Raw genomic sequence first — 104,314 nt, forward strand, 5'->3', positions numbered from 1 at the left:
TAGTGATTATATATATGACTTTCTTCTGTCTTAACTACTAAAACTTATCTTAAGTTTTGAACTTTATGCTCTCCTTTCATATTTATTTTGATAAATACTATACATTTTCAATATAAATTCGTTAATATCGACTATGTAATTAGCAGCACTAGTAATTAATAAATTATTATTAATAATATCGAATAAATTTTTTACTCTTAATACTCTTATCTTAAGATCTAAGGCAGTGACAATAATATAAAGTAAAACGAATTTCATTTCAATATTTTTAAATTTTTTGTTTTATTTGTCTTAAATATATTTTGAAAAGTATTATAATACATATAATATTTAAAAATATTACTAATTTATAATATACTATACAAAATCAAACAAGTAGTTGGATAGTGCACACCCGAGCATTGATATATGGTTATCTTCAATAGGTCTAACACGTTCATTAGACTTATAGCAATCTCTTAATCATGATCTTAAAAAAAAAAAGATTTTTCAAATTTTTTGATTAGATATTAGAAAACTGTGTTATAGGTACATATACTTCTCATATTTTTAACATAAAGTACGTTAAATTCTACCTAGTTTTAACATATATTTTTAATTTTTTTCGTCTTAATTCCGTTAACTTACATAAATAATGATATATTTGCATCCGTAATAGGGATAGTGAAATATATGGGATGACATGTCTAATTATTGATATTTCATATTTAGTCATGCTCAAACGATTTTAAACTATTAAATTAATAATATAACATATACATCTAATATAAAAATAACATTCCATTAAATAGAATATATATATATATATATATATATATATATATATATATATAAAATTCAATATTAATTCAATAACTATGTTATTATTTTTTGTATTATCAAATGTCATTGTAAAAATATAATTATTAATTTTATATTCATAAAAAATATTTACTAATACTCAATAAATTATAAAATCACTATATAAATATTCTAAATTTTTAAATGTAATTACTCTTTTGCAAAACTGTCAATCATAATCAATATAATGGACAGTTGTCATAAATACCCTATATTTTGATTTGTGGTTGTCAGTAAGTCTAAAGTTATTGAAATAACACTATTAAAATTACAAAGTTCTCTAATAACTTTTAATTTCATTAATTTATAATTTTTAAGAATGTCTAACTTAATAGTAGATCTAAAAATTCTTTTAAATGTGGGTTAAACACTATTATACATCCTCTATTCAAATATTTCATCTTCAACATAAGAAAAAAGTTGGTCAGAAGCGGCAATATACTTGGTTATGTAGTTTCGCATTTTTATTTGATTATATATGAAAGTGGACATTTATCCATTGTGCTCAGAATCATTCGAAGCTCTTATTGCACTGAGGTTGGGACTAACGAATCGCAATTTAATAAAAACAATTTGTTATTACCCTCTAAGCTCATATGAATTTTTTTTACAATAATCTATAATATGTTAGTGAAGATTCCTCATGCCACCTAAACTTGTTTATGTTAAATATGAACTATAGTGTTTACACACTGCTCAGTAAATTATTATATCTTCGATCGTTTCTTGTATTTAATTGAAGTATCCTAAACCATAGATTTTTGCTTTCTTTTTCTTCCTATTGAACATGCGATTGTCTCATTTTCACCTGTTGGCGCTCCTTTTATTCCACATAGATTATTAATAATATCATCAATATTAGTATGATAATATTCAAATTTATTGAAATTATTTGACCCTGAATCAATTTGTAAAATATTTTGATAAATAAAATTATGAAAAATAATAATTAATTGATAAAATTTAAATGAAATTTAAATTATAAATGCAGGAAAATATTATTTGTTAATTCCAAAAATTTCAGAATGAGATATTAATGAGAGAATATGAAAATGAAAATAAAAGGTTGAGAGTGTGAGTGTATATGTATTTTAGGAATAGGGGAGCAGGGGGAGGGAAAGGAGGGTTTATATAGAAAAATTTTTGTTTAAGGCCAACTACTATTAGAATGAGCCTTTAAAAGCATAAGCCTGGCTTTTTAAAATTAAAAAAAAAAAAAATCAAATTTTCTAGGTATAATTACAGTGTGGTGTGACTGGTGTCAGATCAAGTCAACCCACAAACCATGTCTTTTTAAATTGGATTTTTAATCAAGTCTTCGCATCTCTGCCCAGATAAGTTTAAAAAAACAAGAGCTTGGCTGCATGGGAGAGAAATAAGAAACAAAGATGATATGGCCATCACCCCTCTATATTGGGGTTGGAGTGGTATTTGACTTATAAGTCAAGAAATTAACGAACCCAATAGAGGAGACTGGAGATGATTGCGGTGGCTACTGTTGCAGAGTTAATGGAAGAGTACACAGTGCTTCCGGCAAGAGTGCCCGCGCATTTATTTCAGTATGCTCCATTTCCAAGGCAGGTTCGTTTTCTCGTGGCCAAAGGACTATTTCCCACCTAAGGTATGCGCATATCTCAAGTTTCTTTCCGTTAATTTTGAAAATCTCATTTATCTATCTGTACACAATTAAAACTAATGGTTTCAAAGGTAAAATCATTATTTTGTCTTTATTATAAAAAAATAAACTTAAATTTGATTTAATTTCCCCTCTTAAACCCTAAAAACTAATAATTTAATCCCAACCTAAGTTTTAAAAAATAATATTTTTCTCCCTAGGGTTTCCAGTTTTCAGAGTGCATTTTTTTGGTGTCGTTTCTTCCTCTCCGGTAACCTTCAGGCAATGACTCTTCCTCTCCGGCATGGTCTTCTTCCAACGGCTCTCCTGAGAGCGGTCATCGACGAAGATGAGGTCTTCATCGATGATGAAGACTCCTCGTAGACGAAGACGATTCATCTTCGTAGGTCTCCCATTTTATTTAGGTTAAAGTGCTATTTTTTATCTCAATTTTAGTTTAATCCTAAAATTATATTTATAATTGATTAAAAAATTTAAATATTTATTTATGAATTAATTATTATCTAAAATTTTAATTAAAAACGAGGATAAAATCGTTATTTTATTCATAAACCCTAAAACTTTAAAATTTATATCATTTTCTTCCTTTAGATTTTAAAAACTAACACTTCAACTCATTCTCAAAATTTGAAAAGTTTAGATTTCATCTCTAAAGTTTGTTTTCTTCTTCAGCCACCATCATTCTGACTGATAACCGATGTTTTTCACCCATCTTCTAGATCTGACCATAAAGGATGATGAAGGACAATTGTCTAGATGCAATGACAAAACGTTGTCTTTCGTTGTCTAGAAGACTCGATGAAGGACAACTCTTTATCATCCTTTGTTGCGTCATCCAAACGTCGTCCTTTGTCTCTTCTTTCTAATCTGGATGACTCTTTGTTGGAGAAAACCTTTGCTTCTTCTTGATCACTGACCGGTTCTCTAAGCCATCGAAGATGAAACCTGGAAATGAGGAAAAATGAATTTTTTAAAGTTTAATCATGAATGATAAATGTGAGTTTTCTAAACTAAAAGGAAAAATGATATAAATTTTTTAGGTTTTAAGATTTATAAATAAAATAACGATTTTACTCTTGTCTCTAACTGAAAAGTTAGATGACAGTCAACCCATAGTAGTTATTCAAGTTTTTTATCTGTCGTAGGTATAATTTTAAAATTAGACTAAAACTTGGATGGAAAATTGTTCATTTCCCTATTATTTATATTATTCTTCCATGATATTGATGCCTATGGCTATGTATGTTTCATCCATACATATATTAAAAATTGCTGTGCCTATCACTAATTATCATGCAGCTCCACAATTAAACTCAATTTGGGCTCAACTAACATAGTTGCTCATTAATAGTAACCGCTTCAGCAGAAATAGTGGAATTAGAATTTATAACTGTTGCTGTTGCCTTTCTCGGGAATTCAACAAGATTTTTGGTAATTATTTTCAGCTGGAATTATAATATAGTTAATATACATATTCAATGGTTGGAAAATCAATTAATATTATGAAAAATAAATGGTAAAGAAGTGTAGATGAAGGCAGAGGTGTGTTGGAATAAAAACTTTAAAAGCAGAGGGGAAGGATGTTGAGGAGTTGACTGGCATTGATATTTTGAAAAGAAGATTTTATAGAATATATTTATGATGTTCATAATGTTGGCCTTTAACTTAATCAAATTCAAGCCCATCCTTGAAGGAAAACCAATATGCCCATGTTAGCTTAGCCCTAATTACCTACGTATGAAGAAGCTTTTTTAACGTGATCAGTATCATCAATTTTCAGAGATACCATTTCCTTTCCTTTCCTTCCCTTCCCTTGTGTAAAGGGTTTCAATTTAATGTTAATTTGATTTAACTACTCAACCGGTGGAATGGAATATATTACCTCAAGGCCAGGCCATGAGATTACAGCTCAAGGGAAGCGATGCAAATCTCACAAAGAGAGAGATTGATCCAGAGAGGAATATCTTCTAAGGGCTGGAATTATTTGCTTCCAGTTTTATATCTTCTTGTCGGAAACAGAGACAATTTTCTTTGAAAAAAAATCTGCTACTTAATTAATTTTTCATTGAATCAAACTATGCTTAAATACAAATTCAAGAATAAGTGAAAAACTATCAGAGTGGAACATGATTACATGATCTTAGCCATAAAAGAATTTTTAACCACTAAAAAAACTAAAAGAAAGTGGTGAACGGGAACCCAACTTTTTAACACTAACAAATAATGCAGAAAATGCCTACAATTTGTCCAACTATTGAGGCACAACGACAACACTCCTTGCTTCAGTAGTTACAGCCTCCAAGTTTCTTTCTCAGATACTCAAATCTGTTTGCAGGCAGAGCTTTCATGAAGATATCTATAATTTGATAACTTGTCTTGCAATACAAGAAACACACTTCACCATTCTTTTATACCTCCCTTAAGAAATACAATTTAATATTAAAATGTTTAGTCTTTCCAACGAAAACAGGATTGTTGGAGATTGAAATTGCTACTTGATTGTCCACAAACACCTTTATGCCCTCTTTTTGCTTTATATACAGATTAGTTAAAACTTTTCTAAGCCATAAATCTTGATTTACCGTTGTTATGGTAGCAATGAATTCAGTTTCAGTAGTTGATTGAACCATAATTTTTTGCTTTTTCGAACTCCACGAGAACACGCCAGAGCCAAAGGTGAAACAGTACCTTGATGTACTTTTCATATTATCAAAAGAACTAGCTCAGTCACTATCAGAATACCCATGAAACTAAAAAATCTGATTATGCTGAAACAAAACTCCATAATCAATAGTTCCTTTGACATATCTAAGCACTCGTTTAACAACTTTTAGATGCAAATCACTGATGCAATCCTAAAATCTTAACAAAACACTCACAACATACAATATATCAAGCCTTGTTGTTGTGAGGTACATCATACATCTAATGAGATTTTTGTGCTTAGCTTCCACCACCATTTCAGTCACATCTTCCTTGCAAAGCTTCTCCTTTTGAGTCATAGGAGTATTCATTGGTTTGTAGTCCTCCATCTAAAACTTCTTTAAAATCTTCTTAGTATACTTCTTTTGACAAATGAAAATACCTCGCTAATTATGTTTGATTTCCATGCCAAGGAAGAATGCCATTTCTCCTAAGTTTGTCATCTCAAAGACTTTTGTCATTTTTTCTTAGAATTGCTCAATATGTACTACATTGCTTCTGTAATACTCTCAGGTACGTTTCAGAGGTATTTATGTCTTTTGGCCTTGTTTTGAGATATTTCCAGTTTTAAATATATATGTTTACATGTGTGTATGTGTGATTTTATATATATATATATATATATATAATTATTATAAAAAGATAAAGAGATATATATGTATATATAAATCTATATTACAAGGTATGAATATATATAAAGAGAGAAAAGACAAAAAAAAGGAAACTTTATGCCTTTTTCCATCATCTTCTTCGTCCATTCCAGAAGCTCAGCTTTTTTCATGCTGTTTTCTTTTGTTTTATGAAGAAAAATGAAGGAATTGAAGGGGTTTTGAAAGACAAAATAAGAAAAGAAAAAAAATAAAGCACTTTGGAAGCCTTGGTAACCAAAAGATCTCCTCATTTTCCTTTTACCCATGTTTATATATATTGGATGTATGTTATATGAATATGTTAGTGTGTTTTGGTGTTGATTTATGGTGGTTTGGTGATCAAAAAAGCAAGACAAAGAGGAGAGAGCCAATTTAACAAAAATTAGCTTGAAACAAAGTAAGTGATATTATTCTATGTATGTTTCATGTTTTATGTTTTTTGTTCTTTGGCTCTATGTTATAAATGATGATTTTGAAGTTGAGAAATATTGTTTTACCATTTGGGGTATCTATGTGTGTGATTTTGTTTATGGCAGAGAGTTGGATAATATTTACAGTTTTACCATTGATTTCATCCCACATTTTGACTGTCTTATCTGATAAATCATAAGTGCTATTATAGCTTGTTGGAAAGCTCTTTGAATCATCTTTTCAATAATATATAACTTGTATGAATTAGAGACCGTTTGGACAGTTAAATTGCATAAACAAAAGGATTGTTTTATCAAATAACTAGTAAATATAGTTTTTTGCCACCGATTTCATCTCACGTTTTGACTGTCTTATCTGATGAATCATGAGTGTTGTTATAGCTTGTTGGAAAATGCTTTGAATCATCTTTTCAATAATATATAGTTTGTATGAATTAGAGACCGTTTGGACTATTAAATTATATGAACAAAAAGACTACCCTACCAAATGAATAGTCTAATGAACAATAATTTACAGTTTTTGGAAAGAAAGAAAGAAAAGGAGGAGAAAAATAAAAGGAAGAAAGGAAAGGAGAGAAAAAGAAAAGGAAAAGAAAAGAAAAAGAAAATAAAGAAAAACAAGAAAATGAATTTGTGGCGCAAGATTCAGGGTTTGTCCCAAAAGTGTGGCCTAGTGGGTTATGGATAGTTTTAGATAGAAGCAAGATTTAGCTTCATATTACTAAGAGATTATCCATATGCAACAAAACAATCACAATATTCTCATTAGTATGTTTAACATAAAGTGTAGAATCACTCAAACTCTTCACAAAACCTAGCTTCAACAAATGTTGATCTATTTTGTTGTATCAACTGTTGGAGCTTACTTTAAAACATACAAGGTCTTATTAAAGAGATAAACTTTGTTCTCTTGACATTTTACTACAAATCCTTCTAGTTGCTCAACATAGATATCCTTTTGGAGATATCTATTGAGAAAGGTTGATTTAACATCGAGTTGGAATACCTTCTATTCATTTTTAGTAGCCAATGCCAACAACAATCTGATGGTATCCAAACGTGCAATAGGAGCAAAAGTTTTTGAGTAATCAACACCAAATACTTAAGCATAAGCCTTTACCACAAGTCTTGCCTTGTGTACACCAAATACTTGAGCATAAACCTTCACCACAAGTATTGCCTCGTGTTTGTTGATGGAGTCATTAGCATTCAACTTGGTTTTGAACACCTATTTAACACCAATGATCTTTTGGTGCTCCGGCCTTTCAACTAGTTCTTATATTTGATTTTTCTCAATCATTTTCAACTCCTCCTATATTGCAGCTATCCATTTTGGATACTTCTCAGCTTCCTCATACTCTGCAGACTCAAAAATAGCAACATTACATCTTTGATTAGCATCAAATAGCAATCTAGTACCTCTGATAGGTAGCTCATCAACTTCCTCTCCATGATTCAATGTGATATCAATATTTCGATTTTATTTTTCTAATTCCCAGCACCATTATTGATCCTCTACAAATTGAACATCTCTTTTTATAAGAATTTTTCCTTTTTGAGGCTAAAAAATTTTGTAAGCCTTAGACACAATGTTGTACCCAATAAAGATGTTTGGTTTTGCCTTTTTATCCAGCTTGTCCCTTTTCACTTAGGGCACATGTGAAGAACAGATGCAACAAAAAATTTTAAGGTTTAGTAAAGATGGTTTGTATCCATACCAAGCCTCAAATGGAGTCTTCCTTTTGACAACCTTAGTGGGAAGCCTATTTAGCCAAAAAAAAAAAAAGCAATATTTGTTGCTTCTGCCCAAAAAATTTTAGGCAAACTTTTTCATGTAACATGCACCTTGCCATCTCCATTATGGTTCTATTCTTCCTTGCACTCACTTCATTTTGCTGAGCAGTGTAAGGGCAGTCAATTAGTGCTCTGTACTAACCTCATCACAAAATAGATTGAATTGTTCTAATGAATACTCTTTGCCATTATCTAATCTCAAAACTTGAATTTTGCAGTCATTATGTTAAGGAATGACATTTGACTACAAACAATTGTTCGTCCTCTTCTTACTGGTCTACTACAAGCTTCATTTTACTGAAGAATGTTATTCAAATAAATTTTCTCATGGTGTCCTGTGCGATTATATTTGTTGTATCTCATATCGAGTCTTCTCTAGCATTTGAAAGGAGGATGATCTTTCTTGCCACAATGCTAGCAAGGAGGATAATTTTTTTTTTTTTGTTATCATTAGCACCAACCTCATTTGCATTTTTTTTCCTTTCTTCTTTTTTGTTTTGGTGTTGTGATTAATTTGAAGCTTAGCTTGCAGGGCTCCTTCTATTGAACCTTCCTGTCTCATAAGCCTTCTTTGTTTTTGAGCCTGTAATGCATTCAACAAGTATGATAAGGTGATACTTGACAAGTCTTTAGAGTTTTCCAATGAGGAAATTGTAGCCTTAAATTTTTCAGGGATTGTGACAAGAATTTTCTGAATAATTCTAGAATCAGAAAAATCAGTACCTAGCAACCTTACCCTATTGACAATGTTTAAAAGTCTATCAGAGTACTCCTTGATTGTCTTTGACTCCTTCATTCTTTACATCTCAAACTCCGTTATCAAGTTCAGCACCTACAGTCCTTTGATTGTCTCATTGCCTCCATACTTTTCCTTGAAAAAATCACAAATTGCTTTGGTTGATTTCAAGATCATAATTCTAGTGAAGATTGATGGTAACACAACAACAAATAGACAAGCCTTTGCCTCTTTTCTGTGTGACTATTGAGTTGTGCAAGAGTTAGGTTGTTAGGCAATGGAGGAACCTTGTAGTCCTCCTCAACAGCCTCCCAAAGATCACTTGCATCAAGAAAAGCTTCCATTTTGATTACCCATACCTGATAATTCTCTCCATCAAACATCGGAGGAATGGTCATTGTGAATGGCACTTATGAATCCATGTTGGTGTGATGATTTGTTTGTGAATAGGTTGAGATATGTTTTGTTTGTGATAAACACTCAAACACTAACGGTCTCTCAAGAAAAAAATAGCTCTGATACCAACTGGTTGGAAACAGGGGCAATTTTCTTTGAAAAAGAATTGCTTCTTATTTAATTTTCCGTTGAATCAAACTATGCTTAAATATAAATTCAAGAATAAGTAGAAAGCTATAAAAGTGAAACATGTTTGTATGATCTTAGCCATAAACAATTTTTTAGCCACTAAAAAAAAAAACTAAAAGAAATTGGTGAATGGAAACCTAATTAAGATATGGGATTGTATGAATTTTGGCAAGTGTTTAATTTGATTAATTTGCAATAAGAAATGGTATCTATTATATTCATTCAAAATCCTCGGAAAGCTGACTGATTTTGTGTTAATTAATGGGAGTGATATGGAAATAGCATCCTGTAATTTATAACTGGCTGAATTTTGGCAGGTATAATCGTTTTTTAAATCTCTGAAAGCAAATAAGGTTGGTTAATATTTATATGCATTCATTTGCAGTCCAAACCCTGTGCCGATTTTAATAAGCTGAGATTGTTTATGACTATTAGTGATTAGTGAACCAGTCTTAATCATTCTGTTAATGGTGAATTTTTGTCTTCTAGTAGTAATTGAATAATGTTCAAGCTATCACTCCAGCCAGGAATTCAAGTTAATAATGTTCAAAAGACAATGGCTGTTCCACATTATTGTAAAAGGCAAAAGACTTGGTCCACTAACAAGAAAGTAGTGAGTGGTCATTCTTTTCCAAAAAAGAAGCCATGAAGGCATTAACGCTATGCCTCATCGATAAAATTTGAAACAACGGCTAGATATATATAAATATTTCACATCGATAAAAATATATTTTTTTAATTTGATATTATTATAAAATAAAAACAAGTTTTCTTACTTAAAATATATTTTTGATAACTTAGGAATAGGCTAGTTAATCAATATATTTTTATCATTTCTAAGTAATATAAAATATCTATATATATTCAATATTTTTTCTATGTTTTGTCATGAATATGCCACATAAATGAAGAGTTATGGGGGCAAAATGAGAAATCAATGTCATATAAGATTACAAAGCATTCCAGGATGAAAATTTTGAAGTTGATTGGGGAAATGTAACGCCGCTTTTGAAATAAATATGATGATAGGTGAGCTAGCGACGGTAACACGATTTGGGAAGTTTGGGTGAGGGCAAAGGCCAATGATAGTCATATGTGGGCTCTTTCAATCGCTGTCAGGCTTAGTTTGGCTCAGAGATTGGTACTCCTGACAACTCCAACCCATAAGGCTGGCCGAGAACCTCCCTTTGTCACATTAATTGAGACAAAAGCCAGAGAAAGTTAAGTCCGAATGACTTTGGTGTAAATCTAACTTTTCACTACTTCCCCACAGAAAATTTAAGAATTTATTCATCTATTAAATTTTTTTATTATTATTAAAAGTGAAATTTTTATTTATAAAAATACTTAAAAATAAAGTTTTATCACATTGCATCCTCCAGGTTTAAAAATTAACAAATTTTTTTCTATTCAAGGTTTAAAAAATCAACTTTTCCCTCTAAGATTTTCTCAGGATATCACTGACAGATAAAGACAATATCAATGGTGACATTCTCTCTCCCTTTTGGCATCTCCATCAACCCCTTCCGTTCCTAGCCAATCTCGACTGACAAAAGCTTTCTTTGACTCCTGATGAAGACACAAAGACTATTTCGTCTTCAAACGAAAACGACTCGCATCTTCATATAGAGACAACCAATTCATCTCCTTTAATTGATTTTGTTAGCCAACGATAGCTGAAAATGAAGCGTCACTGAGAGAGAAGCTTGGAGAGAGGGAGAACGTCATCGTCTCTAGACGCCAGCAACGTCTAGAAAAATACTAGGGGGGAGAGATAAATTTTTTTAAATTTTGAGTAAGAGAATTTGTTATTTTTTAACTTAGGGGTGAAAATATGATAATTTTTTAATTTTTTAAAATATTTTTATTAAATAATAATTTTATCCCTAATAATAATAATAAAATTTAATAGGTATATATATTTGAATTTTTGATAATTAATGGATAAAAAATTTAGATTTGCATCAAACCTTGGGTGGGAAACAGTGATTTGGCCTTACTAGAAAACAAAACTATCAATGTTGCCTCCTGCAGCTGCAACTGCGAAGCTAATACCAACAAATTACAATCAATAAAAAGTCAAAAGGGCTGATTCGCACGTTTTTACCCTTTAATTTTGAACATTTCTTCTACCACTATAAACAGTTAAATTTATTAATTTTAAAAGTAAAATTATAATTTTATATATAATATTAAAAATAAATTAAAATTTTATCTAATTTCTTCCCTAAATTTAAAAAATTAATATTTTCTCTCTTAAACTAAGTTTAAAAAAATCACATTCTCCCCCAAGGGTTTAGTTTCAATATCCGGTTACTCTCTTTGGCACTATCATCGACCTTCTCTCTCTCCCAACGGTTCTCCTTCTTTTGATGATTTGCCTCAACGAGACCTCATCCCCTTTAGTGTTGTGTAAAATCATTTGAGAAGACAAATCATTTTCCCAAACGACGAAGATAAGATCTACAAAACGAGAAGATCATCTTCCCAGATGACATTGCACGACGCTAGAAGGGTTGGGGTCTCTTTGAGGCAAATCGTTAGAGAAAGAGGAACCATAAGGAGAGAGAGACGACTGTCGATAGCACTAGAGAGAGTGGTCAAATATTGAAACTAAACCCTAGAAGGGAAATATGATTTTTTTAATACTTGGCTTAGGAGAGAAAATTGTTAGTTTTTAAAATTTAGGGGAAGGGGAAAATAAAATAAAATTTTAAGGAGTTAGAGTTTTGTTAATTTTAACTGTCTATGGATGAATAAATAAGATTTTTAAAGTTAAATGGTGGAAATTTAAGAAGACAACATACTTTGGGAGGGAATAAATCCTTCGGCCTCAATAAAACTTAAAATTAATACTGTCATTTATTCATTATACATGGACTTGGGTAATTAAATAATGCAATGCTAAAGAGAGATTGGGACAACAGAACAAGCTCATCAATCTCTCACAACTGTGAACAGTAGTACATGAAACATAATTACGTGCTTTGGTTATGAGTAGCTGATCGGAAGTACAGGGACAACCCATGTAACTGTTCATCACAAAAAATCACAAGAATTGAGAAAAGAAAGAGTGACCATTCATAAAAGTGGGGACCTTTAGTGGTTGTAAATTAGTGAAGTGGAAAATTAATTGTAAAACAAAATGGGAGAGGAACTGAAGGAAGAAAGAACGGTTTTGGTGATGGGTGCTCATATGAGTAAAGGGTAAGGTTTAGCGGCGGTCTGGGTGTCCCGCATTGAATGAGCGAGAGCGAATCAGCACAGGCCTATGCTATGGTTACACAAACATAACATATAATAACGACAAATACATATAATATATATATAAATAAGCCCCATCCCGTCCTCATCATCTCATCGGCAAAGGCAGCCCCACTTACTTTGTCTTTAATTTGTTTTGTCTTTTTATGTTTATTGTGCCCAAAAGGATTCTCTGAACGACGAAGATGGGACACCAATGCATGAAGGCACAGTTAGATAGACATTGTTAGGATCATACCATTTGATTTGTAGATTTTGAATTCATGAGCGGGAAAAAATGAACAAAGGTATTTTTTTCACGATCACGGCTGTTTGAGTTAAAGAGGGTGTAGATATTTCGTTAGAGTGCTAATGACTCTTCTCTATTCCAATTTTAATTTAGTTATAAAAATATATTTATAATAAATAAAAAAATTTAAATATTTATTTATTTTAAATTACTGTTAAATTTTTTATTAAATATAAATGTACAATCTTATTTAATAATAATATTAAAAATATATAATTTTATCTCTTTTTTTTTTAGATTTTAAAAATTAATTTTGATCTTTATATTTAAACTTTGAAAAATAATTCTTTTTCTTTTCAAATTCTTAATTTTTTCTTCACTTCATCCTCTGACCATTGAGGATCAATATAACTAGAGATTAAACGACGAGTATTGTCTAGATTTGGACGATGAAACATCGTCCAATGAAGACGACGCTTGTCATTTAGTTTAAACAACACTCATCATATTTGGATGACAATCATCGTCTAGAAGATGACCTTTAGATGATGACTCCTTTGTCGTTGATTGCCAGTTGTCAGAGAAAGTGCCTGAATTTTAGGAAAAAAAGTGAATTTTTTAAAATTTAATTTAAGAGAAAAAGTATTAATTTTTCAAACTAAAAAAAGAAAATGAAATATAATTTTAATTATTTAAATATTATAGATAAAATAACGAATTTATCTCTTAACTCTAATAAAAAATATGTAGGTATGTTCTAATAAATTAAAATTTAGGTAGGTATTTGAGTTTTTTATCTGTGCATAATATATTTTGTCAGTTCAACCAAACTTTGGTGGGAAATTGTCCCTTTCCCTTCATTATAATTGCGGTTGTTCTTTTGGGATCGGCTGCCACTCTTTGCACTGTCATTGTTAATGCTCTGTTGATCAATATTACCAAATGGGTGTGTCAGCTTTTATTTATCTTTCTTTCGTTGTGCTTCTTTTTCTTTATTTTGCAGCTTCTTCTTCTCCTCCTCTTCTTTCTGCTGCATCATGACTGAGAGTAGCCTAAACATAATTAAAAAAGAGAAGAAGAGAGGGTTATATGCAATATGTATCTGTTGTCGTTTAGAAATAAGGGATATTGAGTGTTTGAATGTGGAAATGAAGACAGAGATGAGAGTGACAGGTCTATTTAGTTTTCAGCGTGAAAAAGGCTACCTCTAATACCACAAACATCAAAGCAAAAGTATTGGCAATCACGGAGTCGTGTTTTATTACTAGCTACTTGTCTCTTTCATTCATTACATACATACATACACACACACACACACATATATATATGTATGTATGTATGTATGGCCTCTGTATGTTAACCCTAGTTTACTTGCTACCTAGGTAGCACGGAAACGGAAACGTGAAAACGTGGAAACGTGGAAACGGAAACGTGGAAACGTATTTTTTTAAAAAAGTAGGAAACGGAAACGTGGGGAAACGTGTAAATATAAAAAATATAGAGTTTTTTTATAAATATAAAATTTTTATAAAAAATACAATAACCTATATTTTAATTAAAAAAATACAACAATTGATTTTTTCCAATCAATTTAAAATAACATATAACAAAATAATTTTATACTAAAAATAAATTACAAATTCAAGTTCTTGAAACATGTATATATAAATTAAATTAATACTTATATATTTATCTTTTAGAATGGAAAATAATCATGTATATAAATCAATATATTTTATCAAAATATATGGAATGCTGTCCTATTTTCAAAGAGAATGAATGTTTCCAGCGATAATCTCGAGGACAAGCAGAAAGCAAATTCTGTTTCAAAGATGTTTTTTTATATTCTTTCATTTTTACCAATTCCTATAACATTCATTCTCTTTGAAAAACATATATTGTTCCATAATTAGCTTTTTTATGTTTTCTTGGTGAGTTTCTCTGCTAATATCCAGTATTATATATGCTGCCAGAATTGACATTTTTTTTGCTGGAACAAATTAATTTATCGAGACACCCAGTAGAAGCAGAAGCAGAAGCAGAAGACGCCCAGGTTTCTGTTAAAGAAACGCGTTTCCCTTTTATCTAAAATTACCGAAACGGCCCCGAAACGTTTCGTACCAGTTTCGGGCCGTTTCGGAAACCGAAACGTTTCGGATTCGTGGAAACGCACACTGCTGTGCGTTTCCGTGCTTCTTAGCTTGCTACAATCTTTCAAGACCGGGGACTCCACATTACAATCTCTCATTCCATTGCATTCAAACTATACATGTGGTTAGTAATGGTTGTGTGATTAGGGTTTGGTTATGAAACACGTTGTGGTGTTATTGTAATAGCCAGAAGTTCACAATCACATGGTTGGATAAATATATAAAAGAAAGTAAAGAAGGAAGCATGTGAAAAAAGATAATGTTAAGGCAGTCTGGGCTATTTTCCGACTACTAATTACACTCATAAACACCGCTGAAAGCGATGTGTCTCCCTTTCTTCTCTAGATGCTATTCATAGCCTTACAATTATAAAAGAAGGCGCCAGGGACCAACCTATTTCTATTTCTATTGCATGCATTTCATTATGTTCAACTGAGTGATGGAGATGAATAGAAGATAAGAGAATTGATCAAGTGATGTAGCAATGGTGTCCACCTCTTCTTAATTCCATTTGCTGCTTATATGATTTCAGCTCATGTTTTTTGCCTTACTCCACATCTGGGTTGTTTAGTTGAATGTAGCATCCTGACTGGAATGTTGTTCGAATCCATCCTTGCTCTTAAATGGTATTTTATAAGTGAAGATCCAATAGCGATTGATATGGTAGCTCGGTATCTATGAATAATAATATTGTCAATCATTTCATGCATCCCCTCCACATCTCTATCTCCACTCCATGAAGATTAGCTTTGAAATAGCTTGATTAAACAGTGACAACATCATCAAATATCATTGTAAATTTCTGATACGAACATGTTTTCCAAAACTGATAGTAGTCACACTCACACACACTCAATTGCTATTTGGTAATTAATTATGACATTATAATCTAATATCAAACAATTAAAGCATAATTCATGACACCACCGATTTCAACTTGTCTCAACTTTCTGTACTCATTCCAATTCTCTGATGCTTTTAAACATACATTGGATCTAATTATGCTATTGCATATTTGCATGATGATTATAACTCCAAAACACCTCACAACAAACCTCATATATATATTATTGGCTCTACATCGATTACTTGGAATAAAAGAAAACAAATCATTAAGGAAAGGAAATAATAACTTGTACTAATTATTAATGGAAATTTAGTCTCACCTGCTATTCAATATATACATATGTATATGAAACCGGTTAACTCTATAGAAAAATATAGAACAATCTTTGTGATGATAAACTTTGTAGGGCACTGAACAGTGACCTTTATATATCACCTGTTTATGCTATAATTAAACAATTCTCCTGTTTAAAGAACAAATATCTGGAACAGTGTAGGAATTGGTATGGTGATGAACAAAAGAAAAATGGCCAACTTTTAGAGGACACTGTTGATATATTTGTATCACTGGTAAGAAACTTAAAATTTTGGAATGATTTCTACTCTTTACAACAATTAGGGAATCCTACATAAGAAATTGATCCATCCTGAAAGAAAAGCCAAAAGTTTAGACTGGTGATCTGTTTAAAAAGTGATTAGCCATTCCAGCTAAATAGCAGTAGCATTACATTTACTCTTGTGCATGATTATAGATATCTACTAACTAGGTAGGACTGACAAATTAAGGAGAAGCACAGCCATATATGATTTCAGCGAAACAGCACTTAATGATATTATGTATGCAGTGAATACAGACGAAGAACAGGTTGATTATAATATAGAGCCCGCCAAGGCAACATATATATAAAGAAAAATGGAAAATTTTATATATTAGATAAAAAGGTATTTATGGAATTGAGGAAGGGGAGCAAGAATCAAAGTTAAACAAAAGGAGTTGAGCAAAGTTCAGTGAATTCTACCATTTAAAGCTCTGGCAAGTTGTCTGCAAAAACTGAAGGCGTGCCCAACGAAGCAGCGACAAGAGCAACAACCTAGCAAGGTAAAGACAAAGGAGAGCCTAGAACTTCAATAATATATATCAGGTCGCTAGCGGTGTAAGCAGTTACTGAGGCAGGAAAGTTTGTGAATGTTATTACTAGATAACAACGTCCAGAATTAGTGATTGTGAGCCAAAGAGAATATAAGATCTTCCAATGAAACTAATTCAGTCGGATGGATACACATTGCTGAAACCAGGCCTAGAAAAGGTAAACATCATGTCTCATCTCTCTCGCCCTTGATTAAAAATAGTAACAATAATAAAAAATCTACATCTCATCCCTAGTCATTTCTATCTATTTATATATAATATTAATCATGTATTTATCTAAATTTACACAAGTTAATCGCCACCCTTCCATCATTCTCTTTATTGGATTTCATTATAGATAGATGTTGATACCATTATCGTCTGCTGGAAAGCATGAAGAGATTTTATCACATATAAACTGAATAGTATAAAAAAGAAAGCTATTACGTGTCTTAGCCATTTCCATTTCCTTCTTCTTCTTCTTCAGCCTCAAGAGATATTGTATTAGATTGATGATGTTGAATCAAAAGACATGGAAGCCTTCCTTTTGTTGAGAAAGTCGATGGGAGCTGCTGGAAAGCTAGTTGCTGTTTGAATTGGGTGGGGTGCCATTATAAAGCTTTAATTGGAGAGGAGATTGTGATGATGAAGATATCTGAGAAGGCTGGTGAATTGTCATTGTGGTTGAAGACAATATGTCACACTCATCCGACTCCGTCAAGGGGCACTCCATGTTTACGCCAAACAGTCTCAACCTCTTGGCTGCCGCCTTCCCTTGGACCACCGGCACAGAATTAAACACCATTGGATGCTGTTGTTGATGTTGCTGCAGCTGCTGTTGCAACCCCACCATTCCTATTTGCACTTGTGGGTTTACATGAGCAGGCTGTGATCTCACGTAGAGAATTGACCCCATTGAACAAGGGTTTGCAACATTACCACTGCCATAACCGTCATTATAGTAGCAATTCCGATTAAAGTTATTATTGATTTGTGACAAGTGCGAGTGGTCCCTTGGAATTCCCGGGATTGGAGGCCTCATTAGTAAAGAACTCCAAGGAATGGAGCGGTTGAAAGACAAGTGATGGTGGTGTTGAAGAGGAAACGTAGGGAGCGGTTCAGTGGCATCTGGTCTTTGCCTCCAGTCAATATAAAGACGGTCTTTACCCAACTCACCAACTCCGCGTTGAAACGACACTATATCTCCTGCATCAAGTTTTTTATCCTTGACAAAACGGCTCCAACCTTTTGTCATGACGTAGCTTTGGCTGCTGTTCCAGTAAGAGTATCGAAATCTCCATGGTTTTCCATTTCGATCCTCGAAATTCAAGAGTAGACCCTTCTCATTTGTGGAAGAATCTAAGGGGAAATACTTTTCGGCGTGCTGTTTTGGGATGACTAAACGATTTAGCTTACCCACATCACTTGGAGTGACAACTTTATCGAACATGTGTTCCTTCTCGATGCTAACACTTGCACTATCCATGTTTGTTTGGGATGTTTCCATGAGATCAAGCTTTGTTGATATAGCTTCTTCATTTGACCTTGAGTTGTTATGATCTTCTTGATAGAATGGGCACAACGAAGAACCCATCTGGTGGCGAGCTTCCCATCTGCTGCTGTTGTTTCTACGAGGAAGCAACGGGGTTTTGTAGTGATGCTGAGAAGATGAAGATGATGGAGAGGAAGAAGAAGAGTATGAGAAATGAAGTTTAGCTGCTTTACCCATCTGAATCTGATCTTCTTCAACAAATCCTTGTTTGTTTGACCCAAAATCCATAATTTAATTGGCAAAAAGATATCTTTAGCGTCTGTGGATGGATGGATCTAGGGAATAAAGAAAAATCAAGGCAACAGGAAGAGTAATGGCAAAAGGGTATAGTAGTCTACTCAGACGAAGAAGATGAAAAAAACAACAAAAAAAATTAACCACTGCTTAGAAGGCGATAGCAGAAGTTGTTTGTTCCAAAGAAAAGATGGGGTTGAAGAAATTAGCAAATTTGAGAGAGAATAAGAAAAGGAAGGAAGGTGAGAAGAAAATGAGGGTTGTAGAAGTTTTTTTCATCTGACTGTCATCTATCTCAAACACGAAACTAAGATTCCCCCAGGACGTTTCAACTCAAGAGAGAGATTGTTGACCTTCAAATTCCAATAAGAATACCGGAAATTATAAAAGTTGTGATTTTTCTTGCAGGCTGCGTCCCAGGAAGGTTCTCTATGGAGTTAGGCTGATTTCCTGTTTTCTTTAATAAAAAAATTGTAGTGAGAGAAATTATGAAGCAAGTAAGAATAAAGAAAAAGAAATGGTTAAGGGGAGGGGAGGAGAAGGAAGGAATAGGATTATGCATAGGGAGGGACCCCATGGTTGTGAATGTGATTGAGCTTGCTAGTCATTATCATAATCTCCTAGTTGGTGTTATTATATCTGTGATAACACAGCCGTTTTCCATTTCTATATTCTTTGCTCTCTAATATCAAATATAACACATGATATATATATATATATTAGGGTTTTCGCATTAATTTGGTAATCTCATCACTGTTTTCCCACGGGTCAATTACAATGTTAATTATATATATATATATATATATATATATATATATATATATATATATATATATATATATATATATATATATATATATATATATATATATATATTAGGGTTTTCGCATTTGGGTATTTTTCATTCATCAATTTGAAAGCACCTTCAAAATTTGAATTCAACTTATGCAATCAAATATTAGGTAGCAGAATAGAAGACAGGAGGACTAGGGTGCTTCTGCTTCCAAATTACACTGGAACTGGACCATCTAATTTACCCTCCTCCAGTCCACTTGGCTGGGCTGGCTGTTTGCGGGGGTTGGAGACCCTTAATCCTCCTAATCATGCATAAAAAAATTAGGAGCATATTAAAACTTTTTTAATTCTAATCCAATTTAACATAATTTAAGTTAATAATTTCAAATTGTTTACTGTTTTTATTCTCTTAAATGTTTTTAGTGTTTCAATTTTTATCCCAAAATATTTTATATAACATTTTGTTTTGTTTACAAATAATCTAAAAAAACCATAGACTAATATCCTTTAAAAACATGTCAATAGACTTAGTAATCAAATCACATTCTCGCTATCTAAAATAACATATAATTTTTAAATAATTACACACATATCATTTGTTATTTGACAAATTTTGTTATCGTAACATTTTGTTTGTTAAATATTTGAATCATTTCGAATTAGTTTCATGACAATCCAAATATGAGCGAACATAATTTGAAATTGTATTAGATTGACCTGGACTAAACTTTAGTGTAAAAAACTCAATATTATTCCCATTTTTTAATATTGTGTCATATTAAATTGCCATATAGTATTGAAAATTACTCGCTTGATGTCAGTTTTCTGTCAAGAAATATAAGTTGGGCCTTACTTAATTTTGGACCGAACCCAATCCCTTGTCTCAGTAGTTTAATTTAGGGTTTATACTACCTACAACTATTGTCCTCTCCTCTCTTCTCTGCATGTTTTGAAAGAGAATGGATTCCTTTTCATCACCAACTGGATCCTCTTCTAAGTTCTCAACCGATGAGTTCATGGACAATTTAAAGACTCAGCTTGCTCAGGCTTACGCCCAACAGTTCGTTGAGGTTATCATTCTCTCTTAATTGATTTTGAGTTATTGTTATTCCGTATTTTGATTTTATCATAATGCAAAGGCACTGCGAACTAACCCTAGATGTAAGAAGAACATTATCTGTTATTCATTCAACTCTTGTTTGAAATAAATACATATTTATCTCCTTTTGCTTAGTAATTTGGTGATGGCATTTCATGTGTTACGCAGACTCTAACAGGCAAGTGCTTTGAGAAGTGCATCACTAAACCAGGATCAAGCATGAGTGGTAGCGACAGTAGTTGCGTTTCTAGGTGTGTGGATCGCTACATTGAGGCTACAGGTATCATTAGCAGAGCTTTGTTTAATGCACCACGCTAACATTTTTTGTTTACAATATTTTCTTGAAAAATATTGGAGAAATTGCGAATTAGAGAGTAGAATTTTTATGTGTTTTTACAATCCCATTCAGAATGGGGACTGGTATTTTCTTCTAATTCAGTCTTTGTTATGTATTTCATTTTTAATCGTGCAAAGTGTGTGCATTTGAGCATTTGACATGTTAATGATAGAATGATTGCTATTTGGATGTGTATTGCTTTGTGGCGCAGACAATGATCTCTGGTAATTGACGTACGAAGCCAATCAGTGTTTCCTTGAATCACCTTTTCTTTTTCCTTCTTTGCTGCATACAACTGACAGATAGCCTTCTACTATCTTAAGGTCTGTAAGCATTACAAACCCTGGTTTAGAATAATCAAACTTTGCTTTGAACAAATATGTGCCCTGTTAATGTCCTCAATGTGGGTGCTGATCAATACTTCTTAGCTGTCCTCTCCTTTCCAATAGTTTCCATCTTAGCAATATGGGTTATCTTGTGTAGCAACAGGGTCTACTCTTATTGTTCAATGCACTCAATGTCTGCTCCTTACTAGCAATAATTTGCAGTTATCAGGTTGGCTGCTCCTTACTAGCAATAATTTGCAGTTTACCTTCTTGTGTTTGAATAGCTCCCCAACTGAACCTGTGGTGATGCATTATCTCCTTTCTATAGTCTTTGCTAGATATTTTATAGTCCTAGAGCATTGGGAAGAGAGATAAATTTTCATTATTACTATTATAACAATGCTGATCCATCTTAATCATCACTGTTTATCCTGTTTTAAGTTGAGTAAGTTCAGTTTGAATCCATAATTTGGTAGTCATTTCTTGTAGTAATTAACTTTTGTCTTCCAGTTAACCAGTGTCATTGAATAAAGAAATGTCAGTAGCTTCACTTATGCCATCTTAAATTCTGGTGATAATACATCCAAACATATACTTGTCATCTGAAGTCAGAGTTTCATAGGTTATAAACATTTGAGATTGAGTCATAGGAAAATGTTTTAAAGCGCTGTGGAGGGCCTTGTGGAGCACCAACGTTGTTTTCAATGCCTTTGGTCACAAAGCCCATCTAGGAGAGGATGGTTCAACCCATGATATCTGCCTACTCTATCTATGGTGATACATCATAGTCTGGAGAACATTGGTCTGGTTGAAATTTACAAGTATTGGTAAATTCTTAGAATGACCTGTTTCACGTGGAAATTAAATTATAGTTTTGTTTTAGAAGACTGGGGGCACAAGTAATTTTGTGTAACATTTTTGGTTCAATAGTCAGGTCTACTTTTAAAATATTATCCACTTTGAACACACTATCATAATTTTGTTTTTAGGGTGTACAACTTAAAATATGTCTTAACAGTTTAAGAAGTTCATAGGATATTTAACAAGTTGAATATATTTATTTCTAACCGATGTGAGATATAAAAACAGACCCAATATCTCTTTTGTGTTTTATCGATGTGGGATTTGTTTAAAGATATCATATATCCCTCTCTTACGAGACTCAATGTCCTCACCAAGGTTTATTTTACCATCGCTCAAGCAAATATGTGGAACGACTCTAATACCAATTGAAAGCATTGTTGGTCCAATAGTCTAGTCCACTGTCAAAATATTATTTATTTTGAACATACAATCTATCTTAGTTTTGTTTTTTGGGCTTTACAATAGAAAAGACGTCTTGACAACTTAAAAAGCTCACAGAGTATTTAACCAATCAAATCTTCTTATCTTTAAGCGATGTGAGATGTACAAACATACTATAGACAGATCCAATATCTCTCTCGTGTTTTGCCGACGTGAGATTTGTCTAAAGGTATCACATAAATGTTAGGTCTGTTTGTATATCTCACATTACTTAAGGATGAAAAGATTTGTCTAGTTAAATACTTTGTGAGTTCCTTAAGTTATCAATACATGTTTTGAGTTACAAAGTTCAAAAGTAAAACTATGATAGACTGTGTCCAAAGTGGATAATATTTTGATAGTGGATTAGGCTATTGGACCAAGGATGTTTCAATAATATAACATTATTAGACAAATTTCACATCAACAAAACACAAGAGAAATGTTCTACTTTGTTTGTACATCTCACATTGGTTATAGATGAAAACATTTTACTAATTAAATAGCATATAAGTTCCTTAAGCTGTTAAAACATATTTTGGGTTACAAAGAGTAAAAACAAAATCATGATGGATTGTATATTCGGAGTTGATAATATTTTGACAGTAAATCGGTAATTTGATTAGCGATGTTACATTTTGCATGTAACAAGCCTAATTATTTTCCATTCCACACATGTGCGAGTCTATCATATTCAAGGTAAATTTTCAGTTTTCTAGTTGATGGTGTAATTTCCAATAATTGATTGTGATAGTTTACAATTGGTTTTTGTGGAGAAGTTATATTCCTCAATCATAGTTGTCAGGAATGCATAAGCGATGTTTTACTCAAAGCAACTAGTGGTTCAAAGACGATCATCTTTAGTGCGTTTTCAGTGCCTTGGGAGAAGTTTTAGGTACTAAAAAGACACGTTTTATTATTATCTAGGTTATCTACAACTAGATTATAGGGTTATAAACAAATTTTGGCTAGTTTTTGGCATAGTTTAGGCAAATTCTGGGCAATTTTCGGCTTGATATAAAGGTCATTAACAATTTCTAAGGTTTTAGTAAGGTTTAAAGTTTTCGAAGAGATCACTAACAAGTAAGGTTTTTAGAACCAGACTGAAGTAAAAATCGTTTTGAATATTGGTTTCGGTTGAATCGGTCGAACCATTTGGACCGACCGGTTCAAACGGAATTATAATTTTATGTAATAACTTAAAAAAATTATGTCTAATTACATATGTTTTACATACTAAATTTTATCTTATACATACTTTTCACAATTAACAAAATAATTATAACAATTCCCGATGTGTTGTGAGTAGGGGTATTCAAAATTATCCGATAACCGAATCGAACCGATTTTTAAACTGAAACCCTAACCGAAAAATAGGTTATTCGAAAAATCGGTTCGGATATTGGTTCAAAAATATATAAAAACCGAATTTTCGGTTCGGTTACCGGTTTGCCAAATTTTCAAAACCGGTTAACCGAACCGAATCGGTTTTTAAAAAATCGAATAAAAATTTAATAAAATATTAATAGAATATTGAATAAATTTTCAAAAAATTAGAAAAAAATAATAAAATATGATAATTTTTAAAATTCGGTTCAAAAATTGGTTAACCGAAAATTCGGTTCGGTTAATTGATATTTTCGGTTCGGTTCAAAATCGGTTAATTTTTAAATCGGTTCGGTTTTGGTTCATGATTTTTTTCAAACCGAAAATTCGGTTCGGTTCAAAAAATGGGCAAAGCGGTTCGGTTAACCGGTTTTGAACACCCCTAGTTGTGAGCTTGCAGGGAAAAACTAATCAAGAAAAGATCAGTTTTCTCACGCTAACAGCTGATTCAAAAGTTCCAAGAATTTCCCATAAAAAACCAAAGAAATCCTGCAAATAGTTCTTCCTTTACCCATCTTAGCTGTCTTTACAGAATTTGTGGATGCATCATGCATACCCTTCTCTTTACCACAAAAGTTAGTTAAAATTGTTATAAAGTCTCAGACAATACCTTATACCAGATATACTATGCACTATACCACATACACAATGACATGAGGATGCGTAAATCATCTATGCTGACGTCCTTTTGATCATTTCTCGTTCTTCTAAAAGCTTCCCTTGCCAGTTTATTCTTCCTCTCCTGCAGCTCTTCAATACTGCTTAAATCATCTATGCTGACACGATGATATCCTCTCTTCAATACTGCTTCCAGCAATCAGCCTCACAACTTTCACCTCTTCCTTCTGACCTATACGGTGGATCCTGTTCATAGCTTGTTCTTCAACAGCTGGGTTCCACCATGGCTCCAACAAGAAGACTCGAGAAGTGGCTGTAAGGTTGACGCCTACACCTGAAGCTTTCAGACTTGCAAGTAAAACAGTTGGCCCACCTGTTCCTTGAATTTGAAACTCCTCGATTACTTCAACTCTCTTTCTTGGATTCATTGAACCCCTAAACCGCGGTTCAGGTGTGAATTAACGGTTTAATTACGATTCAAACTGATTTTAAACTCAAAACGGTCATGTCTTTTATAATAATTGTCTACAGTGATGATTCACGGTTCTTTCTATTTAATCGATTGGTTTGATCTGATTTTTTAATTCTTGCTAACAAATTCTAAGATCGTCAAGAGGTTGTCAACAAGTTTTAAGGGATTTAAAGAGATTGTTAGAAAAATTTAAGATCGTCGAATAGGGTCACTAATCCTTTATAGATAGTTGTCAAATAAGTCTAGGTGTGATAATTAATTGTTATTAGGCTTGAGACTATTAATATAATTTTCCATCAACTTTTTACTGTTGATGTACTAAAAAATTATTTTAAATTCAGTAGAAATAAAAAAAATTGATGGAATTTTTTAATCGCGTTTGGAAAAAGTCGACGTCTTCACTTCACCCCCTCATGACCTTTTGGTGCTTTTTGTCTTTGACAACTATGTTCTCAATCAGATTCATTGTCGGCAGAGCTGCTGTTCTTTCGCTAAAGTTATAAAGCAATTAGGCCCACAAGTTAAATGACAAAAACATGCCGAATTTTTTATGCATCTTATTCTTGATGCAGAGTCTCCATACCGACATGTGAGACCCTTAGCATAATCCTTTGTTTATTGTGTTTTGGGTTAGTAATCATAATCAATTTACAGTAAATATTATAGAATTGCCTATATTATGTAAAAAAAAAAAGACATATTGATGGACCTTACAAAAACCAAAAAGCCATCCGCATCCATGTAAATTATTGTAACATCTTGGTTTAATATTAATAATGTTGTACGTTTTGGACACAATTGAGCTTTACGTCAGAGTTGTTTTATCATTTTCAAGTAACACAGGAGGCATTTATATATGCAATATGATAAATGAGTGTGTGGTGTTAATGGGTGAGTTTTTGCAGATGAGAGGATCCTACAAGTTGCAATCGATGATGGTGCAAATTTCATTGCAGAACATGTGATATTTTTAAAATAAGTATGAGGTGTTGGTGATGAAGGAGATGGGTCAATGGCAATTTATTTTATGTATTTAGTATAAAGATTTCGACGATGTGGAACCTACCGTGTGGGAAGTTGTAGGTAATGCCAATTGTTAGTATTAATTTTAGCAATGGAATGCAATTATAATCCTAATGGGCAAAGGCTGGTATTCATCGTCGTTTTGCTAATGTCATGTTACATACGTAATTTAACATTCATTGTTTGTTTGTTTGTTTGTCATTTCAGGCAGGCATTTAACTTATTGGTCCTACATTCCGTCTCAGACTCAGCCTATTTGAACTGACAGAATCAAACATACCATACCAAGGATTTTAATTTATATTACTGCACAATCACAAGTTAGTTTTGCAGAAAGAAAACGTCATAAGTAACCTAGTATTCCTTGATTCTTTATCATCTTCATCTTGTGACGTAACTTGCAGATGCTCCATTGATGACGAATGCTCAAACTATACCAATTATTTAATTTCTACATCTAGAACAAGCATGAATTTTTCAATCATGTACGCTTTATTTAATTGTTAAATTCGTTGAATATGCGTACGTATGCAACCCCTATTCACAGTTTCCCACTCCCAGATTAAGATTTTTGAATGCAACAGTAGCAATTATTTTGTCAATTCCAACGGCACACTCAGTCGGTGCTGACATTGATATCTATCGTCCAGCACCAATTTTCAGTCGGCAATTCCTGCTACCGTCTCCTCTCTCTTTTTTCATTCTGCAATTTGTTTTCCTAATTCCTATAAATTCAACACTATCTAACCCACCATCTTCAATTCATCATCCATATGGCTACACCTACCACTTCCACCAAGCTCCTACTCTCTGACTTTGCATCCACTGTTCAAAATGTTCCCTCTAATTATATCAGACCCTTCAATGACCGTCCCAATCTCACACAAGTCCAGGTATCAGATGCTTCTTCTATTCCTCTTATCGACCTTGATGGTCTTCATGGTCCCCGCCACTCTGAAATCATCCAACAGATTGCGTTAGCATGCCAAAACGATGGCTTCTTTCAGGTTCATACTTCATTAATTTCAATTCTCTTTTAACTTGACTACAACTTGCTATGACTACATCTTACTCTTCATTATATATATATATATATATATATATATATATATATATATATATATATATATATATATATATATATATATATATGTATATGTATACCTGTCCCCGTAGGTGAAGAACCACGGAATTACAGAGGAAATGATCAATAACATGTTAAACATTGCAAGAAAATTTTTCAAATTGCCAGAGAGTGAGAGGTTGAAGAGTTACTCTGATGACCCTTCTAAAACCACTAGACTCTCCACTAGTTTTAATGTTAAGACCGAAAAGGTGGCTAACTGGAGAGATTTCTTGAGACTTCATTGCTATCCTCTTCAAGATTACGTCCATGAGTGGCCTACTAATCCTCCATCCTTCAGGTACTGTATACATACACACTTAACTCTATAGCTGGCAAATCATGTATCTTTCATTAATAAATTCGTGTGTTGACAGGGAAGACGTGGCCGAGTATTGTATAAGTATTAGGGGATTAGTGTTGAGACTACTCGAGGCCATGTCAGAGAGTTTAGGGCTTCAAAGAGATTATATAGACAAAGCATTAAGCAAACATGGCCAGCACATGGCTTTGAACTATTATCCACCCTGTCCACAACCTGAACTAACTTATGGACTTCCTGGACATACTGATCCTAATTTAATCACTATTCTTCTTCACGATGATGTGCCTGGCCTTCAGGTTCTCAGGAATGGCAAATGGGTTGCTGTCAATCCCATTCCTAATACCTTTATCATCAACATCGGTGACCAAATGCAGGTGAATTCATTGTATAGATAATAAAACAACTGTCTCTCGTCCATGTGCGCCATGCAGCACATATTATATTTAAATATTGTAATAATTTTGTGGTGGGTCAATTTGTATAAGGTACTCAGCAATGATCGGTACAAGAGTGTGCTTCATCGAGCTGTGGTGAATTGTGACAAGGAACGCATATCTATTCCAACCTTTTATTGTCCATCGCCAGATGCTTTAATAGGTCCAGCCAAGGATTTAATCGACCATGACCACCCTGCTGTCTATAGAGACTTTACATATGCTGAATACTATGACAAATTCTGGAAGAGGGGACTTGAAACTGAATGCTGCTTGGACATGTTCAAGATCTCTACAACTGCTTCATCTTTATAATTAGTCATAAACGCACTAGGTGTCTGTGGAGAGATAATTTCACCATCATCAAGTTATTGATTGTATTTCATCTGTAATAAAGTTTAATGTTATGTAATTTTAATTCAGGTTAGTGTTAGGAATTATATTTATGTAGTGCTAGTAATACTAGTTATGGTATTCAGGTAAAACTAATTATCCTCTATCTTCAGATGTTGCTTTTCAAAAGACCAAAGCGTGTGAAAGTCAAGCAGCCTAGCAAAAGAGAAATCTTGAATTTGGACACGGCATGAAGCCGTTTTCTAATTAGATATGCCCACCTACAATAGTCTGACCAAGGACTAGTAGCTCATACAGTATACAACAACAAATGCCCATCTAGAATAATTAACCAATATTATTTGCACTAGTCAAACTGTGTTTTCTGATACCAAATTCACAAGATGAACACCCAGGAGAACCAGATGAGAACGTCCACAAATGAAGAGGACGATCATATTCTTGAACAGTATGCCATGCAACTAGTGAGCGGGTCTGTCTTGCCTATGGTGTTAAAAGCAACAATTGAACTTGGTGTGCTTGATCTCATAGACAAAGCTGGTCCTGGAGGTCAACTCTCCTCTTCACATATTGCAGCCCAACTTGTTACTCAGAACAAACCACAAGCCCTTTCAATTCTCGATCGAATTCTCCACCTTCTTGCTAGTCACTCTATTTTAACATGCTCTCTTACTAGCGATCATGATGGTGGTCAAGTTGATTGTGTGTATGGTTTGGCACCAGTAGCCAAATACTTCATCCGGAATCAAGATGGAGGGTGTTTGGCTCCCTTGCTAGAATTGGTTCAGGACAAAGTGATGTTAAATATGTGGTATCATCTAAAAGAAGCAGTAGTTGAAGGGGAACTTCCATTTAACTTGGCGTATGGGATGAGTGCTGTTGAGTGTATTGGGAAGGATGCCAAACTTGGTGAAATATTCAAAGGCTCCATGAAAGATTTCAATCCTATATTTATGCAGAAAATTCTGGAAATATATAAAGGTTTTGATGGTTTAAAAACTCTGGTTGATGTGGGTGGTGGTGATGGTTCTATCCTCGAGATGATCATATCCAAATATCCTTCACTTAAGGGTGTCAACTACGATCTACCTTCAATTATAGAAAAGACAACTTTCTATCCTGGTATGAACTTTTAGATTTTGTTTCTGATCTCATGGTAGACTTATCAACTGCACTTTATCTTCTTAGACCATTATAAGCCGAAAACTTTGATATATTTGCACGGCTAAATACTCATGGGAAATCCCATTTTGTTTTGTTTTTCTTTATTTGACTTCTTTACATGTTTGACTATGATGAGGTTAAAAGTTTGACATATTTGATTTGTTGCAGGTATCGAGCATGTTGCAGGGGATATGTTCGTAGACATTCCGAAAGGAGAAGCCATATTCATGAAGGTTTGCAGATTATTTTAGCACAATTAAAATTATTTCTGTTAAATGTGTCTTATTCAATTCACTTTTGAGCTAATCAATGAAGATTTTGTATGAACAGTGGATGCTACACGGTTGGGATGATGAGCACTGCGTGAAGATACTAAAAAATTGCTATGAAGCATTACCAGCCAATGGGAAAGTCATAGTAGTTGATTTAGTAATACCAGAAGTCCCTGAAGCTACACTTGCTGCAAAAAGCTTATTTCAGTTAGATATGTTCATGATGAACATGAATTTGAGAGGAAAGGAGAGGACAAGAAGAGAATTTCAAAGTTTGGGGGAAGATGCAGGGTTTTCTCATATTCAAGTTCCATGTTCTGCATTTAATTTCTCAGTTGTAGAGTTGTATAAATCTATATGAAGTTTAATTTCCTCTACTGTCGTTATGGGTAGTCTTTATGTACGTGTATCAGAAGCATAATAATACACAGCGCATTGAATTTGAGCCCATTCATCTGTTAAATGAATCTAACTAGCAAAAGACCAGAAATTAAAGCTGTTAATGAACATAGAGATAACAGAAAAAAGGTAGACTGAAGAAAGCAATAATTGATGCAACGCATAAGAAAATTATCCCTCAACAGTCAACCCAACCTTTATGTATACTATAGGAAAATAAACCAGCCAAATACATAGTTGAATTGATCATTAAACTGAGTAAAAGAATTGTAAAAGTTCAAACTGACACCCAGCGCACCAAGCAAAATACCTCCATATACCCAGTCATCTCTCCCAGGAAATACTGCCTACTGACGCTCTATCTGAATAGTCACATGGCTGATGTTGTATTCTCGCCTAATATACTCAATAACCTTGTCTAGAACCAAGTCAGCATCAGCATCAGGCTTTATTTTGACATGGCACGCCAGTAACACTTTCCCAACTGTTATTGCCCAAATGTGCAATTCATGGATGGCAACAACCTCATCCATCTCACACAGCCCCTTCTCAAGTCTAGTGGCATCAATCTCTCTAGGCGTGCTCTCCATCAGAACATCCAAAATGTTTCGTAACATTCTAATTGTTGTGCTCAACACAATAGCTGAGAATATGAGGGTGCATATCAAATCAATAATCTTCCACTCAGGCTTGTACCATATGATTGCCCCACCAATCATTACACCAACACTCTGAATGGAATCCCCAAGTACATGAAGGTAAGCCCCTTGTACATTGATGTTTCGTTGCTTCTTCTGTTTTGGTCCACCCTTCAGTTTCTTCTTACCTTCAGAATTACTAGTGCTAAGCAAAGGCTTGGTGTGATCTGCTTCCACATTATGATCATGTGTACCTATACCTAGTCCAATGCCAAGTGTCTCCTTATGCCCTTTATGTGTAGGATCATGATCTTCATGCCTATGATCATCTCCACCATGTCCATGTCTGTGACCATGGCCATGACTGTGTCCTTGCCCGTGACCGTGTCCATGATCATGACCCAGCAAGATTGCCATGGCTATATTAACAACTAAACCAAATGCGGAAACAACAAACATAAGAAATCCTTTAACTTCACCGGTCTCATAAATAAGTCTAGCAATGGCTTCGTATACAATGATTCCAGTAAGAAGCCATATCAATTGGATTGAAACCAGAGCACCGAGTATCTCAATTCTGAAGAAACCATAAGACTGACGTGGATTTGCCTCCCATCCTGATGCCCATAGCGAGAACAGTGAAATGGCAAATGCTGCAACATCTGACAAGAGATGAGCTGCATCAGTTAATATAGCAAGACTGTTGGCTTTAATACCTCCAACAACTTCTACACTCATAAAGATGATGCAGAGCACAACTGCTATCAAAAGTTTCCATGTGGATGCAGAACGCTCCTTTGCTTCTTTGGAAGAAGTCTTTGCATCAGAAAACCAACATGGTGCTGTTCCACAAAACTTACTCCCAGCAAGGTGTCCTTCTACGGCTGACGCATCTCTAGATACCTCAATTATATGTGGATGTTCTGAATTTTGCACTTCCATCTGAAAAATTACATCATCAAAAACAGCTACAACAGATGATCCAGAATAATTTTGCAAAAGCAAAAATCCTAATAAATAATCAATTGCAAATAATAAATTTGTGAAATTCCTTAAAATAAAGCAAGTTAACATCAAACAGAGAAGTGAAATAATAATATGAATCACCTGAAGCCAACATAAACAGTGATTGAAGAGAGCAAGTTAGAAGTTTTAAGGACAAATGAAAATGGAAAAAAGGTTGTGTAACTTTAAGAATAACATCATGTTTTTGATGACTTCACATACCACTTCAAGCACTTGGCTAGAGTGATAATGCAAATGAACAAACAATCAAAACAAGTAATAACCAAATAAATGCGCATTCAAACATACAGAGGCACAAAATTACATCGAGACATCTCATGATTTTAAGAATCCATAAGGCTCCACATAATACCTCTACCATCCCGTGTTCTTAAACCAATGTTTCTGCACAAAAAGCCTAAGACTGCCCAGAAAACATACAAGTTCTTTCACTGAACGGCCATAACATACTGACTTCCATACCACCAATATAAATTAAAAGAATCTCTGACCAGAACTTTAAGAGTTCTAGCGTTCTCAAAAAAGTTTCACATATGCGATTATATACAGCCCAGTTCTCCACATTCTTTAGTGTTAGACATGGTAAAAATATCCAGTCCCAAAAGATTTCAATAATAAGTTTCTTACGGTTCGAAATTTTCTTCCGGAATTCTCTTTATAAATCAAATTGCTTGACAATCATCAAAACAAACAAACAACAAAAAAAAAAAAAAAATCAGATTTTTCGTTCATGAATGGATGAAGACACAGAATCAAAATCAGTTTGATTTTCTCAATTTAAGAACAAATGCATAAATACATCAACATCTTATAAAAAATCCATACTCAACATAGATGCCTATCTCACATCAGCTGAAAGAGAATATTAACATGAATATTCAACAAATATCAGGCAGCGATTCCAGAGTATTATAAGAAAAGCCTGAACAAAAAATAACGAGCCCCCCATCATGCCAAGATTACAATAACAAAAACAAAAAGACAGACAGAGAGAAAGGTACCAGTGAATGAATGAAGAATAAACGTCGGTGTCGCCAGTTACTTGAGTTGCCACAAAAATTTTAGAAATACACTAATGGAATGGATAATCGAAGGAATATAAGGTATTGATGTTGATGCTGGTGTTGGGACTTTATATAATATTTGAAAGTACACACATAAACAAAAAGGCCAAGACCATCAACTTATAATCTTCCATAAGTTTCCGTCGTTTGTACCTACCCAAAAAAAAAAGAAAGAAAGAAAGTTTCTGTCATTTGTTTCCCTTAACCTAACATTTTATCTGTCTCATTCTCTCTCTGGGTTTTTTTTTTTTTTTAATCCTTCCATTTCCATTGATGAAATTTGTTTCCACTTAATTAATGCTTTAACACTTTTACACTTTAACCCTTATGTTGTTCCTTTAATTTAGGCCAAAGGACTATGTCCCACCCAAGGTATGCTGTTTTCTCAAATTTCTCCTTATTAACTTTGAAAATCTCATTTACCCACCCATAGCCGGTTAAAATTAACAGTTTCAAAACTAACAATTTTCCCTAACCCAAGTTTTAAAAAACAGCAGTTTCCCCCCTAGAGTTTTCAATTTTTCAGAGTTAGTTTTTTGACGTCATTTCTTTCTCTCTGACAACGTCTAGGCGATGTTTCTTCCTCTCCAATGCGACCTCCTTCCGTTTTGTTGTCTTGAGCACGGTCATCGACGAAGATGACTCGTCTTCGTCAATGACTATGCCCAGGATAATCGTCGGAAGGAGGCCACACCGGAGAGGAAGAGGCTTCTCCTGGAGGTCGTCGAAGAGGAAAAAACAACGCCAAAAAAGTAACTCTAAAAAATTGAAAACCTTAAGGGGGAAAATGCTGTTTTTTAAAACTTGCGTTGAAAAAAAATTGTTAGTTTTTAAAATTTTAGGGGGGAAATGAAATAAAGTTTTCAGGGGTTAGGGTTCCGTTAATTTTAACAACTCATGGGTGGGTAAATGGGATTTTCAAAGTTAATGAGGGGAAACTTGAGAAAATCGCATACTTTGGGTGGGAAATAATCCTTTGGCCTTTTATTTATCCTCTTTACCAGACTATATATGCGCATTTTCGGTATACAAAATGGTTACCCTTCATATTTTTTATGTTGGCCAAAAGTCTTGTTCCCACCCAAGATATAGTGAAATCTCAAAATGACCTCATCCACCTTTTAAAAACTCAAACATTCACTGATCAACAAAATTCATTTAAAAACTTAGTTAAAATTAAAAGTAAAATCATCATTTAACAAAAAAATTTTAAAAACATAAAATTGATTATATTTTCCCCTCTAAGTTTTAAAAATTAACAATTTCATCTCTACTAAAAGTTTTCAAACTTTAAAAACTAGTATTCCCCCCCTAAAAAAAATTTGGGGTTTTTTTTTCTCTCAACTCCGACCACCATATTCGACAAAAGACAATCTGTCTTTCTTTCTCCCAGTGAAGCCTCTTTCTCCGACGATCTCAAAAGGTGTCATCCAGACAAGTCTTCCTCCTAAAGAACGACGACAAGACTAAGGAGTTATTATCATCTAGGACGATGACTCGTCTAGACGACAACTTTGTTTAGATCCAAAAATTCAAATGAAAGACATCTAGATTTTTCAATTCAGACATCATTTGAAGTTGTTGGAGGAAGAGGCTTCACCATCACCAGGAGGAAGAAAGATAGATCGTCATTTGTCAAAGATGGTGGCAGGAATTGGGAGGAAGAAAACTCTATGTTTTGGGAGGGGGGAAAATGCTAGTTTTTAAAGTTTGAAAACTTTTGGTAGGGGTGAAGTTGAAGTTTTAAAAACTTAGGGGAAAAATAAATAAATCTTATGTTTTTTAAATTTTTTATTAAATAACAATTTTGCTGAGTTTTTTAACTGAATTTTACTTATAAATGAATGTTTAAATTTTGAAAAATTAGAGAGGGTCCCTTGAGGTTTCACTATACCTTGGGTGGGAAAGAGGTCTTTTGATATTTTTATGTAAGGTAAGTGAGGGCAATAGTCATAGACAGAACAACCACACTGTTAGCTTCTAATAATGGAGGATTTGTGGGAATGAATCAGGAAAGTTGATATTGGCTTTCAAGGTAAGCACATTAATAGAATGATATTGGAGATTCGGAATTCAATCCCTAATTGCATTGCAGTTTACTATGGTTACAGAAAAACTGCATATGTTACTTGTTCAAATTAAAATAAAACAATGAAAGCATAAAAACTGCATTGAAAATTTCTCTAGATATGAATTATAATGACACAAGAACAAAAGGGTTTTGTCCAGTATCATGAAACCCACACCTGAAGTTGACTCCACAGAAAAATGAATTATAGGGCTCATTTCTTCAGTATCCACATTCACATATTGTATAAATTATTCTTTTCTTACTGACATTTATTGCCGCTCACTTTAGATAATAATTATGTTATGAATCTCTTTTTTTCTGTCCGCCTAACAGACCTCACCATCCTGTGCTGTAATATTAAATACCTATCATGACCTGGAACAATTCCTATCACAAATCGCCCCAAGCTTCTGAAATGGTGTCTTTCTGGTACATCATTACTAGGGTCGTCAACTTTGCCATTAATTCCTATTGTAGCTCCACCCTCCATTCATCATTAAAAAACAAACCACAACTCAAAAGTACAAAGACTTGCATGTGTAGGATACATTGTACCATACAGCCACAACATAACTAATGAAACTACAGGTTCACTTTCTTTTTGGGTTCAAGAACAGGGGGATCAACATCAATTCCCATATTAGCAGCAGTTCCTGCTATAATTCTCATGGCTGACTCAACAGTCGTGCAATTCAAATCTGGAAGTTTTTCAGTGGCAATGGCCCGCAATTGTTCAATGGTAATCTTTCCCACTTTCTGTGACTTTGGGTCTTTTGAGCCTTTCTCCACTCCTACACATTTGTTCAGAATATAAGCAAATGACAATCTTATACTTGAGAAAATTATATGGCAGAATGGTATGAAGAGCAATCAATTTAACCATTTACAATCAATATATAACACTATTCTACTATAACAAATCCATTGTTGGTCAAACTCTAACTCATTGAGCAAGGGCAAGATATCCTCTTTCTCAATGACTAGCACAATGACACGAAACAAGCTTTTTAAATCGTATTACCACAAATGTTTCTAGCATGTGGCATGCTCATATATACATTCAAAACATCTTACACTAGTTTTGCAGTCAATTTAGTTCATATTTGGAAGACAATGGACACAAGGAAGCTATTTTCACTCTTTCAAATCATTATCCTTAGAGAATAAAATTCCACTAACTTCAATGAGAAACCACCAATTCTTCAGCTTTAATAAGTCATCATCATATTTCTCTTATGGTTGAATGATTCAAGAGCATGGAATTAAGCGAGTTACAAAAGTAAGACAAACAAAGAACAAGCAATAGACGATCAACACAAAGATACATGTTTTTTGGCACCTGCTCCACTAAGAACACAGTGATTATGCCATACGAGAAATTATATTCAAAATCTTAGGATAATTCAATTTTTCAACAGAATTCAATGTTACAAATAATGGCTCAGCTGCTGCTATCATATAATTACTCATTTCAGTCCACCATAAGTATATTTGAGCACTGCAACGGTCACTTGAGAACATTTTGAGTCTTTTACTCAAATTAAAACAAGTATGACTTCAAGTTTCAAAAAAACAAGGTGGCAAACCCCTAATTGTTCAAAGACCATTAACTTGCCAATTCTGAAAATTATACAACCGCCACATTACAAAGAGAAGTGAAGAAACAGAACATATAAATAGAAACAAAAATGATCAAACACTTGGTGAGAATGAATGCATACCGGCAGCCTTGAGGAGCAAAACAGAAGCAGGAGGGGTCTTGAGAATAAAAGTGAAGCTCTTATCCTGAAAAAAAGACATAAGTAAAGCCAAAAAATGATAAACCTTGCATTGCAATTGAATTGAAAATGAGATAAGAGAGTATCATACATCGTAAACAGTAATTTCAACGGGAATAACATAACCAGCTTTATCAGCAGTTCTAGCATTATAATCCTTACAAAAAGCCATTATATTTACACCCTTTGCACCAAGAGCTGGCCCCACCGGCGGTGCAGGCGTGGCCTTCCCTGCCTCCAGAGCCAGCTTTACCAATCCAACCACTGCAAATTCAAATAGCCAACTCAAGTCAGTTCATATAATCAAAATTAAAGAAATGGGTATAAATGGAATACCTTTCTTGGCTTTTCCTCCAGGCTTAGGAGGAGCCATGGCAATGACAGTGACAAATCTAGGAGTTGAAGAGAGAAGCGAAGACGGTTTCTTGTTGAAGAATTGAAGATAAACATTTGAGTTCGAGGATAAGTTGATGGATGAAGGAAACATAGAAGAGGAAAGTCTAGCATTGTCAACATTCTTCAAAGGAACCAGAGAGGAGGTCGAAATAGAGGAAGCCATTAAAGATGGGAAAGATTGAGAAAGGAGGAGAGACATTTTGGATAAAACCGATATAATAATCTATCTTCCGTACTATTTGAAAGGCCATTTCTTAAAGGCCATACTAAATTTTTGGGCCTGGATTTGATTTGACATTTCAAGCCCAATATTAATAAAACTGCAAGTCTGCAATCGTCGTACGAATCTTCATCAACAACTGAAAAAAACTAACCTGTTTAATCACGTAACAAATGGAATGAAGGTGGTGTTATCATCTGTACTAAAATACAGATTATGGTGTTTTTCCTGATAGTGCACAATTTGTCATATTGAATTTGATTGATTGGTGGGTTTTTACAATTTGCGTAATCTTTTTGGCCATCAAAATAACAACTCCCCTGCTCACTGTCTTCTAGAACTTCAAACAATACATTCATTCTAAGGCAGACAGTTAATTTGACTATAATATATGAATACGAAATCATTAACCAGATTATGAATGTTCTATTATGGCATTCAAAATGTGGAAGCATTTTTTAATAATTAAGGCCGTGGAAATTTATACGTGGGTTTGGAGGACAGGTAGGTGGTGACAAAGCCATAAGACATTTGCAGTGGCAACAATGGTGGCCGGACCAAGAAGATTCCTGGAGATATAACCGAGTTAAACTCAAATTTTGCCTTGCAGGCAGAAAACCACATGGGTTTTGTTTATGTTGTGATGGAGATATCAAGATGCATAAGTATCACATTCCTGGTGAATAAGCAAGCAACGCCAGTTCAAGTTACTGTTTATGATGTTACTCTCTCATCTGGGTCTGTTCAAACCACCACCACCGCCACCACCACCGGCATTTGAAGAAGTTCATCCTCAAGAAGATCCCAGTGCCACGGGCTTTGTCCTTGTTGTTGATGGTCCAAATCCTTCAATTGTCACAGTCCCACTTCACATACTAACATCCTTGATCAAGAAGAGGCTTCCAGTTGTACGATATAGCAGCTTTATTGAAAGATTTGGAACTCATGAAGATGATGAAGATACCAATTCCGTATGTTGTGTTTTCTTAGATTGTATTGAGAGAAGTGAGGAGATCAGAGAGTTGCGCAACTGTTCACACCTTTTCCATAGAAAGTGCTTGGATTATTGGGTTGATGAAGGCCAAGTTACCTGTCCTCTCTGTAGATCCTTGCTATTTCCGGCCAAGGGAGAGATGATTTCTTCTTATTAATTATTATTTCTCTTTAACTACTCTAGTGTGAATACTTCTTTTGGTTATTTATGGTTGCCATCTCCTCTCTTTTCTCTTTCTCTGTTTATGATTGGCATAAATCTAGCTTCGGACGCTGCATTCAACTGGCCAGTGAACACTAACAGGATGTTCAGATGGACAGCAAAGAATTCAACAGAGCGAGGAAACAACTCTAAAATATACCAGAGCAACCTATATCATACCAAGCACCCAATATAAATCACATATAGTCACTCATGGAATTTGCTTTTCATGAAAAACAAATTCATGAACTCAGTCATGTTATATGTAATCTAATATTATATTATTATGTTGTTCTTATCACGCCTTAATACATAGACAGAATCAGTAAAAAAGCTGAACGGTCAGAGAAATGATGGTATGGGCGTTGGGAGATTATACTTAAAATTTCTGACATTATATTAATGCAATAACTTTGAGAAAGTCCAGGATAAGAGTAAGACCAACCCAATTCTCCTTTAAAAGAAAGCTTTTGGTCTCAAATAGTTCCAGATAAGCCTCCGATTTCTTCTTCCTCCCTTCACCACACAAAACTCAGAATGGGTATTGTCTATGTTGTCATAAAGATGCCCAAGTGGACGATGAGTATCATATACCTGTTACACCGGATTAGTTTATTTCAAGTTCACGTTTACACAGGCACTTATTCTTCTGGGTCTGCTCAAGCCGCCTAAACAAGCTATTTCTCAACAACCTCCAACAAATTATGTTCTTCTAGTGGATGGTCAATCTCCATCACCAGTTCCAGTCCCAGTCTATATACTCATGTCAATTATTAAGAAGAGACTATTAGTTATAGAATATGGAAAGTTACTCAAAGATTTGAAGATAATAACACGGTATGTGCAGTGTGCTTAGATTGCATTGAGAAAAGGCATAAGATCAGAGAACTATGCAACTGTTCTCACGTGTTTCATAAAGAGTGTCTGGATAGATGGACGCAGGAGGGTCATGTTACCTGTCCTTTGTGCAGATCGACTCTGTATGCAAGTACAATCTGTGGCACAAGTTCGTTGATTCTTCAAATCATTGACTGTTTCGCGATCATCATGCTATGGAGGGGATATGACTCCAATATCTTTATTTAATTTGTAACCAAAACTGATTATAAGCATTTTGAAGGTGTACAAATGAGAAAATGTCAATTGTCAATTTTTTTTTTTAAAATAGAAATTCTAACTTAGATTTTGATAATGCATTGGGTTTCTGGTCAAATAAGTGAAAACTATTAAAGAATAGATATTTTTGAACTATTTCCAGATTATCATGTTTGTCTTTAGCCTGAAACAATCTTCACTCACAATGCTGCCGCCCAAATAATTACATAAATTACCCATGCAAGGTCATCGGGGTATCGATAATTTGCTATCTAGAAATAATTTATTCCAGGCAAAGACATTGACTGTTTTGATTTGCGATGATGATTTTTGGTGGAAAGTGTTTTTAACAGTTCAAGTCACAACAGAAGTGCGGAAGAAGCTCGTCGTTTGCAGAAGAAGTTGGTCAAATAATTATAGAAATTAGATAGGTGACTTTTTCATGGCTGTTAGCCTATATATTTAGACTCTGATTATTGGAATAAAGACATCCAGAAACTTATTTTCATAATTGGTTTTTAGCATTCTGCAATTCCCCAGTTACTCCACTCTTTTTCACCATAGCTCCTCAACGCTCTGCAAGAGTTAGAAGTTGTATTCATAAAAACGATGCTACTGGTAACAGTGTTTCAATAGAGTCCTCCACGTTCTGCAAGAGTTAGAAGTCGTAGCCATAAAAACGATCTTACTGGTGACAGTGTTTCAATAGAGAAGGAAGTGATAGACTTCATAAAAGGACAGGGGTGAACTTGCCTAGTGGAAAAATCTCAAATTGATAATCCAGTTTAAATCTTTTGTCAAAAGCCGCCTTCAGATATTAGAGCCTAGAGGGTTGAAATTGTTTTATTATATTCATCACAGCCACATAGAGAATTATGAACTAGTAATTAGTGATGATCAGTCATTTAATAAGATCGTAATACATCTGTTCTCACGGACAAAGGACTTCTAACGTGATGAACACCATCGGTCCAAGTTAGGCTTCCAAATTAATAACCTGTGATGAACTGGTGCGTTGTCGAGATGGTTACCCTGAAAGATATCTTCTGGTTTGTAGCATTGAACGCCAATACATTAGGTTGTGCTGATATCTTTGTGCCAAACGGATGTTCAATTACAGCTCTATGAACTGATGTAGAGTTTCCTACATTTGTTACTGTTCTCGTGAGGTTGATAGAACTTCTGAGACCTGGTATTGTTATGGAAGGCAGATTTATATCTAACATGGAAGGTTTTGGATCCGGGCACATGGTGGGTTGCCCTGTAAGCAGAGAGATATCAGTGTTGCTGTATTCCATAGCACAGAGATAATGTAAGTAGTCGGCTGTGTTCATATCATATATGAGACCAGGGTCTGCTGCCTTATTTGGGTCCACGATGCCTCCTCCAAAATCGAATGGATTAGCAAGCTTTTGTGGCCATCCCTCTGCAAATATTGGAAAACCTGATGGACCATTCCTCCGAGGTACATTCAATTTTGAAACTGTTAGTTGATTCCTTCTATATGGATTTGCTAAATTCATTTAATGGAAGTGAAGTTACCAGTGGTGATAAGTGCAGATTTGATTGCTGCTGGAGACCAATCAGGGTGCAAAGCTTTGACAAGTGCCACAATGCCGGAGACATGAGGAGTTGCCATTGAAGTTCCTGAAAGCATGGCATATCCATTATCCGACAATGGATTAAGAGGAGAAGCAGCAGCTAATATATTCACTCCAGGAGCAGCAACATCTGGCTGTATCAAAAATTTACACAAAATTAGGTAACTTTCTCTAAGTAATCAAGTTCTAGCTTTCATGCAGGTAGAATCCCAAAGAATGCTTCCTCGGTTCGATCTGAACTATGCACTCCAGAGGCAGAGCCTGCCTAGAATTGCATTTGAAGAATGTACCTTGAGAATTGCTGGCGCTTCGGAGTTAGGCCCTCTTGATGAGAAATAGGCTACCTTGGCTAACAAAGGCTTTCCTACAAATGTTTTAGAAGGGCCCAATTTTACCAAGGGTGACCTGAATACGCCCATCCAAAAACAAAAATCATAGATTAATGATTACTAAAGAATCTAGTAACTGCAATCATCAAGTGAAAATGTAATTACTCGGTTGATCGGATGTAAAAGAGTATTTGGGTGCCAACTTCATAGTCAACTTCAACGCATGGGAAGTTTTCAGCGCACGGAGAGAATGTATCAGTGGGATTTTTGGCAACGATCAGGCCGATACTACCAGCTTCTTGAACAATTGACGCAGCAATTTTTATGGCGACTCTTCTAGTCACTGAGGCGAAGCAGATCACAACTTTTCCAGCTACCTTAGTGGCATTAAGTGAGAGATCTTGGCAAACACTGCAAGTTAGTAGTTGAATAAGTGAATTATGATTCATCTAATTAGATGCTAACATGTAAACTCAATTGATGCAGTTACCCAGCAGAATTGGGATCAAGCCCTGCGGCCTCTGGATATACCAAACCTGTTAAACCAATGTCTTTTCCACTAAACACTGCTTGACCCTGAAAAAAACCAATACCACTGAAATCAGTTACTGTACCCTTGCCCCTGAATTAAATGGAGAAGGATACGGAAATATGATTTACCACTAAAGTTCTATTATTTCCAAGTGTTATTGGAGAAGGGAATGTTCGATCCATGGTGCTCGCTGCTACAGTTAAAATCCACGGTGCTGTGTTCTGTACTGTCTGAGCTGAAGGTCCATCATTTGCAGCTGCGCAAACAACTGTGATGCCCCTTGCCACAGCATGGAAGGAACCAGTAGCAATTCCATCACGTTCATCAACATCTGAGAAAAGAGGAATTCCAGACCCAAGTGACAGGGATAACACATCAACCCCATCATGTATGGCTTCATCAAGGGCTTTCAGAATATCCGCAGATGCACATTGCCCACCAAGCACATTCCAACAGACCTTGTAAATGGCCAAACGTGCACGGGGTGCACCACCTCTTACGTTTCCAAGACCAAGGCTTTTATAGCTAACATTATGCACAAAAGAACCAGCTGCAGTGCTGGATACATGGGTGCCATGTCCATTTGCATCTCTTGGGGAGAAAAACTCCTGGCCTCCTGATGTGTTTAATGTCTGCCCATACTCTGCAAGAAATCCATCAGCGAACCAACTGGCTCTAATGATTTTTCTGTTACAATGAATCGAGGCATTGAATTGATCTCCAGATTGGCAACCACCCTTCCAGCGAGATGGGATAGGTTCAAGTGCTTCATCACTGAAGGCTTTAGATTCTGGCCATATTCCTGTTCCATCAAGTGACTAATTTTGAGTTTTTTGCATCAGAGAGAAGAAAAGAGGAGGAATGGATGGGGGTAACATTTCTAACAAACCTGTGTCAAGGACACCTATGATAACTCCATTGCCCATGTTACTATTATGAAGAACATTGGAAGAAGAATGAGAAGAGAGGCCAAGGTAATCCCAACTCCTTGTTGTTTGCAGTCTGTGGAGGCTATTTCGTATCACTCTAATTACTCCAGGCAACCCTAATCAAATCAATAGCATAAATCACAAAACATATATAAGAACAGTATACTCTCATGATATATATTTTTATACATGATTTAGACATTATTCACTTTTAAGGTAAAAATAGAAGGTTAAGATGTTGTTTTGTTTGTTTAACAAGTACCAGCAAGTTGCTGTGCCTGAGCTTCTGTAAGCTTGGCTGCAAATCCTGAAAAGCCATGCTTGTAGCTATACACCATCAATTCTGAGGCCACTTCCTTGCTGAAACATGAAATTTTCATCAGACTAACTGTTTCATTAAAATCTGGATTTTCAATAAGCAATTCCCAGATAGGGAAAAAAATCAATTTAATGTCATACCTGCCCACTACCGTAGCAAGCATGTCATGATGAGCATCTGTTATGAGATTGGGATCATCCTGTTGCCTCTCTCCCAGATAAACAATATGAACCTGTCAAGATCAAGGGAAAGAATATTGTTAAAGGAAAACAATATAACAATAAATGTGGTCAACTTCATTTTCTTTAAAACAAACATTGCTTTTGTCATCAACCTTTGCTATCACGAGGCTTAGGCAATTGAGAACGAAGACAAGAAACAGCATAGCAATCACTGGTGTCGAAGCGACCTTACCCTTGCCCATAATGTTTCTGTATCTCTTCAAGAGAGAATGCAATTAAGATTTTCCGAGGTGATGAGTAATCTCAATAATGAATAAAACAACTTCAAGAAATCACTTGGAGTAAACGCAATACCAAATGTATAAACCATTTACGCTTTCTGCAAGACAAGTACATAGTGCAAAATACCAGACAATCTGGTTAATTTTATGCAAGAATATTAATGATTACAAGGTTGGAAACTTAAAACTTGTGGATGTAGGATGAAACTCAAAAGTCAACCTTCATTCTCTCTTTAAAATAAAAAATTTGACAATGACCAATCAATACAAACGCTAGTTCTGATATAAGTTAATAAAACTAAACAATGAAACTTCAAGGGGTAGAACAGGAGTTGTACAGGCAAGCACGTTGACATCTCTTAGGGTACACCGTCAGACCATCAAAAAGTAATTAGCTTTGTAGTAACTGGTCACTTAAACGTTAGTTATCTTATTTCTTATGAGAAATTAGAACAATTTTTCCTGGAAAGCACTAAAACCAAATCTTATGCAACCCCATATGTGCTTCTGTCAAAGGAAAATATATGTAAAGCCACGACTTTGCATAAGCTGTATTAGTTGAGCGGTTAAACCATACAAGGGGTTATTTTCTATTCTAAATATGATAGTCATCAAAGAAACACTGGTTGGTATGACAGCATCTGATTGGTTGACATTTGAAAACTTATAATTAAGGAGACAACCACCCAGATCATGCTTAGGTGGGGAAGGAATGTTATGTTTATTGGCTAAGAGAAGTAAATATCAAAACAGAACACGGACTGTAAGCAACACACAACTAGCTCTCATGGATAATTTTTTAAATGTATTCTTCCAGCATAAGATAACCAACACTAGTGGAGCCAGGGATGAAATGACATACTTATTGGAGCACAATAGCTTGAAAATTATATATATTAAGCAGCCAGCCGGATAATCTAGTTAAACTCCTCAGATTTTCTATGTAATGCCTTGTCTATACTAGTTAAATTACATTCCACCTTCAATTCAAAAAGCGATCCTACAGCAACTGAGAGGCTGAATTTGGAAATTGGCCTATCTTCGGCTGGATAGTTACCGTATTCAACTTGATAGGTGAAATCTGTATACTTATCTATGAAAAAGTATATGGCAAATATTACACAGAATTGGTAATTATACAAATTTGGAATACAAAGAATAAAAGGAAGTAAAATAACTAAATTGCTAAGCTGGATGAATTTTTTGTTATCAAAGCTTCCATAATATCTGCATCTTCCCAATATAACTTAAATTTCCCTTTTATGGATGGATATGATTTGTACGATTTCCAATATGATCTTTAGTATCTGTAATGTTATCTTAAACAATCGTCTCAAACAGGTGCATATATATTGATCATTCCTAGCTTGTGAGTTAATTTTTTGAAGCTTGGTTTCGGAAGACTCTTTCCAAGGATATCAACCAGTTGTTGTTTAGTCGGAAGATGTCATGCATATACTCTCATTGTCAATATTTTCCTTAATAAAGTATCTGCCAATTTTCACGTGCTTGGTCTTATCATGATTATGTACTGGGTTATGAGCAATGTTTACCACAATTTTATTGTCACAATGCAGTCTTATTGGATTGTCAATTGAATTCTTAGCTCCTCCATCAGCCTATCCAGCCAAATTTCTCAAATTCCTTTAATACTCCATGAGCAACTGCTCAAAACTTTGCTTCTGCACTACCATGGGACACAACTGATTGTTTCTTACTTCTCTAGGTTACTAGATTGCGCCAACCCTATGAGTAGTCACCCGAAGTGGAACACCTATAAGTTATAACTTCTGCATTTGAAAAGATCTGTACGAATTTTCTATCATGTTTCTTGAAGAATAGACCCTTTTTAGGTGTTCCTTTTAAGTATCTTAGCGACCTATGGACAACCTCTTTTCTTTCTCCTTTGGTGAGTGCATAAACTGACTAATGAAACTCATTGCAAATGCAATGTTGGGTGTGGTATGGGACAAATAAATCAATTTACCTACAATGAGTCGATATCTTTCTTTGTAAACATTGTTGGAATCATCTTCAGGTCCTTATTTAAGTTTAAAGTTGAGTGATTGAATTGCTGAGGCAGTATTGCAGTTGAGTTTGAGAGCCATTGATGAAGGTGATATTATTGTTAGCAAAAATCAGGGGCCTGTCTGGAAACCCACATGACCTACTCCTGACATTGTTATTAATTGAAGCCAGTAGAAAGTGGTACATAAGCTTTAGGAAGAAAAAAGGACCATTTTATGATTCTCATTCTCATTCTGATGCATACACATACACTGCTCTCGCGACAATATGTCAGAGTACAGTGGTACATAAGCTTTAGGAAGAAAGGAGGACCATTTTATGATTCTCATTCTCATCACGACCTCATGCGCCGGTCAAATGTCATTTTCCTGTCAGTCTCTCTGTGTTAACCCCTAATTACCCTTGATTATGCTCACAAAGTCCACTTCAACTTTTTCTAAAGCTTCTCCTTCTTGTTTTTTAATGCTGTCTAGCATGGTAAATAATATAGCTCAACTTTTAAACAGAAACAAATACAAACAAAGTGTCACATTATAAAATGCAATCTTTTGTTTTCAAAACCAAAAAAAAACATGGGGGCATTATGGGTTGTTAAAGTGTTGTCCATGTGGCTTTTGGCATTTACATTAGGCTAGAGGGTTTATTCCCATCTAAAATATCTTCTAATCTCAAGTTTTTACTTTTTAATTATAAAATTCTCAAACACCCATCTTTGAGGGGTTAAGTCTGTTAGTTTACAGGGTCAAATCATCATTTCATCTGTAATGTTAAAAATAAATTAAAATTTAACCTTTTTTCCCCCTCAAAACTCTAAAAAATAAAAGTTTGCCTTCTAGGTCATGTTTTAAAAATGGCATTCCCTTCCTAGGGTTTAGTTTTCAATTCCCAGCGTCTAATCTAACGTCATAGTCAGTGACAAAGCTTTCCCAACGCATTACCATACTCCGGCGGTTTCTCTCCCCTCCTTTAAAATGTCAGTCAATGCAAATCTGGTTTAGAAAGACAAAGACGAAGAGTTTTATCTTCTGTAGGGCTGGATTCGAACCGAGCCCGTTCGAGCTCAAGCTCAGCTCGAATGAGCCCGAAACGAGTCAGCCCTAGCCGAGCTCGAGCTACTCGTCAAAATTTTCAATTAAAAATTTTGATACAAAACGACATCGTTTTGACCAATATGTATTAAAATGACGTCATTTTAATAACAAAAAACGAGTCGAACCGAATTCGAATCAAGTTTAAGTTTGGCTTTCATGAGCTCGAACTCGAGCTTAGCTATATGTAAACCAAGCCGAGCTCGAGCTCGGCTCGACTCAAATCCAGCCCTAATCTCCTAACAAAGCTCGTCGTCTTTTTAAACTAGTTCTGCATTGGTTGACGTTCTAGAGGAGGGGAGAGAGATCACCGAAGCATCACCATACTCCATCAGTCTCTCTCCCCTCCTCTGAAATGTCAGTCAATGCAAATATGGTCTAGAAAGATGAAAACGAAGAGTTTTATCCCCTGACGAAGCTCTTCGTCTTTCTAAACTAATTCTACATTGGTTGACGTTCTAGAGAAGGGGAGAGAGATCATCGAAGCATGATGATACGCCGGGGAAGCTTCATCAACGACAATGGTGTTGGATTTGACGTCGAGGTTTGAAAATTAAACCCTAAGGAGAGAATGTCATCATTAAAACTTGGTTTATCGAGAAAATAGTTAGTTTTTAAGGTTTAGGGGGAAAAAAATAAATAAAATTTTAAAGGGTTAGGGTTCTGTTAATTTTAACCATCTATAAGTAAATAAATGAAATTAAAAAACGAGAACTTGAGATTAGAACATACTTTAGGTGGAAAATAATCCCTTGGCCTTTACATCATTTTCAGATTATGTCTGTCAGAAAACCTGAAGTAGAAAACATAATAACAGAAGGCCATTTCCTGGGTAGATTTTGATTGAGAAAGCAAATCCATCTCCATATATACATACATACATACATACATACATACATATATATATATATATATATATATATATATATATATATATATATATATATATATATATATATATATATATGAAGTCTGTTTCAGGCATTATTTCGTTGATGTTCTTAATGCGTTCCCTTTCCCTGATCTTAATCTAATGGGTTCCTTTGCTCTCTTTTAGTAATTGTCAAGTTTTTAAGGGGGGTGGGGGAGGAGGAGAAAAAAGGCAGAAGCGGCAGCTTCCTTAACGTTGAAGCTTTTGTTATCTGATGCATTGTAATGGGTATTAACAGACCTCAAAAAATAGCTAATGGAGTTTCAACAAGATGGGTTTCTGTTCTCTGCTTTGCTAGTTTCTTCTTAGGAGTTCTTGTTATCAACAGGCTCTTTTCTTTCTCTCTCCCCTCAATGCTCAATATCTTGTCTTTTGTTGATCACCTCTTAAATTAGCTTTTAAACGTTCAAAACTGTTGCTTCATTTTTCGCTGCATGTTGCTTTTCTTTTTCAATATTGTATTTTTTTTTTTTTAATGTACTGGAGAATCTTTGGTGGTCTGATACAGAACCGCGAGCAAAATGCAATCTTTCTTAATAGTTTGGCCCAGTTTTCCTTTCTGGATTCGAAATCCTGTTCATAATTGGGACTTGGCTGTGCTGTGTTAATATAATTTTATTCTAAGTTACTTTCAATCATGCCAACATGAACTGTTAAACGTGGGAATAGTTGGATCAAAACCTGTGCGGTTGATTCATTTTTTCTTTTGGTGTGATTTCATGGATTTTGTGATGCTGGCTTTGTACGCTGAAAGATTAATCTCATTTGGTATGTGATTATCCAATGCGGGAAATTGTTTGCCGCACTAGCTAAGAAAATTAAGTTTATATTGTAGTTATAACTTTATGATCTAAGCAGGGGATGTTGCCTCGGTTGGAGCTTCACTTATAGTGAAGCATTGGTTGGATTGTGGGAAGTTCAAATCCGTGCTGATGTACTTGAAAATGAGAGTGAATCTTGTTTGATGGTATTAGAATGATAGCCATTAGGATGGTCTATAAGCTAATGGGCAACTAACTGATTATATATAACTTTGCATGAAGATGCATGTGATACGAGATAAGTGTACATCTACTGATCATATTCCCAGGTTCAATCTGGACTTAAACTTTTTTTATGGACTTGAAGATGACATTCTATTATTTCAGTGCAAGTGCTTCCTTGTTCAAGTTGATGGTAGAACTGGTTGCTATTTTTATTTGATAAGTGACTATGTTAGATGGATGAATTCATGTGATACTAAATAAAGCATGTTAAGAGAAAATGTTTACAAAATCAGAATCGCCAGAGAAACATCTTTGCCTGTCATATTGATGATACTTTAATTGATTATTCAGAAAGTAGATTCCGTAGTTGATGAACGGGTGCTCTGCTAATGTCCCTGATGAAGGATTTCTGTATTTTCATAGAAAAATATAATTTATTTTAAAAAAAGAGTGCCAATCCATATTAGAGTCCAAACAACGCCATTTCCTGACAACTAGATAAGTTTTATGCAGTCTATAGGAAGAAAAGAACTATTCTGCTATAGAATCACAATGAATGATATGTCCAGAGTGGTTCTGTTTTCGATGAACGGTTGAAGATAATGCCTACTTGGGGTGACATTTGATACTAATTATAGTTTTTTTTTTTGGGTAAATTACTAATTATAGTTAATCAGTACCCATAGGTTAACTAGTCATTTTACATGATTCCTATGAAGAAATCAAAGAAATGCCTACTTGTGCAAGACTTTTCATATTTGCTTGTTTAAACACCCAGTATTTAACTGTAGATTAAAAAGTAAACAAATTTTTAATATTCTAATTCCACGCATCACTACACACCAGTGGTTACTCCTTTTCTATTTTTGTGATCTTAGTTTACTAGCATTATTTTTTTTCTTTTTAAATGGACTTCCACTAAGTTACTCGTATCTATTTGATTGATTTTGGGCTGTTTCTGATCCAATCAAGAGGGATGAAGAGGCTTCATCTCTAAAGAAGCGCCAATAAGAAGTTCTGCACCCGACAGTTAATTGTGAGAAGAAGGCAAGTACTAGTATTTCCTTGTTATAATATTCTCCACTGACTATTAGTAATGCGTCTTCGTAATATTGTGTATGTTCAACAGGATGCTTCTGTCCAGGCAGGGGACATTCTTTCTCTAGTTTCTCAAACTCGTGATGTTATCATGTAAGCTTATTATCCTGCTGACTAGTTACATTAAAGTATTTTGGATCACTTTTCTACTTCTGCCAATACTTTATTTGTTATCCGTTACTAACTTTGAATTGAAACCCCAAGTGAGGCTGGCTACATAAAATTTATCATTAAATCTATGATGGTTCATTTAATACACTCATGTGATGATTAGAGGACATTGGACAAGATGATTTCTTTGTTGGAGATGCAGCTGGCGGCCGCTAGGGCTGGTAAAGGCAATAATGAGGAAGGATCTCCAGCAGCTAAGAAATCAGGAAATGAAAATTTGAAGAAACGCCAGAAGGTTTTCTTTGTTATGGGAATCATTACTGCATTCAGCAGTAGAAAGAGGAGGGATTCAATTGGAGAAACTTGGATGCCTAAAGGTTTAATGCAGAATTATTCTCTGTTCTCAGTAATATTTACTGTTCTTTTGTCCATCATTAGTTGTTGCTGAAATTAGATACTGATAGGCACCTGAGTGAAGGGTGCAACAACCGAGTAGAGATTCTGTTAAAAATTGATGCAAAGTTAATTTTTATTTGTGGCTTGGGTTAGTTAAATGTGTCATAATATTTAGTCTAATGGGTATTGTTAGTGGATTAATTTTATTCTAGTCTTTAGCTTAATGGGTGTAGTTAGTGGATTGAATTTATTTTAATATTTAATTTAATAGTGTTGTTAGTGGGTGTTATTAGTGGGTGTAGTTAATAGCCACTAAGTCATAATGTGGCATTTTTTTCTCATTTGTTTACCTATATATATGTGTGTCTTGTTGATAGATTGAATAGTGAATGGAAGCCACATTTTGTTTAGTATCTTGTTCTTAGTTCATTTTTCTTGCCTACAAATTATATGATAAAATTTCGGTGATACTATCTTTATTCTGAATTCTCTTCATCAACCCATATTTCATTACTTTATTCCAACAATTGTGATATCAGAGCCAAGTTCCGATTAGAGTGGGCGTATTGTGTGATCGAGATTATTGCTGAAGCAAGTAAAGAGCTTTGTATTCATCATGTCTAACGGTGTGAATACTCTGAATGTTTTTCAAACATTGGTGCCCATCTTCAATGGAGAAAATTATGCTTTTTGGAGCATAAAGATGAAGACGTTTTTCATTGCCCAAGAGTTGTGGGATCTTGTAGAAAATGAGGATACAGAATCTGGTATACCTGAAAGAGAGGTAGAGATGAGAGAATGGCGAAAGAAGAATGCGAAGGCATTGCTTATATTGCAGCAAGCAGTGACAGACTCAATTTTCCCTCGTATTGCTAATGCGACAAAAGCAAATGAAGCTTGGACCATTCTGTATAAAGAATTTCATGGAGATAATAAGGTAACAATTGTGAAACTCTAAACTCTTCGTAGAGAATTTGAGAATCTGTGTATGAAAGGTAATGAGTCAGTTCAAGATTATATCGGTAGAGTTTCTGTGATGTATACGCACCATTCTGTCATTGTGAATCAAATGAAAACTTATGGAGAACAGATTAAAGATCAAACAATAGTAGAAAAAGTCTTAAGAAGTTTACCTTCTAAATTTAATCATGTTGTTGCTGCTATTGAGGAGTCAAAAAATTTGTCTACTTATTCTCTTAATGAGCTGATGGGTTCACTCTTAGTACATGAAGAGAGGTTGAACAGGTCTGAAGAGAAGAGCATGGAGCAAGCCTTTCAGACGAAGATAGAGATTTCTGGCAAGGATAAAAAATACAATGATACTAATTTTGCTGGCAGAGACAGAGCAAAAGGTAGAAGTGGCTATCGAGGTAATGGTAGAGTCGAGGAAGATCATATTTCAGTCGCCAAGAAACTGAAAATGGTGACAAAGGCAATCAGAGGCCAAGTTATAAGGGTAAGCAGTGCTATTTTTGCAAGAAGATGGGGCACATAGAGGCGAACTGTTGGAGAAAGGCAAAACAACAAGCAAATTTTGTTGAAGAAAAAGAAGATGAAGGTAACCTGTTTTTTACTTGTATGAATCCAAAGGAGATTAACTGTGATCTTTGGTTTCTAGATAGTGGATGTAGTAACCACATGACAGGAATTAAAAGCCTTTTTCAAAATATTGATGAATCGGTGAAGTTGCAAGTTCGCCTCGGAAATGACAAGCAAGTGCAAATTGAAGGCAAAGGAACAGTAACAGTGAAAACCAAGTCAGGTATCGAAAGGTTGATTCATGATGTTTATTACATTCCTAGCTTGGCACATAATTTACTTAGTGTGGGGCAGTTGGTTTAGAAGGGATATTCAATTTTGTTTCACAATGGTGTATGTGAAATCAAGAGCAAAAAATCTGATGCTTTTTTTGTTAAAATTCCTATGGCTGAAAATAAAATGTTCCCTCTTGAAATTTCATGTTTGGATGATTGCGCACTTGTTGCTAGTATTAAAAATGACTCATGGTTCTGGCATTTGAGATATGGGCATTTGCATTTTAATGGGTTGAAGCTATTGAGTCAGAAAAATATGGTTCATGGGTTGCCTTCTATTTCTTTTACTAATGAAGTTTGTGAAGGTTGTATTTATGGAAAACAACATAGACAATCATTTCCAATTGGGAAAGCATGGAGAGCGAAAGAACCTTTAGAGTTGGTGCATGCAGATATTTGTGGGCCAATGAACACCCCATCCTTGAACAAGAGTAGATATTTTTTGTTATTTACTGATGATTTTACTCGGATGAGTTGGGTGTTTTTTCTTGTTCAGAAATCAGAAGCGTTGGCGAAGTTTCAGGAATTTAAAGCCTTCGTAGAAAAAGAATCTGGTCATCAATTAAAAATTCTTCGAACCGATAGGGGAGGAGAATTTTTATCTGATGAGTTTACATTATTCTGCAAGCAAAATGGGATCAAGAGGCAGTTAACTGTGAGAAGAACACCAGAGCAAAATGGAGTTGTTGAAAGGAAGAATCGAACGGTAGTGGAGATGGCAAGGAGTATGTTGAGTGAGAAAAAGCTTTCAAATGATTTTTGGGCTGAAGCAGTTGCTACATCAGTTTATCTTCTCAATATCTCACCAACAAAAGCAGTGCATAATACAACTCCTTATGAAGCGTGGTGGAACCGCAAACCCAATGTAAGTGCTTTGAAGATTTTTGGGTGTATTGCTTATGCCATGCTAGCTACTAATGATCGAACGAAGATGGATAAGAAGAGTGAGAAGTGCATTTTTGTTGGGTATAGTGATGAGACAAAAGGATATAGGTTGTATAATCCTATTACTAAAAAACTAATCATTCGAAGAGATGTTATTTTTTATGAGAATAGTTTTTGGGAGTGGAATGCAGAAAAAATCTAGCATCTTTCATGCAAAGAAAATGAGTCAAAAGGGTTATAAGACAATGAGAATGAAGTGACACAAGAAGATTCTCCTACATCTAATTCTCCAAGGGTGTTATCGCAAGCTTCTCTAACTCCTCAGTCATCAAGAATGACTACTAGAAGCATGTCTGAAGTTCTTCCAAGAAAGGTAAAACCTTGGGAAAATGTTTATGACTCTAATACATTTGCTCTTTTAGTGACAGAACCCATGAGTTTTGAAGAAGCATGTGGAAAAGATGATTGGGAGATAGCTATGAAGGAGGAAATGACTTCCATTGAAAAAAATAACACTTGGGAGCTAGTTGATATGCCAAAGGGAAAAGAAGCAATTGGTGTGAAATGGATCTACAAAGTGAAGTATCATGCAGATGAAAGTGTGCAAAAATATAAGGCAAGGTTGGTGGCTAAAGGATATGTGCAAAAGTATGGTAAAGATTTCTTTGAAACCTTCTCTCCTGTTGCTAGATTTGAGACTGTAAGATTGATATTAGCATTGGCAGCTCATATGAAGTGGAATGTATTCCAATTTGATGTGAAATCTGCTTTTTTGAATGGTTACTTGGCTGAAGATGTTTATGTTGAGCAGCCACAAGGTTTTTTTGTTGAAGGAAAAGAAGATAAAGTGTACAAGCTCAAGAAGGCCCTTTATGGACTCAAGCAAGCACCACGAGCATGGTATGGTAGACTTGATTCTTATTTGAATGACAATGGTTTTTATCGTAGTAGCAGCGAACCCACTTTGTATGTGAAGGGAAAAGGAGATGATATTCTCATTGTTTGTGTTTATGTGGATGACATTATTTACTCTAGTTTTTCTGAAATTCTTATTAAGGAATTCAAGAAGAGCATGACTAATGAATTTGAAATGTCAGACTTGGGGTTATTGCATTATTTTCTTGGGTTGCAAATTTGTCAAACTGATTATGGTATTTTTGTTTCACAAGAAAAATATGTTTTAGATTTGTTAAAGTAGTTTAATATGCAGAATTGTAAGATGTTCTCTACTCCCATGAACACAAATGAGAAGTTAACAATGGATGATGAAACCTCAAGGGCCAATGAGAAGTATTTCAGAAGTTTGGTTGGAGGGTTGATGTATTTAACTCATACCCGTCCAGATATCATGTTCCCAGTCAGTTTAGTCTCAAGGTTTATGCATAATTCCTCCTTACATCACCTTGGGGCAGCAAAGCGAATTCTTCGCTACATTCGAGCTACAAGCAATTTTGGAATTTGGTACAAACCAGTTCCTAACTTTAAACTATCTGGTTTCACTGACAGTGATTGGGCAGGTTTTGTAGATGACAGAAAGAGTACAAGTGGCTTTATTTTCAATTTTGGCTCAGGAGCTGTGTCATGGAGCTCAAAGAAGCAAACAAGCACAGCATTATCATCTTCAGAAGCTGAGTATATTGCTGCAACCTCAGCTGCTTGTCAAGCAATTTGGATGCGGAGGATTATGGAAGATTTACACCAAGCTCAAGCAAAGGCTACAGAGATTTTTTGTGATAACAAAGCAACAATCTCAATTACTAAGAACCCAGTGTTTCACGGAAGAACAAAACACATCGAGCTTCGTCATCATTTTATTCGAGATGTCGTGGTAGAAGGGTTGATTGTGATGAAGTACTGCTCAACAAATGATCAAGTCGCTGATGGCTTTACTAAGGGACTTGGTTACTCCAAATTTGTGAAGTTTCAATCATCACTTGGAGTTGCTGACTTTGCATCAAGGGAAGATGTTAAAAATTGATGCAAAGTTAATTTTTATTTGTGGCTTGGGTTAGTTAAATGTGTCCTAATATTTAGTCTAATGGGTATTGTTAGTGGATTAATTTTATCCTAGTCTTTAGCTTAATGGGTGTAGTTAGTGGATTGAATTTATTTTAATATTTAATTTAATAGTGTTGTTAGTGGGTGTAGTTAATAGCCACTAAGTCATAATGTGGCATTTTTTTCTCATTTGTTTACCTATATATATGCGTGTCTTGTTGATAGATTGAATAGTGAATGGAAGCCACATTTTGTTTAGTATCTTGTTCTTAGTTCATTTTTCTTGCCTACAAATTATATGATAAAATTTCTGTGATACTATCTTTATTCTGAATTCTCTTCATCAACCCATATTTCATTACTTTATTCCAACAGATTCCTCCTATTTTATTGATGCGGCGAGGACGGAATTTCAAGTGGGAGCTGATACGCGTTCGAGTGTTTGTATTGGTTTCTACGTTTTCAATGTAACAGTAGTTGTTGTAAATAACAGAGAAAGAGGAAATAATTTCAGTTGTAATAGCAGTATGCTAAGGAATATAACAGAATGACATTACACTTCCATTTTTTCCACAATGCACCAAATCAAAATGACAATCTCAAAGTTTAACAAAGACAATTCCCCAGTACGTTCTACATAATCGAGAACCAAAAATGACTACAAAGTAATTCAAAGTAACTCAAAGAAATACAAATTACTCAACACTTCACCATCTTCCCAGAGGCTGGGTCTCTCCCCCGTTCCTTTCTTCTCTTCTCAAAAAACTGCCCTCCATACTCTCCAAGTCCCTATTTCTTGATTCCTTGCTGCTGCTCCCCCAATCCTTACATGCCAACTCAGCCCTCAGTATTTCCATAGTTCCTTTCTTTCCCAGCATATCCCTATACTTTTGTTGCATGTTTGCTGCCCTTGCCGCTTCTGGAATGCTGCCATCTGGAGCTCCCAAAAACAGCTCACCAGTATTATTAGCACTGTTGCCACCTTCTGCTCCCATTATTTGCTCACCAGTATTATTATTGCTGATGCCGTTTGTCAGCTTCTAAGTTTGTAACTTTGAGTTTGCCTTTCTTCCTCCTCTCTTTTTCTTCACATATACTCGAGCTCTAACAGATACTAAATGCAGTCTTTATTGGCTATTTTTGTTAGGAGAGCAATTAAAGAAGTTGGAGAAAGAGAAGGGAATAATAGTGCAGTTTGTTATTGGACACAGGTTGATTTGCTACGACTGAAATTAGCTTATTTCATATGATAGCATGGATGAACTGTTATAGTTAATTTCTGTGGTCGTCAGTGCAACCCCAGGTGGTGTTTTGGATCATGCTACTGATGCAGAGGATGAGCAGCATAAGGATTTCCTACGACTGGTATGTTTACTCTCTAGATTCTTGGTGCCTGATTGAGCCTTATGTCTATTCACAAGACAGGCTATATAGTATACACAATAAAGGTCATTAAAAATGATTAAATTTGACACCTCACCATCTTAACCTGATCCTCTAAGAACATGAAGAAACTTCTGGATTGCTAATTCTTGTTTCAATAAATGATCACAACAATCTTTTCATCATCCAAAGGGGAAAAAAGCATTTTAAATTTGTTAAAGGAGCAAGTTACTATTAGAATACAAATTTAAATGATATTTATTGATGGAAAATCTAAAACAGGAAACTTTGTCAGATTGATATTTCAATTTTTGTGCATTTTCAATGTGGTAAGACCAAATTATGATTCAGTCGTAAAACTTGTGCTGTATTATTATAATTTTTGCTGCAGAGCATATAGAAGGTAATTATGAACTCTCTTCAAAAACCCAAATATATTTTTCAACAGCTGTTGCTAAGCGGGATGCTGACTTCTTCATAAAAGTTGATGATGATATGCATGTGAATCTTGGTTAGTGTATCTGCTTTTATTGAAATCTTCTTCTCTACATGGAAAACAGCATGAATAGTTTGGTTTCATGGTCAGCGAATTAATTTGAACATTTAACAGGTATGGTTGGTTCTACATTGGCACGCCATACAGCAAAGTCCTCTGTTTATATTGGCTCTATGAAATCTGGACCTGTCCTGGCACAAAAGTAAGGAGTCAAAATTTCAATTTTATGAATTCTTTCTGGTCATTACATATCTAATAGACATTTGGGTATGATTTGGTGAGGGGTCAAGTACCATGAGCCAGAATATTGAGAATTTGGTGAGGAGGGAAATAAGTATTCTAGGCATGCAAGAGGACAAATATATGCAATCTCTAAAGATTTGACCACCTATTTCTGTAAATCGGTTAGCATCATTCTGTTATTATTACTGGACTTACCATTAATTCTTAATGACCTTATTCTCTAGGCACATACTTTATAGATATGTGTTGAAAATGTCTTTGTAAATTCTTGGTGTATTCTCTATGACTTGGTTATATTTTCTCTTTTATTAATAATTATTTATGACTTGACTATTTGGGCGTATACTCCATATATACGTAAATGAAGATGTGTCTTTGGGATCTTGGTTTATTGGTCTTGATGTTGAGCACATTGACGACCGAAGCCTTTGCTGTGGGACTGCTGCTGGTGAGATACCAGCCAATTATCTCTAGTTTATAATGCTGAAGGTCTTTTTCTTGCTTCTAAGTTATCTGATCATGTTAATGTTCTGTCGATAGATTGCAAATAGAAGGCCCAAGCTGGGAATCCTTGTGCCGCTTCATTTGACTGGAGCTGCAGTGGCATACCAATTTCTAAAGCTTCCCCACTGGTGGTTGTAATATATTTGTATATGATTTGATCAAAGCCATGGTTCAGGCAACGCCAGGAGCCCCCTTTTTGCTTATTGATGCCTCGGAAATGTGTACATGATTAATTTAATTTACCGCACATACGGATTCTCAATTCAGGGAAAAAAAAAAAGGGAGGAAATCTGCAAGTTTCAAATCACAGGTGGCATATGTTTTGCAATGTAATCAGTCGCATTTTGCCTTTAGCCAATGCATACAAAAGTCTTTTTCACTAATTATTATTGTTATCAGCAGTCTAATGGTTGGTTTATGAAAACTACATGGACCAGCCTAGGGTCTGAGACTCCATCAGAACCCAACTTAATATCAGCCGTAGTTGACTACACATTGTATCGGGCGCTTTAAATTGGGAAATCATTGTGGATGTAGATATGTATGATACTCAATAAGTAATTAAAATCTGGTAAACTTTTGACAAATTTTATGTGGATGTGGGCGTTTTTCTGTTTGTAAAGAATATATGCAATCTCATTAAAGCTCGAACTCAACAAAGTAGTCCGAGGCCAAGCCAACATTTAAAACATGATCACAAATTTGATGCAAAAATAAGTGAGATAGGACGGTGTGACTTCCGTACAAGTGCCGGAATTTTGAAGGAAAAAGAACTCAGATTTTAACAAGCAGATCTTCAGTGAATTATTAAAGCTTAAAAATGATATTGATAACTTGTAAAAGTGGACCATGTTTCAGGGACAAGTCCAGGAGTAAACAGTAGACCCCGCCTTTCTTCACCATCATCTAGAAAGAGCCCCTCTATCTGATACAAATCCCTTTTTCTTAAAAGTTTTTGAAGCTTCTCATTGACCCCATGTCACATTAGCGAAGAAATGCACTTGTTTATGGACGTAACTCTTTCTTGCTAAAGTCAGAGAAAAAGTTAGATCAATGTTCTTGTTTAGAAAGAGAACACCTAGTGCATACCACAAACAGAAAATGCATGACGAAAACATGTATTTCATGGATTGATAATTTCACGGTGGTCGGTCCAGCTTATGCGCACTACTAGAGCCACTATACTTTCTTTCCAACACGGACTGGCTAATGGATTTCGGCCTAACCATTTCCTCTCTTTTGTCTCTTTGAATTTACAAAGTGAAAGCAAGCTTTTAAACCAAAAGTTGGGGTTAAAAAAAAGGCTGTCGCATAATCACGCAAGCTTGCAGATGATCCGCAGCTTGTCACCAGAAAATCAGACACTACCACATCATTGCTCAATTTAAAACATGAAAACCCATATGGCTGTTTTGCTTATCAAGTCATAGAGTTCTTTCTTATGAGTCCTGATTTTCACCTTGATGGGTGTGTTATGATGAAAATATAAGACTAGAAGAACCACGAGATACTTTAACAATATTGCATCTATTATTAGCTATGTACTACAATGAAGATGATATCTTTCAATAAATCCTCGTGAAGAAGATATTATTTTTACCCAAAAAGAAACCAAAAAAATTAAAAAAACGAAGAAGCTTGTTCATCTGATAACATGAAACCCAGAAAAAGTCGCATATTTATGTAGTCGGGTGAGGACAAGTATGAAAAGGTTAAAAAAATTTCATTTTGAGAAAACATGAATAACAAGAAGAGAATGCGACAGCACAGCTCTTGTTGAAGTTATTGCAGATATGACATGGGCACCGCGTGATATTATAAGACAACAATCTCTAGGTCAAAGCCACAGATTTACTTACGCTAGTTAAACAAAAATCTTTCCATATATTTATATTATTATATACTCTGCTTCTGGCCCTACGGTAATCCGAAGAAGATGTTTTCCTACCGCTGATCTTACAACCCTTATCCCAATAATCTTGTGTTGTGTATCTCTGCTCTGCCGCGCTTATCTTCTAAACCTCCCTATGTCCCTTGTTTCTTTCCTTTTTCATATTTCTCTATTATAATGCCTTTTTGTTGTTAGGGTTGTTTTCTTTTCTCTCATCTCTTTCAAACCCTCGAAGAAGAATCTCTGTGCTCCACGCACTTCGATTCAATTAAGGGGTTTCTGGGCTTTTCTTCCTATTTGTGCATTCCTTTCCTTTGGTTTGTTAATTATAATTAATAACATGGGCTTTACTTCGGTTTTATGGGAGATCTTCAACAAACCCACCATGGCCGATGTTTTGAGAGAGATGATGATGTTTATAGCGCCTTTGTGGATTTCTGTGATTCTTGGGGTTTTGGTCGGTTGGGCGTGGAAGCCTAAATGGGTCAATTTCGATTGTAGGGATTTGGTGGATGCTTCACTTTCCAAGGTTTCGAATTCATCTTCCATTGGTTTGGCTTCCATTCCCAGCCTCAACTTTTTGAAGTTTCAGTTGCCCACTTGCATATTCGGAGTTTCTGATGATGACGCTTTCATTGACCAGGCTACAATCAATTCTGATTACAGGTTTGGATCCCTTTATTCAATTCTTCGTAATTTTGTGACTCCCTTTGGCATACTATGGTAAAGATTACAATTTGGGGACGGAACAAGATTATTAAGTCTGATGATATGGAATGCATTAGCTATCTTTTAGCTTTTGTTTGTTTGATTGTTTAGGCTATGGGACCATTTCACTTTTGTGTATGATGCTATCGGAATTATGAGCATTAGAGATAAATTGAGAATAGGATTAAGATTACAATTTGGGACGTTACTTACAGATTGACTCTGTTTGTTCAGTTCGTTGCAGAGGCAGAACACAGTGGTAGTGACAGAGGATGATTTAGAGCATTTATGTAGGCTTGTTGAAGTGAAAGATGGAGGTCCTTCTTGGATACACATGATGGATCGTTCTACGCAGACTATGCGATATCAAGCTTGGCAGAGAGATCCTGAGGTAGCCCTCATTTCTTTAAATTGTGTCATTTGGGTGTTTGGCTTTTTGAGTGAAAGAATTCATAAATGAAGGTAAACTTTTAATTGCTTTCCCTTCTCAGGTTTGTGATTGAATATTTTGTTTTTGATTGTTTTGCTAGACTGGCCCTCCACAATATCGAAGCAGTACCATCTTTGAGGATGCCACTCCTGAGATGGTGAGGGATTTCTTTTGGGATGATGATTTTCGGTTAAAGTGGGATGACATGCTTATATATGCCTCTACTTTGGAGGACTGCCCCACCACTGGAACGATGGTAGTTCAATGGGTGCGCAAGGTCAGGAACTATTTCTTTCTTCTATATATTCTCCTTTTCTCCTTCTTGTGCACAAGATGTCGTGTTGCTTTGGCCTATCTGAAAATGATTTTTGTGGTCCAGTTTCCCTTCTTTTGTAGTGACAGAGAATATGTTATAGGACGTCGCATTTGGGAGTCTGGACGAGCTTACTACTGTGTGACCAAGGTATGACAAATGGGAACTTTCTGTACTATCTTTGAGCTAATTTGAAATTGGTTTAGGAAGTGAAAAAAAAACAACCAATTTACTTTTTCCCTCTGGTAAGAAATCAGCATCTACTTCATTCCAGTTTCTTCCTGTTTATCTATCTATGGATTATGGGACTATCTATCTCTTCTCTGTACACGCGACAGGGTTTCAGTATTTTCTTACAAGTGTATCCACCTATTGTTTTAGGTTTTTTTAATTGCAGTTGGAACTTTTGATTGGGACATATTTAGTAAAACGAAAGTGGCATATTTAATATGCCATACTTTGCTAAATGACTTCCCAAGTATGGAGTTGTGTTTTCTGATAGCTATTGTCTGAGTTTCATTATTTGTGCTTATGTCTCAATTTAGCTCCACTAATGCTTCCTCATATCATAATAGATGTCGATGTGACTCCACTTGTTCTATCCCATTTTTTCATAATGATCTGTTTGTTTGGAAATTAGGAACTGGTTTTACCAGTCTTAGTTGTATGTTATTCTTCAGTCATAGCTTTAGTTTTCAGTTCCCTTCGCATTAGTTTTAGTAGGGATAATTTTTTATAACTGTTTTTTTCCATCAAATTTGCTGTCTCTGTTTTGTTGATGTACACTGTTCCATAAATGACTTTTCTGCTGTTTATACATGTTCTAGGGAGTACCCTTCCCCTCTGTGCCAAGGCGTAACAAACCCAAACGTGTGGATTTGTTCTATTCAAGTTGGTGCATTCGCCCAGGTAATGGTTGTCTTGTATTTCAGTTAGAAATTCTTTATGGTTTTTTGTTTTATAGACATAGAACACCACTAATATGCATTGAATTTACTTCACTAAAGAGAAGAAATTGTAGTGGTCTCCTAGTACTGGTGAACAAAAGGAAAAAATCATCTAAAATTTCTTTAAACAATGTGGACAAGTTGTATAGAGTTTTCTAATTCACTGTCTTTTAATGAACAATCAATGTGTAATAAGTGTGGATGTGAACCAGTTGAATCAAGGAGAGGGGATAGCCAGCTGTCTGCTTGTGAGGTCTTACTATTCCATCATGAAGACATGGGTATTCCCTGGGAAATTGCGAAGCTTGGCATCCGACAGGGTATGTGGGGAGCCGTCAAGAAGATTGACCCTGGCTTGCGTGCATATCTGAAGGAAAGAGCATCTGCAGCCTCACTCTCACATTGTGCATTCATGGCCCAGATCAACACCAAAGTCAGTGCAGACTACCTAAGATCCTTAGACAGTTTCTCTAATGATTCATCAGAGAATGAAATGTTAGATTCATCTAATGAGCCTGTAGGAGGGAACATGCCTAAGCTTTTAGTTGTTGCTGGAGCAATTACCCTTGCTTATAGTCTTGATCAAGGACTCTTTACCAAGGCAGTAATATTTGGAATAGCCAGACGGTTTGCAAACATTGGAAGGAGGTTGTGAATTACAGAGCTTTTTGCATATTATAGAGATGCCAGCCAATTTGCTGCCACAGTGAGGTGAGAAATTGCAAAGATGATTCTTGTCCATCCTTTTGGAAGAGTAGGGAGTTGTATTTTTTATTTATTATTTTTGTTATGTTTGACCAGCTTAGCAGCTTCAGATAGAAAAGGATAAAAAGATCCTACGGTTTATTCTTTAAAATGGCTTTGTCATCAAAGAATTTTACGCAGCCTGAATAACAAGCATATTCATGTTTCTCGACTTTATTTCTTAATTGCATGATGATATGAAGAACAAATCAGGTTATACAGAAGCAACCCCTGTTTTGCAGTATTTCTCTTTCATGATAATCAAAGGTGCAGAATTCTTTGTTCAGTAATTGCTTATCTAGAGGATTCGGTCATTGATTGGACTGTAATCCAGTTTGGCCTAGGTTCATGCTTAATCTCTGTCAACATATTCCTGGGAAATCTGTTTTTTCTTCCCCATCTTACAGAGACATAAGCATTATGTTTTATGTTGCTTAACATTTTCCTGGTTCCGACCATGCCATGCCTGCTTGCTTTTTCATAATCATGCTTCTTAGAGTTACTGCAGGAGTTGCGTCTAATTGCAGCATTTTGAAGCCTTTGTAGTCTTCATATCAAGCAATTAAACTTCTCTCCGTGTGCCCAGGTTGACAGGTTGCAAAGTCAAATCATTGGCATAGTGGATGTTTCTGCTAAAGATGTTCATCTTGTTCTGGCCTACCTTGCTTAGCGCACGACCAACCAAGAAGAAGAAGAAAAAACTAACAAAAAAATTACTAGGTAGTAGTGCAAAAAAAAAAGCATACAATCAAAGAACAGAAGGCAGGGATATGTTACCGGATAATATTGAAGACTTGTTTCAAAGAAAATTTTTAGTACAGCACAAAGTATCCAGGGTCCAGGGAATGCAACAAAACGAAAATTATAGTAAGCAGGAAGCAATGACTACTATAAGATGAAAGGACTTCTGCCATTACATGTAAACTAGACATGGGCGGTTCCTTGTGTGAATTTGGGATTCTCACATTGTATTTTCCATCAGGGCTAATACCAAAGCCTTTTGGGTCAGCAAAAACATTTTCCAATAGCTGACTTCGAGGTGGGAGTGGGCTTGCATCTGCAAATTCCACAGAATCCTCAACCAACTCATCGATCTTCTTCTCTATGGCTTTTAACTCAGTTTCAGTGGCCAGATTGCTCTCAATCATGTACTTCTTTAAAGCTGTGAGGGGATGTCTAGCAGCGTAGTGAGCCTTCTCAGCTGAAAAATAAAAACAGTAATACAACAGCTTTATGTATATTCAGCTAAAAAACACATGTAAAAGGATGATATGCCTCTAGCGCAGAGAAATTTTACAACTTTGAATATGTGTAAGAAATAACGAATTTAAACTGGAGCTTTGTCAAAAATCCTTGTAATTGATATTCACTTAGAATCAAGCTATAAAATTGCCCAAGGTTCATGTTAATTGCAAGCAATGTTCACAACTCCAATATTATGTATTAGTGCATTTTTACGAAGTGCTGGACAAAGCCAATAGAATATAGGCATGGTCAACTGGGAACTATCAAAATTATTGGCAGTACTCAATTTTAAGACTCACAAGGATCACGAAGCTCATCAGGATCAGCCAAAGAGTGTCCTCTGAACCTGAAGTCTCACATTCAACCAAAGTGGGTCCATCCCCTCTCCTGGCTCTCTCGATGGCCTCCTTAGCTACTTCTCTCACCTTCAAAACATCCATTCCATCTACATGAACACCTGGCATTCCAAAGGCTGGTCTATTCTTTCATATCTCAGGATCAGAGGTTGCTCTCAAATGTGACATCTCGATTGCCCACAAGTTGTTCTCCACCACAAACACAATAGGCAATTTCCACAATGCCGCCATATTTAAACACTCATAAAACTGTGCATTGTTACAAGTACCATCTCCAGAGAAGGCAACTGTGACATCATCACGATTAGTCTCTTTCAAGACCTCTCGTTTATACTTTGAGGTAAATGCAGCACCAGTGGCAATAGGTATCCCTTCACCGATGAATGCAAATCCACCGATCAAATTATGTTCCTTAGAGAACATGTGCATGGACCCTCCTTGGCCTCTAACACAACCATTGGTCTTGCCAAAGAGCTCACTCATTACTTCACGAGCAGCCACTCCTTTACTTAAAGCATGAACGTGGTCTCTATAAGTACTAACAACAGTGTCCTGTTTTTAAAAGAGTTTGATAAAACCAGTGGACACAGCTTCTTGGCCATTGTATAAATGAACAAAGCCAAACATTTTGCCTCTGTAGTACATCTGGGCACACATGTCTTCAAATGTTCTGCCCAAAACCATGTCTTCATAGAGCTCCAATCCTTCCTCCTTAGTTATCAACTGCAAACACAATATATATACAAATATTAATACAGAAAATAAAATTAAATTAAAACTTTAAGCTAACTTAAAAGATCCTTGGTGATTAGTTACCACACTGCCAACAGATGGAGAAGATTTGGAGTGTTTTTGCTTAACATCAGATACAGCAACGATGTTGGATTGGCGAAGCTTAGGAAGAGGTAAATTAGAGTTAGTGAAAGGACTGAAACAGAGGTTGCGGGTGGATCCCAGAAAAGGAATGAGTGAAGGGTTATTATTTGTAAGAGAGCGGGGTGTTATGGTGTTGATTGAAGAAGAAAAAAGGGAAGACATCTTTGTACAAGGATGAAGAGAGAAATGGGATTGCTAATAAGGAAAATGTGTAAGAGAAAGAGAGGAGAAAAGAGCGCATAAAGCTGGAGAAAGGGGCAGAGAATGCGAGAAAAAGAAGCACAGGAATGATCGCCTCCTTCACAAAGAGAAGCCAATTGCTTAGGAATTTATTATTTGTCTAACAACCGCCACCACGGTGACTCTTCGATTATGCATACTATACTACTACTCGCCGACACATACCCAATCTGGGCTGCGCTAAATTCTCCGTGGTCAGCCTAACCTTACTTGGAGCTATGACTTTTAGCCGAAAAGCTACTAAATATTTGCCTGATAAATACTGCTTAATTCATGTTGAACTATTTGCATTTAAATTCTTTTTATTATTGATTATAAACGTGATCAGGAAGATAATTTTTTGTAAATGTTGTAATTTGATTCAATGGTGACTGCCGATAATAATTATCAATAAAAAAGCATTTATCAATTATAGACATGAATTTATCTTTCTCTTCAATAAAAAGGCATCAGCATCAGCAATAATAAGTAGAAAACTGAATCGATACGAGACTGTTGTCTCAAAACAGTTGATTCCATCCAACTCTGGAGCAATTTCAATTTCATCAATCTTTATTTCCCATCTCATGAGTGGAAGAAAGGGAGGAAAATTTTGGGAGTAACATGAGGGAATGGGGTCAAAGAAAATGTGTAAGGTGACCATGTTGAATCTAACCCATTGATGGAACTATGAAAGTAGCATTTCAAAAGGGCCTTTGAGGTGTTAATTCAACAATTTCTTCATCAGTCACAATCAAAAAACAAATATACAGTTCTCGGTTGTGATATTTTTCAAACTCCAGGTGAGATTGAATGGATGCAAATGAAATTTAAAAAAAAAAAAATGCATGTAAACCACGGGACTTGAGCACTGCAAGTTGGCTGAATGCAAACGGCGCCCTATGCCAGTGGACCATGATCTCGAGGACTGTGAGAGGGTGCATTTGCATTGAAGCGTTCAATATTCATTGTCACGAGATAGCCCCATTTCTGAGTACAAGAGATATTACTCAAAATACTGAAAAGATCTCTCAGGGAATGGGAATGATGTTAGTTGTCGATTGGGATGTTAAAAGAACTAACAGAATCCGTTTAAGTCCATCAGTGTAGAACATTAATCTCAGGATTAGTGCGTGATGTATGGTTTTGTCACCAACTGACTGTTCTTAACTGCTCAAAATCCACCACATTCACCGATCCCACCTCCCATTCACATGGGATTTAACCTCGCCTAGCAAATCTTGATGTGTGCCTAGGTAAAGAGAGCCAGTTCAACCGTTGTTATAATGCCACGTCTATTGTCACATTCATCTAGGCAACCAGTACAAATAATACTTGGCATTATAACACTTGCAAGGAACCCAACTCAAGTCTTCTCTAGTTGTCACAAAACTAGAAGTGGTTACTGGTGAGTAGCTAGTTGTGAGGAGAGATTTTCTGAATTTGTTAAGATCATAATAAAATCTAATTGACTCTATGAAATCTCCTGATTTTAATCTAACAGTTTAGTAAATCATTCTAAATGCATATACCTATACATATAGATAGGCTGTAACTACTTGCTATAATCTATAATTCTTTCATCATTTTCACCGGTTAGTGATCTACAGTTTTTTTTTTTTTTTTTTTTGGTCACTTGAAACAGATCATTGAGTGTTGAGGTTTTTCCACAGACCAAGTATAGAAGAGATGGCAACTGGGACCACCTCACAATTTGTACCTGGAAGTACTCAAGTGAATGGAACATTTAGGGCTGTGGCTAAAGCCAATTTAGCACAGATGGGCTTGAGGAATCAATCCATGACTCATAATGGCTTAAGATCATTGAACGTGGTTGATAGACTACAAGTAAAAACCAATGTCAAAGCAATGCCTTTGAAGGCTGTTAAGAAAGTGCATTCAACAACGAGTGACATGCCTTCAGGAACAATTGTATGTGGACAAGGGATGAGAATAGTGGTTGTGTCAGCTGAGGTTGGTCCATGGAGTAAAACCGGTGGACTTGGTGATGTCGTTGGAGGACTTCCACCTGCTCTGGCTGTTAGTAATTATTTCTTGTTTTGTCTCATTCTTTGTAATGCAAAATCTTTGGGCTTTGTGGATTATAAATCTTTCTGATTTTAATGCCTGATTATTTTTTAGGCTAATGGACATCGTGTTATGACTGTGTCTCCCCGCTACGACCAATACAAAGATGCATGGGACACTAATACGTTAGTTGAGGTAAATTCTCCATCTCTAGAAATGTCCTGGTCAACTGAATGCTGTTTTAGCAATTTTCCTCAAGTAATTTTCTTGCTTTTGTAGGTTAAAGTTGGGGATAGAATCGAAACTGTCCGATTCTTCCACTGCTACAAACGGGGAGTGGATCGTGTCTTTGTTGATCATCCTATGTTCCTTGAGAAGGTTTGATGCTTGGTTTTCATCTTGTATAAAGATGTGGAATAAATATAGAACTAAAGTTTCTGGTAGTCCTGAATTTAACCTTTCTGAATACAACAGGTTTGGGGTAAAACTGGAGCCAAAATATATGGCCCAAGGGCAGGACAGGATTACCAGGACAACCAACTTCGATTTAGCTTATTATGCCAGGCAAGCGATCCTACTTTCTCAAATTTTTACCTTTTTTAATGGTCATCCTTTTGACTAAAAAGCAATGGAAGTAACTAAGCTGGCTTGTTTATGGCCATGTCATATTGAGATGTGTGGGGAATTGATGAAGATGAAAAAGCACTTCTGTTTGTGTCTACAATAGTGAATATACAACTCAAAATTCAATGTTTGTTGCTTTCAGGCTGCTATAGAGGCTCCTAGGGTTCTGAACTTAAATAACAGTGAATATTTCTCAGGGCCATATGGTAGGTAATATCTTCTATGAATTTTATATTTCCTTTCCGGAATTGCTTCAATGCAAGTGTCATTTTTCTACCTTCTTGCAGGGGAAGATGTTGTCTTTGTTTGCAATGATTGGCACACTGCTTTGCTTCCATGCTATCTGAAATCCATGTGCCAATTAAGAGACATTTGCAAAAATGCTAAGGTAAGTTGACTTTAGCACTTGGGGTTAATCTCTTAAACTCTGGGAATAGAATTAATATGATTTTTTACTATGGAAGGTTGCTTTTTGCATCCACAACATAGCCTATCAAGGCAGGTTTGCTTTCACTGATTTCCCTCTGCTCAATTTGCCTGATCAATTCAAGGGATCTTTCGACTTTATTGACGGGTATGTTTCCTAGAGCAATTTTGTCTGTTGTTACATACACTGGCCATGTTTTAAAGGGGTTTCTTTTGGCAGGAATGACAAGCCTGTGAAGGGGAGAAAGATCAATTGGATGAAGGCTGGAATATTGGAATCTGACAGGGTCGTGACTGTTAGCCCCCACTATGCTAAGGAACTTATTTCCGGAGAGGATAAAGGTGTTGAATTGGATAACATTATTCGTAAAACAGGCATCACAGGCATTGTGAATGGCATGGATGTTCAAGAGTGGAACCCTGCAACAGACAAATACATTGATGTCAAATATGATGACACCACTGTAAGTGCCTTTGAAAAGAGTTACTTCTCAAATATATGTCCTGGCATGAAGTTACTCATTGAAATTTTGATATTCAGGTTATGGAAGCAAAGCCTTTATTGAAAGAAGCCCTTCAAGCAGCAGTTGGGCTTCCAGTTGACAGGAATATCCCTGTCATAGGTTTCATTGGAAGACTAGAAGAACAAAAGGGTTCAGATATTCTGGTTGCGGCTATTTCGGAATTCATTGGAGAGAATGTTCAGATCGTAGTCCTTGTAAGTTTCCAAGAAGGAAAAAAAAGAAAAACAAAATTCGCTTTCCAGTTTTTGTTTCTTCTGCAGCACATTAAGTAGAAATAAAATTTCTAATGTCTTCATTGTTTCAGGGAACTGGGAAGAAGCACCTGGAGAAACAGATTGAACAGCTAGAAATACAGTATCCTGACAAGGCTAGAGGAGTAGCAAAGTTCAATGCTTCCTTGGCGCATAAGATCATAGCTGGGGCTGATTATATGTTGATCACTAGCAGATTTGAGCCATGTGGTCTCATTCAGTTGCAAGCCCAGCGATATGGAACAGTAATCCACCTAATTCCTCTCTGCAACCACATATTATTAACTTTTCAAGGCAGTAGGTCCAATAATCATCAATTCTTCCACAGGTCCCCATTGTTTCCTCTACTGGTGGACTTGTTGACACTGTCAAAGAAGGTTTCACGGGATTCCATATTGGAAGCTTCAATGTTGACGTAAGTGATTGACAATAAGCGAGACTACAACACACAATTTCCTATTTGTTCTATTCTTTTACTGAAAGATGATGGATTGTGTTTGTCCTTCCAGTGCGAGAAATTGGATCCAGCTGATGTTGAAGCAGTAGCAAGAACAGTGAAAAGAGTGCTCACAGCCTACGGTACCCCAGCCTTAAAGGAGATGATCAAGAACTGCATGACCAAAGATCTTTCATGGAAGGTTAGTATATTACTGAGTTGAGAGAGAGAAATCTGAAGTAATTAACTTATTTTTCTTAGGTAGAAATAAAAATGGTTCCTGGTTTTGAAACAGGGACCAGCCAAACTGTGGGACAAGATGCTACTGAGTTTGGAGGTTGCAGGAAGTGAAGTAGGTACTGAAGGGGAGGAGATTGCACCTCTTGCCAAGGAAAATGTAGCCACTCCCTAAGCACCCCGTTTAGACTTAATGCATTTATTAATATGAATAAGTACAAAGTAGTCTATCGATGGTAAATAAATGCTTGGTTTTCTAATTTTTCTCATTTCTGTGTCATCAATCTCTCATAATCAGAGATTCTATTTCCATGCTGATGTTTGTGAAGTAACTAAAACCCGGATATGACATTCCACCGGAGATCACTTCATCAAGTAGGTTAGGTATATTTCGCTTTGCTTCCATTGAATGTCGTGTATTCCTTTCTGGAAACCTTATAATAATAGAAAGAATGGTAACCGTGTGAAGCTTCCAAATCACGACGCTTATCACAAACAATGCCTTCACTTATTACATCGTAAAGCCACCTTTTTTAACTACAAAAACTGATCTAACTTTATGCTATCGTACGCCGAGTGCACCTCCACACTCTACTACTGGAAATGAGAGGCTCTGCTACTGGCCTGCAACTACAAATACCAACCCATTGCCTTTGTCCAGCTGAGCTCACTCTCAAAAAGCTTACTTTGAATTCCCATTTTGGCATTTTCACTTCACTTCTTTCCCACCTTCCAATTGCTTGCTTACCAGGAAGATAGAGATCTATGGATTTGAGTAGATTCCACTACTTTACCTCTTTGATTATTATTCTCTTCATTTCAGGTACGTACAAAACAAACCCCCTCTAATCAATTCTTGAATTTGCTGATGAATGAATGAATGACTAGATACTGGTTTTAATTTGTGTGCGCAGTATTTGTGCTCGGTGTGAGCTCAGTTGGGATCAATTATGGCCAAATTGCTAATAATCTTCCAACCCCAGAGAATGTAATACCATTACTGAAATCAATTGGTGCAACAAAAGTGAAGCTGTATGATGCAGATCCAAGAGTTCTCAAAGCTTTTGCAAACACTGGAGTGGAGTTCATTGTTGGTTTGGGCAATGAGTACCTATCGAAAATGGAAGACCCAGATGAAGCTACAGCTTGGGTCATGCAAAATGTACAAGCTTATTTACCAGCTACAAAAATCACTTGCGTCACAGTAGGCAATGAAGTTTTAACCTTTAACGACACTTCTCTATCTGGGTCTCTACTTCCTGCAATGGAAAGTGTCCACACTGCATTAGTCGATCTAGGACTAGCGGACCAAGTCACTGTCACTAGTGCACATTCTTTAGCCATTCTTGAAACCTCTTTCCCACCTTCAGCCGGAGCCTTTCGTGAAGATCTGGTTAATTTAATTGCTTCAATCCTGGAATTTCTTTCTAAAACTGGATCACCCTTCTTGATTAACGCTTACCCTTATTTTGCTTACAAAGGAAATCCAAAGCAAGTACCCTTAGATTTTGTATTATTTGAGCCAAACCAAGGAATAGTTGATCCCTGGTCCAATCTTCATTATGAAAACATGTTATTTGCACAGATTGATGCAGTTTACTCGGCACTTGGTTCAGTGGGTTACAAGAAACTTACGGTTCACATATCGGAGACAGGGTGGCCATCTAAAGGAGATGAAGACGAAGCAGGTGCAACAATAGAGAATGCGAAGATGTATAATGGGAATTTATTTAAGTTGGTTTCGTCCAAGAAAGGGACACCAATGAGACCCAATAGTGATTTGATTATATATGTATTTGCTTTGTTTAATGAAAATATGAAGCCTGGACCTACTTCCGAGAGAAATTACGGTCTGTTTAAACCAGATGGAGCGCCTGTTTATGCACTCGGGCTTAATTCCATTACCAACAACACTAGTGTTTCCTTGCCCGGTCCACTTTCTGCTCCTACCATGCCAGACACTTCTATTTCTTCCAGTGGTTATTTGTCCATTTCTTCAGCTCCGGTCAGTTTTTTCCTTTCTGTTTCAGGTTTACTAGCATTAGTTTTGATTGATCATTAGCGCGTGTTCAATCGGATTCTGATATCTTTTTGTGGTGGCAGGAGAGAAAAGTCAATTACGGCGGTTTCACGTTTACGTTAGTTATGATGGTCTGGTGCTCTAGTAGAATTCAACGTTACTCCAACTAAAGAATAAGATGCAACAGTTTGGATGCCATTGGAGTCGGGGAAGGGAAAAGTGAAATTCTTAACACTGTCTGTACCTTTCCAGTAAAGTAGGTTCTCTTATCAACCCCCTACACCGCATAATCCAAGCTTTTTTGTGGATCCTATGTGAAATCATCTTTTTCTTTTGCTCTTTTACCTGCCACTCCAACGGATATTAAAATGACACTAACATCAATTTCATAACAAAGGGGAGAAAAAGAATAAATACACGAATCTTATATAGTCCTCAATCTCGTCCGAGAGTTGGCGCCGCACATTCGCTTTCTACTCTTCTAGTCTATTAATCCTTTTCATCTACAGAGCACTAGTATCACAACACTTGGTCATACATAATACAGAAATGGTTGTATCCACAAATTAGCCAAGCCTTGTCACCCTAACAATACTCTAACCAAAATTTCTATTTCAAATATATATACATACATACATACATATACATACATATATATATATATATATATATATATATATATATATATATATATATATATATATATATATATATATTTGATCAAATAAACAAACTACTACTCCCCTCATTTTCCAATTATGCCCTTCCAAGTACTTGAATGATGATATTGTATATAGATTGATCAAGCCAGCTCAAACTTGAATAAAGCTAGCTTCAATCCACAAAATAAAAAAAATGCAAACAATTCTTGCCTTTTAACAGGAATGACTCTGCGATGTCTCTCCCATCCCCACCATTGATTCACCTTTAACTCTCCGATAGAATAACACGTAAGCAGCAGAAGTCTTTATGTCAGCTTCATTAATATGAGAAACATGGCCGTCATCAAAATGGTACCATCTATTCTCATCAATTAACTGCACAAATTGCCAAAAGCAAGCACGTGTCATACGTGAAAGATCTACGGGACAGAACCCACACTCAGATGGTGTGTTCACAACCAGAATTGGGAAGGTTTACCTTGGCATAAGCAGTGTAGTGTCCACCACCTAGACCACCATAATGGTTGCTGATGGCATATAGGTCATACACATAAGATTCACCACTCCTGCTTTTCAGGTACTTACTCAAGTCAAGATTGTGAATTGGAAAATTCACAAAGGTGTCAAGTTTGTTCTTCATGTATCTGCTGTATGAGAACCTCTTTAAGTGAAAGACAAGCACATCAGGCAATGTCCACAAATCTAGCTTCTTGGTGGCTTGTCTATGTTCCTTGCAACAGGGGCAATACCTATTTAAAAACACATGGAGTGAGGCTGTTGTTATTTTTTTAGTGAATTACATCACAAGGATTTGTAAAACAGTTTCCACAAGCAATAAAAAAGAGGTCGCAAGTACTCTACCACATGTCATCAGGCCCCAGAGGTTCTTCCGTCAAAAATGCATCCAGACATGAAAATAAGGAGATAGCTTCTTGCCGTGTTTTCTTCACAGTGAAACCCGTCTTGTGTACCTCTGGAAGATCCTCCAAGAAGCTGGGATCATATAATTCACGCACTTTATCAGTCCAATCCAGCAGCACCTTTATATGTTGCCCAGGTTTTATAATAGTATCCTTCTTGATGGGCTTCCAGTTAGTAATCTTATGATCACTTTGAGAAAGCTGGAAGGATAACTCCCGGCTGGGTGAATCCTCTAGTTCTGCAGTCTCCATCGGCTGGTCACAGCTATTTGATGGTTCATCATCAGCTTCAGCAAGAAAGCCATTTTCCTCACCCTTATGAGCTTTAACTGAAGAATATGTTCTTCTCAAAGGTGATAGCATTCTAGACACAGCATTATCAATGTCAAATCCACTCAAACAATCTTCTTCTAAGTATGTAACCAGAGGAGCTCCAAAAAGTTTCCTCTCACCACCCTTCAGATAATCAGATGAAGATCTGGAAGAAACTAAATAATTTCAGCCCAAAGAGAGAGAAAAAGAAAAAAGAAATAATATTCAATTTAATCAGCACATCCAGGTAACAACTAAGTAATTAAGCATTAAAGAGGGAAGTTGGCCACTGAATGATAACCACAAAAATGCATGTATTTACATGTTACCAGAAAAATTAAATTGCAAGTTAATACAGAAGGTAATCTTACTTTTCTGACCATCGGTTCACAATTTGTATTTTCACTTTTCCTGTCTCTTTTCTATCAAAACGGTAGGCCACAATACACTCTTCATCTTTTATTGAATTTAGCATTTCTGCAGGGTTCTCGAAAAATTTAAAAATTTGATGATTATAGACCTGAGAACAAAATTAAATACTTCAGCCACTGAAACTAGAACATAAATGAATGAACTCAATTAAGTAAGAAAAAACAAAAGAAATGGCATGCCCACCTCTGCTAACAGAAGGCTTTCATCACTCTTCAGGCAGCACACAGTACTCAAAGCAGAAATGAGATCTTTACAGCAGCCATGCTTCATTACTGTCACGGTGAATGGCATTGGGAGAGTACTTCCATCAGCATAAAACACAGTTACTGTCATTGACCGAGTGACAGTTGAAGGTAGTGGCAATGTCAGGTACATAAAAGGATCAAAAGTAATTGAAATTTTGTTGCAAACTGGGCAAACCAGTGTAGACTTATATTGACCCTGAGCATGTCATCCACACAAAACATAAATCAGAAGGAACATTAGCATAAGACAAATCACAAGAGGCACAACTTTGTTCACGCATAGAAAACAAAATATAAATTTCAGCATAAAATTAAAATTTGTTCTTCATTCATTTATACTGTAATAAGTAATAAAGGATATTAACTCTTAAAAAATAAATTTTAAAGGGACCTCAATGTTTGCAAAAAAGAATTCTCAAGATACATATTCTAAATATGCTTAAACGAATCCTAATTTGAAGTTGTAAGTAGCAAAAATGCTTAACTGCAGTCAATTATTGTCTATGTTATGAGGACCCAACAAATCATTCACAGTACTTAGTTAAATCAAGTAGTAACTAAATTGTCCATGAGGTATTAATTTAAAATTGTTTTGTAAATAACTTTCTAAGAAGAGCATGTAAACACATCACAAAAATAAATCTCACTTGAAAGACATCCACAATCAAAGAATCATTGCGAGCCTTATGATTTATCCAACACTCATTTGCCACTTCCTCATCTGGTCGACCATCTGAGTCCTTCATTTCAATGTAAGGCTTTTGTTTGACACGATTCAAATCTTCATGCAAGCCATCCAATAAGAAGGCAAGAAGTTCCTATAAAACAGATTTCATCATCCAAAAGAAAACAAAATCTCTGAACTTTTATAGTGTTAAAAGAGTTGCAGTAATTCAAAATGGCTTTTCAAAAATCCATGCAAAGAATAAACTGGTAATGATCATAGCATCAGGTGCGAAATAAACATGCCATAAGTGCCTGCTATATACCACAAATATAACAAAAAGTTGCAAATCTAAAATTACAAAATGAAACTGGTCTGCCATGTTAAAGCATGTTATCGTTGATTTCTAAGTCATTCCAAAATTTTTCACAAATATCAAAACCTAGGAGCATGGAAGCATTCCATATCACCATCCTTAAATTATAAGCAAGATCAGGTAATATGAAAGTAACTACAGCGTACCATTTATTTCTGATTCTCAGTTCAATCTACAGCTCACATATTAATATATTAGGGTGCAATAGCAGCACAGCGAACTATCTTCTAAAATAGGTAGATGCACAATTCTTAAGAAGTGTTACTTAACAAGATATAGTATGCACATAGCTGAAACCTAAAATGCACTCCTACTTCATCACTCACCCTGACAAAGAGTTAGCATGGTGCAATGACTGCAACTATAACACTATAACAACTAATATAGATAGAATAAAACTCCCCACTCAGGGGGAGTTACTATTTGATCCCCCTTTAAGAAACCTCAAAACAGCAATTAGACGAGAGGACGAATATAAAGCATATACCCCTATAATTACACATATAAGATAAAAATCCCCCTAATAAATTTGGAATAAGAAAAATTTTAAAAAGGAAAATATCTAAATTGTGATAAAACCTGAGAATCATGCTGGTTGTAACCACTGAATTGGGGAGCAAATCGAGCAAGTTTTCCCTTGAAAGCACGGGGTGCAATTGTAGTTCGCCCAGAGGACCACAATTTCCTCAACAACTCACCAAATGCAATTGCAAGCTCACCCTGTACATTCACAATGTATCTGAGTTAAATTATATAAATTGATTGAGAAGTTTATCTTAATACAGCACTCAAACAAAACAATAAAAATTAATATAAGAGAAGAGAATGATAAACAAGAAAAAACCACATACATGCATTCCTAAAGGATTTTTAGTGTTAATCTCATCACTGTAATCTTGCAAAAAGTAGTCAACAAGACGAGGCGTGTGGACTAAACATTGAAGGGCACTATTCATAAAGCAAGTATTTCCCAGATTTTGTAATCCAGCCAGACCTCCCCTCTCTCCTTTTTTAACAGTGTTATAAGAGTCAAATCCTTCATCCGTATCTGTTAATGCTGGGCCCAATGAACTACCCTGATACTGATTAAATCTATAACCTGTTGACTGACCATTTGACATGGTAGGCCCCCCAGCAACTGTTAGGGATGACCTTGATGGTTCTAGGGGTACCAAAGCTAGCTCATTTCCAGTGGAATCCATGTCAAAGTGAGAAGAATATCCTCCATCTACTTGAACCTCCAGAAGAATCTACAAACAAAAGGATGCATCAACCATACAGGTTATAAAAAAGAGATTTCAAATATTCAGAAAAGTTTAACAGCGATGACCATGATAAAGAAGTTGCTACAACAACAATTTTTTAGTATATCCTGACAATTTCATATAAAATCCAAAATCTTAAGCAAAGTGCAATAAATTTCAAAAGTTAAAAGAACAATCAAGAGAGTGTTTATCACATACCATTACGAATAAACAAAGAAAGAAAACAATGACAATCAAGTTTTATCCAAAAATGTTCGCCTATGTTCTGATCATTCTTCTCTTTTGGTAGAAGTGTGGGTAGGTATATGGGATGGATGGGGGTTGGGACTTGTCTTAAATAATATTATTCAAATGAATATAAGACTCAAATTGCTCAATACTTCTCACATTCTACGTCTCAATTCTCAATTTTCCTTTCATACTCAGGCATGAGTCTTAAGTTCTACTATTCCAGATTCACACATTCTGTACACATGCCCCCAACAGCTTCCATTTCTCGACAAAAAAATATATAGCAAGAAATATATTGAATGAACTGATTACTAATAGAATTCTCACAGCAAAGAACTATTATTATCATTGTTCCAAATGAAAATTAAATGACAACCAGATACACATTGAAACAGTCCACCACAAGACTACATCTATGGATGTTCTACTATTATCTATTATCCACAAGAAGTCAAAACACAACATACAAAAAACTTGATAGTCACCCCAAAATAAATTAAAAAGCAAGTTCAGTAAATTATAAATAATTTCACATTTAAAATGAAAATCACAACATGGCCATAGATCCACAAAAACACACCCACACAAAAAAAGAAAAAAGAAATTTAAGATATTATCCTTTTTCTTATTTGCTAGAAAATTTCCCATCCAAATAACACTTTGAATAATAATGATAAGCAGAATACTCACATGTTGGTCCATTTGCAGCATTGCATCATCCAGCGTTTGATCCATACCATTCAATGGTGATTCTGACTGTTTTTGCTTATTGAAGTAATCCCAAATGCAAGCCTTTTAATATGCATAAAAACAAAAACAAACAATTAAACTTTAAATTACAGCAAACAAAATATAAGAAACAAAACACCCAAAGATAACAGCAAACACACCTTTTCATTCTTTATTCCTTTTAATTTACAGACATTCTCATAAAGTTCACGTATAGAAGCCTGGATAGAAGGAAAAAAGACCAGAATGGTCTAAAATAGGTCAATAAAGCTCTTAGAATGCTTCCATAACCAAGCAAAAAACAGCAAAGCCTTAAATATATGACTCATTAACCAAAGTATTTATTTAACCATATATTTTACTCTCGGTATTACCTTTTTGCTTAATTTTATGATTGATTGACTGTTGTCTCTAGAATCAATCAAATGGAGAGAAAGTGGATAAACCTCAACTATCTTCTCACTCCTAGTGCCCACACAAATCATCTTTCTTGGCAATGCTGGGCCTCCTTTGTACCTAAAATTTAGAGAGTAACCAATTAAAAAAACATAAGCTTTGCAATTAATGGAGGATTCATACTAATGCCCACAATATCGCAGAAAGAACAATCATACTCCACAGGATTTGGACAAGCAATTCCATTCCAAAAACTGATTAAACAGCTTTACACAGTAATCAGCATAAAAGTTGAATGTTTAGCAAATTCATAAGACATATCAAACAACTATCTTAAAATTTCAGATAAAAACAAGTCAAACAGGCCATATTCCATATTTATTTAATATCAAAACATTGATGCACCCACAGTAAAGTTCTCCAAGATTTTCCTAGTTGACTTTTTAGATTACAAGATTTAAAAATGTCCAAGACACAAGTCAAATAGATTTAGTATAAGTTTCAATGCACAAGTATCCTAAAGTAACAGAGGTCATGTAAAGGAAATCAAAAGGAAACAGCACGGAACAATATCAAAAGGTTCCTCATAGGCCACATATTCACAAATTTAGCAACATGTCTAACCTCATACTTTTTATCATGCAACCGTCCAGAAATTCAATTACAAACCATCAAATTTCAACTTTCACCAATCTACTGCAAGCAGCAGCGAACAAAAATTACCACTGAATTCATCATCCATGGAAGCAATTAAATAATTCATCCACCCAGAGCACAAACAACCTCAAACTAAAGCCTAGTAGATATGAAAAGAATCAAACCACAGAGGTCCTTGGAAGAAAATGCAATACCAATGAAAAAGCTTTTCCCAGATTTGTTGAGGAACTAAAACATAGTCCTGCCCCTCCACCAAATTTCTACGAAGCTCTAGAGAATCACCTTCAGTGCCATTACCATTTTCTATTAAATCAGAATTATCAATGGGTCCGGGCCTCTCTGAAGAAACCCCATCCAAACGTTGAGAATCAGACGACAGCTTGTCAATCAAAGGTTCATCACCACCAACGTGCCTCTCCCAAATTTTATACCAGCTGCACAAACACAACAGCAACTTAGTCTATAAAAAATAATAATAACAATAACAGTTAAGAATAATACACATCAAAATTTACAAAAAGAAAAGTAAAATTTCCACAAAATTTAAGGATGCATGAATGGAGAAAAAATAAAATAATATTTTTTCATATAAGCAATATATAATATGTAAAAAAATAATAATTGCATCGATCAAAGGAGTAAAAACGAAAAATACCTCGTTGAAATTAGGTAGTACAAGTTGCCTTCTTTCAAATGAATCTGAGATTGATTAGTCAAGTCTTGTACGATCTGTCTCTCTTCGTCGGGCGTGCAAGGCAAGCAACTCCCTGCGTTCTCCATCATCAAAACCGAAGAATCACGAATCGTCATTTTAGATATTGCTTCCTACATACACACATTCATCACATCAATCCAAAGATAGAATTCGAATTCAAATCTAATTTAAAGGGAGGGAGAAAGGGAGAGAGGGAGATTTGATCCAAGGAGAGACGAGAGGGGAGAGAGCAGAGAGCAGGGAGTAGAGAGAGAGAGAGAGAAAATGATCTGATTACCGTCGTATTTTCAGCGATTTTGTCTTTCTCCGGTTTCCTAAAACGCACTCTTTTATATCTTCCAACTAAAATAGAAAACCACACCATTAATTAATAAATAAAAACGTTTCATGAGACCTGTTTCACTTACATCCTGCATCCATGTTATGTCAATGTCCATGTCCATGCCCCAGATTTTTTAACTTTTGAAATGAGATACAGGGCTGGAATTCAATTTAAGATTAATTCAAATTAAAAATAAACAAAAAAAAAGAATCAATTTGAAATCGCTAAACTAAGATTCAAACTTAATTTTATTTATTTTGGTGTTACCTGTTTGCAAAACAAATAGATTGACCGCTGTCTTTAGGCGCCTTTCTGTGAAAATGTTTTTTGCCTTGATGACCATTTTAAAAATGAAAATGAAAATGAGCATTGAAATTGCGATGCAATGCCACGCATGATGGGAGAATTCTTTTATATGTTGATTAGGAATAGGAAATGCATATGCAAAATCTTTATACCCAAGTAATTCCCTACTGCCTTCTTTAAAACTCACATATTCTGTTCATGCTTCCACCCAAAAGGGCATCTTACATTACATTACATTTCCATATTGTTGCAAATATTACAACCAAAAAAAAAAAAAAAAAATCATTTGTACACTAACATTACATTTTCCAAGTCAGACTTGGCAGCACCACCCACCAAACATAAGACAATCTCAACAGTCCCACAAAACGTGCGACCCTGTGTATGCACTACTAGCTGGTTTCTCTTCTGCAACACAACCGGAAGAGGCACTTTCTCACTACTGTTTAACCGAGATGGTCCTCCCAAATCTAGGAAAATCTTATCACAATACATTTGGTCCTCATCAGAACTATGTAGTCCCTGTCTCATCTGAGCTAATTGAAGCCTCACTTCCTGCTGGGCATGCACTACCTCCATGGGTCTCATCCTCGCTGAACAAGCTCTCATCACTAGAATTGGAAAACAAGCCAACTTCATCATCCTCAGAGGCCAAGTCTGCCTTCCGTCTCCTCCGCACATCCTTTATCCCTCTTCCCTGTAAAGCTAGACGTCGTCTTTTCCTTGCCTTTCGCTTGCCCTTGGGAAACTCCTCTCTTTGAGACTCAAGGCTTTTAATTTCTTCGTCCTTTCCACTTCTTCCATTGCCATAGTCATTATCCTCAGATTCATCAGCATCAAATTTGCGCCTTTTCCTAGTTGAACTAGTCTGGTACAGAATCAGGTAATTTCATTTAATTTAAAATATTGAAAGCAGATAAATCCAGTTATAATATCATTTTAGGGGAGTAAGTTTTCAAATAAATTACTAAAGAATTCAAAATTTTATGGGCCAGGCTTCCCTTGTCCACAGAGAAAACCTGCCCCTGATCACCCATCACACCTTAAAGGAACACCCCAACAATTCATGCATACCTTGGGACCACGGTCAACCAACCGAGCCCATTCATGTCGGTTTCGCAGGCAATCAAGAACAGCCTGTGAATGGCTTGAGTATGCATATCGCTCTCCATTATGCTTCCTCAAGTGAGGCCAATGCTGCCAAAAGAAGCAATGAGAGAAAGAAGAAGAAAATAAAGAGAATGATACAATTTTCTTTCTCCATAAAAGACATATATGCAGAAAACAGTGGTGCAAACATACTGGCAGGACAGCATTGCAGAGTTCCTCGTAAGTCATCCTCTTTCCTTTGCTCATGATATCATTGATCAAGCCTATATGTGGATCAATATAATGGAGGAGGAAAAGGTAAATTAAAAGCCACATTTTTTCATTAAATGATAGAAAAAGTTTTCCTGCTAAAACTAATAGTGATCAGGAGACATTTTGAAACAGAACGTCCCAGAAGTTACCAGGTAAAGTTTGATGAACAGGACCACGATTTGTGCCCGTATCATCATCAGAGATGTTTCTTGGAGAACAACGTACAGATGACACGTTATGATCATTGACCTCAGTGGAGGAAGATGGGCCACTATTTGCAGTTGTGTTAGAGACAGAAGGCATATTCTTCTTCACAGAATTAACAGCTGTGGGCGATCCATTTTCTTCCCTTCTTGTATAAGTATCTGCTGCATATCCCATATCATGTCTTCTCAGATCTGGTGAAGATGGGACTCTATCCACCTTTCTAGCTTCATCATCGAGCTCACGAGAAGAACGGAACCCATCTTTCAATGCATCCTTACTTTTTCTTCTAGAAACCTATAAATTGTATCAACTATGAGATTAGTTACCAGATTTGAACCACAATAAAATGTTGTTACCCAGGCTGCAGACACTAAGAAATGGGGATGATAAGGTATATCATATATTCTATGACAGAAGAGAAGCATCATACCAAACTGTGATCCTTTCCTCCAGAACTAGATGAACGCTTCATTAACATGCTTGTTGCAGTTGGAGAAGCCAACTGAGGCAAGCTACCAGTGTGCCGCACTCGCGGTACACGAGGTACTCTAGGAGAACTGTTGAGCTCTTGATGCAAAAGCAAAGCAAGCTGAAAAAAATAAATGTATAATTATTAAAAAGTAATCTTCTTAAGGAGAGGGGGAGTTCTAGTGAAAACAAATGGCACTTTCACTGATACCTCTTCATCACTTAGAATCGCAGGAGCCTTCGAAGCTGCAGGAGGATGCATGGATGCTGCATGATTTACCTTAGGTGACGGCTGGAAATTTGACTGATTTAACTTTTCACTTTTCAAGGGTAAACCTGAAGTTGACATTTTATTTTGTGTTTTTAAGCTACACTGACTTTGAACTGACCCAGCAGACTCACCAGAGACTGAAGCAACAGCAACATTCTGTCCTGATGATAATTTAGAAGATGAGAGAACCACAGAATCTTTTGAATCTGACATGGTTCGCTTTGAAGTAGCATGCAAAGTCCTGCTGGAGTGCGACACTTTTGATGATGGATTCACAGAGGATTTTGAATGCTCTTTTGCTGCTTTTCTCAACACATCATGCTTTTCTTCATCCCTGACAATGTCGCCAACAGCACGATCATTCTTAATACTAACATTATTCTCAGATGATACTCTTTGTTTAGCATTAAGATTAGACCTGTGAGAATCTTCAGGTTTCACGTTTTCAGAAGCAGATGATTTGGTGGCCACAGTACTTGACAAAATGGATGATGATTTTCCAACAGACACCACCGTTTTCTGCTGGCCGGTTAGAGCCACAGAGTTGAAGCTATTTCCTTCTGATTTTGATTGATCCTTGACACTCCCTGGATCGTGTTTGGGTTCAGGGGAGCCTTTTTGCATTTCAATGGGACCATCTAAACCATTCAGTTCTCGTCTAATCTGACAAGGATCACCAGTTACTTCATGAGCTTCATCTGAACAGTAATCACTTACTGCTTCTAAAATTCTTTCAGCACCTTTTGCCTTATGATCACTTGATTGTGAACAAGTTGCCATTATATCATTCACTTTAGAGTTTCCAGACATGTGATTATACATTTTATTTTGTACTTTAGCATCACCAGAAGAAGACTGCAAATTCAAGCTAGCCCTAGAATCTTCATTATCCACTTCTGTTTTCACTTCAACACAAGGCAGTACAGAGTTCTGATTGACACCACTTAAATCTTCAAGAATCTGATTGTTCCCAACTACTTGTGCAACATTATCCACGTCTTCAACATGAGACTTCTGAGCACTTTTAGCAGAAGCTTCCTCGCTATCATCTACTTTATCAAGAGCTATGCTATCTCCCTATAAAAGATATGGAAAATTCATTTCCATACAATAGGTATAGTTTTAATGCACATACACACATACACTCACACGCACGCACACACACACACTCACACTCACATAGATATCAAAAGACTATTACAAGTCAAACCCAACCTGCAATGTTTATATGAAGCATTCACAGGTAATGTCTTCAAGTGCTTGAATCCATATCTTAAGCACTAGACCTAAACTTCTTACAAAAATCACATAAAAAAAGAGAAGACTACTGATAACTGACTCTTTCATTTTGTTGTCCATCCTTCTTAACCCTATACAACCATACAAGTTTCCAGCTTTCAAAAACTGATAAGGACCCCAGCCTGAGATTCAGCTAGTAAACACCAAATTACAAAATTCTCAACTACCACCTCATTTCTCAAATCAAAGACAAAAGCTAAGTACTAGAAAGAGTTGACACTGAACTTAGTAAATGTCGTGCATCAGGAACTCTTTGACACAAATATTTCTAAGTTGACAGGACTGACAACATTATATTGTGAGCAGATTTTGCTGACATCCACTCACCTTCACGTTGAGACTAAATACAGCCTTAATAAAATATCATTGCCCTCCCCTGCCACTATAAAGACTTCATCAAATTCAATGGTTAATTTAAACAAAAATATCAAGAATCTTCCTAACATTGGTGAAAATTCTATGGGACCTCCCCTACTGTTAAGAACTCTAATGGAAATCATTACTGGCAGAGGTTATCAATATTTCCAAGTGTTGAGGGGCTCTCATGAGTCTAAGGAAAATGTCAGGGAAGTTTACAGAAATTTGCCCTCATAAGCGTCTAATACAAAATACTGATAGCTAGGTTCTAGAAGATACCCTTGGGATGAAAAGTGCAGTAAAATCAACAGTTGGATAAGGTGGCATAGAGGTGTTAATGGTGCAGATGCTGAGTTAAAGGTTGCCTCAATATGCAAATCATATAGGTAAAGGACTATTCATACACCTTTTTCTTTTTTCACATAAAGGATCCACCAATATACCTATTTAAACAAAATTTTCAAAAAAAAATTATCACCACATAAGTAATGCCTGAATCACAAGAAAGTATACCTCTTGCTTTGAAGAAACATTCCTGGTATCATTGTCTTCCAACATTGACCTAGCAATGTCATCAATTGCCAGAGAACTCTTACTGGCTGCAGGAAGTTGATGGCCAATCATTTCTTCCTTCAGTCCATCACCATTTAAAGGGAAATGTCTAGTAACATCAGAAGACAAGGCCTCCAAAGGGCATTCATTAGCTGCTAAGTTGGTCTTGGATCTGTCAGCACCAGTATTATCTGCAGGAAGACCATCTGACATAGGCTCATGATGCACATCCTCCCGCACATTCTTGTTCTTTATAATCTGAATGTCAGTCTTGGATGACTTTGGACCTCTGTCTTCATAAAATTCCAATTGTTTTGCATCACTGGTAGGTCTAAACACTAGTAATACAAATGAACAAACAAAAACTTGGAGTCAACAAGCAGATGTCAGCTATAACAAGATGTAATTCACCAGTTAAATTCTTTCATATACATATGAAGCGTACATTGATGCATAAAGCATTCAAAGAATTACGAAGAACATCACATAACCTGTTCTAGAACCATGTAAACTTTTCTTCCTTTCATCAGCCTCCTTCTCACCAGCCCTAGCTTTCTTCTTTCCGCTCCGGTCTTTGGACATGCCCAAATCTTCTTTCTTCCGCTTCCCTGAGTGTACCACAACAGTCCGAAGCAAACTCCTCTCTTTCTTCATGCCATTTTGAGAACGTCTAGCATCCACACCCTCACCTTCCCACTTCATCTCCTTTGAATACACTTTCTTATCAAACCCACCTTCCTCCTCCCTCTCTCCAACCAGAGCTCCCACACGTGTTTCTAGAACACTCTCCTTTGACAGAGAGAATAATACACCTGCCCCTTTATCAACTGGATTCTCCTTATCAGTATCTTCCCCATTTGGGCGCACACCCTCCTTCTCATCCCAGCATGGAAACTCTCTATATTGAAAATTAAACTTCTTTGGCACATAGCCTGTACACTTCCACAACTCAGGTGTAAAAACTGCTGACAGTCCATGAAACAACTGAGGGTCCCCACCAGGAATCCCTTGCACATGTACCCTATTTTCCATTGGAATATCAGTCCAGAGCCTAACTGGCCGCCTTGCCGGCCCACTATAAGAACTCTCTAATCTCACAGTTTTTGTGGGTAACTCAACTAACAATTGCGCAACCTCAGTCTCTTCACTATCATTATGAATACTATTCCTACTATTCTTGCTCTTACACTTATCACAGGCAAACGATTCCTCTCCTTTGACATACTTAGAGCATCGTGTGTGAACCCACACGCCACACTCGTCACAATTCACCATCTCTTCACCGTCATCGAAAGTCACCCCACACACACAATCCACCGTCCATGAGCCGTCGACCCAATCATCGTGCGGGTCTACGCTCTGGAAACGGTGGGACCGCCCCCTCATATCTCCGCTTTCTCCAACCTAATTGTTAAAAAAATCAACAACAATAATACCAAAAACAAAATCTACTCCCTTTAATTGTTACACTAAACCTAATTCACATTTCCTCTATGATAATTAAGCATTTATCATAACTAATTTCGATCAAAACTGATAAAGATTTTCGGACATCGGCCAGTGAAATTGATGTTTAAGAACTGAGTACCCGGTGATCCTTCGTTGATGTTCATGCAAAGAGAAGGGGAAGAATCATTTATTCTGTGCAATAATGGATCTCTCTATGTATCTTCAACTGCCACAAAGAGAACAGCTTCTCGAGCACGGATGCCTTTGGCTTTGGCTCTGCTCTGGCTTTCGCCGGAACTCAAATGGAATTATATTGGTGTTTGGCGTCCGTATCTGTTGAAAGCAGAATAATTCATCCTTTCGCGGCTTAGCCCTCAAATATCGCGATCTGGCCCATGCCACTGGTCGGCCCATTAATAATATATACTTTAAAATGATAATCTTATGAGTTCTACTTACCATATCAAATAAATATATAATAACAAAATTTTCACAAAAATTAAAAAATATAAAGATTTAATTTATTATTAAATTTTAAAAATTAAAATAAATAGTAATTACTGATGCCAAAATTTTTACAAAAAAGAAAATACGCAAAACCAAGTCTTACATAAACAAATGATTGTTTGTAAAATTAATGATATAATCGTATAGACGAAATAACAATATAAGTATTTTTAAAATGATTTGATTAATTATTAGAAGTTTATATCTATTATTATATTATTATTATGTATTTTATAATAACGGTTGTGTTTTTAAAATTTGATAAAATAATTATAAATAAGAAAATTAAAGAATTGGTTAAAACAATAGAGTTTTATGTGAAATTGTCTAAAAAATTAAAAATTAAGTAAAAATACCTTTTTTTAGCTCTAATGGCCAAAATGTTTTTTGTATATAAACCCAAAAATTTTACATACTTCTATCCAAATTTCTCCGAATCACTGTTGAAATACTAAAAAATCACGGATCTCTTGTAGGCGTTGCATTCATTCATTTTCTTCAGATTTTTATCGACCTCTTTGTGTTTTTTGACGACAAAAAATGGCAAAAAAAGTTAATACATTATCTCTACTATTGTTTAAATCAATTTATTGTTAGGATTATTGCGATTTCATTAAGATTTTGAACGTTAAATGTTTAGAGTTTTGATTTTGAATAATACAAAAATATTTTGATTATTGATTGTTTTGGTTGAATTTTTTTAGGGTTATTGTGTTATAAAATGTGTAGATTTAATTTGTGTTTGAAATTGGAGGCTAAAATGATGAGACCCAAGGGACCCCGGGGTGAATAAATTTCCTACGAGTTTGAATGACGCCATGTGAGATGGGGAGAAAATTTAATTTTTGAAACAGTTAGGACTCAGGGGAGAGAAGGGGAACCCACGGGGAGGAGGGGGTAAAGGAAAACTATAGGACCTATAAAATGTAGAAAATATATAAAGGGGTAAATTGATATTTTTCACTCACTGAGTTTTTCAATAAATAGTGTTCAAATTTCATATTTGTTTTTCCTATTTGAAGGTTCTTTGACATGTAGTTTTCGAATTTGAAATCTATTTTTTGATTTTTTGTGCTTTTTATACAGATTTTATTATATAATTATCGAATTTCAAATCAATTTTTTTATTTTCGTCATATTAAGCTATTTTAATATATAGTTTTTAAATTTCATGTCTATTTTTTCTGTTTTAGGGTTCTTCAACATGTAGTTTTTAAATTTTAAGTCCGTTACTTTTTTTTTTTTGTGCTTTCTAGGTTTGTCTTTTTATGTAATTTATGAATTTCAAATTGATATTTTAGCTTTTTCAATTTCTAAACTATTTGATCGTTTAGTTTTTGAAATTTAAAATCATTTTTTTTATTTTTGTCATTTTATGGTATTGCGACTTTTACTTTTCAGATTTTCGAGCGATTTTTTTATTTTTGACATTCTAAAGTATTTCATTTAACCCCCTATAATTATTTAACGTTTCATTTAACACCCTTATATGTTATCTTGTATCGAAATACATCTATATATTATTAAAATTTTATTTAAATCTTTCATATATTGTGTAATATCAAAATGCTCTTATATTTTTTTAACATTTCATTTAACTAATAAATTATTATAAAATATTCAAATGCCTCCCTTACATAACATACAAACTATATTTAACCAAAAAAAATTAAGTTTTAAGTTAAGACTTGTATAAATATATTTTTCTCATGAATTAATTTTTTTCAATTTGAATTCAAAAATATGAATTTTTTCTTTTCGAATGAGCCTACAATAATTGATATTGAGTGAAAATATGAGTGAGAGTGAGTGTTTGAATGATATGAAAAATATATGTAAATGAGGGGTTTATATAGATGTGGGGAAATGTAGTTTTGGTATTTTAAAAAATATTTAAGGTATTTTTGTTTGAAAGTTTGAAAAATAGGTATTTTTACTTATGAATATAAAAAATGGGTATTTTTACTTAATGAGGGGCAAAATGGTAATTATATTAATTTCCCTGATAGATAATACAGTGTGCTTTACAAAAAGTTTCTAGATCATTTTTTAATTTATGTATGGTCATTTATTTACTTAACAAATTGATGAGTTAATTACATAATAAATTTGATTAAATCTTAATACTCATATAAATGGAAGTTATAAATCATGTTCCTAATAAAAATCTAAGATAACTGTATCAAATCATAGATAACATGTCCGTCTATATTCTGTTGTTAAAACATATTTATATAGGCACTTACTATGTGATAATTTTAACCACCTCTTAGACAGACAAGGGTTGAGTGCCCTAATAAAAATAGGGTCTAGGATCAAAGTAAGAATTGTAATTGCAAAAAGTTAATACAAAAATATTGATATATCATACTTTGGTCTATGATTTTAACTCAAATATTATACATTTATTATGACAATAATAATAATAATAATAATAATAATAATATATTTATGGATATAATAAAATCATTACTCACATTTAGATTGGATGATAAATATAAACAAATTAAATTTAGAGTTAAACTATTTTTTAAATTGAATTTAAATTTTAATTGATCAATTAAATTGATTTTTATATTCAAATCGATATTCACTTAGATCTTATTTAAATCAAATATAATATAATTATCATTTTATTCAGCCTCGCCTAATATACATTTGTTATGTTTACTTTTTATATAAATCCATGCATTCATGTTATATATATCATTTTGTATGTATGTTTTTTCAATATCTTACGCATGTAGTATTATTATTATTATTATTATTATTATTATTATTATAATGCACATTGCGAATTCTTCCACGTGAAAACAAATGTTATTTAATTATAAAATCAAACAATTGTCCGGGTGCAATATTTCGTCGATAGATTTCAATCCACACGTGCTTCGCATGTCTCCGAATTTCAACAACTTTCTTTGCGATCGTGTGAAAATATTATTCATATTCATGAAAAAACATTTAATATTATTATGGCCAGAGACCCAAAGTTTGATCAATTGTATCACCGAAAAGGGCATTAAAGCAAATGTGGTCTCAATCTCTGTTTCGTACAGTTGAAGATAGCAAAACTAGTCGTTTGGTTGCCCACCACCACCACCACCACCTATTCATTACAAACTAGGCCAAAGGACTATTTGTGTTATTTCAAATTTATATCCGTAAAATTTGAAAAACTAAAATTTTTATTCATTTATTTAAAATCTTAATTATAATTAAAGATAAAATTATTTTTAATAAAAAATTAAAGTTTTATTATATTTTTCTTTCTCAATTTGAAAACTCATAATTTTCTCATTTGAAGTTTAAAAAATCAACATTTTCTCGTTAAGGTTTGTAAATCGTCATAGGAGACAACTATTTCTAGCCGCATTAGCTCTCCCTCTTTACTTAAATCCCTTTGTCAATCATATCTCAACCACCGGTGAAAGCTTTTTTCTCTGATGAAGCCAATTTCGTCTTCATCAAAGTATCTTCGTCTTGGACAAAAACGATCATTGAAAGTTTTAGACGAAGACAATGTGACCATCTGAGACCTTCAATGGTTGTCTTCGTCTCTGGACGAAGATAGAATCATCTTTATCTGAGAAGAAGACAATTCGACGAAGACAATTTCCTCTTTGTCAAAGAAAATAACTTTTGCCAGTGATTGGGATGCGATCGGTAGGGAGAGTTAAGCTGGAAGGGAAAACTAACGTGATCGAAAATGAGAAAGTTTGCCCCTTTGGACGATGATTTGCAAACCTACAGGGGAAATATTAATCTTTCAAACTTCAAGTGTAGAAAATTGTGAGATTTTTAAATTGAAGGGGGTAAAAGAATAAAACTTTAGTTTTTCTATTAAATAATGATTTTACCTTTAACCGTAAGGGACTGCTTGGTTTGAGGGATTTATAGATTACCTTGATAGTATAACTTTTATTACTTACATTACCTTGTTTGGTTTGTCAGTAATAAAATATTATGATAATTTTTATTACTAATGATGATGTGATAAATAATATAGGTGGTAATCTATTATCACCTAAGGTATTAAAAAATTACCAAGATGATTTTGATTTTATTATAATTATATTATTATTTATTAATTTTTTGAGGCAAAAATAAATTTATTTTTAATTAATATATCAAATAATATAAAAAATATTTAAAAATAATTATATTTATAAACATTTTAGTAAAATAATTTATTAGTATTATTTTATTATTTTTAATCGAACACAATAATTATTTATATCTATTAAATTTTATCAAATATAATAATTAAATATACTCAATAATCTTATAAGTAATTTATCTTTAAGTTAATATCTTTATTTTAATAATAAAATATTATTTAAATTAAACATTCCCTAAGAAATTTTAAATAGATAGGTAAGATTTTCGATTTTTCAAATCTTATGGGTATAGTTTTAAGAGTAGATCTAAACTTGGGTGGGAAATAGTCTGTCGGCCTTAAAACTACCTCAAAGCCCAGACAATAACACCATAGAAGTTAAAACATAGCTACTAACAAAGTGGCTCAAACACTGGTATATCCACAATCTCCTTCACCCTCTAAAACATCAAAGGTCATGATTTTCTCAATAATCAGCTGGGCAATTCGATCGCCCACTTTCACTTCGAAATCAACATCCGAATGATTAAACAAAATTACCCCAACTGGACCCCTGTAATCGGCATCTATAACTCCTGCTCTCACGTCTACTGATGCTTCCACGCTAGCCCCGATCCTGGCGCTATCCGTCATTGTCTATCAAAGAACAACTTGAAAAACAATTTGAAGAATACCAATACAGGTGTAAGTTCCTTCAGGGATTGCGATGGTCAGATCTGTTGGTACAAGAGCTTTTCCTCTGGCAGGCACCTTCGTCCCTGTCGTGCTATAGAGAGGAACAGTAATAAAAATCCATAACTTAGAAAATTGCTAAAGGTCTGTTTAATTGCTGAGGATGAGAGATTTGGGGCATTATGAAGAGAGACATCGTTTTTTGGTTGTTGTGAAGATAGGGGCAGAGCTCGTGAGTTTTCCTCAGATTAGCAATATCAAATATTTAAAAAAAAAAATTCTTATTCGGAAATCGTGAAACTTCTCAAACTGGATTATGTTATTTGGGAATAATTTCCTGTGGTTATCTTGTGAAAGTTTAGAGGTTTTTCTAAAGGATTTGTGTATGTATGTTTGGGGGGAGTTTTTGTTGATCACAGGCTGTATTGTTGGAGCTACTGGAAGCAGAAGTTGTTTGTTGAAATTTATAAGATATCAGGGCTTTTATGTTTTTGAGAGTATTTTTCATTTAAAAAAAAGTAATTTATTTTTTTTTTAAACTAAGATATTTCATTTACAGATTTAAATAATTGGTGGGACTTTATATAATATTTTACGTCATCCATCAGAAATAACAAAGTTGTGCTGCAAAGACCACAAAACAAAAGTAATGTAATTATAATATGCAAAATAAATATATAAATAATATATTATCATATATTTAAATATTTTAAATTAAACACATAATTTATTTATATATTAAAAATACCAAAATATACCCGTGTGTGTATATATATATCATTAACATTGCTCTAACAAAACTGTAGGTTGGTAGGCAAGGTAAGTCAGCATAATCGAGTGGCTTACTGCTTGTTGAGATTTAAATTACCCAAACACCCTCACACGTTCACCTCTATGATCTATTCTAAATGATCTGTCCGGACTAATGAGTCAAGGACCGAAAGTAAAAACTCATACCTACAACATACATATCCATCATATTATACCCTCCTCACTCACCGTAAAACCGCCACGTGTCCCATTGTGTTATTTGGGAATGGTGATGACATGTGTCATGTATGCATGTTGGTTGATGTGTATATGAGTACAACAACGTTTCGTCCATTTTTAGGAGATCCCCAACCCCAGCACCAACCCTTTCTTCAGCGAAGACCATTTTCCCTTTCTCATCTTGTAAATTATTAGGTAACAGAAATCAAGAAAAACACACTGTAAGAATTTCGTTTTGATTTTTAATTTGTACCTTTTACTTATACTCTGTAGACATTTGTTTTTTCTGTTTTATTTGTTTTCGTTTTCTCCGTATTGATCTCCAGCTCTTTTTTGGTCCCATCTATGGAAACCATTTCAGCTTAGCCATATTATTTGGGTTTTCTTGATAGGCGAGATTTTGAGCGTGTCAAAAAGAGGACCAAGAATCATGGCTGTGGTTGAATCAACCAGTCAAGATTCAGCTGTTGTTCCATCATCAACATCACCGGCATCCAACGGACAGAATCAGCCAAAGCAAAACGGAGTTTCGATGGTGATACCGCACGATCAGGGCTTTTACGTCAGTGGTAACACGCAGAACGATCATGGATCCAACGGTGGGGGTGATTTTAAGCATGATATAAGGGAGTTACAAGAGCTTTTTTCCAAACTCAACCCGATGGCGGAAGAATTTGTTCCTCCTTCACTTGCTAAAACTAATGGATTCAATGGAGGTTTCTTCACTAACAACTTGCATCTTTTTCATCATCAAAACACCGGAAACGGAAATGTTAATGCCGACGCCGCTGTTCGACGGGTAAACTGCTTACTTTCATTTTTGTGTTTTCTTTTTATTTAATTTCTAGGGTTTTAAGTCTGATCAACTTGACTCAGAGATAACTTGTGGTAAAGTGATTCATTTATTGGGTATCATCAGTCAACAAAATGTTAAGTTTCAAGTATTTTACCTATCTTGATACTTGATGGTAAAATCAAAGGAGAGAGAGAAAAAGGTGACGTCTTTAAGTTTTTATGTTGATTAGAGTTTCTGATTGTGTTAAACCAAATAAAAACTGAACCTTTCAAGGTTCTGTTTGGCAACGATTATGGTTTGTTTTCTTGATGATGGTTCAGATGTTGAATAACTTACTACATTAAATTTACCTTTTTTTATTCTACATTGTGTCAACTCGTCCAAGATATTTATGGATGGGTATTTGTTCTCAGAAGAAAAGCTTTGGCCAAGGAAAACGGAGAATCAACAGCAGGACTGGTATGGCCCAGCGGGATGAGATAATTCGGAGGACTGTTTATGTATCTGACATTGATCAACAGGTTTATATGAAAGTGAAATCTTGGCTGTATCTATCTTTCCTTTTTTTAACCTGCCTTTTTTTTGGTTGCTTGCTTGTCGCCATATGTTTTTTCTACATAGACTAATGAGTTGTCTTTTACGGACTGAAGGTCACTGAAGAGCAGCTCGCAGCTCTGTTTGTCAGTTGTGGTCAGGTAAAGGTGTTATTGTTAGTTATTGGAACCACTTTGATGAAATTCTTGTTCCAGCCTAATTTTTATCTGTTGATAGGTTGTTGATTGTCGTATTTGCGGTGATCCTAATTCTGTGCTTCGTTTTGCCTTTATTGAGTTCACTGATGAAGGTAAAATTAACCATGCTTTGATTATTAGTAGATGCTTCTTAGAATTAATTGGTCAGTCATTTATTTTGTCTATTAAACACTTTATTTATGGCTCTGATGGTTTTTCCTTAAGCAGAAGGTGCAAGAGCTGCTTTAAATCTGGCCGGAACAATGCTTGGATTTTACCCTGTCAGGGTGCTACCTTCTAAAACAGCTATTGCCCCAGTTAACCCAACATTTTTGCCCAGGGTGAGAAACTAAACCTTGCTGCTTCTACATTGTAACATGGTTTGAAACTGTCTTACTGATGTTTTGTTACGTAATGGGTATACTGTTTATCTTTTGGCATCCTAGAATGAAGATGAACGTGAAATGTGTGCAAGAACTATCTACTGTACAAATATCGATAAGAAGGTAAATTTTTTTATTGTTGATCGCTGAATTGAGACCTGATTGTAAACTATAAAACCCTCTCATTTACTACATTTTTGTTTTGTGCAGGTCATTCAAGCAGATCTTAAGCTTTTTTTTGAATCAGTCTGTGGAGAGGTTTGTGGTTATCCATTTTGTTAACTTGAAAATCCTTTTTCTTCTAACAAGTTATATCATTATTTGAGCAAGGATGCATTTATGATGTTTACTTTCTCCAATTCAGGTTTATCGCCTGAGGCTGCTAGGGGACTATCACCATTCTACTCGAATTGCTTTTGTGGAGTTTGTAATGGTAATTATTTCTATTTATTTATGCATGATGGATATTATGACATTCACAAACCTTCATTGCTATGTTGGAGGGATTTCTGTGGAGGGCATTGGCATAATGAACGGTTTTCCTTCTGCTTATGAAGGGCATAATACAGGACTTTCAGGTGATCAAGTCATTAAGGAAATGAACATAGTATTATGGTTCTAGAGATGAGAATGTGGCCTAATTTTCTTTATTATAGAGTCAGTTATATACCGATCAAGATAGGGATGCTTTTCTTTGCAATATTCTTTTCATAAATCTTTGCATAAAGATTAGTGAAATTTAAGATACTTTGCGGTATCGATGTGTGTCAATAGGATAGTTAAATTCACGGAGGTTGTGTTATCCCACCCATGAAAAAGAAACAACTATGACTGGAAATTTGGGTTGATTATCCTTGGGAGAGTATTGGTCTCCTTTCAATGCCTTGGTGGGATTGGCATTATTGCCTTTGCTTTCTTGTTTTTATTGTTCCAGCCCGGAGAACACATGACCTGGATCTCTGAATGAACATATTCTTCCCTATCAGTGTATGAAATTATGAATTGCATGACACCTAACATTTGTTTCAGGGAGTACAAAGGCAAATTAGAGTATGCTCCATCTTCAAATCAAGATCCATTGTCTTATAGCAAGTTTACCTTTGGATTTTTTGGACTTTGCACAAATGATCTGTGGCATGTTTTGACCAAAATGATTTCAATTTATTATATTTCTGACAATGTTTTTCTTAACTGGTTTCAAATAATGGTAGGAGAGTTACTCTTAATTGGCTTGAGATTATTAATGCACCTTTAGAATGACCAATACCGGTTAGGCTCTGTAGCAGATAACAAGTTGGCTAGAAGGGTGTTTACAGGAGCCCTTAATTTCATACCTTTTTTTAGAGATAAAAAAATTCTGGCCGTTTCTTTGTTAGCTGGTATTTGTATGGGAGTGACCATTAGTAATGATTTTCATCTTGTTAATGGGAAAACATAATAACCAAAGTGGATGGAATGTGCACACTCGCAACTGTGGAATTTTATGTTGAGTGATTCTTGATTTTTTGAGTTTGTAATTTTTTTTTTCAAATGTTCTAATTAATTTCATCATGGATAGTTTTTCCAAAACAAGTCTACAGTTATTAGCACAATATTTTTGTAATTCCATTTTAGTGATTTGAAATCTCACCAATCTTGCATTTATAACTAGGTCATCTTGTTTGTAGCCCCACTGTACGTCATAGTAGGGTAGTTTGTTTAACTGTGACCCCATTGTTATATTTTCAAAAGTAACTGGCACCAGCTTGATGAATCTTTTCTTGTTTGTATATATCGCATATCTATCATTTCTTTCATAGGCAGCATTCAAACTTGTCATTGTTATTTTTAGTATTACTCAAATTTGGGTGGAACATGATATGCATGGGACTGTCTTCATCAGTTTGATCACACAGTCTAAATTAAATAGTTGAAGGGCCACTTTTCCAATGGTCTCTGTCCAGTGTGTTCCATTGTGTCTTAGAAATGTTCTTTTGTGGACTTTGCCATGTGGTGCCATTGCCATGTTCTATTCTTGATTTTTTTTTTTCTGATTTCTTTTTCTGGTTATGGTTGGGCCTAGTTATGGTTTTGTGCTATGCTTCTTAGTTTTCCTATTTACTTTTCAGGAGTGTTTGAGTTGCATTGTTGATATGAACTTAATGGATTATTGATTGATTCAACCCAAAAAGTGATTATTTATGCCATAGCCACTTACTGTTTGTAGAAGTTGTACTAGATAATCTTAATGCCTATTGCTTTCGTTCTCATAAAGTGGGGGATACTATTTGTTGGGAAAGTTGTCTTTAAAAATAAATAATAATTGTTTGAAATGAAATGGAAGTAATTTGTGGTGGTTATTTATCACTTCCGTCGGCAAATATCATTTCTATGGCAGCATGCATGTTTATACATTTTTTTGACCAATGATTTTAATGCTTTAGTAAAGTGTTTTGGATGACATGCTAACTGGATAGTGAACTAATTTCCTAACTTTCTACCTCCACAATCCTTAGTATTATTATGCAAAGAATTTGTCTCTGTTGGGCAAAAGAATATATAAAGGCTAAGCATGCACTAGAAATGGCTTTTAGACTTTACAGAGGACTTCAAAGCTCAGTTTGTGTGTAATCTGTAGCTACATTTCTGCATCTTGGATAAATAATTTGTCATGTAATTATTCCCTGCAGGCTGAAAGTGCAATTGCTGCTCTCAACTGTAGTGGTGTGGTTCTTGGTTCATTGCCAATTAGGTCAGACCACACAATGATCCAAATTGATTCTTCTTTCTTTGTTTTTCCCTTTTTATTAGTTTTCTTTTCCTTATCCATAAAGAGTTTGACATAGTATTTTTTTCACCCCGGTCATTAAATTAACTTTTGGCCTTTTGTATGGATCAGGGTAAGCCCATCAAAGACGCCTGTTAGGCCACGTGCTCCTCGTCTTCCTATGCATTGAATCATCCTAATGGTCCGGACTGATTCTAGTACCAGTTTATATATATATTTAGATCCATACACACCTTTGTAAAGATGTTCTCATCTCTGGTCTGTCTGTGTTATATTTACTTTTGTCCGCGGCATCTCTGCCTGGGAAGTTCATTGTCATAGGGTTTATGTTTTGTTTGTTCTGCCAAATATAGAGTTGGATGGTACTTCGAGGCTATAGTGATTTCATATATTATTGCTCGTTGGTATGGAATAGATGGTGCTCGTTCCAAACATGGGCTTTTATTAGTAACAGCTGACATTTTAAACATCCTACTATTTTGTAACATTAGGGTTTTTAATTTTGTGTTTGAGCTTCACCTAGAAGTGCTTTTAGAAAGGGTAAATGTTGAGGTGGAAGGTGCACTCTTATAGCAACAGTTGCACACACATTCAAGTACAAAATTCAGTCTTGTGTTTTTTATTAATGCTTGTTCAATTCCTTTCTGTTGCATAAATTACAGGCAATTAGGGCTGGAATTGAACTCGAGCTCGCTGCAAATAAGCTCAAGCTTGAGCTTTAATCAACTCGTTATTAAAACGACGTCGTTTTAATATATATTGATCCAAACGATGTTGTTTTGTATCAAAATATTTAGCTTGTGAGCTTGACGAGCAACTTGAACTCGAGCTCAAGCTCGTTTCGGATTCATTCGAATTGAACTCGAGCTCGGTTCAAATCCAACCCTACATGCAATTGACTTTTAATGCATCAAAGTGTTGCTCATTCAACTTAATGGATTGGAAATTTAGAGACTCTAATCTGCCTATGCTGTGTTTCTTGACGCACTTAGTATGTCATATTTATTTTGAATTAAAGATAAAGTAATATTCAATTATATGATAATACATTATGTGAGTGTTTATTTGTGTATTTAAAAATAAGTTCGCATGGCATTGCTTTTATGTGACTAGGCCAGACTATGCCATTCTGTAAATATTATATTGGTTTCAGCTTGTATGCTATATATTAAGACTCTCCTTCCATTATTTTTGTTAGGTGAATGCTGTTTTCTTTATGCAATGGCAAACTAAAAATACATAATAGTGGAGCTTCCATGGGCTAGAATTTAGATTCGAGCTTGAATGGGATGAACTTGATTTGGAGTTTCAAAGCTTGTGTTTAGGCTTGATTGTTTTTCTTACAAAACAATTCATTCTATTGGTGATTGTGTTGATAGCTGTGGTGATGTTGTTCATCTCTTCAGAAACATTGTGTGCCTTGCTAATAGTCTTTTGCTAACATTATTCACTGGGTCAAATATATTCAAATTTAAGTTGGGTATTATAAATTTGAATTGAATTTGAGTTAGGTCTTATTTAAATTTGAATCCACCCCAACTATGAATTCTCACAGTAATATTTTATCATGGAACATTATAATAGTCGAATTGTGTATTAAAAATCTAATTTTATGTAGTGTATTGAGTATTGTATCGTACAGTATAATACAATTTTTAAGAAATACGATAATAAGAAAAATTATTGACACGTAATGATTTTAGACAATATCATGAATACTCATAAAAATTTAAAATTTCTCGTATATATTTTTATTATATTATCATTTATTTTTAAAAAGTGTATCGATTCATTTTGATAATATATATTATATTGTATGATATGTATCGTATTATACAATATATCTATTGTATCGTATTAATTACGATATATTTTATGATACGTATAATTTTTTATTAATATATATTATATCGTAAAATACATATTGTGGATAATAAGATACTAATAACTATGTAGAACACCACCACCATATATTGATTCCATTTAGGGGCTATTTGGGTTTGGAGATTTAATGATTACCGTAGTAATATATTTTTTATTATTTATATTACATTATTTGGTTTATCAATAATAAAATATTATGATATTTTTTTTTATTATTAGGTAATATAGATGATAATTTGATTATCGCTTTCACTTCATGTATTAAAAAATTATTAAGGTAATTTTGAGTTTATTATAATTATATTATAATTTATTAATTTTTAAGGTAAAAATAATTTTATTTTTAATTAATATAATAAATAATTTAAAAATATTTAAAAATAATTATATTTAAAGATATTTAAATAAAATAATTTACTAGTATTCTTTTATTACTTTTCACTAAACACAATAATTATTTATATCAAATTTTATTAAATATAATAAGCATTTATATATATATATATATTAATTTTTTAAATAATATATCTTTAATCTAATTTTTCTATTTTAATAATAAAATATTATTTAAATCAAGCTTTTCTTTAGTTGCATTAAAAATAGATCCACCCCATTCAATCGGAAAGCAGCGTCTTGTTCCCAATTGAATTCAATAGCTCCAGCTACTGATATTAAAGAAAATTAAGAGACCATGAAAATTAGGTGAGGTGCCTCAAAAAGCTTAATGAAGTGGACGACCAAAGGCCGTCGTCTGGTCTCCCACTTAGTTTATGTGTTCTTCTGAAGCCATCGCCATTATTTCTGGTTTTCCACCATCAACATCCTCTTAGTATTTATTTATCAATATCCAAGTTTATTAATTTTGGCCCCCACGAATTTATGAAAAACTTTCACTTTTGTCCTTTCTTAAAAAAAGGCAAAACAAAGTAGCACAGCCTGCATAATCTGGAATCCTTGAACCAAAACAACCCCAAAATTACCCAATTACTTGTGCGGATTCTCTTATTAGTACCCTTTCACTTTAGCTCCTGAACTGTCAAAATGTAGGACCAAATTTGATAAAGAACTAAGACAAGATGCTTAGCTAGATTTTGGTGTCTTCCATTGCTGGCTGCTTCTGATAAATGACGGGTACAGGCTTTTTTACAATCTGGATGCTCTAAAGAAAAATCCCACCGACGATTAATGATTATCTTTCTCCATATATTTATATATATATATAGATACACACACACACACACACACACACACATAAATATTTCCTCATCACTTTCTCTATTCTTGGTTGCTATGGGAAACTGTTTATTCGGAGGATGGTTGGGAGAAGTTGAAGGAGTAAGTAATTATTAAAGTGATAACTTCCACTGGTGGCATCATGGAGTTTTATCCACCAATTACTGCAGCTTGTATCACTGATGAGTTTCCAGGCCACGCCATGATCTTTTCTGGAAACACCTCTCTCACCATCAACATCTCTTACCAGGTAAGCCTTACTATTTACTTCCACTAAATGCCACCACAGTCACAGACGTCCCTGGTGGCCAAATCGTAAGAGAAGGCCATGTTAGATCAAACAGCATAGCCACATCACAGGTTTTTTCTTACAGAATGTGTTGTGATTATCTAGGGACGTTAGAGAGGTCATATACAGAAGTTTTCTCCAGGTATAATAGTAGCAGTACTAGTGGTTTTTGGAAAGTGAATCTGGTGATCAGTCCACACCAACTGTTGGAAATATTGTCAAAGTGGGACGCACACAAGAGTTGATTGAGAGTGTGAGAACAGTGGCTAAGCGTGGAATGGCGTGTCATCAGTAGCATCTTCTGTAGCGTTTTCAGATGAATGAAGCCTTCGTAGCAGCAGTAGAAATGGTTCATCTTGTTAGAAATATTTGCTCAATTTCTTAATTGTCCGTATCCATAGGAGTTTGTTTTCAGTGGTTTTAATTTGTTTTGGTTTTATCTAGTCTATAGGAGAATATGAAGCTTTACCTGGCTTTGTTAGAATCTGTTACATGTTTCGTATGAGAGAACTTTATTAGGAGTTGGTGATTGTACTTTCTAATTTCAAGCATTTATCTATTAGTTTTTAGCTCTATAAATGAAGTAGTTTCTTGTTGTGAAAAGGGTAAGTATTAGATTTAAAAACAATAAAAGCTCAGTTCTTTGTTTCCTCTTCTTATTATACTTAGCAATGGTATCAGAGCACCATGGTTCTACTTTCCTTGTTGCAATAGTAAATCATGATGGCCACTGACAATTTTGTGCAACCAACAATTCCCTGCTTTGATGGTCACTATGATCATTAGAGCATGCTAATGAAGAACTTCTTGAGGTCCAAGGAGTAGTGGCAGGTTGTTGAATTTGAAGTAGTAAGGCTAGCAGTCGGAATAGCATTGTTGGAGACACAGAAAATGGAGTTGGAAAAGTTGAAGCTGAAGGATCTTAAGGCCAATAACTATCTTTTCCAAGCTATTGATCAAACAACTTGGGAGACAATTCTTAGCAAAGATACCTCCAAGTAGATTTAGGACTCCATGAAGAAAAAGTATCAAAGGAACGCAAAGGCAAAGCGGGTGCAACTTCAAAGACTTCAGACCGAATTTGAGACTTTACGCATGAAGTCGAATGAGTCAGTTATAGATTTCTTAGTAAGAACAATGACAATCGCCAACAAGATGAGGGTCCATGGAGAGACAATGGAGGACGTCACCATTATTGAAAAGATTCTTCAATCAATGACACCAAAATTTAATTTTGTTGTATGCTCTATAGAAGAATCAAAAGATATTGATGCACTTTCAATTGATGAGTTGTAGAGTTCTTTGTTGGTTCATGAGTAAAAAATTAACCAACAGGAGAAAAAGGACCAAGCATTGAGGGCCTTAACAGAAAATCACTTGACATCGAAAAGAGACAGAGGAGAAGGCAGAAATAGAGGTAAAGACAGAGGAAGCAATGATCATGGCAACCAATAACACCATCAGCAACAAGAAAATCAATCTTAAGGAAGAGGAAAAGGAAGAGGATGAAGAGGTCATCACTCAACAACTCATAGACCAAAGTCAATAGACAAGTCGAAAATCGAATGCTACCGATGTCATAGGTACGACTATTATTAGTCAGAATGTCAAACTAGTTTGAATAAGCAAAATGAAGAAAGAACTAACTTTATAGAAAAAAAAAGGAGGTGTCTCTTTTGATGGTGTGTCATGTGAATAAAGAAACTCAACAAAACTTATGGTATTTAGATACTAGCTGCAACAACCACATGTGTGGAGATAAAAAGGTATTCTCTGATCTAGACGAATCTTTTTACAACACTGTCAAGTTTGGTAACAACTCCATAGTATCTGTTATGGGAAAAGGAAGGGTCACTCAAGGAAAACTCCACCACACTATCTCTAATGTTCTTTTTGTTCCAGATTTAAAGACCAACTTGTTTGGTGTGGGTCAGTTGCAAGAGAAGGGGTATGAGATTTTTATTAAAAATGGAGTATGCCGAATTCATGATACAAAGTTGGGCTTAATTGCTCAAGTTAACATGATTGTGAATCGTATGTTCTCGCTTTATCTCCATAACAACACCTATTCATGCTTCTCAGCAAAATTGAAGGATACAACATGGCTATGACATTTCTGTTATGGTCACCTAAATTTTGGTGGATTAAAGACTCTACAACAGAAAAATATGGTGATTGCCCTTCCTTAATTTAGTACTTCATCTCAAGTTTGTGAAGAATTTGTTTCTAGTAAACAACATCGTAATCAATTTCCATAAGGAAAGTCATGAAGAGCAAAAAATGCATTAGAGTTGGTGCATTTCGACCTTTGTGGCCTAATAAATCCACCTTCAAATGGTGGTAAAAGATATATAATTACTTTCATTGATGATTTTAGTCGGAAAACTTTGATATAATTTTTGCAGGAAAAATCCGAAGCTTTTGAAGTTTTTAAAAACTATAAAGTGTTGGTTAAGAAAGAAATAGACAATTTGATCAAAATTCTTCATACAGACTGTGGCGAAAGATATATCTTACAAGAATTTGCAAAATTTTATGAGAACTATGGAATCAAGAAGCAACTTACGACCGCTTACATGCCTCAACAAAATGGAGTTCGTAAGCAGAATAATCACACTATTTTGAATATGGTGCGAAGCCTTTTGATGAGGAGTGGCGTTTCAAAATCTTTCTAGCCTGAAGCAGTCAATTGGAGCATTTATATTTTGAATAGAAGTCCCACATTTGTTGTTCAAAATATGACACCAGAGGAAACATGAAGTGGATGAAAACCAATTGTAGATCACTTCAGAATTTTTGGGTGTATTGCTTATGCTCATATTCCAGACTAGAAGAGAACAAAACTAGATGACAAGGGAAAAAAATGCATTTTTCTTGGTGTTAGTAATCAATCAAAAGCTTATAAGCTTTACAATCCTATCACTAAGAAAATTGTTATTAGTCGTGATGTAGTTTTTGATAAAGAAAGGTTTTGGCCATGGAACAACAATGTTGTTGAACAATAAATACCTGTTAACTTTGATGGAGCTAAAGGAGAGGAGAGGTAGCAGTAGGCAGAAAATGATCAATAAATTTTATATGGTTCAACAAATGTTCCAAGGTCCCTAACAATGATAGAAAATGAAGAATGACCTCAACGTGTTAGAAAAAGACCTGTATGGATGACCAATTATGAGGTAACTGGAATTGATCAATTTGAGGACCCACTTACACATTTTGCTCTATTTTCAAATTGTAATCCTACAACCTTTGAAGAAGCTATCAAAGAATCAAAATGCCAAAAGACGATGGATGAAGAAATTGCAGCTATTGAACGGAACAACACATAAGAGTTGATTGATATTCTAAAAGGGCACAAGACAAGTGGGTGTACAAGACGAAATTGAAAAAGAATGGAGAAGTTGACAAGTACAAGACACGTTTAGTAGTACAAGGCTATAAGCAAGAATTTGGGGTAGATTATAGAGAAGTCTTTGCTCCTATTGCAAGACATGATACAATCAGATTAGTGATTGCCTTTGTAATATCTTTGGTCCAATAACTCGACTCATTGTTAAGATATTGTCTATTTTGGACACATAGTCTATCATAGTTTTATTTCTGGGCTTTGCAAGCTAAAATGCGTTTTAACAGTTTAAAGAGTTCACAGACTATTCAACTAGT

At 35.0% G+C, this 104,314-nt stretch overlaps 13 protein-coding genes and 4 pseudogenes across 25 annotated transcripts; 9 read left to right on the plus strand and 8 right to left on the minus strand.

Moving 5' to 3' along the window:
• Positions 1–15,211: 15,211 nt before the first annotated feature.
• On the minus strand, positions 15,212–19,331 carry LOC123210853 (B3 domain-containing protein Os03g0120900-like). Of its 2 annotated transcripts, XM_044629345.1 has the most exons (3): positions 17,441–19,331; positions 16,884–16,955; positions 15,212–15,776 (listed from the first exon to the last, which is right to left on the minus strand). In XM_044629345.1, exon 1 carries the CDS (start codon positions 18,771–18,773, stop codon positions 17,574–17,576), a length of 1,200 nt encoding a protein of 399 aa, XP_044485280.1. In that variant the 5' UTR covers positions 18,774–19,331; the 3' UTR covers positions 15,212–15,776; positions 16,884–16,955; positions 17,441–17,573. The 2 variants fall into 2 exon arrangements, with proteins under 2 accessions (XP_044485280.1, XP_044485279.1); XM_044629344.1 differs by having other exon boundaries at positions 15,212–16,955.
• A 1,171-nt stretch (positions 19,332–20,502) lies between these two features.
• LOC123210225 (mitochondrial import inner membrane translocase subunit Tim13-like) lies at positions 20,503–21,130 on the plus strand. Its single transcript, XM_044628471.1, has 2 exons — positions 20,503–20,644; positions 20,842–21,130. The coding sequence occupies exons 1-2, from the start codon at positions 20,534–20,536 to the stop codon at positions 20,989–20,991; spliced, it is 261 nt and encodes an 86-aa protein (XP_044484406.1). The 5' UTR covers positions 20,503–20,533; the 3' UTR covers positions 20,992–21,130.
• LOC123210224 (protein DMR6-LIKE OXYGENASE 2-like) lies at positions 20,618–28,423 on the plus strand. Of its 2 annotated transcripts, none has more exons than XM_044628469.1 (7): positions 20,618–20,644; positions 20,842–20,953; positions 26,002–26,179; positions 26,327–27,126; positions 27,296–27,543; positions 27,620–27,941; positions 28,053–28,423. In XM_044628469.1, exons 4-7 carry the CDS (start codon positions 26,893–26,895, stop codon positions 28,314–28,316), a joined length of 1,068 nt encoding a protein of 355 aa, XP_044484404.1. In that variant the 5' UTR covers positions 20,618–20,644; positions 20,842–20,953; positions 26,002–26,179; positions 26,327–26,892; the 3' UTR covers positions 28,317–28,423. The 2 variants fall into 2 exon arrangements, with proteins under 2 accessions (XP_044484404.1, XP_044484405.1); XM_044628470.1 differs by lacking the exon at positions 20,618–20,644 and adding an exon at positions 21,222–21,333 and having other exon boundaries at positions 20,840–20,953.
• Positions 28,424–28,661: 238 nt separating this feature from the next.
• Positions 28,662–30,241, plus strand: LOC123210223 (caffeic acid 3-O-methyltransferase-like). Its single transcript, XM_044628468.1, has 3 exons — positions 28,662–29,477; positions 29,688–29,752; positions 29,850–30,241. The coding sequence occupies exons 1-3, from the start codon at positions 28,739–28,741 to the stop codon at positions 30,150–30,152; spliced, it is 1,107 nt and encodes a 368-aa protein (XP_044484403.1). The 5' UTR covers positions 28,662–28,738; the 3' UTR covers positions 30,153–30,241.
• Positions 30,242–30,306: 65 nt separating this feature from the next.
• On the minus strand, positions 30,307–33,157 carry LOC123210221 (metal tolerance protein 1-like). The gene is made up of 2 exons (XM_044628467.1): positions 32,856–33,157; positions 30,307–31,770 (listed from the first exon to the last, which is right to left on the minus strand). The coding sequence occupies exon 2, from the start codon at positions 31,768–31,770 to the stop codon at positions 30,538–30,540; it is 1,233 nt and encodes a 410-aa protein (XP_044484402.1). The 5' UTR covers positions 32,856–33,157; the 3' UTR covers positions 30,307–30,537.
• A 2,286-nt stretch (positions 33,158–35,443) lies between these two features.
• On the minus strand, positions 35,444–37,383 carry LOC123210416 (50S ribosomal protein L11, chloroplastic-like). Its single transcript, XM_044628758.1, has 4 exons — positions 37,104–37,383; positions 36,859–37,031; positions 36,711–36,774; positions 35,444–35,780 (listed from the first exon to the last, which is right to left on the minus strand). The coding sequence occupies exons 1-4, from the start codon at positions 37,360–37,362 to the stop codon at positions 35,572–35,574; spliced, it is 705 nt and encodes a 234-aa protein (XP_044484693.1). The 5' UTR covers positions 37,363–37,383; the 3' UTR covers positions 35,444–35,571.
• Positions 37,384–40,578: 3,195 nt separating this feature from the next.
• On the minus strand, positions 40,579–43,863 carry LOC123212149 (subtilisin-like protease SBT3.3). The gene is given in 10 exon segments (XM_044631209.1): positions 40,579–41,117; positions 41,216–41,408; positions 41,565–41,679; positions 41,769–42,014; positions 42,094–42,179; positions 42,264–42,937; positions 43,025–43,180; positions 43,327–43,424; positions 43,524–43,615; positions 43,718–43,863. Coding segments are annotated over 10 exon segments (2,289 nt in total). The 5' UTR covers positions 43,808–43,863.
• Positions 43,864–48,027: 4,164 nt separating this feature from the next.
• LOC123212341 lies at positions 48,028–58,094 on the plus strand (annotated as a pseudogene).
• Positions 58,095–59,519: 1,425 nt separating this feature from the next.
• LOC123211549 lies at positions 59,520–64,174 on the plus strand. Of its 3 annotated transcripts, none has more exons than XR_006501438.1 (7): positions 59,520–60,364; positions 60,641–60,797; positions 60,937–61,113; positions 61,216–61,299; positions 61,977–62,058; positions 62,309–62,807; positions 62,898–63,012. XR_006501438.1 is itself a non-coding variant. In XM_044630350.1 (6 exons), the coding sequence occupies exons 1-6, from the start codon at positions 60,039–60,041 to the stop codon at positions 62,749–62,751; spliced, it is 1,269 nt and encodes a 422-aa protein (XP_044486285.1). In that variant the 5' UTR covers positions 59,522–60,038; the 3' UTR covers positions 62,752–63,012. The 3 variants fall into 3 exon arrangements, 1 of the variants encoding a protein (XP_044486285.1); XR_006501437.1 differs by lacking the exon at positions 62,898–63,012 and adding an exon at positions 63,427–64,174 and having other exon boundaries at positions 59,522–60,364; XM_044630350.1 differs by having other exon boundaries at positions 59,522–60,364; positions 62,309–63,012.
• LOC123211550 lies at positions 63,612–65,657 on the minus strand (annotated as a pseudogene).
• A 1,550-nt stretch (positions 65,658–67,207) lies between these two features.
• LOC123211943 (granule-bound starch synthase 1, chloroplastic/amyloplastic-like) lies at positions 67,208–70,322 on the plus strand. Its single transcript, XM_044630931.1, has 13 exons — positions 67,208–67,576; positions 67,679–67,759; positions 67,844–67,942; positions 68,039–68,128; positions 68,331–68,394; positions 68,476–68,576; positions 68,653–68,762; positions 68,835–69,078; positions 69,156–69,332; positions 69,443–69,634; positions 69,718–69,804; positions 69,899–70,027; positions 70,121–70,322. The coding sequence occupies exons 1-13, from the start codon at positions 67,226–67,228 to the stop codon at positions 70,235–70,237; spliced, it is 1,842 nt and encodes a 613-aa protein (XP_044486866.1). The 5' UTR covers positions 67,208–67,225; the 3' UTR covers positions 70,238–70,322.
• Positions 70,323–70,460: 138 nt separating this feature from the next.
• LOC123211944 (glucan endo-1,3-beta-glucosidase 11-like) lies at positions 70,461–72,394 on the plus strand. Its single transcript, XM_044630933.1, has 3 exons — positions 70,461–70,885; positions 70,977–72,067; positions 72,166–72,394. Exons 1-3 carry the CDS (start codon positions 70,828–70,830, stop codon positions 72,250–72,252), a joined length of 1,236 nt encoding a protein of 411 aa, XP_044486868.1. The 5' UTR covers positions 70,461–70,827; the 3' UTR covers positions 72,253–72,394.
• An 89-nt stretch (positions 72,395–72,483) lies between these two features.
• LOC123211942 (ubiquitin carboxyl-terminal hydrolase 9-like) lies at positions 72,484–80,366 on the minus strand. Of its 2 annotated transcripts, none has more exons than XM_044630929.1 (15): positions 80,276–80,366; positions 79,964–80,028; positions 79,627–79,796; positions 79,166–79,405; positions 78,293–78,434; positions 78,080–78,139; positions 77,880–77,981; positions 76,545–76,943; positions 76,273–76,413; positions 75,301–75,471; positions 74,592–74,849; positions 74,348–74,496; positions 73,606–74,142; positions 73,223–73,493; positions 72,484–73,119 (listed from the first exon to the last, which is right to left on the minus strand). In XM_044630929.1, the coding sequence occupies exons 1-15, from the start codon at positions 80,349–80,351 to the stop codon at positions 72,958–72,960; spliced, it is 2,943 nt and encodes a 980-aa protein (XP_044486864.1). In that variant the 5' UTR covers positions 80,352–80,366; the 3' UTR covers positions 72,484–72,957. The 2 variants fall into 2 exon arrangements, with proteins under 2 accessions (XP_044486864.1, XP_044486865.1); XM_044630930.1 differs by lacking the exon at positions 80,276–80,366 and adding an exon at positions 80,094–80,161.
• A 64-nt stretch (positions 80,367–80,430) lies between these two features.
• On the minus strand, positions 80,431–86,627 carry LOC123211940. 2 transcript variants are annotated; one of them, XM_044630928.1, is made up of 9 exons: positions 86,419–86,627; positions 85,322–86,234; positions 84,792–85,168; positions 82,563–83,699; positions 82,314–82,472; positions 81,826–82,177; positions 81,617–81,687; positions 81,389–81,511; positions 80,431–81,182 (listed from the first exon to the last, which is right to left on the minus strand). In XM_044630928.1, exons 2-9 carry the CDS (start codon positions 86,214–86,216, stop codon positions 80,826–80,828), a joined length of 3,471 nt encoding a protein of 1,156 aa, XP_044486863.1. In that variant the 5' UTR covers positions 86,217–86,234; positions 86,419–86,627; the 3' UTR covers positions 80,431–80,825. The 2 variants fall into 2 exon arrangements, with proteins under 2 accessions (XP_044486863.1, XP_044486862.1); XM_044630927.1 differs by having other exon boundaries at positions 85,322–86,627.
• A 4,563-nt stretch (positions 86,628–91,190) lies between these two features.
• LOC123210662 lies at positions 91,191–92,600 on the minus strand (annotated as a pseudogene).
• Positions 92,601–92,653: 53 nt separating this feature from the next.
• On the plus strand, positions 92,654–98,751 carry LOC123211344 (polyadenylate-binding protein-interacting protein 11-like). Of its 7 annotated transcripts, none has more exons than XM_044630003.1 (12): positions 92,654–92,789; positions 92,961–93,367; positions 93,778–93,885; positions 94,015–94,059; positions 94,136–94,208; positions 94,324–94,436; positions 94,542–94,601; positions 94,689–94,736; positions 94,843–94,911; positions 95,036–95,056; positions 97,148–97,209; positions 97,357–97,714. In XM_044630003.1, exons 2-12 carry the CDS (start codon positions 92,999–93,001, stop codon positions 97,412–97,414), a joined length of 1,026 nt encoding a protein of 341 aa, XP_044485938.1. In that variant the 5' UTR covers positions 92,654–92,789; positions 92,961–92,998; the 3' UTR covers positions 97,415–97,714. The 7 variants fall into 7 exon arrangements, with proteins under 7 accessions (XP_044485938.1, XP_044485940.1, XP_044485937.1 ...); XM_044630005.1 differs by lacking the exon at positions 92,654–92,789 and adding an exon at positions 98,444–98,751 and having other exon boundaries at positions 92,848–93,367; positions 97,357–97,426; XM_044630002.1 differs by lacking the exon at positions 92,654–92,789 and having other exon boundaries at positions 92,849–93,367.
• A 965-nt stretch (positions 98,752–99,716) lies between these two features.
• Positions 99,717–101,299, plus strand: LOC123211160 (annotated as a pseudogene).
• The last annotated feature ends 3,015 nt before the right edge of the window (positions 101,300–104,314 follow it).

The sequence above is a fragment of the Mangifera indica genome, chromosome 3, assembly GCF_011075055.1.
Source record: "Mangifera indica cultivar Alphonso chromosome 3, CATAS_Mindica_2.1, whole genome shotgun sequence".
Classification (NCBI taxonomy): Eukaryota; Viridiplantae; Streptophyta; class Magnoliopsida; order Sapindales; family Anacardiaceae; genus Mangifera; species Mangifera indica.

Excerpts from the sequence above, each read along its gene's own strand:
- LOC123210221 (XM_044628467.1), bottom strand. The coding sequence starts at position 31,770 with ATGGAAGTGCAAAATTCAGAACATCCACATATAATTGAGGTATCTAGA.
- LOC123211549 (XM_044630350.1), top strand. The coding sequence starts at position 60,039 with ATGGGCTTTACTTCGGTTTTATGGGAGATCTTCAACAAACCCACCATG. Across the intron at positions 60,798-60,936 it reads CTTGGCAGAGAGATCCTGAG|ACTGGCCCTCCACAATATCG; the intron begins GTAGCCCTCATT and ends TTGTTTTGCTAG. Across the intron at positions 61,300-61,976 it reads CTTACTACTGTGTGACCAAG|GGAGTACCCTTCCCCTCTGT; the intron begins GTATGACAAATG and ends TACATGTTCTAG.
- LOC123210223 (XM_044628468.1), top strand. The coding sequence starts at position 28,739 with ATGAACACCCAGGAGAACCAGATGAGAACGTCCACAAATGAAGAGGAC. Across the intron at positions 29,478-29,687 it reads AAAGACAACTTTCTATCCTG|GTATCGAGCATGTTGCAGGG; the intron begins GTATGAACTTTT and ends GATTTGTTGCAG. Across the intron at positions 29,753-29,849 it reads GAGAAGCCATATTCATGAAG|TGGATGCTACACGGTTGGGA; the intron begins GTTTGCAGATTA and ends TTGTATGAACAG.
- LOC123211943 (XM_044630931.1), top strand. The coding sequence starts at position 67,226 with ATGGCAACTGGGACCACCTCACAATTTGTACCTGGAAGTACTCAAGTG. Across the intron at positions 69,333-69,442 it reads ATGTTCAGATCGTAGTCCTT|GGAACTGGGAAGAAGCACCT; the intron begins GTAAGTTTCCAA and ends TCATTGTTTCAG. Across the intron at positions 69,635-69,717 it reads AAGCCCAGCGATATGGAACA|GTCCCCATTGTTTCCTCTAC; the intron begins GTAATCCACCTA and ends ATTCTTCCACAG.
- LOC123210224 (XM_044628469.1), top strand. The coding sequence starts at position 26,893 with ATGGCTACACCTACCACTTCCACCAAGCTCCTACTCTCTGACTTTGCA. Across the intron at positions 27,127-27,295 it reads AAAACGATGGCTTCTTTCAG|GTGAAGAACCACGGAATTAC; the intron begins GTTCATACTTCA and ends CTGTCCCCGTAG. Across the intron at positions 27,942-28,052 it reads ACATCGGTGACCAAATGCAG|GTACTCAGCAATGATCGGTA; the intron begins GTGAATTCATTG and ends AATTTGTATAAG.
- LOC123211344 (XM_044630003.1), top strand. The coding sequence starts at position 92,999 with ATGGCTGTGGTTGAATCAACCAGTCAAGATTCAGCTGTTGTTCCATCA. Across the intron at positions 93,368-93,777 it reads CCGACGCCGCTGTTCGACGG|AAGAAAAGCTTTGGCCAAGG; the intron begins GTAAACTGCTTA and ends ATTTGTTCTCAG. Across the intron at positions 94,602-94,688 it reads GTACAAATATCGATAAGAAG|GTCATTCAAGCAGATCTTAA; the intron begins GTAAATTTTTTT and ends TGTTTTGTGCAG.
- LOC123210416 (XM_044628758.1), bottom strand. The coding sequence starts at position 37,362 with ATGTCTCTCCTCCTTTCTCAATCTTTCCCATCTTTAATGGCTTCCTCT. Across the intron at positions 36,775-36,858 it reads TTGAAATTACTGTTTACGAT|GATAAGAGCTTCACTTTTAT; the intron begins GTATGATACTCT and ends TCTTTTTTTCAG. Across the intron at positions 35,781-36,710 it reads TTTGCTCCTCAAGGCTGCCG|GAGTGGAGAAAGGCTCAAAA; the intron begins GTATGCATTCAT and ends ACAAATGTGTAG.
- LOC123211940 (XM_044630928.1), bottom strand. The coding sequence starts at position 86,216 with ATGAGGGGGCGGTCCCACCGTTTCCAGAGCGTAGACCCGCACGATGAT. Across the intron at positions 85,169-85,321 it reads TTTACATGGTTCTAGAACAG|TGTTTAGACCTACCAGTGAT; the intron begins GTTATGTGATGT and ends TTGTATTACTAG. Across the intron at positions 81,688-81,825 it reads TGTTCATCAAACTTTACCTG|GCTTGATCAATGATATCATG; the intron begins GTAACTTCTGGG and ends ATCCACATATAG.
- LOC123211944 (XM_044630933.1), top strand. The coding sequence starts at position 70,828 with ATGGATTTGAGTAGATTCCACTACTTTACCTCTTTGATTATTATTCTC. Across the intron at positions 70,886-70,976 it reads TATTATTCTCTTCATTTCAG|TATTTGTGCTCGGTGTGAGC; the intron begins GTACGTACAAAA and ends TTGTGTGCGCAG. Across the intron at positions 72,068-72,165 it reads TGTCCATTTCTTCAGCTCCG|GAGAGAAAAGTCAATTACGG; the intron begins GTCAGTTTTTTC and ends TTGTGGTGGCAG.
- LOC123211942 (XM_044630929.1), bottom strand. The coding sequence starts at position 80,351 with ATGGTCATCAAGGCAAAAAACATTTTCACAGAAAGGCGCCTAAAGACA. Across the intron at positions 76,944-77,879 it reads TGCTGCAAATGGACCAACAT|ATTCTTCTGGAGGTTCAAGT; the intron begins GTGAGTATTCTG and ends TTTTGTTTGTAG. Across the intron at positions 75,472-76,272 it reads ACAACCAGCATGATTCTCAG|GAACTTCTTGCCTTCTTATT; the intron begins GTTTTATCACAA and ends TCTGTTTTATAG.
- LOC123210853 (XM_044629345.1), bottom strand. The coding sequence starts at position 18,773 with ATGGATTTTGGGTCAAACAAACAAGGATTTGTTGAAGAAGATCAGATT.
- LOC123210225 (XM_044628471.1), top strand. The coding sequence starts at position 20,534 with ATGGATTCCTTTTCATCACCAACTGGATCCTCTTCTAAGTTCTCAACC. Across the intron at positions 20,645-20,841 it reads ACGCCCAACAGTTCGTTGAG|ACTCTAACAGGCAAGTGCTT; the intron begins GTTATCATTCTC and ends TGTGTTACGCAG.